Genomic DNA, 121896 nt, shown 5'->3' with positions numbered 1-121896 from the left:
TGAGCAGCGTGCTGTGAGAAAAAAGGAAGGGGAAAATCAGTGCAATCATTGTCATGGTAGTCATGGCGAAAAAAAGGTATTCCCCTCTTACACTTTTTCCACCGTTACATCCCTAGTACACTCTGACTCTTCCTTTCTATTCAGTTCATCTGTTGACTTGTTGTACTGCCGTGGTTGGATTTGATCCGCAGTACATCAAGTCAGAACAGCTCAATTAAACTTGTAAACCATTGAAGGCTTCGAAATTTAGGTCGTTTAAAAGGCACTAGTAGACGCATCGAACCTTGAAGCAGAAATAGATCCACGCACAAGTGAAAATACTGACAATGATATCGTGTTGCCTTTGATGATTGCATGGTGTTCAAGAAACAACAAGGAATGATGAAGAGCAAACGATGGAGAGTGCAAGTAATGAATTTTGTTTTCGTGAATTGTGGAAACTAAATTTGATTCTTTTTTAATGGTAGCTGCTGATTTAGGATCCAGGCTAGACAAAGAAAAAGGATTTGAAGAAAATTTGTGAAAACAGAATGTATAAATCCTCCAAGTACAAATAATGACTGGAGCAATTCCAATGTGACTAGCAGTGGAAAAGGAGTGTACGCTCTCTAAGCAGGGATGAATTTGCAAATGACGCAGGATGTAAGAACACTGCAAAACAGCACATGTTATGTACATGTGGCCAGCCGGCTCTGTCAATCAATTTACACTACAAACCATTAAAAGCACGTGATTTTATTCAGCTTTTTTAGGGTTCTTTGCCACGTGTAATTTTCAAGCTTATAAGGCAGGCTTTTAGGCTTTAGGCCTTTCTGTGATTCATAGGAATATTTTAGAATTGTGCATGCAGGTCAAAACTACAAAATACATCACGAATCAATACAATTATATTATTTTTAAAGTAATTGATTAGATGTGTATTTCCTTCAGTTTTAATGTGTGTTTAGTTGTTTAAGCGTCGAACATCTGGGTCGGCCAGGGGCCCCAAAATGGCACCTACCATCCGCTTACAAGCATAATTGCTACTCAATCCTTCTCTGGTTAGGATATTTGATACAATCCCCTGCTAGACGCTTCAACCAAGCCTCTACTTTTACCGCCATTGCTAACAATCATGGCAATCCAAAACATGGCCTTTCATGAAATATTGGATGGTATTGCGGCCCAGCCGCACTCGTTTCCTTTGCCATTATTTTCGCTTTTTGTAGACCATTATTTTCCGTTTTAAATTCGACTCGATGCGTATTCTATTTAAGTATTTTCAATCCATGTATTCCTCTTGATTTTCAACGTTAATGGCTATCGCACAACTGGGTATCTTCTTCATCGTTAAACGCTGCTTCATGTTTTGTTGATGCCTGTGACGGAGAAAGAATCATCCTCTGCAATTTAAAAACGTTTTCTAACATGGACAACAGCACTCTGTTGGGTGTTTTACACTTACCTAGAGGCTGTAAATCAACTATTAGTAAGGTAAAATGTTCATCATCTTCCCATGTTTGCCCTCACGTTTTCTTCAAAGCATCGTGTGTCCGGTACAATATTTCACTATATTTTAACTGATTTGGGATATTTGATATGCTCTTTCAACAAAAGAATCGAGAAATGTAGCCCGCGGTCAATTATTGCACGTTTTACAAATGTAAACAATTCGTAGATGATCCAATGTTCTCAAACCACAACACAATGGCGGCTCGATGTGGGGAAGAAATTTTTACTCACTCCAAAATCCGACCTCATCATGATTTCATCATGTGAGCGGCTGTTGCCCGATCATCTCATTAGAGCAATCATCGGCGATAGATCTGCTCACCATACAAACAAAATCATCTCGCCTCAGCGAGAGGAAAAAACAAGCTTGCTCAGTATGCAGGAGGAAACGATGATAGCCTCTCAGTATGGGTTGAAGCAGCTGTCATTGGGTCTACAAAAAGCGAAAATAATGGCAAAGGAAACGAGTGCGGCTGGGCCGCAATACCATCCAATATTTCATGAAAGGCCATGTTTTGGATTGCCATGATTGTTAGCAATGGCGGTAAAAGTAGAGGCTTGGTTGAAGCGTCTAGCAGGGGATTGTATCAAATATCCTAACCAAAGAAGGATTGAGTAGCAATTATGCTTGTAAGCGGATGGTAGGTGCCATTTTTGGGGCTCCTGGCCGACCCAGATGTTCGACGCTTAAACAACTAAACACACATTAAAACTGAAGGAAATACACATCTAATCAATTACTTTAAAAAATAATATAATTGTATTGATTCGTGATGTATTTTGTAGTTTTGACCTGCATGCACAATTCTAAAATATTCCTATGAATCACAGAAAGGCCTAAAGCCTAAAAGCCTGCCTTATAAGCTTGAAAATTACACGTGGCAAAGAACCCTAAAAAAGCTGAATAAAATCACGTGCTTTTAATGGTTTGTAGTGTAAATTGATTGACAGAGCCGGCTGGCCACATGTACATAACATGTGCTGTTTTGCAGTGTTCTTACATCCTGCGTCATTTGCAAATTCATCCCTGCTTAGAGAGCGTACACTCCTTTTCCACTGCTAGTCACATTGGAATTGCTCCAGTCATTATTTGTACTTGGAGGATTTATACATTCTGTTTTCACAAATTTTCTTCAAATCCTTTTTCTTTGTCTAGCCTGGATCCTAAATCAGCAGCTACCATTAAAAAAGAATCAAATTTAGTTTCCACAATTCACGAAAACAAAATTCATTACTTGCACTCTCCATCGTTTGCTCTTCATCATTCCTTGTTGTTTCTTGAACACCATGCAATCATCAAAGGCAACACGATATCATTGTCAGTATTTTCACTTGTGCGTGGATCTATTTCTGCTTCAAGGTTCGATGCGTCTACTAGTGCCTTTTAAACGACCTAAATTTCGAAGCCTTCAATGGTTTACAAGTTTAATTGAGCTGTTCTGACTTGATGTACTGCGGATCAAATCCAACCACGGCAGTACAACAAGTCAACAGATGAACTGAATAGAAAGGAAGAGTCAGAGTGTACTAGGGATGTAACGGTGGAAAAAGTGTAAGAGGGGAATACCTTTTTTTCGCCATGACTACCATGACGATGATTGCACTGATTTTCCCCTTCCTTTTTTCTCACAGCACGCTGCTCATAGTGAGATCGCTTTCGTCTGAAAAGCGGAACGGAAAGCGACTTGCATCAAATGTCAACCCGATTTTCCGTGCTGAAATTGTCATCCGGGACGGTTAAGCCGCCTGCCGGTTAATACGCCCCCGGATAATCGACGTTCTACTGTAATTCACTTCGAATCAATCGGTTAATCGTTAGTACAATATTATTTGAATCAATAAGTATAGGTTTAACAACTCTTCATGAACAAAAATGAATAAAGAAAATACCGCTAGACACTAAAGAGCTGCAAAAAAAACAGATTGCCCTCCTGACTATCGCTACAACTGTTTAGCATACCTTTGATCAGCTGTCACATTTATGCGCACGGTTAAGCCGCCCGCCGGTTAATCCGCCCCCGGATAATCGACGTTCTACTGTATGAACTACCTTAGAATCCTACCCGAACTCATAAACGCAACAACTCATAAATAGAGCAACAGTCAGAAAAAACAACACAAGGTTCACAAAAGGAACACAGAGACAAAAATAACGAAGCGATAGAACAAATCAAACGACAAAAAGGTAAAAAGAAAAGAAGGACATATAGCCTCAGTAGCTGGTCCTAAACTAAAGAGGTTCGCAGTAAAACGCAACCACGGACTAGTAGCGGAGGGCCCAGGAAGCTGGACTCCGTATACCGAACCGGGTGCAGCGACCTTGGTCGCTACGATTCGCGTAACGTGTAAATGCGATAAAAAAAAAATGCGGGTGCTGATAATGAAGTGAGAGCGATCGGCACAGATCGATTAGAGAGAGAGATCGTGAACGGCGAAGAGAGATCGGAGAATGGAGACAGAAGCGATGGCGGAGAGAAGCGGGTCTTCGGTGACGGCTTGCGTGTAGTTCGGGTGTGTTTAGAGTGGCGGTTAAATTAATGTAGCGGGAAATAAAAGTTAATAAATAAAGTTAGTTATAATCTCTAAAATATTAATCTTTAGTTGTTTCACGGGGTATAACCTCAAAAAGAGAAGAAGAAGAAGAAGAAGAATCGGAAACAGATGTAATTACATTATGCAATATATTTTATTCATCTATGTTATTTTGTACAAATTCCTACTTTATAGCAAAGCCTAGCTTAGTTGCGTTCTTTTCACGTGACACGTGGCCTTGCGAATTCCTTGCAAGTTTAGCCGCTGTTTGGATTGCTTCAGCTTTTTAATGAAAAAGTCTTCCACGTCGGACCGCGAAACGCTGGCCCGGCGCGTGCTTCCTATAACTTTAAACAGATGCAGCAAGTTTCGGCGACATCTTAGCGGCACCTTTCTGCTGTTACCCTTACCCCTACCGGTCCAGCTGCACTTGTTCACAAACACCTTGTCGAATAGTAGATCGAGCGCTACCAGCATACGGTTGGCGCAGTTCGTTTCTGTGATGAGTGAATTAAGCCAGTTGTACGTTTCCTTAAAATATTCGGCGTCAGCGAGGCGTCTGTCGAATTCGTTCAACTCCTCTGCCTTCTCCATCCGCGTGAAGCTGAATAACTGCACCTCTTCCGAATTGATGTGGGCCGTTCCGTTTTGTTGCGCAGCTGCGTAGTTAGGTTCGCTGGCTTCATCGATCGTGTTTGGCAGATTGAACGGGATAGGTGAATGTGCCGAATCGTCGTCCGAATGCTCGATAAAGCTGGGCTCGCCACCGCCGGTCGGTTGAGATTCCAGCGTGCTCTCAATACTGTGTAGCTTGTTCATTATGTGCCGCTGCAGATTCAAAATTTCACTTACTATCCTTTGCTGCTTCGTCAGGAATGTGTCCATTTTTTTGGTCATGCTCTTTGACAAACTTTTCGAAACACGGACAATGTGTACATTCTTCTTTGGAGTGAGGTGATGGGGAGGAATTTTGCTGTGTATCTTTCTGCACACTTGGCATAGCTGTTTGGGCAGTGGGTTGCATGGTAGCGAAATTTTTTACACGTATTCTGGGATTCAACACATTGCCCGGTTGCGGTGGTGCCGCCACTCGTTTCAGCGCTCGTATCTGCTCGATTGGGACACGTTGCAGCTTTTGTACCTGGTCGGCAGATACAACCACCGGCTTGGACGGTGGTTTCGTTGGATCGTCGTTTAGCATTCGGATGATGTACGTACATTTTGATGGCTCCGTACTTTGGACTCGTGTTGTAGATGGCTTAACCGTTTTTTGTGTATGCTGCCTTAACAATGGCGAAGAAACACGGATAGCAGGTGCAAGCTTATTAAGTAGAATGTTGTCGGATGAAGACTGAAATGATAAATAAAAGCAGATTTTAATTACCTAGTTTCAGTAGTTTCCTGTAATAGACCAATGAGATTTTTATTTATTTATTATTTTTTTATTTAATGTCGGAACCTATGTGGAATTCATGTGATCTTCCTAGTTTTTGTTGGCGCGACAAAAGACTTTGACAAAGCGAGTTGAACAAGACTATAGAAAATAATGATCGTGTCCAGAAATCCAAGTTCGTAGCCACATTCCCTTGAGTGGCACCTGTCATATACGTTGAAGATGTACACTAAATATATAACAGAGTCTGAGATTTTTAAATTGAAAATTGGAATTTAAATAGAAATTTAAAACGGAAATAGGAAACCGCAAACGAAGGCAAGGCGACATCCATTGAAAAGAATTGTAGATCTAGTAATCGTAGAGTTGACAAAATGCAAAAGGCAGATCGCAGTAGTCTGTAATAGCATGAACTAATAATTAGTTGTAATAAAACCACCAGCTAGAACGGACGTCTTTAGGTTATGGGTCCAGACAAGCAGAAAGAAGTGACGGTTGACGGAATCTCGCAATTTTCCCGAACACGACACCTGGAAGTGTTGTGATCTCTGAGTGTATTTGAAAGCCTCGAAGGTATGGGCCGCAGCCGTAAAGGATGTTCCAGCAAAGGCTTAGTGAAGTGGCCAAGTTCAAGGAAATGCACGCCAAGGCCAAATCGTCGCTGGTGAGTTTCATCTCGGATCCTACATCTTGGGAAGTATACAAGAGAAGACCACGGTGAAGGAAATGTGGAACGTTCTCAAAAATACATTGGCCAAGAAGACCACGGGAAGACATATAGTTATACGAACTCAGATCGCTCGTCTTAAGTTGAAGGAAGGGACATCGTTGCGCGCCCATCTTCATCAATTTGAGGATCTGGTTCGGTAGCTTCGAGCAGCTGGATCAAAGCTAGAAGAAAGTGATTTCTGTTCTGTCTGAAGCTTAACACTTATGGAATCCTACGAACCGCTGATGACTGCATTGAAAAAACTTCCCGAATCTCAATTAACTTATGAGCAGTGTTGTTAATTGTCGACATTTTTTTATGATATTCGCAGTAAGCGGGTGTCAAAATCATTTTTTGATCATGATATTCATGGTTACCATGACACGACTTTCCAAAAGCGACAATCATTTGTGCATTAACAATCAATGCTTTTGCGATGACATGATTGCAATAAATGTAGAATGAATGTCATTTGACATTTTTCAGTGAGAATCCAGAACTGATTAATCGTGCGTTTACCGATACTAAGCCATTAGACCACTTGATATTTTCACTCAGTGAACCAGGAAAATGGTGTTCTCTTACAGGAGTAAAGAAATTCACGCGAAAACACGAAAAAAGGACCCATTTTCGATGAAGATCTAGTTCACTTGTTGTACGGCAAAATCAAAAAGTCAAATGATTGTAGCAGAAAAAATATCATCGTGTCAAATGATATTTTTTTCCGTGATTGTCGAATGTATGCGTGGATCTAGAATGCGATGCTTCAAAAAGTATCATTTTGTAAAATTTTATGTCGACGACTATCACCGTTCGCAACACTGCTTATGAGTTAATAAAGACCCGGTTGCTAGATGACGATTGTAAGCGCCTGGAATAAATGGAAAATTTTGAAGATAAGCCTACGGCATTCGTGGGAGACAGTCGAAAAAGAAATGGAAGCCAACAGCGGAAGTGAAGCGTACTGACCAGCATCGCCATCTTGGTCACTTCAATGAAGGAGGTATGATCAGCAATCAGGTACGTGAAAACGTTGACATCGGGGTGCGCATGAAACCGACGAAAAATATCGTGTCTGCTCGTGATATAGAGAAACTGATCGAACCGTTGATATACGACCAAGAGGAGGAAGAAGATATCGATGACGACAGGAAGGAGTACCTGTTGAACAACACGTCAGAGAGAACTTCTCGACTGAATCGATAGGCTGTCGTGGCTGATCAAGACGCAGACAGACGTGGTATTGAAGGAAACGCATCAGCTGAAGCGTCACGAAGCACCACGTTGTAGGCGAACACTGAAAAGTTCAACATGACCGTGTATATGGTCGATCAGATGACGAAAAAGAGAGTCATTTTTTGATTATCAAGAAGCAGTTAGTGTAGGCGATTGATAATCATCAACTTGATTTTGTTCCGCAGAAGTCAAAATTGAATCCGCAGAGGTCAAATTTGATGTTTTTAGCTAAACTACATTTAATTACTGAGTTTTTTTAATCAAATTTGGTACTTTTAAACATTTTATCACTTAATCATTGATACGATTAGCGCAGAATATCCTGGAATAGATTGTTTATCAAAAAAAAAGCAATTTATACTTCATTGGACAATTCTTTAAGCAAATTCTACTGATTTGACATTTGTTCTGTTAAATTTAGAAAACTGCGTATCTCCGAATCCGCGTAAGTCGAAAACAGACTGTATATCCCTCAAACGTACTCCAACTGCCATAGCTGTGTACATAATCCCTGACATTGAGTAAGTATTCGAGCTGTTTACATCTCTGACATTGCGTACGACCCGAAGCCTGAAACACATGATTGTGCAGGTTCCCGAGATCGGAAACAGCAAACCCTGCTCTTTCAAGCCAAGCAGCGCCGTTTGGAAGAATCAGATGAACAGCTGTTGGAGCAGTTTTCCCAGTCGGAGGACACCCGCTTATTCTACAGGAGATTGAAGAAGGCACGGAGCGGGTTTGCTCCTAAAACCGTAATGTGCTGGGAAGGAATTCTTCTGACAGGTGAGCAGGAGGTGATCGATAGATGGAAGTGCTACTTCGAAGGACACCAGAATGAAGCAGAGGCAGGAGAGGCTGGCGCAAGTGGCAGAACAAGGCAACCAACACAGCAACAGCACAGCAGTAACAACAGCGACAGCATTGGTACAGACGACAAGTTGTCCCCGCCATCTTTGGATGAAATTGCCAGCGCCATCAAGCAGCTTAAGAGCAATAAGTCTTCTGACAGAGATGGGTTGACGGCTGAACTCTACACGAAGAGGCTTACCGTTGAAATGCATTAGCTGATCGTGCGAATCTGGGAGCAGGAGGAACTACCGGAGGAGTGGAAACTGAGTGTTATTAACCTTAACTACAAAAAGGGCGACAGTCTAGATTGCTCGTACATTCAAGCCATCACAGTCCTGAATGCCGCCTACAAGATCCTGTCCCCGATCCTGTTCTGCAGACTTGCGCCCCTTGCTATAATTTTTTTGGCAGCTACCAAGCTGGGTTTGTTGGAGGTAAATCCACTACCGACTAAATTTTCACTCGACAGATTTTGACAGATCATCCAGAAGTGCCGAGATCGCCGGATCCCTACGCACCACCTGTTGGAACATCATGCAGCGGTACCACTTCTCTGGGAAGTTGAGCCGACTGTTAGAGGCCTCAATGAATGAGGCTTAGTGCAAAGTAAGAGTATCGAACTTGACATTCAAATCTCACAAGAATCTGATGCAAGATGACGGACTCTTCTGTCTGCTCTTTAACATCATCCTGGAAGGTTTCATTCGAAGCGCGAGGCTAGACAATGACATATGTGGCACCGGTACATCGACATCATTGGCAGGATAACAGCGAAGGTCTTTCTCCCTCTCTGTCTTTTTGGCCTACTCAGAAAAGAGCATGTCGTCGACACGTGGCCTAGTCAACATTGCTTCTACAGGATGCGCGGTCCCTGGTTGTAGCCTCCCATCCATGTAGACATTCGATCTTCGACAAACCTTTACCTGGTTCAGCCAAAGAGCTGGCTGTGCTCCCCTGCGCCTCATGCAGAACTAACTAAGGGTCGCTGTGGACCACCTTCTTTATGGGTCATGAGTCTGGCAACCTCATAACATGCCCCAGCCATCGTATCCTGCCAACCTTCGCCACCATCAGAATGGTCCTATCACCGTACAGCTCAGCAAGCACCGTGGTTCTTCCTTCTCCTCCAAACTCGATACTCGAACACACCGCCAAAGATAGTCCCGAGGATGTGTCGTTCAAACACGCATAGAGTGTTTGTATCCTCCGCTCAGGACCACTAAGGTGAATCAATGTGCAATATACCTCACATATCAACAATGTTGATGTCGTTGTCCGAAGTAACGATCGTCCCAAGATAGCAGAACTCTTCTACCACTTCTAGATTGTAGCCGTCAGTTCAATATACAGATTGTGTTACTGTTAGATATCTGAACTGGGAGGATAAGTACTATTTCAGCATGTCATTTAACATGTCACATATACATAGAAGATGCTTATACTTCGAATGTAGATGACCAAGGAAAGCATGTAATTTATATGTGTTTATTACTTTATTTTAAAAGTGCATTATATTTTGTTCCTTATCCTACACAACTACTATACATAACCATAGCATGTTTCACTCTTTCATTTGTACAGTGTAAAAGTTTGTCTCGTTCGACACTTTGATCGCACCAGCCCTTTCGCTTTCAACCGTTCTTTGGCATGTTTCAGCTTGTTCATGAAAAACGACTGTACCATATCCTTGGTTACCTTGTCCTCATGGGTACTACCAACTGATTGGAAAACTTTCAAGACATTTTGATAAGAAACCATTGCTATTTTTCTGCTTTTTTTAGATATGCCCGTCCATGAGCATGTCGTTAAGAATGTCTTGTCGAATATGGCATCGAGCACAGTCAACATTCTATTGTTAGGATCCTCGTCAACAATTTGTATCAGCAGTTCATTCGTCAAGTTTCGAAAGTAGCCTTCATCCTCCAAATCTTTATCCAACTTTTCGAGCCCTTCAAGGCTGGCAACGAGTGGCTGATCGAAAGAGGGAATGGATTCGTTAGCGTTTTTATTCGCCTCGTCAGCGTTTTCATCGTTGAGTAATGTTTTAATTCGTAACTCCATAGCGGCCATACGATTCATAAGAATTTTTTGATTTTTCAACATTTCATTTGTGGTACGTTTTTGCTGCGATCGAATATTGATTAGCAACTTTGTCTGTGCTTTCAGCATCGCTGTCATTGTTTTGCAATTTGAGCAGCGTGCTTTGCGGATCATTTTCGATTCTGATATGCCGATATTGCTCGCTGCTACTCTTGACACAGGGGTTGTTGTTTGTTTGGATGTAGGATCTTCAATGTCACTATTATCATCCTGTAATGTATGTACGATCATTGAATTATTCACAGAAAAATCAGACAACGATTCGTCCGACATAGTAATTAATGAGTCCGCATCTTCAGAAGTTATCCTTTGGTGTTCCTGCTTCGACCGTTCTACTTCCTGGTAGATACTGTGCTTGTGGATTTGTGTTTGCTCGTTAGCTTCTGTGCAGTTTAATCGGATTTTTAGTGGATTGCTGGGTACGCTAACCCTGTGATCAGGAACAACGCTAAGCTTTACATGCCCTTTGGCATCGCGTGTTTGTACTATTTTGCAACGTATTATTGATGAGTTCTGTAATAAGATGAAATCGCCGTTAGCGTCTTACGGATTTTCTTTTATTTTGCACGACTAGTTGTCTAAATTAAATTACATTTGAAATCAAGTATTTGCTACTCATATTGTTATAGACGTTGAAATGAGCGACCAACTCCAATTCGTTTGATTCAGCTATACCTCAACAAAACAAGATTATGACATGCTACCAATTGGAATTAGGCAGGCCAAGACCTACAAAGAGGTCGATGGAAAAGGATAAGCAAAATGAAAAGATTTCCCTTAGCATGGAGTTGGAACCGCCGCCAATAGCTGGAACGGTTATACGGCCGCTGTTTCGATCAAGACCATAATATCACCATGGAGAGACCATCAATCACACCAAGACCAGAGAGTGCTATCACGACTTCAGATGTGACACACCCGGCTCACCCACATCTTTTTATTGCAAAAATCCACAGTTTTTGTGGCGTTGATATCGCAGTCCGCCACAGCTTAACCGAATGTTATGGATATACTACGGAACGCATCGCCTGCAAATTGGACCATTGAGGAGCATCGACACTATACTGTCACCAGACAACGATTGCCAGCGAAAGCTTTTAAATTTTTAAATTATTACTAACTTTTATAAAGAACTGCAACCAAAACCATATGTAAATAAGACATATTAATTTAACAAAATCAACGGATAGCTTTAAGTAAATCGAGCCGAAATAAGATAATTGCTTACTACTAGATAATTGGTTTGCAATACAGAATGTTAGATTTTAAGACTAGAATTATTGTATTTATTTAACAAGGTGAACGAGGCCAATCGACTGAAAGTCTCTATAAAAAAGCAATAAAAACAGGAACTTTACGGATGTTTGCGATTTTATCAAAACTCTACATTGTGCATCTAACGCAGGAGTTAGTTTCAGTTATCATCATAATTATTTTATACTTAGCAATAAGTACATTTCAAATTCTTACGTCAAATTCAAATCTTAAATAATAACATAGACTATTCATAAGTCTTCCAACTTTGCGTTGTCATAGTTTTGCTGAATGAACAAAAACTCGTGCACATTTTTGACGCCCAATTTGCAGCGTTTTTCTCTGTACAATCGGCCTGCTTTGGTATACATTCGATCGCAGGGTACTGCTGTCGCTGCAATGCAGAATCGCTTCTGCACGAGATCGTACAACTTGGGGTAGTTATTTTTTTCCTTGTGCCACCACATCAATGGATCCTGATCCAACGCTAGTATATCTGCTTTAAGATATCGATCTAGTTCTGCTTTGGCAGCTGCTTTCGGACTGTTCAATGCTTCAGCTTGCGGTAAGCTACTTACAAAGCTGAAGAAGATTGAATTTGTTGGCACTGAGCTCTGTTGCTGAACCTTTGGCGAGGGAAGCTCATAGTACATGTACATGGGCGAAATGGCTTTGATGATCGCTTCGGAAGCTGACTGAAAGTTTTCCTTTTCCCTATCCAGACCCTGTTGCTTTATTCTTGGATCTAAAATCATGGCCTGCAACACATGCTGGTCATTTTTCAACGGCTCTAATCCAGCGGCAATTCCGCTGATCAATCGCGAAACCATATCCTGCATATCTGGCTTTAAACTTTTCGTATCTCTTTGAAACTCGATCACTTTTTGCTGCAGTAACCGTACAATCAGTCCCATTTTGGAAAGCGTAACTAAGCTATCGGACGATACATGTTTGACGGCTTCATCAAAATAGCCTAGAACCTGTACAGAATGTTCAACGGTACTCCAGTCGTTAGGCTGCATGTTGGTAGTTACAACCTGCAACGAGTTCATGCATACAAGGACAGGAATTTTGTTTTGCCAAAATCGATATAACATATCATATGTTGAATTCCAATCGTTCGCATTGTAGCACTTCAGTTTCGTATCCTTCAGATTCAAACTATCTTGCATTTCTAGCAGAGTTTTTGTTGCAACGTCACTTTGTCTGATATCTAGAATGATTTGTTTTACTTTCTCGTACGTCTGCATTATGCTGTCGGTAATGGCGTTTTGCACTACTGTATCGAGACCGTGTGCGAAACAGTAATAATGCTGCAGACCTAGCTTCAAGCATGCAGATTTCATGTCGCTAACATGGTTACTTGTCAGACTGACGACTTTGCCTCTCAGGGCGAATTTATTGATTACTTTTTTAATCCATTCTACTATATCCTCATCAGCAGTAGACTCCTTAAACGCTAAGCATTCTAAGAGATGTGACGTCGGCTTACATCCTTCTTGTAAAAAGTGCGCAGTTATAGCCTTCAAATTCGTATTGTTTGAGTTTGTCCATCCTTCTATCGTTAGCGAGATTGTTTCCGCCTTGTTTAATTTGAATAGAACGCTTTCAACAGTTTCGTTGTAAACCCGGGGAAGCAACTCATTGGTAAGATATTTCGTTGACGGCATTTTGTACTGCTGGTTTAGCTTACTAACGAAAACCCGGAAGTAATTTCCTTCGATCATGGTAAAAGGGTTGCAGTCTTTAATTAACGCAAGCATCAACAGCCGGTCCAAGTTGTTTGAGTTAAACGTGGATAGCGGTCCAGCAAAATCAGCATGTGACGTTTGACCATTCTGGTCCGAAGTGACAACAGATACATTCGTAGGTGTTGGTGATCTTGGTGATGTTGCATCCTCGCCGGTTGCAATGGGGAATTTAATTCCTGCATGAAACGATCTCATATGGCGCGCTAGGTTCCACGTTGAGCCGCGATTCATTTTTATCATCTTTCCACAGTACCGACAAATTCCTCCTCCGGCAGTTTGTTCAAAATGCATCCATGTTACTTGTTTCAAGTACTGCTTTCTATGTGTCTAAATTGTAATTAAATTGAAAGCAAAAATCCTCAACAATTAGAGTATGCACAGAATCGTCAAGAAAAAGGAAGAATAGTTTGTATGATGCTCATTTGAGAGATGTAACTCACTTTTGCAATGTTTAAATCATTAAGAAAGTTATGCAGAATTTCTTCTATCTGTTCAATGGGAAACTTGGACTCAGATGAATCGTCTCAACGCATACATGTAAGAATGGTGACAGGATAGTATTGCCCGATGCAAGCAAGTGAACTATTATAAAGGGGAGAACTTGAATTGATCGTCAGTCGTTGATCAGATCGTAATAAAGGAACCTCGTTTTGGGGCAAAATAATTCTGGTGTCAACGATCGCTCGCCCCTTCACTTTTACATACATGTTCGTGTGTTGGAATATTAGGTCTGCTTTAACCACTAAGTGTTTTTACTATCAGTGACTTCATTATTGTGTCTGTATCAGCCTGCGTATGGAACGTTCGGTCCATACGGGGGCATGAACGTACGACTAGTTGACTGTAGTAAAAGACAGGCCCGCAATCTATTGGTAGTGACAAAAGATTTAACTATGGTGGCATGCTAACCTCTCACGCATAAATGAAATTTCACATGTCCTTGCAAGCCTATTGCTTTAAATCATTTGAGAATCTTACAAAAATAGATGCGTTATTGATTGGAAATCACGCAGTCTGTGATTGGCCTTTTGTGCAAAGACCATTATTGACCGCTCAATAACACCAGTACATAGACGCAGAATACAGATCCTGATTATATAAATGCATGTATAAAAAAGTAGTCAGCAATAAGTTTGGCTTAAAGAGATTTGAAGTCTCGCCATTACATTCATCTCTTCAAATGTAATCATACTTATAATAAATAATCAGTTTCCAAACGTATGCATAAATACAATAAAGGTATATAATTCACGTAGAGGCTCTTTGATAACAAAAAAAGGCTTAGGATAATCAACAAAACCTTAAAATTTGACCTCGTAAATTAAATGATAAGTTTTTTAATCATTTTTTAAATATGACTGTTAATAATGTTTGTGGCTGTGAATCGTGGCTGCTAGAACTCTGCAGTAACTCAAGAGGAAAGAAATTTCGTATACAGTAGATCTCTCTTCATGACGATATCACGATATATCAAACGAGCAAAATTTCGCATATAATGTTAATTGCGTTCTTCATCATGAACGGTAATGTTGGACAGAGAAGCTTAATATGAGTCTTCATCTTCTTCTTTTTGGCGTAAAGTCCTACGCGGACATGCTGGCCTACACAGGCTCAAGAGACTTTTTTTGTACCACCACCACCAGAGGATAGTCTAGTCCTTTCTTCGGGGGGACGATTCATATGAGCCTTGAACCTATGACGGGCATATTATTGAGTCGTACGAGTTGATGACTGCTCCACAGAACCGCCCCTTGGAATCAGTACTATCAGTCAAAAGGATCATTTTTATGTTTGGATCTCGTACAAAAAGGTAAAATAATTGATATTTGAATTCGAATTTTGGCATAGTCGTATTCATAGCTTCAAGATAATCTAGCATGGTGTTTGCCCGTTAAAGGACTTTCCATACAATTTTTTATCGAAAATACTTTTCCGCATAACGGTTTTCGTATAACGAGTGAGTCACTGGAAAGAATTGAACTCGTTATGCGAGAGTCCACAGTATGTGTAAATATAGTTAACTTTAAGATAGGCTGGAAATCCAGCAATTATGTACCATTCTTCACGAATTGTTCCCATAATGTATACATCTAAATGCTCTACAAATACCCCTTATAACGCAAAATTTCGCACAACGAACACCGATCAACCGATGCGATGATTTGGATTACTCGTAAAAGATTTAGGATCCATTCACATTGTAATTGAATGTAATGGAAATGTAGCTCTAAGCGTAATGGTATGTAAATTGAAACGTAAACATTTCCATGCTCAAACCCTAGACAAAAAGATTGGAATCGACCAAAATGGTTTAAAGACAGATAAATGAAAAACGCATTTTGTGCCAAGAAATACTACGACATATTTGCAGAAATTACCTCTACTAATTGAAGATACGAAATAATGAAAGATTTTAGTTTAACAACTTACAGAATTTGGCAGCCTTTTCGTTGCACTGCTTGAGTCCTCTTCTGATTCTTCGTCGTCACAGTTTTTTCTCTTTGCAGTACCTGGAAGTCGAGGAAATTTGTAGGGATATTACGGTTTTCCTAATCGTATATTAAAACGTAAACTGCACAAAGAGCTAATTGTAACTCACTCGAACCAGCAGCTTCAACGGCTTCAGCATTTAAATCACTCTCCTCTGCAGTTGGTTGTTCAGTCTTGACGTCTTGCCCAAACGCATCGAGAAAGGCATTCGGAAACGTAATGCTGGTCTCGCCGATTTCCATTTCATCCAAAAATGGATCTCTAGCACCACTGCTTAGGAAACCCTCCTGATGTGTGGTTTCTGTTGCAGCCTGTCTTGTGTGATCGAGGGAAATGTCGTCATCGATAGGTTCTTCTTTGAGTTCTGGCATCTCGGCGGAAACCTGTTAGAAAAGTAAAAAAAATAGAAAAAAATATTATTTTTATGTTTTTAATATAAAATTAAATGGAATAATTCCTGAGGAAAACACATTGGAGGTAGTGTAGTTACACTTCCACGGTGTTTCCTATCTTTCTACTAGCGCCACTCAAATAATAAACTTCTTCGTTCGACTGCACCGAAATGGCAGCTGAAAAATCATATTCATGACTAAACAAATTACAACAGAGAGAGCTCTGTTTTCCTCTAAATACAATTTCCATCAACGAGTTTGAGCTGGCTAAAGAATGGTTATTCGAATCTTTGGTTACCGCAGGAGGTGCCGCCGATCTGGTGCTACGCTTGGTTTGTGAATTTTCCATGATTGTAGGTACGGAATCGAGATGCCAATCTGCAACACAGCGTCGACGAACTGGCACCACGGAATTTGGATCTGATTTGCTGAACAATGGATTGTTCTGTTACAAATGTAACCATCCAATTCCACGGCGGATCAATTCGCTTACGAATCAATCGTAATTCGCGTTAGTTTGGTACAATTTACCCGAGTGCCCAATAGCTTTACACACGCTGAAACACGGATAGTTTGCAGATTGACAGTTGAACCTTGATTGTTGATGTCGTTCTTGCTGAAGCCGTGATTACACGGAACCAAAAGGCCTTTAGCTGCACCAGCAATGCTGTCAAATTGAAAAGTAGGTTTTAAAATCGGGTACAGTCTGTTCCCGAGTTACACGGTTCTCGACTTACGCGGATTCGGAGACACGCGGTTTTCTAAATTTGACAGATTAATAGTCAAATTAGTACATTTTGCTTCAAGTTCGGTATAAATTGCATTTTTCCTAACAATTTGAAACCGCTTAAAAGCCAGAAATATTAGAATTTTCTGCCCGAATCATATCAAATAAATGATAAAGTGTATAAAAGTACTAAATCAAATCAAAAACTCCGAGTAATCAATAGTATTTTAGTAAAAAACGTGAAATTCGACTTACGCGGATATTCGAGTTACGAGGATTCGTCGGGAACGCAGAAACCGCGTAACTCGGGAACAGATTGTACAGCAAAGATCTACAGGTGCCGCTACAGCTCATGTGTATTGCGATCATTCTATCTCTTTTGCTCTTTGGGGGTAGTAGAAAAAGCAATAATAAGACGACATCAGAATAATAAGACAAGCATAAACATTGGTAGCGTCTCGTCCCGGTGAACGGGAAACGGTTTGATTGAATTACCGATTTTCGGTGGCGAAAAGCAACGCAATCGCGTCAAAACATGAGTGACATGCATCGTAAGCTTGACGCGTTGAGCGGTAAAAATCGAGCACTTCAGAGAGTCCGCAAATCCGGTATCCTTTATCGGGTTGCGGCGCGTTTGCTGTTGGCAGACAGGATGCCACAAGAAACTGTAAATGTGGTGCCTGCATCGGAGCTGCAAGGTATGTATACGAAAATATTTCATCGCGCTGTTGGAGTATAGCTGTTTACAAAACGTGCATTATGTTACAGTATCGTCTTCCTCGCCGCAGTCTTCCAATGCAGTCCAAAATCAAAACGAAAGTCCTTCTTCGTCAGATCTGGATATTCTGTTCCAGGATACACAGGATTACGAAATGGATTTAGGAGACTCCGATAATTCTGCGCTTCTAGATGAGAGCGACGAAGAGATGTCTTCCGATACCGACGAAGACGACGAACCCGATTTCGCTCGGATGTCGAACGAGGATTGTGTGCGTTATTGGGCGCTGGCGGGCAATGAATCGAACGCTTCAATTAAGATGATTCTGCGAATTTTGCGCGCCAAAACAAATTTTAATTTACCTACAGAACCAAGAAAGATCCTACGCACTCAACGACACCCGATGAGGATCCACCAGCTCGGGAATGGAAAACTTTGGTACCACGGAATACGTCGCTGCTTGACGGTTGAGTTGCGGTAAGTCTCGTTTTAAATCCAAGTACCGAGAATATGAATCATTTGAAATCACAGGTAATTTTTTGTTTTTTTTTTTTTCAGAAAACATAAAACGTGTCCACAGCCTCTTCTGTTCGATTTAAGCATTAATCGTCTTCCTCTGCGCAATCAGTCAAAAAGGCAGTTTTGGTCTATTTTACTAAAGATCGTAGATCAACCGAACTGGCCGGCGATGGTTGTTGCCATCTATTCGGGCACAGCAACGCCTGTCAGTAGTGAAGCTTTCTTTCGGCCGATGGTCGATGAAATAAAAGAACTATACGTGGCAAAGCTAGTTATAGACAGAACAAGATTTGTAGTGAGCTTACGAGCCATTATTGCGGACATGCCTGCACGAGCGTTTATAGAAGGTAGTATTTAGATAAACCTTTCAAAACGCAAATTTTAACCTCTTTTTATTTGCAGCTGTAGACAGCCAAGCCGGAACAAGCCCCCTCATCGACATACCAAACTTTGACTTGTACAAGGACGTCATAACGGTAGATGGTCTTTATCAGGTCGATACTGGTGTAACTATAGAATTGTTCGACATTTGGTTCAGGGATGTAGTTGGTAAAGAGGAAGCGTGGATTTTACCTGCAGAAATCCTAAACAGACTTGAACAGCAAAAGTTTCCAGTTGAAACCAAACATAAGCTACGATCTTTCGAGGATTTATCATTGTGGAAGAGCACTGATTGGCAGACCTTTCTTCTTTACGCATCTCCCGTAGTATTGAAAGGATTGCTGACGGAGGAGAAATACAAACATTTTATGCTGTATTTCTGCGCCATTACAATACTCTCATCCAAACAGCATAAACATCTGTGGGAAAAGGCGAACCAAAAGCTTAGACAGTTTGTAGGTACCTTTGCCAAAATCTACGGAACAAATGCAGTAACATCCAATGTGCACAGCCTCACAAATCTATACAAACAAGCTGTACGTTTTGGCTGCATAGGCGATTACTCTTCGTACTCTTTTGTGAAGAAATTAGACTTTTTGAACAATTATGTACAATCGGCAAACTATCGGGGTTTGGAGCAAGCAGGGCGTAGAATACAAGAATTTGAAAGCTTGAATGTCAACTATAAATGCCAACCTTTCTCCGAGCCAGTCTGTAAAGGGAAAGGCCAAACGGTTACCTTGCATGTGCGGCAAGGATTAATGCTGCGTAACGATAACGTTAATGATTGGTTAATCACCCAAGAAAATGAGGTGTTTAAATTTGTATCCGCCAGAAACTGTAATGGACAAGTGAAGATAAGAGGCAAATTGTTTTCACATATTTACGAGGTGTTTGATTCATCTAGTGAAATTTTGATTTTTTCTGCTAAAATGAGCGAACTTTCCAGCGAAGAATATGAACTAAAATGTTCGGATGTAAAGTGTAAGCTAGTGAAAGTAATTGATGATACTGAAGAGCAAAACTTTGTTTTTTTCCCGTTACTTAGTACTTTATTATAAACACTTTTGCATTATGTTTCTGTTCTGAAATCGACGTGTTGAAATAAATTTACTGCAACTAAATGCCAATGCTTTTCTTTCCTTTCAAATAGTTCGGACAAGTCGCATGAATTTAGAAAATTGCAATTATGCTCTTGATTTTCGACTGATATTGTTTGGCGACTTAGTTGGTGGGTTTACGTACTGAACTAATTATTTAGTATGATAAAAAATATTATTACTTCATCAAGAACCGGATGAGGAACATAGGATGTGTTGGTGACGCATGTTTATTAATACTTAGGCTTTTTTTTTGGTTTGCAGATGACTTATTATTTTTTAATTCGTTCATTAGAAATCAATCCTTTTAAGTTTGTTTATTAAAAACTGCTGTGCCTGCTGCATTTTCAGTTCATCAAAACTGGGTCAATGTGTGAAAATGGGCTTCACTGTGCTATTATTGCCAACAGCTGGACCATACACTGCATTACCGTCCACTATAGCTTCTCTAGCTCTATGAAACCCGTCAGAAGGGATAGGTTCAAACCTTTTTCCACAATCAACGTTGGTGCAAGTGCTGCTAAACGAAGTATTTTTATATTCCGTTTAGGTTGAGAGCTTGAGCCGTTTAGAACCCGTTTAGTGGTCGTTTAGTAGTTCTAGTTTTGCATTTAAATGGTTGTTTCTGTTATTTTTTTTTCAAAATTATATTGAATGCATGTTCTCTCTTTTTTGCGATGTATCAAAAGTACCATAGAGTTCTATTTTTGTGAACCGGTTCATTCATTTTTTTCATGCGAATAGAATGAGCTGTACGGTTCTGGTTTATTTGGTACACCTCATCCCAGCGTATCTCCATTATCTGGAGTCGAATTTCCCGTTTTTCAGTCTAAATAAGTTTTATAAATGGGTGATTTAATTGAAGTTATATTGGGTAATTTTAACTCTTAACACAGAATCATTACAGATTGAGCTAAACCAACTGAGAAAAAAAATGCTTGCATTGTGTTTCGAGAACCTGTGTTTCGCGCGCGGAATGCATAGTAGTGTGTAGCAAAACTCTCGTCGACACTCGGTAGGATTAACGCGTTGGTCATCGTTAAAAAAGTTTCGTAAAGTTAGCATTTATTGTTTGTATTGTGTTACATAAGTGTAATGAAATAAATTAAAAGTAAACACACATACATCCTATATAATTTATTATTATTCCCCTTGCTTAGTTTTAAGCGAACCTTCTATGCATTCGAGTTTGGTGACTAAAGCTTGTTGTGCCTCCCGCATTTCATTGATGATTTTTTGTTGGCTGGCGACAAATTGTTCCAACATTTTCTTCTGCTCGCTCACCAGTTTATCGAAGCAAGGACAATGTATGCAAATGTTTTTTTGTTGCAGTACAGTTGCCAACCGCTGGAACATCCACTGAATTGCCGTCTACGACAACAGCTTTAATACCGTTAATGTTAAACCTTGCAACGGAATTGCTTGCCACTGGTTTCCTGTTGTTCACAGTATGCGCATTGGTTCCTACACTACGCGAGTCGTCTGCTTGGATCTGTTTTTTCCTGGTTGTGGATGGAAAGGTGTGGAGGGGGCTGCTTCCAAGCGGATCCTGAAACGAAAACGAATTCAATAATGGACGCTTGCTATGTAGTTGAAACGATTGAAGCTCGATGGTGGGGAAAAGATACAAATAATTGTGGGTATGCAAATTGTTTCCTGATTATTATTCACTTGTTGCTGTACCTCTGTGTATTCGCCCTCATATTCTGCATAATCTTGTGTTGCTCCATTTGTAACTGCAATGAAAGAAAAAACCAACGTAAGAAACTACTCGTATCTTGAATCTAATTGTCATTTAACGAGATGCCCAATTCAACACTTGCCAGAATGGTGTGTTCCTGATTCCGTCCCATGTGGACGTCTAATACCGGTATGAGCGCTGTTAGAAGGTTCAAATTTTTCTTTGAAATCACCACTGCCGTAAGTTAGCTGTGTTTCGCCAATGTCAATGTGATCTGTTAACTGTGCATCATCGTCACTGCTGTTGCCGTATTCCTGCTTGATAAATACTGTGCTTTCGTTCGCTACAAGACAGTCTTTTATGGCAAGGGAATCTTTTCTTGTCGCATTACAATTAGAATCATTCTTGTGCTGAATGGTACTGTTCGGTTTGGAAACGGGCTGCATGCTTTTATATAACTTCTTCTGCAAGTCTTTCAACTCACGTTGAACGGCGCATGGACTCACACGTATATGGTACTGTTCCAACACCTTCTGGGTCAGTTGCTTCGGCCTCAGTGTGCTGTCCTCTTCAAACCACTGGCGAATACTTTGCGCAACGTCGTCTGATAACGCTTTAGCATTGTGTCCTCCACGTTCTGCGGAAAACACTTGGCCAGTTCTTCTGTACTGCTTCAGGATGTAGTACACGGTGTAGATATTAATGTTAAGCATGTTGCTGATCATTTTTGCACCGAATCCTTTCAAATATGCATTAACGATTCGTTCTCTATCCTTATCGCTTGTTTGCTTTTTTCGTGGTTCCAGTCTTTTGCCTCTCGAACTGCGGCTAGCAGAACCGGCGGCGGTCGCTGGTTGTTTTTTGCACGATTCCATACTTCTGAAAAAGATGCGAACAGCATATAATTTAATTTGTTGTGGATGTAGCGCGATAACTATTTTGCAGTGAACTATTAGCCAAAAGCCATAGCTCATTTTTTTAAGGGCAAAAACACGAGAAAAAAACATCAAGTTGTTGTGATCGGAGACTTTGCTGAACTACTTCTTCCGGTAAATTCAAAACTGTACCTAGTTATTGGACGATTTTTTGATCATTGATTAGTAAGAATACAATTTTTTCACGCACGCAAATAACATCCGACTGATCACATTAGATTGTTCATGTTTAACATACGTATTTATTAATTTATTCCGCTGTTTCAAATCGGGATTGTTTATATCGTAGTAAACAAAGCCATCGACAGCTGTTCTGTGATTAGGGCCTTATTACACTATAGCAAAAGGACTTTTCACACAGCACAATACTGAAGCAGCGTTGACACGAATCATAATAATTTGCTTCAGTTAAAAAAATGAGAAACCTTAATTTGGATACATATTTCTAGTTTGGTTTTATTGTTTTAATAGACGTCGTAGTATGAGATTCTCGAAAGCCAGCATAGAAAAAGAAGAAGATATTAAAATATGAAACATTTACGTTGAATTTATTAGAGCAATTTTACAGCACATAAATTGCGTCAAAATGTACAAGCGGTTTAAATCAAATCGGAATAATTCGGCGATGAAATACAAAAATAAAATCCATAAAATAAGCTTACAAAACTAACTGCTTTTGAATATAGCGCACATCTTGTTATGTTTTGCATATTTTTCGCTCGGGATATTTGTTTGCCATTTCGGCATTTGCAGCCGCGATGAGGTCCATGATGCCTTTAACGGTTTTTCTTCGTATCGCTTCGTCGTATTCCTTCAGATGCTGATTCACATAGCGTCCATAGTCAACGGGCATACCAACGTTGGCCATTTTGTCTAACACTTTTGACATGGAGCGCACAATTCGCAAGATTTCTGCACTATTCGAATCGTCAGAACAAGTACTGTCCACCGCGTCTTCCTTCATCGGCGTTCTTTTCTTCGGAGAACGGGTCTCATTCTGCAATAAGTATTCTTCTTCTTCCATGTGTTCACTTTCGTAATGTTCCTCGGAAGCCCGAGGGTCGTCAATGTACTCAGCGACAGAGGTGTCCTACAATTAAATTTTACTTTGTTAATTAGTTTAAGCAATGCTACAGCAAGAACAGAAATTAATTCATATACATTGTCACAACTTATACAGCAGTGAATCCCATTCTTTGGAATTTTAAATAATCATTAAATAAAATATAATTGATGTATATTACAAAAAATAAAACAAAATATAGATGAATAAATAAAAAAGTGTTTACCTCGATGGCATCCGGTTGATATCCGTTATCTGTTGAGTTGAGCATAAAACTCAATGCATCATAGGCGAACCAATTTGGTCTATGGCCTAAAAGAAATAACAATAACCTCATAGATATTATTAATCGAAACGCTAACAGGCTTGAAGAAATGCTTAAGGATATAACTGATCCGGGTACCTCGATCTTTTAGGTGCAGTGCTTTGTAATGTCGAAACGATCCTAGAACGGATGACCATTTGGCTTTAACAATTTCTAATGGGATTCCTGTTTTTCCAACCACACGACTCCAGGCTTTATCTTTGTTCGCTTTGCTTCTGTAACCCTCATGTTTTTTTGTCCCATATAGACGGTTCTTTTTCGATTCTTCTGATCAAATCGATTGTCTTCATTTCACTCATCGGAATCATCTGGAAATGAGATGTATTGTTACAATTAGGTTTTGGAATCGATTCCTCTTCTTTCAACACTCAATTCTATCGATGGTTGACTTACATTTTTCTTGAATTTTTTTTTCTTCCATGTTTGTTTGGTGAGCTTCAATTATCATTTTCTTCCTTCTTACTTCATCTGAAATGTGAAATTAAACCATTGAATCGTCTGATTTGATAGCCGTGTTAGCTAGATGGACGTACCGTCGTGTTTACCTGTCAAATGTTTGACCATTTTACGGTTCTCGTAGTTTTGTGCCACTAACTTCGTCGGTGTGGCGTCGTGGTTCCTTGCCATCTGTTTTATGTGTGGATTCCGGTTTTCTGTAGGAATTTTTCGGATTCCGGTTTTCTGTAGCACCGGCATCGCCGCCATACCAACATGCCTCTTTGCAATATGTTTAGGGTGAACAACTTTTCGGTTGTCGGTTTGATAACACATTATTTTCCGAATCTTCTTGGGACGTGATAACAAATTGGGATCTTCGATTTCCGTATCGTCGACGAATTGATTGTCAGAATCATCATTTCCCTCCACTTTCACAAACTCTATTAGTGGATCATCCAAATATTCTTCCATATTTCAAAAAGGGTTGTTTTGATGATATTCAAATATATGTTATATGGTCTGAAAACCACAAGCGATACAAGTCCATGAATAGATAAGATGCGGCAGAATGAAAAATGCTTTCACTACTTACAGCAAAAGCCTATTCCCCTACCTTAACCAATTTTAGCGCGAAAAAAATGATTCATGAGTAGAATGAATCTAGGTTCAACAGTAATGCCACGAAAGGACCACAGTCATGTAATAGATAAGTACTAATCCTTAAAATGCTATTTAAAACAGTTAAAAAACTATCGCGAGTTGAGAATTTCTGCAGAACAAACGTAAACAGCTTTTTGTTTTGATTCCTCAATCGATGCTCAGTGCGCAGGTGACAATCAGAGCTACATATTCATCGGCACAGGTAGGCTCATAGATGCTGCCTTGCAAAGCGCCGAAGCATATATGACAGTAGGGAGCAACAAAGCCGCAGGCCGCTGCCACCCAAGTGACATTTGCTCGAAATTGTTTTCCAATATCTGCTCGATAAGTACTCGATACGCCTGAAACTGTGGATTTGTTTGTGATCAAGTGTGTTGAAACTGCTGAGATATAGTGAGTTCGTAAATTAGACTTTCTTCTATCGATTGACGATGCCATCGAGCTCATTTCACATTCGTAGCTTTGATTTTTTATGAAAAACAAAAGCTAATTTTGTGTGACGTTGTTTTATTTTAAAAAAAACGATATTATTTAAGTATAAGATCCCAAGTGCCACAAATCCACTAAACGACCACTAAACGGCTTCTAAACGACTCAAGTTCTCTACCTAAACGGAATATAAAAGACTTCGTTTAGCAGACGGCAAACGACTCATGCATTCTAAAAATAGCAAAAAAGCTGGTGGCGCTATCTGTTGGTGGGATACCCCAACCAGTTGAGCTTTATCGCTTGGAGGAGAGCTTTCTCATTTCCTCTGTACTGTTGTATGGTTCCGCATTGAAGTTATTCATCGCTAGAACTAGAACGGCGATACGCTTGTTTAAATACTAAACTCCAACGGAAACCAACAGCACTGCAGCAAGTGAGATTTGAGTAATGGTCGTTGGTGTTGATACCCACGTATCTGACCACACGACCATTCATATAGATTTTTGCTCAGAAAGATAGAAGGCTATATTGGTCATGCTAAGATGAAACTTGTCGAAACACATTGCAAGAAAAGGATAGCAATATAATGATGAGTTGTAATACGCCATCTATTGATCAAACCGATGAAGCTGTGGAGCTTTAATTTTTTTTTCTATGGATATTCAAATTTTCCAGTCGTTTAAGCTTAACTCTGTCACTGGAAACCAAAAAAACATCATATTCCAGGCAACCGAGCTACACGGGTAGCCAGCGACTTTGGAGGCGTATAACTTTTGAATGCGTTATCCAATATTTATGCAATATTCTGATGAAATTTAAAAAAAAACTAATGCAGTTTCTAAAACTGCGCATAGATCGGTTCAACTCGCTACCGTTTTTTTATTTAAAGCTCTTCAAAATTGACAGGGTTCTTTGTAAAATAATTACAAAATGTAAAAAACATTTTTTTCAGTACTTTACAAAATTTTCACAGCAAAATTGCTCCAAAAGCTTTGAGAACTGAATGTTACACGTCTTTTATAAATTTTTCATTATTTTTCTATGAGCCATAAAGAAGATAAAGGAGTTTTGATTTGAATAAAAACCGTTACATTATGATCGTTGCTGATAGAAAGACACCAACATCAAATAAATTTCACACGCAATGTTTTAATTCAGTCTCTTCACAATGTATAATCAACATAATTTACCAATAGAGCCCATTTTATGAAGTTTTGCATTTATCGCAGATGTGCATTTTATAAAATTGTAATTGTAACTGGTATGTTGTAACGGTTTTTATTCAAATCAAAACTCCTTTATCTTTTTTATGGCTCATATAAAAATTCTAAAAAATTTATAATAGACGTGTAACATACAGTTCTTAAAGCTTTTGGAGCCATTTTGCTGTGAAAATTTTGTAAAGTACAAAAAAAATATTTTTTACATTTTGTAATTATTTTCAAAAGAATCCTGTCAACTTTGAAAAGCTATAACTAAAAAACGGTAGCAAGTTGAACCAACTTATACACAGTTTTAGAAACTGCATTAGTTTATTAAATTTTCATCAGAATATTGCATAAATATTGAATAACGCATTCAAAAGTTATAAGCCTCCAAAGTCGCTGGCTACACGGGTAGCCCGGTTGCCTGGAATAGGGGTATTGGAAAATTTAAAGGCCAGGCTACATTGATCGTACTCGCAAGTGTAATTTTGATTTTCACTAGCGCATCTGGCGGCGGCTGACAGAAGCATTTTGCCAAACAATTTGGAGCCGCTCCAGAAAATACGTTAATTTCCCATGTTTTTTACTTAAATCGGAGGAGAAAAGTTTTGTAAAACGTAGATACACATGTTTTGCACGCATTGCATCTATTTTTGCAATGAAAAACGATGAAAAAACTACTTAATTTTGAGATCCGGCACGACCATTCCCTCGATGACCAAAAAAAGCTTCCACCAGCCGCCGCCAGGTGCGCTAGTGAAAATCAAAATTACGCCAGAGAGTACGATCAATGTAGCCCGGCCTTAATTCTTAAAAACAGTTTAATTATACTCCAAAAAATCTACGAAAAATTCCAGACAAAGATGGCTATAGATCACACAAATATACAAAATTTCAAGCCAATCTGATTCCTACAATCAGAAAAGTGAGCAATCAAAATCAACCGGGTAGCCGGATGCCTGGAATAGGGTTAATCTGTGGCGCTTGGGTAATCGGTTGTGTACGTAAGGTCGTGGGTATCAACGATAATATTATTGGGAAGATCATAATAATAATAATCACTGTAATAATAATAATAATAATAATAATAATAATAATAATAATAATAATAATAATAATAATAATAATAATAATAACAATAATAATAATAATAATAATAATAATAATAATAATAATAATAATAATAATAATAATAATAATAATAATAATAATAATAATAATAATAATAATAATAATAATAATAATAATAATAATAATAATAATAATAATAATAATAATAATAATTACAATTATAATAATAATAATAATAATAATAATAATAATAATAACAATAATAATTAAAATAATAATAATAATAATAATAATAATAATAATAATAATAATAATAATAATACTAATAATAATAATAATAATAATAATAATAACAACAATAATAATTTTAATGCAACCTAAAGTGATCGCTATAAAGTTAATAAACAGGGGGAAATACCTTGAGAAAGATATAAATCGTTAGCACAAGAAGTGTTATAACAATACACTTTGTCTATTTGATCTAATTGATGTAAAAATACTAAAATACAACGGTGTTTAGGAATATGTTTTAAATACCAATTTCTTTTAGTCTCGGGTCTATAAACACCTTGCGGCAACATTTTTGATCAATGGCAACAATTTCTGATTTTTCTTTTTATTTTAAAATTATGCATATGAACCATTACGTTAACCTTAAACATAAACCAATATTAAAAATATTCTCTTTAATTTCTCGTCCTCAATTTTCAACGTTCAATTTTTCATAGCTAAACAAGGACAGAAAATTAATATTTTACAGAATTTAAATTATATAACATACATAAAATAAATAATATAATACATTACTTTGATAATGTTACAACAAGCATATGCTATTGTTAAGAGGGTGCTACACAGCATTACCAAATATTCATAACACTTAGAAAGTGCTAGATATCGCTGAAAAATATAACTTCCTTTGCTTACGGATAGCGTTTGTGAAGGTCAAGAGAAGTCCCGCACAATTGGCAAATGCTCTCGAAAAGCGGACTAAACTTGGCGTAATGAGCGTTCACAAAAAAGGCGTACGCCTGCTGAATATTCATCAGTAAACATTCAAATTTGTCTGCGATCGATACTGTGGACGGTGTTTGCCATGCACGAAGAATATACACTGGTTCACAGATTGTGAAACGGCCCAGCAGTTGTACATATTTGTGATGAGTAAGTATCGTAAAATAAATGCAATAATCAATCAAAATCCTCGCTCAACATTGAACTTCCGTTTGAGTGTGTCGTATTTAAAGTATGGCCGTTTTTTTATCGATCAGTGCTACGATCGCCAATGAACGGTATGTCCTGTGACCTAAGCTTTCTTTCTTCCGTTATGATGATTGGACTTGTCACAAAGCAAAGGTGGTTTACCTCCCAGCATCAATAAGTTCTGTTATCCTTGAACCGGTAGCACGGTAGTATCGGCCGCATCGGAAGCATGATGACATTGGCCGTGCACAGTCTGTCCGCAAAGCCGATGGTTTTTGTTTTTGCTGTTTTTTCTTCTTCTCATTGCACACGCACGTGCCTTTTGCGGAGTGATTTACGGATGCGTATAGTGGTCGCGTCGATCGTCATCTCTCCATCGCCAGCGGCCATCGCAAAACTGCATGGCGTCAACAAGCCGCACGCTCCAGCATCAGAATGAATCAACATGCGCAACCGGCCCCATCTCAGGTGTGGTGAAGGTGTGCGGGAGGCAGCCAGCGAATAGGGGGAGGGGGGGGGTAGAGTATAGCCCACCAGCCACACTACACACTGCATTACGCGGATATAAAATTATAATTTTTCTCAGATCACAGATTAGTTCGATTTGTTTCGTCGAGTGAAGCTGATCTCTGAAAGCGTAAAGCGTAAAGTGTCTGTCTGTTACAGTTACTGTGTGTGTGCTGGCTGGTGGAAAACGTGGTAGGAATACTAAGCTGCGCATAATGTTTTAGAGCAGATGATGGTAGTAGAAAGGATTAATGTGGCAAAATGGTGAAGTGTACACGATTGGCTGTGTGGAGAGACAACGGTTGGATCTGGTGCATACGCAGTAGAAAGATTGATATAGAAGCTTCAATTTCTATGGCATATTTTTGAACATAAAGGAGCTTTTTTAATATTTTTTTAGTTGATACGAATGTACCGGTAACATTCTTACTTTCACAGGAGTTGGTAGCTGTTTAATGAATTACCATTTAATTGCTTTATATTGATGACGCTCATAGGTCATGAATTTTTCATCTACTGTCATTAATATGTATATTGTCTTGTATAAAATTAGTGTCCATTGTGACAGCTTTATGCTTGCATCAAGATCACGATCTGCTAATAGTCGATCATAAAAATGCAATTTTAATTGTATTATCGCTATACATACGATGCAATCTTGACAACAATGTTTTGATGGAAGACGTTTGAATACGGAAATCGATAATGAAATAATCGACGTTTAAGGTCCTAAAAGTTTAATGTACTTTTTATCAACGGAAGGATTATCGTTAAAAATGATTTTTTATCAGAGATCTTTACCATGAATAATAGCGTCTTAGCTAATTTTCTATAACGACTTCACTTTTGCAGAAGGATTCTCGCAAAGCTTGGTTTCACTGTCTATCACACACCAAGAGTATAATTTGTATTAGTAATAGTAAAAAATAATAGTTAACTATAAATCCACAGAAGATTTATCAGATCATTTTTAACTGTAGCAGCTGTATCGCAAATGATTGAATAGCCTGCAGTGATAATTTAAAATAATTGATCTTAATCAATAGTCATTTCCACTAGCGTCATCCGTTCTAATGGTTAAACGGAAAAGGATTATTATTCAATTATTCAAATGTTGATCTTTCAAGTACTGTAAAGCATTTTATTTAAACGCATTAAATGCGTCTTTTCTCTCATATCCACTTCCTGGTTCTCGTTCTAATGATTTGTGAGTTCTTTTTTATGTTTGCATCATGTAGCGTAACGGTACATGCGTTGTTGTAAATTCCCATGTTAGTCATAGGCATCAAAACAAACCGAGGGAAAGTGGAAACAATGCATCAAACAACACTAATTTCCCTTACTCTCTTGCTCCTATTGCGGTTTGTGTTTTTTTTCTCAACTATTCTATGCTATGCAATTCCCACGCCCGTTTGTTATCTGCGACCTGCAACCCGTAGCAAGATGGGCAAGCGGATGATCGTGTCGATCGTACTGATCGGATGCTTTTGCGCTCTGGAAGTGCACCCCTTTGACTTCGGTGGATTGGTGAAAAAGACGGGAGACGTCGCAAAGGTGGCAGCCAAAACGGCGAAGGGTATTGCTGAGAGTATACCGCAGATATTCTCTCCGGAGCAGCTGCTGGAATTTAGTAAGCAATCGATCATTGGCCTACCGGCGGAAGCGATCGCTGCAACGATCAATCAAATATGTAAGTACACCCCCGAGGAGGATGGTAGCATTGATTTTTGCACTACGCTACTATGGAGTTTCCATTACATCATTCCTGCTAAGGTTCGGTGGCATACTCCCAATGCAACTGCGTCCGAGAATGAAGTCAACATAACGGACATGAACTACATACTGATGACGGAAGACAACAACGTTACCATACCGTTGCTGGAATCGGACGATCTGTGGAAGAACGAACTGTTCAACAAATCATACGATACGGTCATTTTGGTGACCGGATGGACGTCGAACGTGAACGAGCCGAATCGGGCAATCGATACGATCTACAACGCGTATAAGGCACGTGGCGGGTACAACTTTGTCGTTATCGATACGGCCGAGTATGTGGACACACTGTACACTTGGTCCGCATTCAATACGAACGATCTTGGCGAAGGTTTGGCGGATGGGCTGAAGGGACTGATCAAGTACGTGCCACTGGAGAAGATTCACCTGATTGGTAGGTAGCTGGGCAGTGCTAGTGCTTTCAGTACGCGTGCGTCGCTATAACTTCATTCCGAACTTGCTAGGCCACAGCTTGGGCGCACACATCGTTGGAGGCGCTGGGCGATACTTTCAGTATAAAACGAACAAATCGATACCACGTATCACCGGTCTTGATCCGGCCAATCCATGCTTCAATGAGGGTGAATCGCTGAGTGGCATACAGCGGGGTGATGCCGATTTCGTGGACATTATTCATACCAATGCGAAGGTGCTGGGCAAGCGTGATCCAATCGGAGATGCAGATTTTTATCCCAACGGGTAAGATTTCATCATTGAATCGTTGCAATCGTGGGCTATATCTTGTATTTCATCTTCTTTAGCGTCGTTTCCGTCCAACCGGGATGTCTAGATCCGGCATGTACGTATACAGATATCTTCCCTAAAGCTGTATGCGAGACGATAAATCGGTGAAGTGCAACTCCCTTCTCTCGCTAAACACTGGCGGGTGCGTCAGCAATCCAATTCCACTTACGGTCCTAAAGACGAACGATAAATCACCATTCGCAATGGCATCGTAGTGCCAACTAACGGTCGATATGAGCTTAGTTGGTAAAAGGCGTTATGTTGTTTGTTTTGAGGCTGTCTAGGAAGTTGTGGAATGTAATTTGTTGATTGTTGAAGAGTTGAACAGAAATGTAAAATGTGTTTGATTAGCGTGAATGTAAGCATAAGGTAATTGAAATAAATTGAGTTTGAAAAGAAGCATGATGAATTGTGTCCATTGTGTTATACAGAAGGATGAAACTTTTTTGAACTGACTCATTTATTTTTTTGGCTTTTACTGATTGACTGTTTTGTTTGTGAAGTGAACACAGCTAATTTGTTTGTGCTACATAGGAGAAGATGTAAAAAGATAAAAAATAAATAAATAAATCAATAAATAAAGTGTATAAACATACTTCAAAGATTTTGGTTTTATTAAACATCCACTCCCTTCGTCATTAATATCCACTGAAGGTGTGTTTTTTTTAAATTTCTTAGTTTATTTATCAGCTAGTTCAGCCCATTTTTAACAGTGTTTAGGTTTATTTTATTATTAATATTTCTGTTTGCTGATTTGTGCTGTGTCCATCGTCCTATCCAATATAGACCAGAAAAATGTGATAACATCAGCATACAGATAAAACTAATTCTAAATAATTTACGAGATCTTTTTTATGCCGTAAACTCATACACTCATCTATTATGTTTTGAAACTATTCCAAACCCGTTGCTATTACAAATTGAAATTATTTTAGGTTTTTTAGTTTATTTAATATTTTTGGGTAATCAAATGCGGCACTCGCACAAGGTACTACACACTACTAGTGATGGGTACAGTTGGCATAAATCAATCAGTGTCGGAATCAGACTAACAATAGCCGGAGTGAGATCGGAGTCGTGGGTGCGCTCCAAAGAGCACATCACTACACACTAGCGATGGGCTGGTCGCCCCGAACCTACCGGGTCGGAGCCATCCGTTTGGGTCGACCCGAGATGTATAAGTAGGTTCAGCAGGTGCAACGATTCCGGTAGGAGCAAGCAAGCATCAGCGACTACGATCTGTTGGTGTAGCGAGTTCGGGTCGTGTCAAAGTAGGATTAATATTCGACCCGAACAGGCTGCACTCACGGGGCGGAATCGCTTATGCTTTCTCGCACCTACAGAACAAAGGTCGTGTCGACCAAAACTTGTTGCACCCGCGGGTTCCTTTTGATTCCGACACCGATATAGAGTACCCGCTGCACCCACGGGTCGAAATCGATTTCGACTGGCTCGGACCCGACTCCGGGTCGTGTCCCACCACTACTACACACACCAATTCAATAGACCATATCCACACACGGTCCGTTGAAATTTAATAAATAACAAAATAATGTCCATTAGTAACTTTTATAAAGTAGGACAATTATCGCTGGTTGTAGAGATATTCAATGTGTGTTTTAGCTGTCCTTCTTTGCACGCTCGTTCAATGGTGGAATTCAAAATTGAAAGCTTTCAAATGATGCATGAAATGTACAGTCGCTGACGAAAAACCGTCGCCAGCGTCTCCAAATCGGTGCGAATTTCCCTCGCTGGCGACATTTTTTTCAGTACTTGTAACGGTTTTTTATGTTTCGAGCGAGGGCCCAAGGTGTGTTTATTTAGATTTTGCTCTAAAGCAATTCACCTCCGAACATCCATACACCTTGGGATGGCCGTCAAAAACCGCTCGCCTGGCCCCGAGTTTGACGTTTTTTTGTTTTCGACCCACCGGCAAAAGTAAATAATTTTTGTGTGTGGACTGGATTGGTGCAGAAATTGGGCTTTTGCTAGCATTTTCTGATGCTAATTCTCGCTTATTTAGCAACTATCGGCAAATCTCGACTTTTCTGAAGTGGGGCATCTACCAAGAATATTACGCCGAGTAAGTTGTTTCAGCGCAAATTTTCAAAGGGAATCTTTTACATCACCATCTATGTACTTCTAGATTTGCGGAAATAGAAATTCTAGAGAGCGGCTAACAAATAAAAAGTAAAGTAATTGTCTGCTACCATGGAAGTCGCTCCGCCGAACAACGATCATTTGAGCAAACGCTGGAACCATTTGCGGAAAATCCTCGAAAGGTCCGGCCCGTTTTGTCACCCAAACTTTGCCGCCTCATCCGAAACGCTCGAGTTTTTGCTCAACACTTGCAAAATTCTCGTCATTGGTAAGTGCATGCCCGCGAAGGTGGCTCGTGTTTTTCGAACATTTTACTCAAGCTAAATTGTACGATTGAAGGTGCTGGAGGTCTGGGATGCGAACTGTTGAAGGATCTGGCTCTGATGGGTGTCCGTGATATTCACGTAATCGATATGGATACGATAGAGCTTTCCAATCTGAACCGGCAGTTTCTGTTTCGAAGGACGGACATCGGCAAATCGAAGGCACAATGTGCGGCCGCATTCATCAGTGCACGGGTGCCGGGGTGCGTTGTGACGCCTCACTTTTGCAAAATTCAGGACTTTGATTCTGCGTTCTATCGGCAGTTTCACATAATTGTTTGCGGGCTGGATTCGATCGTAGCTCGCCGGTGGATCAACGGGATGTTGATATCGATGCTGGAGTACGAAGAAGACGGCTCGGTCGATGAAACATCCATCATTCCCCCTGATCGATGGGGGGAACCGAAGGATTTAAGGGAAACGCGCGTGTGATCCTACCCGGAATGACGGCGTGCATCGACTGCACCCTGGATCTGTTCCCACCGCAAGTGAATTATCCACTTTGCACCATCGCAAACACACCCCGGCTGCCGGAACACTGCATCGAGTACGTGAAGATTATCCAGTGGCCGAAGGAAACTCCCTTCGGGGTAGATGTTGCCCTCGATGGTGACGATCCGCAGCACGTCTCCTGGGTGTACGAGAAAGCGCAGGAACGAGCCAACAGTTTCAACATCACCGGATTATCATATCGACTTGTGCAGGGAGTGTTGAAAAATATTATCCCGGCCGTGGCCAGCACCAATGCGGTAATTGCGGCCGCCTGTGCCACGGAGGTGTTCAAGATTGCTTCCAGCTGCTGTGAACCGCTGAACAATTACATGGTGTTCAATGACGTGGATGGCATCTACACCTATACGTACGAAGCGGAAAAGCGGTCCGATTGCTTGGCATGTAGCCAGGTACCGAGACCGGTGGACATCAAGGATCCTAATGGAATGACGCTGCAGGATCTGATTCAGCTGTTGTGCGAAAACCCTGAGTTTCAAATGAAAAGTCCAGGACTGACCGCCGTGCTGGAAGGGAAAAACAAAACCCTGTACATGGGTACAGTCAAGAGCATTGAGGAGGCAACGAAGGGAAATCTAACGTTGTCACTCAGCGAGCTCGGACTGAAGGATGGTCAAGAGATAATGGTAGCCGATATCACCACACCGAATACGATCCTTATTAAGCTTAAATTTCAACCCAACGAGGTAGAAATGTCATAAATAGTGCAGGGAAGCTCTTTGTAAAGGTCAATTTGCAAATGAAGCGATACATTTGATTTTGGAATAAAAATAATTTGGTACACGATTTAATTGCAGGTCATACTCGTATATTGATTCAAATCATGAATGCATCTTGCTCATGACATGACATGACAAAATAAAAATAAAAAAAAAAATCAGTGTCCTATGAGGAATCAAAACTCCGCTACCGTTCTAGATGTAAACTGCAAATGTACTGGCTATCAAAACTTAACATGTGATTCCATATTCAAGGCCATTTTCAGGGTACAATCGTTAGACCAATGATTCAGTGCATTGCATTGTGCAAGTATTTTTCTTCTTCTTCCTTGGCTCAACAACCGTTGTCGGTCAAGATCTGCCTATAAAATTATACGAAATTTCTAGTCATGTGAACGATCGAGCATTTTCGTTGTTTTTTCCACCGTTTCCACCCTGTCGATACCCAATTCTAGACAATGCTGCTTTACCATTAAAAATAGTCATACATATTTATTCATCAGGTAGAAAATACTAGCCGGTCTCGTGATACAATCGTCAAATCGTACGACTTAACAACATGCCCGTCATGGGTTCAAGCCCCAAATGAACCGTTCCACCATACGTTTATGACTGACTATCCTACTATGGGGGGTAATCCATAAGACACTGAAAGCCAACCCCACAAGTGGTACAGGCCGGTCTTCCGAATCCATCAAGACCATCAACACCACCATGGAGAACCATCAAGACCACAACACCACCATGGAGAGACCATCCATCACATACTGAGTGCTATCACGACTTCTGTTTGGAGATCGCTTCAGATCGGCTCAGTCTCAATAAAAATATAAAAAATCCCCTGCACGCGTTACGTCTTTTATGGATGGCTTCTATGCAAGTCGGAGATTTAATTTTTTTTCAAGCGCATGCTGCTCGTGATGTGTATACCATGTGAGATTGTTGGTTGTAGCAACGGAGCGGTTTCCATGGCAACGCAAACAAAAACAAATGTGTTTATTGTACAAATAATACAAAATCGACAGTTCTGTGGAAGGATTCAAGGTTGACGGCTGTGTTATAAGCACATTTTCCTCCAAAATGGATTGGAAGCACCTTTTGTCACTATCTCCTCATAATTTAGATGACGTACGAAAGGATGGAGCAGCGCTGGAGATCGCTAATTTATCAACAGACGTTAAGCTGGATAGCAAAAGCAGTAAAAAGTTGTTCCGTTTGGCTCAGGTTGCACTACGGTTTCGCAATGAGCAGGTAAGTTTGGGGCTCTTGGGAAAAGCTTTTCCACCGCCCATAATTAACAAAACCGCAATTTTCTGGACGTTCAAGGTGAGACAGCTAAAGCAGACTTTAGTCGAGGGAAAAGATGATTTCGGAAGCCAGGAGCGAATGAAAGAATGGAAAAGAACGATCGAAAAGCTCGAGCTGGAACGCCACACCCTTCGGACAAAGCTCAAAGACGTCACGGAAGAGAATGCCAAGCTGCAGGCCAAGCTCGCCGAAGGACTGCATGGCGGCAGTGAGGGTGAAGATTCGCCCGATGCTTTGTCGGAAATTGAAAGACAGCAGGAGCTGTACAATAACATCAGCATGAAGAATAAGCATATTAAACGCCTTTTGCGCGATATTGACGATTTGGAAAAGCGAAATAGCTTTCAGGTCGACACGATTAATGGGCTGCAAGTGAGCTTAAACGATGCAACGCTAAATATTACGGCGCTAACGCATCAGTACGAAGAGCTGCAGGCTCGCTGGAGCGAGCAGCAAGAGCTGAACAGCAAACTGAACGAAAAGCTGCAACAAATGGAAGCTGAACTGATGGGCGTGTGTGACGAGAAGGAACATTTGCAGGAGCAGCTTAACACAACCAGAACGGAGCACACGAACCAGGTCGCCGAATGGGAGGACCAGATTGATCAACGGGAAAAGGAGTTGAACGAGCTGAAGGATCGTTACGATGATCTGTTGAGTCAATTCCCTGGTATCGATATTGAGGCAGAACGGAGGGAGTACAAGCTGATGGCGGAACGTCTCGAGCAGAAGGATGACATAATTGTCGATTTGGAGCAAAAGATATTAACGCTTTCTAAAGAAATTCATCGCTCGACGGAGGTTATGAACCGCATCAGCGAGGAGAAGGCGCGTGCGAGTCAGGAAAAGCGTCAGGAAAGCCACTGCTGCCAGGAGTACCGGATGCAGCTGGAAAAGGCTAACGAAAGGTGTCGCGAGATGCAGGAAATATTGGCCGATGTTGAGGATGATAATCGGATGAAATCAAAACAAGCCGTAGAAGCAATTGAGGCACTGAGACGCTATGAAAATGGCGAAGAGGGTTTGGCCAGTGCACTCAAGAAGGTACACCGGTTGCAGGAAAAGGTGAACTCGCGCGACAAACAAATTCGTCAGCTAATATCCGAGATCAATCTAGCGAACGAGATAGCGATAGAAAATGGTGTTTTACGGTATGGACAAGGAGGGCGAGCTTTTTTTAAAAGTATTTCATATTTTTTTTACTTTTCGTTTCAGGAAACGGTTGGGCATAGAAGACGATGAGGTAGTCGCTACAAGTTCCATATTGGCCAAACAGAAGAAAATTGCCAAAGTGAATGAGCGTTTGGCTCTTAAGTTGCGCGCTTCCGAAGAGATGAGATTGCAGCTAAAGTTGGAGAAAAACGATTTGAAGTAATTTGGTTTCGTAACATTTTACTGGTTCACTCTTGTTACACAACATTTGTTTGTTTTGTTTGATTTCAGGCGACAATTGGCTGCTCTGGCGCAGAATTTAAAGAGACAAACTAATAATTCAGACGTGCCAGACCCCGATACGGGCAAAACGCTGCCTCAATCTCCTGGCAAGGGAAGTGTGGCGAATGTAGACGATCTGGTTGCTTCTATCGACGACGTGCAAACAATAAAGTTCTGTGAAAAGTGCATGAAGCAGTACAACGTGTACGACAGTATGAAACATTGCAAGGCGTGCATTTTTCGGCATAGTTTCAGTTACTGCGACAAGTGTGTCGGGCAGCTACAGATGAACTTTGACGAGGATCGTCCGAAGGGGACATCGCGCTCCGCGGAAACGGACGCTAACCACCATCGTATCCGGGAGCTAGAGCAACAATACATCACCGTAATAGAGGAAAATGAAAATCTACGCGAAGGAATGCATGAGATTTTGGAAAAGCTCCGCGAGTACGATGCCATGTCGGACCGGCTGACGATCGACAGAGATACGTTGGAAAAGCTGCTGGCCGTACTGAGCGTACGGCCGATGTCGGTGGGTTGGCACAGCGGTATGCGGCTGCCGAACGATCTACTAGCTGCTGCTCGGGAACGTGAGCTGCTGTTGAAGGAACGGTTAGCCATAGTGGTGGATGCAGATGCAAACGGAAGGATAAGTAAAAGCATTCAATCGACCGAGAGCGTTAACGACTCGGGCAATGTCTGCAACGAGGATGATAATTCGGAATCGATCGAACGGCTGGAACCGGAGCAGATTGATTTCAGTGAGCAGGTGTTGCTGAAAGCGGTAGAAATTGACCGTTTGATGGAGAAGAATGAACAGCTGCGGGTGGAAAATGAGCGACTTTTGACGGCGCAGGATGAGCTACAGGTTACGCAAAAGCTGTACACCGAAATGCTGCACATTACCAATGCATCGGAGAACGAGAAAGACCGACTGTTGGTGCAGACGGTCGATCGGTTGCGGGACATCGAATCGGGAGTCTGTACGCTCCAAAGGAAAGTTGACTTCCTTAAAGCGGAGAATGATAATCTGCACAACTCATTGCGTCAGATCAAGAGCGAGCACCTTAATCTTCTGCATGAACTACGCCTGCAGCTGGCAACGAGGAGTAGCGAGTTAAAGCAACCCGAAGCGATTGATGGAGCCAAAGGCGGTTCGTTTGATTCGCTTGACAGTGATCAGATTGAAAAATTGGAAAGCGAGCTCATGCGCATGAAATCTGAGGCGACAAATATTTATAACATATTCTTGAAGAATATCCGGGAGGTAGATAAGGATCATTTGCTGGAGGTCGATTACAGCAAATTAAATCAACTATCCATAGTGGATAACAGTTTGGCAGTAGAGTTCGTTACCAAGGACGAGTACAAGCGAATGAAGGACCGTTTAGATGGGTTGGAGCGTGAGTTACAACGTGAACTAGTTAAAAGTGGCCATTTAGAGGAGTTGCTGAAGGTATCGAACGAACAGATTAGATCGCAGCAATCTCTCATCTCAAAGTATTCCGAGGAAGAAGTGAGCCTCCGCCATCTCGTAGTGGATCTGCAAAGCGCATCGAATGAAAAGTATTTACTCGCTCGTGCAAACAAGGAGTTGGAGTTGGGTAAGGGACGTTCAGTTGTGTAATTAAGCACTATTAAATAAGGGATTTTTGTTTTGCAGTGCGCGAGCAAGAGGAAAATTTGAAACTAGAGAACAGCAAAATGAAACTAACGCTTCTTCAGAAACTGGAAGAACTGGACAACCTGAAACTGCGACATGACCAACAGAGACAAGAATTTAGTGCCGAGCAAAGAGATAACAAACTGAAAATAAGGTAAACGACGTGATGGTGTATGCCACGTAAAGAGAACGTTGAAACATTTATTTACCAACGTTTTTATGACTGGCGAATTACAGATTTTTGAAGAAAAGCTTGCAGCTCTTAACGATAGGCCATCACTCATACCTACCGACCTCTGCCATTCCGGAATTTGTAAAAATGTATGCAAAGGCGCTAGAATTGCGCGAGAGTCTAACGGAGGAGCAGAGGAAATATCAGCATCAAATGCGGGACGAAGAGTACGAACGAATATTTGCAAAATTGAAGGAGAATCTTGAGGGAAATCACATACAGGACAAAATAAATGTAAGTAGCTTTTTCAACGACTGCAATGCAACATATTCACTGTCACTAATAATCAAAACTTTTCAGTTAATTAAATACGAAAGTCAAAGTGAGTACTTAACAAGGCAGCTGATACTGTGTCAGGAGCAGGTTGATCAGCTGCAGAGGGAAAATAAGCAGCTAAAAATGAAGGAAATCGATTACACCAGACATTGGGATACGCTGGAGTTACTGTTTGGCGAGGAAGCCCAACGATCGCGCCAAGATCGTGACAAGTATTTCGATAAAGCTGTGCAGGTTACAGTTGGTGAGTAGTATACACAAGCACAGGTGTAGGCCACAGTGCGTTTGCTGTTTTAACGAATTTGAAATCATTTCAGAAACATCATCCAAATGTATCAACACGATTCCAATCATTGAGGATACGCTGGGTGAGGGACCAAGAAGATGCTCATCTGGTGATACGATAAGTGATTTCGATGGTAGAAGCGAACATAGCCAGACGGGTGCGCACGTTAATGAGCAGATCGCTGTGACTGTTCACACGGTAGCCCAGAGATCGCTGGAATCGCAACTGAAACAGGCAATGATGTTAGCTTCTACGAGAAGTGCGCTTCTACTAGAAGCCGAAAGTCGACTGTCTGAATGTCAGGGAAGAATTAAGTTGCTCGAAAAATCCTTGGAGGAGAAAGAATCATTGCTAAAGGAACAAGCGCAGTCTCCGAGCGTTGCGAAGCACGATCGCATTGAGGATAGCATTCTTAGTGTACGTTTAGTAGAGTGAATTCAAGTGAACTTACCGGAAGAGGTGTAGATCGCGCTTAATCAATATTTCCATGCCTTTTCTTTTTTAGACCACCATTGGTTCGCTGCAGAATTTGTTGCTAGAAAAGGACACGACATTGTCCAGATATCAGGAGCTGTTGAAATCAGAAAGAAGTGAGCACTCACAAGTGTATGATGAAAATATGGCTCAAATAAGAAATCTGAAGAAAACGATCGATGATCTAGAGCAGAAGCTGTACGAGAAGCAGAAGGAATGCGACAACATCGCCACCCAGCTCAACGATATGAATCGCCTAAAAGCGCTGCAGGAAAGTGTACCGGAGAAGCCAAGATCTGTCGAGGACGAGGCGGCCACCGGGTCGTCAGACGCCGGGGCAATCGTCTATACGGACAAAATCATTGAGAACATCTATGAAATTGACGAGAAAAAGGAGCGTGAAATTCAGGACCTGAATGTGCAGGTGAAGATGCTTGAGCGCAACGTACAGGAGCTGGAGAACGAGCAGAAGCGCCTGCAGCTGCAACTTCGCGAGGCAAATGCGCGCGAAAAAAAGAGCGAAAAGTTGCTGCGGGAAAAGGAAATGGAGCTTGTAGCGCTGAACGATCGGCTGACGAAGGAAACGCACGATCTGCGCGAGTTTACCGAAACAATCGCTAGCGCCCAGGAAATCGAGCAGCTGAAGGAGATGCTTGAAGAGAAGGACCGCCACATACAGGACCTCACGGAAACGTTATCGCAGTTTCACGAGGACCAGCGGAGCTTCATGAACGATACGTCGCTACATTCGGCTGAGCAGGTGTCGCAGCTGAGTGCGGACCTGAACCGCAGCGAGGCCAGCAATCGCGTACTGAAAACGCAAATCGAAGCGCTCAAGCGCCAGATCGTGAGCATACAGCAGCGCGAGAAGCAGTCGCGCGATCTGGTCAAGACGCTCAAGAACCAACTGATCAAGCGGCCCGTCATTGCGATGAAAGCGGACCGTATGTCCACGCCCCGGGAGGATCAGCTTGCGCGTCGCGTTCAGCAGCTCGAAACGGAGCTGCTCGACACGAAGGACGAGCTGCGCAAACAGACGGCGATAAATGAAAATCGGCGCGCAAAAACGGCGGCCGAGTTGGATCTGTGGAACAAGCAGAAGCGCTGGCAGCAGATGGCAGAGCGTTTAAAGGTACAGCTGAAGGAGCAGGAAGTGGAGTTGGAAAAGCTGAAAGTTCACTTCAACACCGCCAAAACGACGATCGCTCGGCTGGAGCGTGATCGGACACGGTTGAATAGTGCGGGCACAGGTTCGGGTGCTCCTGCGTCCCTGCTGGACAACAAGTACCAACCGTCGGGCTCGCCGGACCAGTACTGCAGCACGGACAGTACGGAATCCGAGGATACCAGCACGATCACGACGCAAATGTTCACGCAAAACAGTAAGGAAATCATTGAGGCGCTCAAGAGCCGCATCGAATCTCAGCAGCGAAGAATTATTGCGATGGAACTTGATAGAAAGGTAAGGGGGCACGATCGAAGGATCACATATCTAAGATTTATCTATAAATCACTCGGATTTTTTTTCACGCAGGGTTCCAATACGGTGGCACATGAGCTGGAAAAGATGCAGGAGAAGCTTTGCAACATGGAGGCGCAGAATGTACGGCTGGAAGCGAAAACGTTGCAGCTGCAGCTCGACAACGACATGCTGCGGCAGAGTGACGAATCCGAGAGATTGAAGCGGCAAATCAAGCATCTCGAAGAGTGAGTTTATTGGTTATTTAACGATAGTTTAGAATATTGCATTCGAATGTTTGCCGTGTGTGTAATGAATCATCATTACATTCTTGCAAACGTCCCATCTTGCTATCATCATCGGAACCGCCTTGGGCGGTGGAATGATGGTAATTAAATTAAACGCTTGATACGAGACGAGTTTACTGGGGATTTCCCAGAGCGTTAGGAAAATACGTACGTTATGTATGTACTTGATTGTCGTGCTGTTGATAACTACTAGTGGTTAATGGTTCTGTATTTTCGTTTGTTTTTTCCCCTTGTCGTGTTTCTACAAGGTATGTGATCGCTTTGAAGGAAGAAATCGCCAAAGCAACGGCCGGATGTCCAGAGTCTATCAATTTCGAGAATCTCTGCGTGCGTTGCAGCCGGCGAAGCGGCACGAACGACCTAGCGGAGCGGAATGCTAATCTCGAGCAAACCGTACTCACCCTGAAGCGCATGATCGAGAAGCTTCGGGCGGAGAACAAGCATCTGAAAGAGCATCGCAATCGCGAACGGGCGGCCAGTGCGGAATCGTTTGCCAACCCGCCGAATGAAACGATCGCCAAGGAGCTGTACGATCGGCTGAAGAAGGAGCACGAAAAGTTACAGCAAAATCTCACCGAGGCGCTCAACAAAGTGTCCGTGCAGCAGGTGGAAATAGAGCTGCTGTCGAGCGTCACGTGCACCCGGTGCAAGGTGAGTGCGGGCGCAACGGGGTCCGGCGGACCGAACCGCGCTGATCCGACGACCGGAGCAGACGAAGAGTTGAGGGACAAGCTGGAGAAGAAAAGTCAGCTGCTGGAGAAGGCTAAAATTTTGCTGCAGCGTGCCGCGGCAAAGGAGCGATATCTGAAGGAGCAAATCGATCTGCTGCGCCGCAAATGCTCCGATCTGCAGAATGTGCCGGTAATAGACGAAATTAGCGAGTAGAGGGGAAGGTGACTGTTTGTTTCGGATTTTTTTGTACGTCTATTTAGTGCTGCTCATAAGAAAGTATAGAAATTAAGTTAACAGAACAATTTTAAATCATTCGATAAAATATAATATGGTAAAGAAAATACGGTTCACTTACAAAACAGTGGTGCTTTCTCGTATGCCGTGGGCTGATTACGGGTGCTGTATTTAAACATAAGTTAAAGGCAAACGCCATGCAGATGATGCCGAATACACGAGGGAGTGTTTAATTGAAGAAGGCCACTCAAATAGTTGAATCATCGCACAGGCAGGATGCTGCGCCAAAGCCGCTTAGGTCGTTTTGACGGAGGCAGGAATCTTTGGCAGGCCGAACTCGTCCACCAGTATACCGTCCTTATTGGTGACGCTATCCGCACCCGGTTCCTTGTCCGGTGCTTCCGGCGCTTTCACCACATCGTCCAGGTAGCTGGCATCGTCGTCGAGGGCAATCTCGTCACCGAGCGCATCCAGCTCGGCCTGCAGCTCATCATCGTCCAGCTCGGGCATGCCGTACGTTCGGCCCATCGCTTCCTGCACTTCGTCCGCCTGCTCCAGCATGTCCGCCATGTCGTCCTGTATGTCCTCGATCTCCTCGATGTTGATCTTTTTGAACTCTTTCTTCATCGACTTCATGCCGTCCTTCATGGCGCTCACCGTTGCCTGCGTGTCCTTCAGCGTCTGGTGCGCAAAGTTGGCCTGCTCCATGTTGAACGACTGGTTCCGCAGGTTCTCTACCTGGCTTTCGTACTGTTTGCGCTGCTTCAGCACCCGCATCGCCTTCTGCTTGACGGCGTTCTTGGCCGGCCCCTCGCGCATCTTGGCCATCTGGTCCTTGTATTTGCGCAGCTCATTGTCCAACGTTTTGATCTTTCCCTCGATTGCTTCCGCCCGTGCATCGACCTGGATGGGTAATAGAGGGGATGATAGGGAATGCCCGAGCGGTGAGTCATCGGTCGGGACTGTCTGCTGCTAATCTGATTCTTACCCCGCTGATACAATCACTGATGCTTGGGCCCGGTTCTTTGGGTTTCGATTTACCGAACAAACGGTTCATCTTTACACTATGTACGTAGAGCGAATTAATCAAGAAAGGATTAGTTTTTCACCGTGATTTGTTGCTCGTCTTTGCGTGTAGCAAGGTTGTTTGTTTGTATTTCTGCGATTTTTGAAGAAACGCCAGGTTGGATCATAGATATTCTTTTTCGAGGCAATGAATTGACATGCTCGTTTGACAGTTTGGTGCGTAGTTGTTTTGTTCTTTTCTGGGAGGGAATATTGTGGTGTACAAGAGAGTGTACACGTGTGTGAAAGTTTTATATAAATTTGGCAAAACAAATCATGCCCACAGGCACATCAATTTGTTCTTGTTATCTGAATATATCATGTAAACAGGAGGCCTCTTCTCTTCTTCTTCGTTGCATTGAGCCAAATTTGAAAGAAAGCTGATTTCTCAAACGTCAAACAGTTGTCATACTGCTTCCCGGTGAAAATGCTGTACCAATCAATTGCTATGAATCATTTGAATCGACACATGGTTGGACGGTTACTGGCGTTTGGTTGTTTTTTCAATTTTGGAATAGTGCGATAATGTGCAACATAAGGGAGATTTCAATATTGGCTTATTGAATTATCCAATTGCGCGTAACTCTAAACAAACTAGTAATAGCTTCAGTATTTGGTCACAATGTACAAAATAACGTTTATATTGAGTCATTCTTTCTTTAGTTTCCACTTAGCCGTTCAGTAACATATTGGCTATAAGAACCTTCTCATGGAGTCATGGTGACATACGGCTAAATTTTCGCTTTTCGGAACTTACTGTTAGCTCTGGAGCCACTCTTTTTATTTTTTTTTATTTAAGAGGAACGGTCCGTAGCTACTTCCCAATTCAACTCTTTAAATTGGTCTGCCCCGTCTAATACATTCCAGCAAAATCAAGTAATACGTGAATCATATTATCGTAGCACTTTTGGTCAGTCGAATCCGATAAACGTGACGAGTGTCGCCTTCAGTCAAAGTTTATAGTGTGTATGAGTTTAGTATGCCTCAGCTCGCATTCCGTGAGCGTTTACGTGTGCGAAAATCAAATTTATCGTAATGTCACGTTAGCTTGTAAGCACTTAGTTCACTAAGACCATTTCTATGTCCGATGAAAAAACTCAATAAATATACAAATAAACAAATTTTCTAATATAATACAGGCGGTTCCCGAGATACACGGTAAATGGGGACCGAAAACGTCCGCAAAATACCGCGTATCTCGAATTTCCGCGTAAGTCGAATCTCATGATTTCCAGCTAAAATAACACTAATTTTCGTGTAATTTGCCAAGTAGGGGACGGTTTTAGTCACTTTATGAATTATTTGATATGATTCTGACTGAATATAACAGTTTTACACCCTTTGAAATGCTTTTAACATTCAACCGAAAAGGAAATTTTTTGGCATTTTACAGTTGATGTCAGATCAGTACAATTTGCTTAAAGAATTATCAAATTTAGAAAACCGCGTATCTCCGAATCCGCGTATAAGAGGTACCGTGTATCTCGGGGACCGCCTGTATAAGCTATTCGATTTTGATCGCACCATATTTTATCGATCTATCCCAGGGGTCGGCTTACTTTTGGACCAAAAGAGCCAAATTCTACAAAAATGTTCGTAGAGTTCTTCGTCATAAGCCAAACAGATAAATCAATAGTAATTTTTTTAAAAGTTCTATGAGCTCTACGAACGGCAAAGAGCCGCCATCTAGACAGCAAAGAGCCGCAGTTTGCCGATCGCTGATCTATCCTATCGTTAGCACTGACGTTAGGTCTCCAGCACACTTTCAGCATTAGTCATGGCATTGCTTCACGATGAATCGCAAAAGTGTCCCACGGTCTCGTAAATTAACTTACCATGTGCATAATTAACATTATTTTCATATTTAAAAACGCTTGCCATTAGATTGAATCAAATGAATGTTTCTTTTTATTCGATATCAATACTATAGTTACTTTTACTAACATACATATTTTCTGACCCTTTTGGCATCGATCTTGCGGCTGCTGTTGCTGATACTTCTGCTGCTGCTACTATTGTTAATGCTGTTGTTGTTGATGAACGTACAATTAATCAGTAATCTGAACTGTAACACAGATTCCTTGCTGTCGTTACGAATGCCCGAATGCTAATGATGAATTTACGCAAACATAATTTCGAAGGAAGATAGAGCATATACACAGTGTTGTAGATAATGTTCTAGCTGAACTACAGATTTCTAGCTGAACTACAACAAAGTACAATACATTATACACATTACCTTAGGTAGAAATGTGCTTCCGTAATGCGGTTTGTAGCGCCTTCCAGCACATGGAATGGTTTGTGCTGCCGATGCAATTCGCAAAACGCAATAATCGATTAAATAACCATAACGAAGTAGCGATTATTTACAATAAGCTGTGTTACATTTCAGATTCGTTGCATACGGGTCTTCCTATGTTGGTTTGCGCACTAGAATGGTTTGTTTTAAGCAATATGTGGATGTGTGACTATTTTTATTTCCCTTCTAGCATATCTCAGCGCAGCAGATCGTCGCGATCGAGGCATTCGTTTTCCGTTCCGATTAAGTGTATGTGTGTGTGTTTGTGTATGTATATAGAGGGTTTTATATATATAGATTTTTCATAATATAATTTCTCTGCACTTTGCATGCATTTCTACCCTTACGCAATGTTTCTTATAATCGTATATCGTGTAATCGTATACTTGTTTTCAAGTCTCTTGAAATGTTGGAAATTTGTTTCCATTTTCCATGTGTTCCACAGCACTCTCTATCCGTGGTTTCGTAGTTCCTGTTTTTTTTTTTAATTATGTTCCTTTTTTCCAACACGCTTCTTAATGCTTTTAGTATGCAGAGTTTTCGTATACATTGGTTTACAGTTGTTGATGTTGTTTCTTGTTTTTCTTTCTTTAGGCTCGATAGTTTTCTTGATCACTAGGGAGGTGTGTATGTGTGTGCATTAATGCAATAGTGGGTCTGTCTAATAAGGGGTCACTTCCACTGCTGGCCTTCTTTGCTTTAGTATGTAAATAAGATACATTTTCATTGTAATTTGAATTGTGTGTTGTTTCTCTCTGTTGTTGGGCGAATATCGATCAGCTAAGTATGCAATCTCTCACACACACACAGATTGATACTCCCGTAAGAATCGATAAGACTATTTTTCCTGCGTTCGTCTATCCTATAAGATTCTTCAAATAATTGCCTGATCATTTCTCGCTACTCGGTGCTATGATACTAAAATTTACATTAAATTTGATTTACAAGTACAACGGATTTCCATCCTGCTACCGGGAATCCCTTGACGGTAGAAAATAAACAGTGGGATCAACTATCTTAGAGACAAACGTAACAGACTATTACAACAGAAGGAATGGAATTAAAAAAAAAACAAAAATAAAGAAATAAAAGTAAACGTTGACACACTGACGATCTTGCATCTCTGCTTCACACGGAGATTCGGCCGGGATCCCTACTCTGGGTCCGTAATACTGCTCCGGCATTCGATGCGTGTCCGTTGCTACGTTGCACCATTTTTGCTAGTTGCCCGTACTGCTACTGGTTGCTGCTTTCACCTTAAAAGCTGCACAATTGGCGAGCTCACTTAAATAGCTGCAGTCAATACACCGAGTTGTGGTGATCATAATTGTGCGCATGCAAGTAGGAGGGCATGGTTTGATTCAATTCGGACGCCCTGCGTCGGAGGGCTGCTATGCTGTGACCTCGCCAAACGTCCTCATCTCCGTCAGGGGTACCGGCCGACAAGCTCTGACAGTTGCCGATACCGTGCTGATTGGGGCCAGACTGCAAAGTATGGGTTTGAGATAAAAAGAGTATTAATCCTTTGCTGTCTAGTATGTAGATGTGTTTGCAATGGTTTATTAGTTAAAATGGAGTACATGATTAAAGTTCAATTTAAAAAAAATATTCAAGAAAAATCTCTAAAAAGTGCTGTTGTTTTCATGGGTAAAAGTGGCTTTTTAATTAACACTTTTAACATTTTTGAATCAATATATTTTTTTTTCAATTTAAAATACACAAAATTGATGTAAATTGTATGTACTTGCCAATATTAATTATGAATGTGTTTGATTTCTCTTTAATATTTTTGTTAATTTTTAAAAACTCCTCTAAAATCTATGTTCATGTGTTCGATCAAAATTATGTGCAATACATACGAAAATATAAACATAAAAACAATAAAAAATAAAAAGAATTTAAAAATAAAGGTAAAGCAATAGCTAGCATTAAAGCATACTAACAAATTTTTAATTTAATTTGATTTGTTTAAAGAAGAAATGTTTTATTGCTTTTTTAGTGCAATAATATTTTTTGTTTAAACATTTTCTAGCCAATGTTGTGAACTATTTAGTTTTTCACTGTTTTTTAGTTTAGTGCCCCGGATTTTATATGAAAAGTCATACGATGCGTTTATTTGTTCTGCGGTTTTCAATTAAAAGAAAAGTCTGAACCAGGACATAATTCATTCTGCTAGATAGTGTGATTAAAAAAACACACACACTCATAAAACATTATGCGTCCACGTACCATTTCACCATTGGCCGACGCATCGTTCTGACTGGCACCTTGCTGTTGCTGTTGCTGCTGCTGCTGCTGTTGCTGCTGTTGCTGATGCGGTTGCTGCTGCTGAGGCTGATTCGGCTGCTGGCCACTATTCGTTAGCGGTGGTGTGGATGGTGAGCAAGCGTTTATGTTGGGCGGGGTGGACGTGGGTGAGCCTCCCGTGCAGCCTACACCGCCAACCGAATGTTGGTACATCATCGTATCACCTGCATGGGAAAGGCAAAAAAGAGAACCAAATTTCCATGTTTAACAAAGCTAGAACTGTGCACTGGCTACTCCTCACACCTTCCTGGGCCACCGATTTCGGCCGACCAGGCTGCCGGACGGCTCAGGAACCAAGCAAGAAAAACAACACTCAGACGTGGACGTTCCTTTTTTTCGCTTGAATAAACAACCTCAGCCGGAAAAAAAAACATTCCATTTCATGCCCCGGGTCCCTCGGCCCAATCCTCGATTCCCTGGCCTCCTTGCCCAAAAACATCACGATCGAAATCGTGCGATGGTAAAAACAACCCTGAGTCGTCCTCGTGTGGTACAGCGGCACACAATGGCGGAACCCCGCCGTCCGGCGGCCATCGAGCTGTCGGTTGCCCTGTGAGCATGAATAATTTCGTGTCGATACCGTTTTTTACCTTTTCTCGCTCGGTTCGCTTTTTATCCTAACCTCCGCGAGGTGTTAATGGGTTTCGCATACCGGATGGGCTCGTGCGTGCAACAGTAAGTCGTGACGACCGCTGCCAAAGCGCACTGTTCAAGGCGTAATGGTTGGGTCTGATCAACCGGTCTGCTGATGGTGAGGTTCTATTTGACCATTAAGGACAGGTTTTAGCTAGGATGCGATACAACCTGATGTTTTATTTTCATATATGCGACCTTGCAGACGGACAATTTGGGGACGGGAATTAGGCATTACAGCTGCATATGCGAGTCACCTGCTCATGTTAAAGTATTTGGAAAAGTGAGGATCGTGGATGAGAGTTTTACACGATTATTCTGAAATCGTAAATAAATACTCTAAAATCGATAAAATAGACGCACGGAAGTTATTGTTCAAAAAATTGCTTTTGATTTTTTGTTAAAACCCGACATGGCATTGGCATCCTTTGTAATAATGGATGCTAATGGATGCTCAATAAAATTAGGTAAAATTTGATTCCGGGTAATATTATTTTTGATTCCTGTTTTCGACAGCGTTACACATTTTTTTCCACTAATTCATTATATTTTTTTCTAATTCTGTTTTTTTGTAATTAGACTACTATGCAACTAAATTTAATGCTCAGCATTTTATGAGGAACGTGTATCTCGATGAAAATTAAAGGTGACTAAGAAAACAACATAGGATAAGATGTGCTAGTTGAGTTTAATGGTTTAGAGACAAATATTGCATTTGATTTAATATGCAATCTTTACTTGTTTCACAAACATTTTATGAACATAATTTTCACTGGTTTCATAAAATGTAAAAGGATAATTTGACTTGCTTCAAAATACGCGTTTAAAATGATAAAAACAAGTTTCACTGTGTAAGTAAAGATATCAAAGAATTTCGAAAGGACTTCGTTTGTGCTTAGCAAATTATTTTCATCAATGGCATGGCAATTGAACCTATGGATCGATTATTTAGACCAGGGGTCTCAAAACTACGGCCCGCGAGCCGCATGCGGCCCTCGGGGGCCTATTATGCGGCCCTTTGCGGCTTTGTTAAGGTTAAAATAAATAGTTAATTATTGTGAATATTTTTAAAGAAAATGTAATTGTTGCTATTCAGAGATGTAGACCAAGCTTAAATATTAGAAAGCTATAGAAGTTTTGTATATCGTGTTAGTATTTTGCTATAAAGACGAAATTTTAACGTTCGCATTAGTTACAGGCAACGGAAAGATGGCCCTCAACACCATTTTATGTGAAGCAATGCGGCCCGCGAACTGAAAAGTTTGGAGATCCCTGATTTAGACTATCACCACTAAACGGATGGATTTAATCTTAACTTACTTTTGCTGTTCAAGTTTGTGTGATTCTACTTGAAACCTTAGTTCGATTTCATGGCGATTAGTAAGATCTTGGTTTAGGTATTTAATGGCTAAATTACCTATTAAGTTGTGCACAGTCTTGTAGAGGTTAATTGTTGTAAAAATAATATTGAAAACATTATCCCATAAGATAATATATAATTCCATACCGAATATATAATTCCTCTTTTGTATGTAAGGCGAATAAATGAAGGTAAATGGTATATGTTTGGCTTACAGAATCATAATAAAGGGAAAAAATACGCTCAGTCGTTTGCTTGATAAATATTTTTACTTAACTGAGCTGTATGATTTTAAATGAAAATTGGCAAAATATGCGAGCAATTTTGTTTTTATTTACTGAAAAACAAATCCATAAAAGTCACCCTGTTTCCGGGCAGCGTGTTGAATTTGGTAATATAACCAAGAATTACTTACAATCAATCAAACTAGTTCATCAGTAAAAACTTTCGTGCAAAACAACCCTGAATGATGATTGAAAGATGTTGACAAAATGTAAATACCAATAAAATTCTTGGAATAAACAAAAGTGTGTTTGCAGTAATGCAACATGATTGGGATATTGAAGTGCTTGTCATTTGTAATTTAATGAAGCTTATTCTTTTATAGTCGAAAAATGGCGACTGCCCATCGTAATTACCTAACGCATTCAGTCCATAGTTATGATACCCGCCGGCCCCCATAGCCGAGGATATGTTGATGCCCGAGTTAAGCCCCGTGTTGAGCGTGGAGGATAGCGAGGACGATTGGTTCAGCTGACCGAATCCTGTGCCAGCCCCACGGATGTTGGTTAGTAGTTGGTGGCAGTGTGTTGTTGGTGGTTAGTGGTGTTGTTAGTAGCCGCCGCAAACAAGCGCACAAAAGAAAAATGAAGGATTAGTTTCAGTGAAGGATGTGACAAACGCAGCTATTCATATAAAAGGCGTTAGTTGACGATTGGAATAGTTTTTCACGGATAACATGTACCTACCGGCGGTCATCGGATTGACACCAACGCCCCATCGATCGCCCCCGAACATTGACGTGCCGCATAAGCTTTCGCTCATGGCTATGTTGGTTATGTTGGCCCCGAACGGGGGTAATCCGTGCGAAGGTAATAGTGCGCCTACAGGAGGTGAGTGGAGAAAACAAGAAGAGAGTCTAGTGTAAGAGCAATGACTAATTTCCCACCCCATCGTGCCTATCTGTGGCCATTGTCACGCTGCTTACCCGGTGTGCGGAAAACGTTGGTGGTCTTCTTTCGCTTTTTCCACTTGGCACGCCTGTTCTGGAACCAAACCTATGGAGAAAAAAGAAAGAACGGGAATAGGAAATTTAGTACAAAGACATCCATTAAAAAAAAGTATCTCAAATCGGGGACAAAAAAGAATGTGAATTTAATAAATTTTAACTACCGCTTTACAAATCAAAAGTTCATTAACAGTAAAAATAATTTGAAGCAACCATAAAAAGCCGACCGACCCCGAGTGCGGACGATGCGTATAAGCGGGAAAACAAAGTGGACAGGCAATAGTTTTCCCTCTTTTCACGCGTAAAAACCCGGATTTTTTACGCAACGGAACCAAAACAAAACAACCCGAATTAACCGAATTGTTTGTTGATGATGATGGTGGTAGTAGTGGTGGTGGTGGGTTTGACGAAATTGAGCATCGTTCTCGGGGTACGGGGACGTTGAGGACGTTAGATTTTTTAGGTTTTGTTTTAAGCCTCTTGAAGTTGCTGGTGTGTGTGTGTGGACTGTTCCCTTTTCCGATTTGCCTGCCGCCTCAAAAGTCGGGCCGCGCATCATCGGTGGTAATCACGTGCTATTTATTATTCACTGTTGTTTATCATTACGATTATGGTTATTATGTATGAAATTGCAGAAAATGGTACCGCGTGGTTGGCAGCTAGGCGAGGTCCCGCACAGATTACCGCCATGGTTTGAAAAACTAAGGGAAGCCGGCAGCCGTGGTAAAGGAGGGGAAATACAAAAAAAGTCGCGCAAGAACGGGAAAATATTGTGTCAATGTATGTTATTCGCGAAGGGTGGTGGTGTCATTGTGCCAAATGGCATCTCGAGTGCTGGTTCGGGAAGCGGTGCACCACAGGGATGGGCACGCAATGCAACGTGCCACAGTATGCGGACGCACAGGCAACACAAATTTAGCGATAAAAATAAAGAAAAAGCGCCCAGCCCAGACGGTGGAAAAGCGGCACGAGTTGTTTTTTCTGGGGCGAGTATGTTTTTCTTCCTTTGAGCTGTTCTTAGTTACATCATTTTCACGGAGGTTCCACTTTAGGTTAAGGTTGCGCGGTCGAGAAGTGCAGTCGGTAAACAATGATCTATGATAATGACATTCGTTTATGAGTTTGGCAGAACTGTCAGAAACCGCTGAGACTGTAGGCGGAGGCGGTAAGAATAACATCAGCCACATCAGATTACGAAGATTCCACGGGTGGAGTCGGGTGTGTTTTGATTGTACCATTACGCCACACAAGTAAGAGCGTTCGAATGTTGTTTCTGCAGCAGTAGGTTAGATATTGGCCAAGGTTTTTGGTCCTTGGAAAGTGTTCCAAATGCTCCCTGGTCTGCTACGACGTTCCGGAGTTAGAACATGCACAAAGAGCACCGGTTTTCGGTAAACTAATTCAACTTTTTAATCAAATGCAGGGGGAAAACTGCATATTATAAATTCATGATTCAGAGGCATTTGCCGGCATACGCACGCATGGTATCGCTTTGGCAGCGGACACGAGGTGTTCTCTAATGGAGGGATCGTTTTCGACCGGCAGGATCATACGGTTTTAGCTAGTCATTGGGCGTTGTACTCAACTTTTTGATTGCAGGAAAGGGAGTTATTGTTGGGAAAAAGTTGGGTTTACCTTGGATAATTCAATGACAATGATTACATGCAATTATTAATTTTTAATGTCAAGTGAAAACATTTATGATAAAATGAATTTTAGTGGATGTTCTCACACTTTTATGAAGCAAATGCAAAAACTGTTTTTGTGTGCTAATTCTAACGATGATATTGATTGAAAGTAAACAAATGAAAATTTAATTTTTAGTGCCAGTGTGTATTTGTAGTGTTAATTTCGAAACACTAACAGAAAGCAAGTAGTATTAGTTCTCGTTAAGATTTGACCACCCAAAAACGGGTTGCCAATTAGGATTAAATAATCAGAATATTGAACATAATTTTGGAAAATTCCGAGAGATGGATGTTTCCAAAAACAAATTTTGTATTTATTTTATTTATAATTTTATAAATCTTATAAAGAATGATGGGAAACATCTAATTTGAGTTGCATATTTTTCAAACCCCACCAGCCTTTCATTGAATTCCCTCGCGTGAGTTATGCGCCAGAGTGCTAAAGCGAGCCTAGGGTGAAGCTGTCAAAAACAAGTAAAGGGAACAACTGCTTGATTTCAATTCTAGCATATGCGCCTACAAAAACAGAGGAGCGCCAGAAGAGCTGATACATGGCATTATCCCAAACCACCAGTAAAAGACACCCAAGACTGTATTGTATTGCGGTGCATTGTATAGAAGAAGAAAAAAAAAACTAACACTACACATTTGAAAACCACCGTATCATCGTTTGATTGTACCTGATGAAGCATATTTTACCCTCGTTACGCTCCGAGACATGGAAATGAGCAGGAACTAATAAGAGCGTGGAAAAACGGGCGCACATCCTAGGCGTGAAAAGTCATCCGTGTTAGGGTATGAATGATTTGGCCGCGTATAAGGCAAAGGGGAAGCGTGAAGCTCTGGAGGGAACAAAGCTGGTGAGACGAGGGCAAGAACGAACGGCAAACGATGCTTTTAATGGACTTTAATGGTGATGGTGGTTGGGTGACTTTTTTTTTATTGATGTTTGCTCACTGTCTTGACGTAGCCATCAAACCAAGAAAGACCAAGAGCAGAGGGCATAACACACTAGCTAATGCATCCACATCCAATGCTTTTGATATTGCACTGGTTAATGTTTCATTAGTGCATCCTTATCAAGTAATGTTTTCGAAGCACTGTTGTGTGCATTATTTGTTTCAATATTTAGTTGTATCTTTACTTATTTATCTTGCAAGTGTTTAATTTATATCTTAACCCGAGTCACTTTCCAAGCACATCTTCCTGCTATCTCTGTCGAAGCCATCCTTTAGCTATTTAGTGAGAGTTAGATAAGATGCTTGGAAGAATATTTGGTGTGCTGTGCAACCCTCTCCCGAGTTTTATGTAATTACTCTTTCATTTTTAAGGAATGAATCATTGATTTAAAAATAAAGTAAATGCCTCAGAACAATTGCTGATGTGTCATTGATTTGACCAAATTGACCAAATAACCACATAACAAGAAAATTTAGATCATTGGGCTATTTGTACTGTTTTTGATAATACAATTTCATATATTATACTAATATTGTATCAAGTTGTTCAATACGATGACTGAATGGGGACACGGTCCATTCGGGGCTTGAATCCATGGCGGGTATGTTGTTAAGTCGTACGAGTTGACGACTGTACCACGAGCCAGCTCAAATTGTTGTATATTTATGTACAAATAATAAAAAATATTATTTGCACAATTTTATGGACGGCTTTGATATTCATCCAGACATATGCAATTGCTTATCTTATTTTTGAGTCTAATATAACACCATAATTTCATGAAATCTATAAACATGTGTACACAATCTGGTCCAAAAGCTAGAAGTTTTCCATTATTTTGTATAGCTCTACCCAGTTATCTGTGAGGATTTTGTTTCTCATGACTTGATATGTTCATGTTAAACCACAAAATTAGATCCAACTTAGATATTTTGTTGGACGCTTTGTTACACATGCTATTGAAGTCAAGTAATCTTTAAATTTGCGATCCTTAATAAATCCTAAATACAATGTAAAATTTTCCATATTTAGTTCCGTAAATGTATGCAATGTTGCACACATCCCGTATAATCTTGCACACATATTGATTTTTACACTGTTATTTCCTCGTTGTTGATTTCTCCCACCGGTACATGTGTGTTGGTGGTGCTTTATCGTCGTTCGAATCGATTTTACGGTGATAGTATAACAAAAAATATATATACACACACTCCATCACCTACGTTTCCCCTTCGAAAGGTAATTTATGTCTCACTCAGCACGCCAAATGCGATAATAATGTTGTCAAACGGAAAATCATTTCTCACCCAGAGTCCCAGAGTTTCGGACCAAATATCATCCGAAATGATCGTACACGGTCGCCAGTGGCGTTGTTTGGGTGTGAGTGTGCCTTTCAGCATCCGCTCGGAGCCATGCCAGCAGACAGACAGCATTGGGAGAGCATGGTCCCATTTCGGCCATCAACCGTGTAGGGGAATCCTTTCCTCCATTTATCTCTGACGCTTCTCGACGGTCGAGTCCGAATGATTAATTGCCCGTCTCATTACTCCCAGTTTTGATACCATTATGGTCTCCGGGGTGGAGATTCAGACGGCTCAGACAGTGGTACGCATTGGCGGATGATGTGAGGATGGCTTCCGAAGGGTATGAATTGTGCGTGCTAGTGTGTGTTGGGCTCAACTAGTTTGCTAATATCTACCATTTGTTCTCTATTTGAGGCAGAGAAGGTTTTTTTTCAAGTCCCGTTATTTACGTATTGTCAAAAGTGAGATTATGACAATGTTGTTGTTGTGCAGTTGATATCCTTACTACAGACTACTACTAACGCGCACTTTAAACTTTTTCAATTCAAAGTAAAATGAAATTGAAAAGGATATGTATAATGTTATTATTGCATGAGTGCAGCACAATAGTTCCTTGGGCAAACATTTAAGAGCATAATAAACAGATCAACAAAAGCTCAACACTGATGCAATTGGCTCGTTTATTTGTGGTTGGCTTTCGGTCGTTGTTACACCCACTCTGAACTCCATACCACAGTTTGGGCAGGATGTTGGGTAGACTGGTGCTATTTGCCACAACGCCACCTTACATTTTCCAACACCAACAAACCATTACTGGCTGGCAAAGTGGCGAAGTGATAAAATATTGGTCCTCCATTTCTAGGAGCCTTGTCTACGTCGTTGACTTTACGCTCTGTCCGCCGTTTGCTATTTACGTGCCGTTTCTTTTTGGTCGAGGGTCCGGGAATTTGATGGCGCTCCGGCCAGCAGTAGCACAGACCAATTCCCAACGGGCGGTTCCCGGTGTGGTTACACGTAAAACTACTTTGGCACCGACTGAAATATAAATGATGGAAATAAAAATCTATCTTTTCGACCAAAAAAAAACCCCTTAAAACAACCGTCACTTAAACCAGTGCGGTGTTCATTCGTTCGGTTCGGTTTCCCTTTTCGGCAGTTCGAACGGTTAAGCCGTGTTGCGGCGAGGCAAAGTGAAACATCCTAGCAAAGTGTAGATAATCCTTGTGTGATTGTGTGAAGTGTCGCATTCCGCACTTGCCATTCTGTTCCGCGCTCCTTGGAACCGAAACAGCATCGCCTAGCGAGGAGGAACTTTCGGTTTTATCTAAAAAAACCCAACTGTTAGACTCGGCTTGCGCGATGCAAACAGCTACATGCTGCAGCAAACTCCAACGGCCATCCATCTGAACGCTGACGGATGAATGGCGGAAAATAGTGATGGAATAGGGTTTAAAAATGTATGTTTTAGAAAGCAGTTCGCAATCGGTAGGACAATGACTATTTTTCGCCGTAGACAATGACACCGTTGCGGTTCCCGAGCAAAGACACAGCGGCCGAGGAACAATTCCCCGAGGACAAAGAGTCACGGAGGGTTGCATGACAACAACATTCTTTGTGCATTATGAGTTTGTCGCGCTGCCTTCTGGACACCTGTTTGTCCAAGTTTTGCAGTATTTTTGTGAATTTCTTAACATTTGTTTTGTATTATATAAAGCTGAGCATTGTAGAATTATGATTTAATGTGTTGAAATGAGAGGCATCAACGTTGAAATGAAAGATTCCGAATAAGACAAATAAATACGGCAAGGAATCAATCTACCGCAAAACCACATTTTCTTGTGCATTGTGTTAATTTATATCTTTGAAAAACGTCAAAACTAAAAACAAAAACCCTTTCTTCCGTTTCTATTTGCTTATCATTTTGCCGACGGCATTTGGTCCGGGTCCTGAAAAATGAAATGATCAGACACACCGACTGGACCTGTTTTGAACCGGTCTAGGTGAGGGTCAGAAAAACCGATCCAAATGCCCGCGCACACAAGCGGAACGTGGAATATGGTTGAGTAAATAAAGCTGAAACTAATAAATATTTTGGCAGGTTGGTGTGAAATTGTGTACTAATGACGCTACCAGCACCATATCGTGATGCTGCCGTTGTTGTTTTTGCTGCTGCTGCTGCTGCTGATGATGACCTGCTTTGTTTGATGCTCGGGGGTTTCTTCTGTTCGGGATTATGTATGTTTTTTTGTCTCTCTCTCTGCGGACGATGCTGTTTTGCGGCCTTTTCGGTAAAGTTTTTTTAGTGCACTACATCCTAAACCAGCATGTTCTAAAGGTAAGGATTTGACACTTCGTATAACTGGCTTTTATAAAGAACTTTAACCAAAACGAAATTTAAAACAGGCAAACATTCTAAATAAAATGAACGGCTGGCAAAGATTTATTTTTTTCTAAATAAAATAAATCTAAAGCTTCAAATGGCTGGCAAAGAAGAATGCTAGATTTTAGAGTCCAATCGGCTCAAAATCTCTATAAAAAAAGGATTTGAAACATTTGACAATGCTTCACTGTGCAATAAGTACTGTGGTGCAGTGATAAATGAAGATATTGCTTGAACAATACAACGCATTGAAATAATTATTTAAAAAAATGAACAAATGTTTGGCCTAATACCACAAAACAATTTATTTGTTCTTAAATTGAGCCGAGGATGAAACAAAAGATTTTTACTCCATAAAATCCCAAGTTTTATTGCAATGCATCAAAAAAACTTCTTTATTTATCTTTTGCATGGTTCGTAAAAATGGTTTGCTGTTTTTTAAATGTAATCTCACTGAACTTTCCCAAGTAATTAAAAAATATCGGTATTTGCTCCATTAGAAGATACATACTAGTTTTTACGTAAGGCCAGTGGTTGGAATGATTTTTCAATTAAAGCGTCAAATTGAAGAAATTAAAGAGAGTCATAGACCAGATTTCAAAATCTTGTTTTTATTTTTTGGTATATTACGTAGAGATGGTAAAATCAATATACAAATCAGAGAAATTTGTAAAACTACTCGCTTTAGGTGATGAAAAAGTTCAACAAAACAGCAAATATTTAAGCATATTTTCACTTTATTCGCTTTATTGATCAATGTATCTTTGTGGAGCTATTTAGGACTTAACTTTCTTTTTTTTAACTTTTAACTCGCGGGTCAGATGAGCTCAGCTCGTAGGTCGCATTTGGTCAAACTTGGCTGATTATTGTATTACTTAAACATGTTTTTAGAAGTAACAAATTTTATCAAATACTGTAAATAACTGACCATAAACAATTTGGTACATCTTATCACAAATAAAGCAACAAACAAAAAAAATCCTTCGCAACTGTTGTTGAAGGATTTGTTCTTTATCAGAATCTCCAACGTTAATTGTAAGCATGAAGTGAATAAAAAAGTTGTATGTATACGTACATCATGATAATAAACATTTGGTCTTGTCAGTGATGTAAAGTATTGATTTGGTCTAAAACACATCTCAGTTCAATAAGAATCCTTTTTAATTGAACATTAACAAAGTTTTCGCAGCATCGGGAAAGACCGTCGATGCAGCGTTACGCAAGGCTGCAATAAAATTGGCATTTTGTATCTTTCCATCCAGCCAAAACGACAGCACGCCAAAGCCAGATGAGCCGAAAAACTTTGTTCTTCCTCCAAAAGCTGACTGTCTTTTCCTAAGGCAACAAAATATTCACACAAAAAAACAATAAAAAAGTAGACGGAAACTTTTCTGCAAGAAATCTTTTATCCTTCAGCTCAAAATGGTTGCGTTCCAGCTGGATGGAATGGCCTCGAGCAGAACGGAAAGCTGGGAAGACACAACAAATCGGCAAGTGGCATGCCCCGCGCATGCTTCTGAAAAATTCATCGTTCATCCCCCTCTGAGCTCCCCTTTTTCCGTTCCATGCCTATCGTTGGCAAGTCGTACAAACGAGAACATCACCACTCGATACAGAGCATTCTTGGGATGTGGAATGTCCAAAATGGCGAAAGCAGAGAAACTCCCGCACCTTCATTTTAGGAGCATTTCCACGCGCTCTCTTTCTAGCTTATCCCATGCCCCAACGAAGAGCTGCTTGGGAAAAGGAGAAAATCATCTCACGAACGGCTTGGGGTGTGTGTTGGTAACGGCACTCCGGCCTACTAACACTACTGCACACAACTACAGCCTCCCGTTGGTTGGATATCCGTTTTTCCAGCAATCGCTCAATGGAAAGCTGATGATGCTGGAAGCGTTACCATGGCGATGGTGTGAAGTGCTTGGACCAGCGACGGGAACGGATAACTGAACCGTTTGTTTGAAATCGTTCAGGCGACTGTGAAGCTGCCACGAACCAATTTTGACGGAATCCTTCCAAAGTACACTTGAAATGGTTTTCGTGGAGCGAAATATGCGATCTATTTTGCCAAACATCCCTCCAAACGTTACGGGCAAAGAGTTGCAGAGTGTTGGATTTGTAGATGTTATATGGTAAATGTTATAAGGTGTAAAGTGTAGTGCTGGATATGTTTGCTCAATTTGTTGTACAGTACATTTATATATCTGATGTTTGTAGTTCTTTTAAATAACACTTGCATGTACATATAAAGTATATAGATATAGTAATGTATAAAGTAATAGATAGAAAATTCATCACGTGAGTTTTAAAATCAGGTAATACTTCTAACTTCTAAATGGCCAATCTCGTGATACAGTCGTCAACTCGTACGACTTAACAACATGCCCGGTATGGGTTCAAGCCTCGAATGGAACATGCCGCCATACGTAGGACTGACTATCCTGCTATGGAGCGAAATCACTAAGTCACTGAAAGCTCAAGCCCACAAATAGTGGTACAGGCAGGCCTTGAGCGACAACGGCTGTTGAGCCAAAGAAAAAAAGACTTATAACAAAATGATACGTTCTAACACACTGCAGATTCCGGAGGTATGATGCGTAATTTGAATCACAAAATAAATAAAAGCAACAAAACAGAACAGACCGGGACGGTGTTTTTGACTGAAATTTGCACAGCGTTTGAAGGTTTCGGGTGTTAACAATCGTGTTGAACGTGCTATACCTCGTGTTGTTTAGATTTCGATCCCAAACATGACTGGTTCGGTAAAGATCAAACGCATTTTTTTCCAGTGTGTACGTTTATAGCGTCGTTAAAATATGTTTTCACTTGATACTTTTGTTGGCAACGCAAAAAATACACTTTTTTGAAGAAATGAACAAATGAAGAATCACGGCCGTTCTTCCGTAAATAGAAACTAGAAAAAAGATGTTTCCCAATCTTAACTGTTATTCGTTAAACATGAGAAATATAACATTATTTTGATTATGTTTAAAACACATGTTACTTATTCAATTATAATTATATTAAAAAATAAATAAATAATTAATAATAAATTATAAATCGAACACTATCAATGGAGCAACATGTAAAAACATTGAATAGTGTATAATTTTAAAAAAGTTTGTGAACAATGTTGTGTTTCAAAATAATAAAAAAAGAAAAAAATATTGTAATTTGATGTGCTGCAAATAACCCGAATCCACGATTCCGAAAGTTTATTTGCATAAAATCATAAAACGCTCTCTCGTGGGACACAGCATTTTAATGGATTTTAAATTCAGTCTAATACTCCAGTGCAATATATGTACACGCAATGCGGCATCGATTGAAAAACCAAAATCTGCTCGTATGCTTTTAGTGAGAAGAATCTAGCTAAGAAAAGGACGCACTTCAGGTTTTTGATGGAGGCGCTCGGTAATTGACGATAATTGATTGATTGGTTTCGATTGATTGCTAAAGTTTTGAAAATGGTTGACGCAGACGGCACCGTCTTACGGTGAAGTGGATGTCATCACGAGCGCGAGGTTTTTATGATGCTTGTGACGGGGTTTGTAATGCTCCTGAGCGGTAGTCGTAAAGCATTTTCTGTAGAATTTGATCACTTGACAATTCATTCATTCGTACGAAACAATCCCAGCCTGAAAGCCTTTCACTGTTCCTAACTCGTGGAAACAGAGCAGCGTCCGTATGATCACGGTACGAGTTCAAAATGTGCGCACACCTCGTTGATAGTTGATGGAAGTATCGTTTTATCAACGTTCGTGCAAACCTTTTATTTTCCATGTATAGCTTTCCATGGATGCTTGATAAACGCACCTCAGTCGCTAAGGAATCCTACAACTCATTAGCTAAGAAACAAAGCACCAGAGCTGAACAATCATTCTGAGACCAACGAGGGAGAAACTCTGGCAAGAAAACTTCCACGTTCGCTTTGCATCTTGTGGCACGCATCCTTTAGTACTTGCGCTTGCACTAACGGGCAATGGAGGCTTTGCACAGCAAGTCGACACCTTGCCATAATGGATGGTAGAGATAGCAGTTGGCTTAACAGCACACCGGTACGAAAATGAACCGCACGATACGAGCACAAACGTCTTCTTACCATTTCAAGGGACCATAAGACATCGGTCGTCTTAGATTGTTTGATGGTGTCTTGCGGAAATCCCCGTGCGTCAAAAAAGGTGCGCTCGACGGAGCGCCAAGCATGCAGCAGTGTGCTGTGAATGTATTTATTATCAATTTTCCTGAAAGTTTCATGCCACTAATCCTCGCATGAATTAAATCAGATTAAAAGCTTGCCTGTTTGCCTGCTGCGTGTCAGGTGTATTGTCGTACCAGCAGATGCTTTACGATGAATGTGTCCGTGGCTGGTTGCGAATGCGCACGGTGCTGAGGCTGCTGGCGGTTTCTTCTAAGCACCTTTCGGCTGAAAGATGGCGAACAGGCGTTTGTGCAAGTGAAACTTCTTGACGATTGTCTTCGGCGTGCGTAATGTACCGCAGGCAGGGCTGGGGAAAATTAGAATACCGTACAGCCGGAGTCTTTCTTGCTCTTTGGGGAAAAGAAGTGGCGGCTCGTGGGAAGGTAGATTGAAAACAATTGACTGGTTGTTTTAATTTGCGTGAGCTGTTTGCATAAAGACGGAGACTGTTGCTACGAACGATATGCAAGATGGAAATGTTTGGGTGGAGGGTTTTGCCACGACACGTTTAGTATGACTGCATTATAATTAAGTGCATTCAGTTTGTTAATGGTTGATGGGATTATTTACAGCATGCAATGTTAATGCTCTTTTTAGAAGAAATTGAAAAATATAATGTCTGTATGCGAAAGGCAAACGGAACAATGAAAACTCTATGTACATCAATGAGTTGAACATTGAGTAAACATTTCAAGATGAGTAACATTAGCTCGAAAAAATAGTGTAGTTTGTTCACAAATGGCTCAGTATTTGTTTTTTTTTTCATGTATACATAGCATACTTTATTTTATCATTAGCACCAGCAAATAAAACATTTGCGTGGTACATTATTTCATATACGCTGACTATTTTTATTCTGGTGAGTTTAGTACTGATAGTTTTATCGGGAAAAATAGAGGAAAGGTGTTCATAGAAATGGAGGACATCGATTGAAGGAACTTGAGACTCTTTGACGGGCAATCAAGACTAAGATATGTTTTGTTTTACCTTATTGTGAATGTACATCATATAAGCTATAGAGTAAAAAATCATATTATTTACATTATCAATTTACTAATATTAACATGCTTGATTCCTAGTTCAATTATAGGGTTGATTAAACCACAATCCAAAGAACGATTTAGAATAAAAGATATAGATATAGAATAAAATATTATCAAAATTTACTATGTTTTTTCTATTTGTTACTCTTCTTTCTAGAAGAAAAATACTATTCAATTTCATAGGGTTATCCAACAAAATTTGGGAATATTTTTTTTATATTTAGGAGAGACTTTTCAAAACGACCGATCTGCTTAAGAATGAGGTTTAATATTACAATTTCTGGCGCTACAATCTATATTGGCTGGAAGACATTTCTTTCCCTGAGTCATGAAAGAGCACATTATCCCGGCCTCGAACGTTTTGGTTCTATCAAGTCCAGTCCTTGATTTTGTGTTCTTATAAGCGAGGCGAAGGTCTAATTCACACATTAAAGTTATACTTTCTTCAATCTTGGAAACTGCAGCCAAAGTCTGAAATTTTTAAAACTTCCACAAAACACTCTTCTATGGAGTTCTCCATATTTTTAATATAAACTATTGTCAGAACCATTCATCTTGTGCTCTGAGCTGTGTAACTATTTGGTATGCTCGAACTAATTGTTATAAAGATGCCTAAACAATGAACCGCTTGCATCTTTGTTGGTGGTGAAGTCAGTAGAAGAGCAAAACAAATATTACCACATTGATATATTCAATACTTTTCAGGTGTTTTTAAAGATAGTTGTAAACTAAAGTTCCATTTATTTCATTTAAAAAAATCAATATAACAGATAATATTGGTTGTTGAATAGATTAACTCACGGTTTTAATTATTGTAAACTATTGTAACTCACCGTTGTTTCCTTATCATTAAACTAACATCTTATAACAATTGATAGCAATATTACACGAGTAGCAAATTTCATTATTTGAAACGAAAAAATGTCAATAACGATATCAGGTAACCATCGGTATGCAGCGAAATCGATTACCAGTCAACACATTCTTTTGCAGCGATTCGGTTCGTTATCGATAAACCCGCCCGAATGTTTTCAATTTGCATGTTATTAATAAATAAACAATAAATCGTACGCCTCAATAATACTTTTATTACACTTTCATTACCTCGCACTTTTGGGCAGGATTTGTCGGTACACCATCACAACCACCAACACCACCGTTTCCCTCCGCATTTGGGACACGGTCTGCATTAGGGAATCTGTCGATCCCTACACAACCTTCATCAACACCCGTTTCCACACCCCAGTGTTGGCACAGCGGTCGACCATCGCACCATCACTGGCTGTGTTTTCGCTCAGCGGGGGAAACGTTCAACGCACTGTCACTACCGGCAGCAGACACATTAGACGGGCCTAAAAAGGGCCAGAACTGAAATCGTGTACAACTATACGCGGGAGAAGTAATGGGAAGGGAGAGAAGTTGAAGGAAGGTTTGGTAGGGGATTTTCGGAAGGAATTTGTAGCCTGTTTATTTTTAGGCTCGTACAAATATCCTGACTAGTAAATAATGAACTAGTCACAGTTTCCCGTTGATTCACAGTGGTGAAAATAATATTTTGGCCATTTGTTTTATTTCAACCGTTTAAATAGAATGTGAATATTACTAAATTGTTTGTAAAAGTAATTTGGAGTCTTTTGAATATTAAACATGTTTACACATATTTGCCTCATATATTTTTTGTGTTTTTGTGTTTTACAATGAAACTTAAGGTTATATTTCGAATTGAGACTAGCGCATGCTAACAGAAATAATTATAAGGTAAAGATTCGAAATTAAAAATATATAAACGATACATTTTTTAGAAAGTGCAGTAAAAATAGGATCTGCGCTATTAATGAGCGTACTACATTCTCTGCCCGCTTGAATCTTTTCACCCATTGTTCTAATTTTGCCAAAGAACCAACACCTACCGGGGCACAATGACTTGCGCGACAGACAGACAACGGTAAAACCACCCTTCTTCCCGGGGCCACAACAACGGGGCTCCCATAAGGTTGGTAATGCGTGCTGGCAGCAAAAGGGTCGTAGTACGCACGGAATAAATCTTTTCCCGTGCTAAATCTATTCGGGATTAATAGCACATTACTAGCCGCACTATTTATCATGTTGGGAAAATCTTTACCACTTGCCGCTCTCTGCTTACAATCCCACGCAATATTGGCTGGCTGGCGGGCCGGGCCAACATCAGATGCGCCGTGTCCTTTGGGAAGAAAGTCGTTTCCCTGTGTGTATCCTTTTTTGTCCTTCTCGTTGTTCGATTCGATTTTCCTCTGCCGTGAGCTCGGCATAAGGAACCAAAACACATAAAGTGAGACCGACCAAAAGGGGAGGAAAGAGCAGCGGGCAAAGTGAAAGTAAGACAGTGGCGGTGTAAATGGGATGACTTTTTGATTCGATTTCTAGCGCCTCAGCTCGGCGCCCTGCCTTATACCGAGTCCCTTTTTCGAATCGTCACCCTCTCCCATTTGACCTGTTTGCTCGTCATCAGTTGCACGGCTAATTTCCGCCCGTTCGTCCGTATCTGCTGGGGCTGGGAATGGGAGTGCGAAAATTGTGTGTGTGTGTGTACGATATGTACCCCATTCGAGCGGCAATCTGGGTCGTGTACGGTACGGTTCGAGGTTTAGAGTCGTTTTCCTTGTACACTGCCGCAGTCGTTGTCAGTCGGTGCGGGTTGCCTATTATTTATTAAAATCGTTACAGCATTTCTGAATTTGCTGTAACCTGTAACACCACATGCTCATTGCTGGAGGAGGGGACAGAAGGGAAGGAGAGGCTTTGTGAAATCAGGACGGGCCAGATTGAGTCAAGAAAAAGGACTAAGATGTCGTTAGCTGACATACCTGAATGGAAAGTGTGTTTAAATGTTATTGTAATCGGCTGTAGTGCATGGGGCAGGTAAACCCACAAAAAAGCGCTGCGGTTCTGCACAGTGGCTGTGTGTAAATTTACAACAATTTGTTGTTCCACCCGGAGCGGGGCAAAGCACAGCGTGAACCCTTTCAAGGATGAGCAGAAAATGAAGACAAAAAAAAACACGCACGCACACACAGAACAAGAATTCATCCCCTACACAGCATGCACAAAATAACAGGTGGACAAGTTGTCAATTGCAGCCACATGCCCGAGTAGGGAATAAAAAACTAAATCAATTTCTGTTTATTTGCCGTTTATATTAAATTTCGCCACGTGTTCTGCATTACAGAGGTGGGTTCGCACGACAGCATCTCACGCGTTCGGGTTGATGTAGATGTAAAAATGCGTGGCCGTGTGTTTTATGGCGCGTGCAACAAGCGACATGACATAAGGGGAATGAAATAAGTCCCGAGGCAGAACAAGTTTCAAAGATTTTTTTCCCAAATTGCTTAAGCTGCAGGTGAATCTACCTGTTTGTAATTTGGAGATTATTAAAAAATAGATACAATTGCAACAAGATAACAAGACTTGGCACGGTAAGAGTATCATGCGCCTGGAATTAGAGATGGCAGGCGACTGAGCAAAGTCGCTTTTTATTACAGCAGCTTCAATCACGTGTCATTACGGCGTGGATGAACCATGAGAGAAATTATATTAATTTGATAAAACAGTTCTTCATGCAGTAGTCTTTTTAACATACTACTAAACTAAAGGACCTAGGAATAAACCGTCTGGAAATGACATAAAATGGGAGAACTGCTACTCTATGAGCAATGATTAGAGCAATGCTATGTTATGCATGTTTCCGTAAGTTCAATGTCCACATCTCTTTCTCCCAGTTCACTTTCCGCATTCAAAATATACGTGAAATAAATCGCAAAATTCTAGCTCCTTTCCCGCATTCCTCTCATTGTTTTCCCTCATCTCAGATTACATTAAGTTCTACAGTTAGTAGTATGTAAGTTAAATTGCGTAACCTTTGGGAAAGTTTCTCAAAATATATCATAATCAATCATCAAGATGATACTCAATTACAACTCATGTAGTGAAACATATTTGTATAATGAATGTTAATAATACTGATCGTTCGATTAGATCGTGAAAAGTGACTATCAGTGATATTTAGCAGACGGCGCTGCATATATGGTATATTATGGTAAACGGCCACGATAGCTCAAAAAGTAAGACAACCTGAAATACGGGGTTCTCCATTAATGAAAGAAATAAGATGTTGCCTTGTTACAATGATGCATTTTCCGTTAAAAATTAGCGCTCATTCAAGTCATATTGAGTAAAATTTTAAGTAAGTTGAGTAAATTTGTAATCAAACATAATAAAAGAAATAACTTATTTTGGCTAATTTAATACTAATGGCTACAAACCACCTCCGAATTAGCACTGCAATACGGTTTATGCTTTGCTTTGGAAATGCCTCGACAATCCTACAGGGTGGCATCAACCTGATATTTGCGTGAAACCAGCAACAAACCAAAAACACGCGGGGCGAGAACCCAACGACACTTTCGAACCAGACGCACGCTGACCACCACACGGTTAAACCACACGCGCCCCAAACCGGTCAATGCTGTATCGACCTCAAACTGGAAATTCGTCCACCACTGTCCGATTGTCTGACCTCTCTTTCCCGAACCCCCTCTTTCAGCATCATCATCACCTTCAAAGGGAACGGTGTGCTTCGCCCTTCGAGGATTGCACAGATCGAATGTCATACAGACCACAGTGGAATCGGTGGCGAACGATCCAATTACAGACCGGCATGAGCAGTCTCCGCCAGATGGATTCCTTCACTCACAACTTAAGGTTGGGTTAAGGAATTGTCCCTTTGTTGATGTTGGTGGGTTCCTTTTCATGCCATTGTCATGCCGTTACTGTGCGCCCGTGTTGCGTTGTTTGAATTCAGACGAGTTTGAGGCGATGGCATGACAGCCGTGTGGTTTGATTTTTGGGATCAGTTGATTAACCACCGTGCAGTGACCTCGCAATGGGACGGAGGCGTATGAAACGTGTTTTACTCCCGAAAGCATCTCCCGATAGCACGGTGACTTTTCTCACGCGTCATAATTGCGTTTGGCGATGTGTGATGAAAATAATGTAAGTTTTACATGACGCTACTTATGACTTTATGCTGTAAACTAAGGCAATTCCAAGCCTCTTTAATATGTACTTTGCTATCACGGTACAGTTTCGCTTGAATGGTTTGGGCGCTAGGAGGAATTTATTTATGCACAGGGATTTCGGATGCCTGCCCAGCTCACGGGGTTGGCAGCTCGAGGATTAAGAGCAGGAATTATTTCCGCATATAAATTGACATTGTGGGGATTTGGGGAACAACAACTAATGCCACACATACATTCTCGCCCGTGTGGCACACCACCACTAGCGGGTTTACGCTCGGCCTGGCAACAAAAAGTGGCCTCCACACTGGACGGTTTGAATGATAAGAACCAAGGATTGGCAGAAGCTTCACCAGGCCCATGCTACCATACACGCTGGTACTACTCTACTCTACTGAGTGCCCCGTGCCCTGACCGTGTAGACGAGCAGAACGTAAAGTAAAGAGAAACAAAACCAAAAAAAAAAAAGTCGTCGAGGGTACTGCTCCGTGGTAAGTAAGGAGTTTACTATCATTTCTCACGATTTACCCGGTCGGCTTGTGCATGTTGACCCCCTAGGAGATCAACGTCGGTTCTTTTATTTGCATGCGGCAGCATGGGCTTGGCTGCTTTTCACCCGGGGGGTTTTCGGTTGGCCATAAATCGCTCCCAAGATCCCTGCTGTTTGCGTATTTTTCGTCAGTTTGTGGACGTTGTTGTTTGAGTTTTGGCGTAAAGGTTTAACGTAAAGGAATAAGCAAAACAGAAAGCTGTTGAATACTAGCTAAAGTAAATTTGAGTAGTTTTGTTGTTAAATTCTGTCAACTCATCCGGTTAACAATGTTTGGTATTTTGAGTTTTTTTTCTTTTTTTAATACAAAACTATGTACGTTGGCACGAAATATGACATATTAACATAATCAATTATCACAAATACAGTACTTGTATTCTTTAAACACTTCAGCACTAAGAAAAGTTAGCAAAAGTTTGTGAGAAAATTTATTGATCATTACCGCACAGTTTGATCGCACGCAATAACACTACAATGTAATGGGTAAAATGTGTAAGATCAAACGTTCATTCTCCCCAGTGACCGGTCATTCTCATTGCGAATGGGAAACGCAAATCCTTTAATTGGTTTGGTCACAATTGAAAAATGTGAAAGTAATCCCATCTTCCACCCTTCGTGTGCTTTTCCGAATGGTGTCTGTAGCTTTGCTGACTGTGCGCATATCTCCAGTAGGGCAGATGAAGGCGAGGGAAATTGGTTCGAATTAATTCCATTCTACGATTGACTTTCGCGCAGGGGAAAAAGAAGAAATTACAAAGACGGCAAAAAATAGCATTCTGATAGCTCTATCGTTGTGATGCTGCTTACCGCTGTGAACCGTCTGGCACATTTGGTGCACAATCAACACATCAAACAAACTACCCCTATCGAGCAGGAGGGAGAGGTTCGTCGAAAGTGAATGGGCGGCTTTCCTTCGGACGATCGTGGTGGTCACATTCGAGCACAACGAACCCCATTGGAGTTAGGCGCAATGCTATAAAAGCAAACCAATAAACTCATAATGATATCATAAAAAACGAATAAAATTCTCTCCCCTTATTCGTGCCTGATTGCGACGGAATTAGGAATCCTTACGGAAAAGGAGAAAGAACGGTTTGAGGCCAGTTTGTAGCATCGTTTGGTAACATTGGATGATTATTTCATACCTATATTTCCTACTCCGTCTGAAGACGATGAAAATGATCGTTTGGGTAAAAGCAAATCGAAGCTTCTTCTACGCATTCATGTCGGAAAGTTGTTCTCAGCCACACGGTGATAATGCTGCGGTTTTTAGGGACATGGTATTTCATCGACCCCAAATGTAGGAATGGATCAGTTTTGCTTCAAGCAAAAGTTTTACCATCAAAAGAAACCAAAAGTGGTTCGACTGTGTGGGCAACCAGTGTATGCGGCTTAATACTGTCGCAAGAGTCCGAACGTTTTAATGGAAAAACAATGCTAGTAGTGTTGCCTTTCTTAGGTATACACCATACGGACCATCGTGCACTGTGTATTGTAGCTCTCTACCCACAAAACAAGTTCATTAGCCAAGGGGGAGGCGTAAAGTTGGGGAATTTATGTTCCATGTGCGGTTTCAGTGCGGTTTTCGTACGTAACAGCCCCTTTCGACAGGGCCATCTCGGAGGGGATTGGTGGCACTGAAAGGATACTTTATTATTGGTGTGATTAGTGAAAACTTCTGCCCACACCTTGTGTGATGCCACTGTGGAACTGTGTTCGATTTGTTGAATCACCTGCTCCTATCGAGCGGCAATCATATCGATAGCATCGTGTATGGGATGCGAGTGAAGTGAATATAAAATCTTCTTTTATGGCACACGTTTATTGACGTACACAGGCGTACGTTCGGTGTGGCGAGGCGAGTCCACAATCTGCATGATCCCCAGCTAAGCCGCTGCAATAACCTTGAAAACACTTTATTCGACTGCCGGCAATCGGCTACGGAAGCAGAGAGCCTTTTGCAAAAGTGATGTTTGGTGTTGGGGATCTATTTTTTCCGGTAGGATTTCCCATGCAAAGAGAGACAGGATCAAAAAGTTGGTGCGCTTGATTTTGGAAGCGATTTGGAGGAGCTTTGTCGCTGCGTTCGTCTTTAGGAAAATTGGTCGGCTATCCTTTGCATCTAGCACACAGTGAGGTGTATATTTGATCCGGCACAGAGTGTACGAACGCACTCACATACACACATGTTTGCTAGGGGTCGCCGAGAACGTGATCAGATTGTTTAAAGTTTGTTTCATGAAGTTGAAGCTCCTTGATTGATTTATGGGATGATAAGGGGATCGAAAGGTTTGTTGCATGTTTTAGTATTGCAAAAATAATCTGTCGAGAATATGGGAAGAATGTGGATCTGGGGAGAAAATCTAGCAATTTTATACATTTCATAGAATTTAGCTAACCAGAAGAACGTAAAACCACCAATTTGTTCTAAATAATGAAATGGCATATGTGTTCTTAAATTTGGTGTTGAATTTAAGTTAGACAGCTTATTGAATATCTGCTTAACATGAACAATTGCATAAATTAAATTTTGAATTAAACAATATTCTACGTGTCTAGCAAAAATGAAACTATATGCACTAATCAAGAATGATGCTTCTTTTGGTGTGGAATTAGGCTGTTGAAGCTAAAAGTGACCTTGCTGTTCATACTCAATGTACTTATATCTATGTGTAGAACTGAGAACGTATTGAAAGTTAGACCAGGTCTTGCTAACCATAATGCAGAAGAAAAACCGACCGAAGTGTAGATAGTAGAAACGTACGCTAAGAGGTGGCACTTGAAAGCTGAAAGGTAAGAATGGTAAGAAAAACATGACCGGATTCGTTACGTTTCTCATGGCTCTAATCGATGGAATGGTTTGGGGCTCGAGTAACAGTAGGGTTAAACAAGTTTAGAATCTTCTGCCCGACACGTTCGTTAACACGTGTCAGATATCACTGTTACGGATAGACATGCTGACGACAATCAGCATTGTCGTCTGTCCGACCCGGGACACATTTCCTCAGACAATCATTAGGCGGCTCGAAGTGCGGTAGCTTAATCGAACGTGTAGGAACGGGAAGAACAGGTATCATGAATCATGTTTATGTAAATGGAAACTGGGCTAAATAATTATGCTCCCCTCGTCGCCGTCCCATTCTGTTGTGGTCAGAGCCACAGCAAAACACCTATGTAGTACACTAATCTCGGATGTCTGAGGTGTTTGGTCCGAGGAGATTTGCTTGCTGGGAAAACGGATTAGCTAAGTGATTCATTTGGTCGATTTAATTGTTAATTAGTGATGCTAAGGCTGGACATTCCGGTGCGCTTTGCTGGTGCGGATGGATGGAGATGTTGATGTCGTTGTTACATGTGTAAAACATCCATCGGGTGTAGCTATTTCTTGCCACACAGGGAACAAAATTTCTAGAAATATATCACATTTGTAAGGGTTTATCAAAGCGCATAGCCGCAGAATTAGGCGCGAAATTGACGAATTAGATGTAATTTCTGGAAAATCAACCGCAGGCATTGGTAGCTGTTTGCAATGTCCACGGTGATGCCGGATGTGTTACATTAAATTTAATACTTCGAATAGAGCAAGAACGCAAATACCTCCTGGTTCAGTTATGAACCCAAAAGACTCTATCCAATATTTCACACATGAACGAGTACAATATTGGTCGTGTAAAAAGATTAGCTACGCCATCTGTAAACAAACCCCAAAGCAATTCTTGAGCAACCGCACCAAAGGGGAAAAAGGATGCGGAAATTGTCAAAATGTTCTGGTTGCTTGCATGTTATCCAAACTTTTTATCTTGACTGCTTTCGTTCTTGCGAGCTGTCGCCCAGCCTTTTTCTCTCCAAACATTCCGCGTACGAGAAAAGTGATTTATGTAAATAACCTTAGACGGTAAATAGGGTGTGAGAAAACGCCCCTGGTTCGCTGCCAACACTGTACGATTGTGTACGAAACACCAACCCTGCATGACGGTGCATGGTTTTGCGGCACTCCATTAGGCAGGCACGTCCCGGGACAATCTCGTGAACCCTGAGGGAAGCGTGTGCCAGGGTGTGGCCAGCCAGTTACTGTGAGCTATCTTCACATGGAGGGAAAGCAAGCAAGGTTTGGCCCCAGCCCAGCGTACTCACCTGCACTCGCGACTCGGTGAGACCGATCCGCATGGCGATCTCCTCACGCATGAAGATGTCCGGATAGTGCGTCTTGGAGAAGCAGCGCTCCAGCTCGTTCAGCTGCGCCGGTGTGAAGCGTGTTCGGTGCCGTTTCTGTTTTGCGCCATGTTTGTCAGCATTCTGGTGGAGAGTAAGCAAAGTCGTTCACCTTTCGGGCAATAGCAGTCGGGACTTGGGCGGCCCGACCGGGAAATGGGTTGAATGGTTGGGAGGTACACCCCCCCGTATAGCTACATTTACCTGATCCTGGTGTATGTTGTGCGGCTCACACAGCGAGCCAGCACCGTTGCCACCACCTGTACCGCCCGTGCCGCCCCCAGTGCCAGTGTTGCCACCGGCGCCACTGTTAACGTGCAACCGGTTGCCGTTGCTGTCAGCGGTGCCGGAATTGGGCACCTGGCCGAATCCGGTCGCACCGTGCAGGGATGTTAGGCCCGATTTCGGCAGATCACATTCCTTCGGACCTGCGGGTGGGTAGAAATGGTAAACTGTTAAGCATTACTCGATTGCACTAATTGTTTCGTTAAATAGTGTTGTACAAAACATGTGATTTTGAAAGTACAAAGCATGTGAGTAGAAAATGCCAATATGGAGTTGAGAATTGCTTTACGTTTGTGAAACAGTTCATTTGATTTTTTTTCAATTTAATTTACAATAAAAACGGTGAAAGTTGGAAAATGGACAGATGTAAATGAATAATAAATAAATAAAAAATATGTAATAGTCAATGTTATTACTTGTTATTGTAATGATATTATTAAATTTTATAATAAAATAATAATATATAAATAATAAACAATATAAACCCTGTATAAAATAAATAAATCTCGCAATACAGTTGCCAAGTCGTGTGACCTAACATCGTACGATTACTATAACAATGCGAAAAACAGACCTTGGCCGACTTCGATTTCGGGCATAACCAATAGTTTCGCTCAAACTTTTTCTTCCTGGTAATCAAAACCGTCGTTAGATTTCGCTTGATATAGATAGCTAATCCGTAATTTGCTAAAAATAGGAGAGTAAATTCTGCGTGTAGAAGACTCAAACTTCCGAATTTCCACAGAACTGACGTACTTCCTAACGTTATTGTCTTGTTGGATGCGTTTTATTGTATTGGTGGTATCATTATATCTTATAATTATAGGTTTTTTTTTTTGCAATGTTTATGCTTCTTTTGTCAATATGAGGATTAGTATATGAATAAAATTATTCTTTGCTTTAGAATGGAAATAAGATAAAGTTATGATAAATTGTTCACTTGTTTACGTTACATGTAAATCAGTTTTAAGCTAATTCCCTTTTCGAGGCACTGAGACGTACTATAAATTTTGTAAGTGATATTCCTCCAGGTTCAACTCCTTTTTTTGTGTTCTACCTGCCTTTTGTCCCAATAATGTTCGTTGTTTGCTTTATCGAAAATTCACGCTTAATAACCGCCAAAGTCTACGTATGGCTCCAGAACAACATGAGCTCACTGAAATCTGGCCAACCAGTGCTGATGATCCCATTCGACAGCATCACCGATCCCTGGGCAACAGTCAAGCAAATGCCAACTGTCATCAACTTTACACCGTTTACGTCAGACCGGATCGATGACGAAGTTGCCGTAGCGGCAATTTTACCCGGTAGCCCGAACGTGGTGAAACAGTCTTTTAAACGGACTCATGTCACATCCCATCACACCGCGACAGCCAAACAGTCGCTGGACCGTACGTGGTGGTGGTAGTTGAGGTGATCCCTTAGCGATTCGATATCCGTTCTGACAGTCGTGTGAGATAGTGTGCTCGATTTTTTACTTCTCTCTGCTAGTTTGTCCTTGCCTCTTCGTATACCCGACCGCCCTCCCCCCTTCTCCGTCCTTCCACCATGACAGGAGACCCAGGAAAGCTGCCGTGGATCTCCATCCAGCAGGCTCGTGAAGTTTATTCGTGGAAGACACGTATCAGAAACACTTTTATGCTACTCTTCATATGCAGGTGTTAATTTTAACACATCTATACGATTTTGGCTACCGTTTTGTGGTGCAGTTTGTCAGCGTTTGTGAGCGCCCTCCCCACCGTATCTCCCTTTCCTATTGTGGAGCCCATATGAAAGTTTAACCAAGAAAGCTTGAGGACTGTCAAATACCAGGGAGAACAGGCCAGGGAACGGAGCACTGCATGTATTGCATTCTCAAGACAAACTAGCTTACGCTATTGGAAACTTGAGAAATAAATACAACAACCAAAGTGGCTCCTGGGCATCTGCGCACCACTCTTCGCGGTGCCAGCATCGCCCTCAAGCTGTGGCTGTGGTGCTCTGTGCTGTAAGACTCCCCCCTCTTCTACCTATATTGAAAACGTGTAAAAAAGGCAGTGCATGGATGAAGCATCGACTTCTGGGCTGTAGGGATTTCTGAAGTGATGATGTTTTCACTGCATCACCATGGGGCTGATATTTTTAACGAGAAGCACACAAAGCGATCGCTTCTGTTTCTACTGTTTTCTTTTATGCGGTTGATTGGCTATTGGTACGGTACGTTGTTGTTTTTTCTTGTCTTTGTAGTACATCCACACCAATGTTACTGGAGCTCGGTCCGGTCTGGCTGGTAGCGTGTTTATTTCACCGTCAAGTTTTGCTCTGCTGTTGAACTGAACCATGGTATGGAATGTGTCAATATGGATCGTTCCAACATTCCACCACACCGGAGACAGAGCACAGAGTTGTGGAAGCGGAAAGATGGGAATAAAAAATCCAATAAATTCATTCATGCGTACAAGCCACACGCAGCGTAATGAGTTATTAGGCTTTGATTGGTCCCCTTTTATGATGATGTTATGCTTGGTGCGTTTGTGAATGTGTGCCTGTGCCGGCCCTCGTGTTTAGCGTCCGCCATTCGAAGAATCATTGTATCGATTGATGAATTAGATTTTGAATGGAAAGCGGTATGGTTCGAATTAGCGTGTTTGGGGGGCTGGTGTGAAAAATTAGATTGACTTTTTATTGCACCACTGTGGGTTCAACAATTTGTAGAGTTATTCTGGGACGGAAGGTGTACAGGTGCATGCTAATTTAGTTTACACTTTTACTCTCTGCCTGTACAATAATAGAATAGAGTTTAATTAGGGCGTCTTTCTCACGGTATGGAGCTTAGAAATGAAATAGAAATTTAAATCATTTCAGTGGAGCTGGTTTTCAGTGTAAATGAGTTGAACATGGGTAGATATGGTATATTTTTATTTCGTTTTATCGTTTTTCGGTTGTGTTGTCTAATATATTTGAGCTACATACATTAATTCGACATACATAATATACTACATTAAGTATAGCAATTATTAAAATAAACATAATCTAGATATTTAAGACTGAACATTTTGGTCTTGATGCATATTTAGCGTTTCTAGCTGCAAATCATTAATAAAACAGGGGAAATGGATAAAAGCAGGTAATGAAAACAACAAAGAGCTAAATGCAATTAGCTTTCACCATTCTTAATAGTGAAAAATGATTGCAAATAGTTGTTGCAATAGTTCTCTTTGACAATAGAGCAATACAATGATTGCAATAGTTCTCTTTGACTAGTTTTAGAAGACGTAAACAATAAATTTGGATTTCTGCACAACCGAAAACAGTTACAACTAGTGTTACTCAGTCGCTAATCTATTCTCAAACTCGCAAACCTCAAACCTCAATGTCTGAGTGCGTGTAAAAATCTTTCCACTACCATTATCCTCTATCGTGACCTTCCGTTCGCAACTTCCATCAGGAACGACCCACTACTGACGGCTCCCCAGGGTCTATTTCATTTTGAATTATGAAAGCGTTCGCTTATGCGTCTGGTTTCTGTTTTGGTTGCGTGAAAACGCGGTCCTGTCCATGCAGCAACCGTCTAGCGCACGTAATGCGTAAGGTATGACAACAAACATCAGCTACCAGGACGTACAGAATCAGTGCGTTTGTCTGTGTGTGTGTATATGCTGGAAGACGGCGAAAAGCTGAACCAATGTTCCATTTGTCAACCCCTCCAGACGGCCAAAGGAGAGGGACGTAAAGGCGTAAAACCGCCACCTTTCATCAGCATCACCATCCTGGTCGATCGATATAATTAATGTTTAAAAAATATGAATTCTCTCCACGTCGGCAAAGGGTGTCCATCCACGTAAACCAGTTCTTTCTTTTGTGGCCTTTTTTCCTTTGTTCCCTTGTTTTGACACGTTGAAACAGGCCGAGCGGGGCATGAAGGGTGGGTAATAAATATTTAAAGGTCGACCGTCCCATCTGTGGTCGGTAAAAAAAGGAGTACAAAAAAAACGTCGAAAATAACTTCTCAATGCTTCAACAAGAGCAGGATCTCGTTTATGTGTAAAGATATTTGTAAAAGCTCTTTAACTGAGACAAAAAGGCGCTGGTGTACGCAAATTTAAGGTGCATCTGTTCGCATCCGTGCTTAAAGCACAACCTTACCATTCGTTTGTATTTCATCTGTACGAACCAATTACACGTGTACTAATGAATTGGAAAGTGGCACTAATGAGTGTAAGCTTCCACATATTTGTACGTATCTAATGCACTTTTCAGATATCCATTCCGCGAGAGTGCAAACGTACGCGAATTGACTGTACCGAGTCATATGGACACCGGTTTTCTGAAAATATGTCCGCCCATTTTCCTCACAGCATTGTCACATCTTTACCATCGCTTCACCGACAGGGTCGGAGTGGCAAGCTGTTCATTTGACTACGAACACTCACGTTTTACGCCTGCAATGAAGTGCAATTTGCCACAATTCATCGAAAAATCGATTCGAGGTCCTTCAGTTTCGCTCAACTGGCGTTTGTACTGCAGCATTCAACGAGTCTGTGTGCGAGTGAGGGAGAGAGAAAGAGAGAGAGCAAGCGGAATCAGTATCCTGAAAACATGGAACAAAATGGAACCGAGTTTTCCACAAGCTTCCACAGCTTCTTGCCTATTCAGCGCTCACTTGCTTCCGTTGGTTTGGCACAGGGACAGGGAAGGAGTCACCTGCAATCCATTTCGATCGATAGTAGCCCACGACACAGGTTTGAGATTCGCGACAACGACACGTACCACCCCAGCGTATCCGTTCCATCCTGCAACCGAAACGGTGTACGGTGCCGACACGACGACCAGTGCCACCGATCGTAAAACGTGGTTTGGCACACGGGTAGTCTGCTCGACTCCACGGGCGCTCGATGGCGTGAAAAAGGTTTTAATAAAATTAAATTAAACATTATCACCATTTCATTCTCGGCTCCATCGTCACCGTCTTTTAGTGGTACCGTTTGGGTTGGTTGGCAATGGTTGGCACGCTGGTTGAGTAGAAAAAGGCCCATCTCTGTGCGGTGTGGCAGGATGGTAGGAATTGGTGTTTTTTTTATGCAAAGCTATGCATAGAAAGCCATGTTGTACATGCATGAAAGACCTTTTACAGTGAATGCTTATTTGCTGGTAGCAATTTTTGTATCTCGTCGTAGGGCATTTGGAGCTTTGAAAGTGGTTTTGAATTCCAACCATTGGATTGCAAAGTGTTATAGTTTCAACTGTAAAATGAATGAATAAAATCCCATTTTATTGTCTTCTGAAACATTTACCTAATGCTAGAAAGCTACTGTGGGAATATTGTTTAGCAAGGAAGTGTGCGTACCTGCGATCATCAGTGCTTCATAGAATCGATTCCACAGCTTCATGCGTTGATTTTGCATTCGATTCGCTATTTTTAGTTGCATAGGTTTTTCAAGTTTTCAAAGGCTGTTTTCAAGTATGTGTTTAGTAAGTCTCAGCAGTGATGACAGGCATTATCGGCATGAAGACACTGTGTCTTAAATCACATATTATAATAAAAATAAGTTTATTTTGGCCGAAAAGAGTACCCTGAAACTCATAAAAAATAAAAATAAAGAATTCAAACAAAAACTCTCTAAATTCGTACACTCTAACTATATTTCAATGCGCGATCATTTAGAGGACAAGACCAACTTGTGAACAAAATTTAGGATGTTATTTTTACTTAATTCTTGCTAAACTTTTTAAACATTTGATCTTACAGTATCTCTGTTTATTGTAAAACTTTGAACATACAAATGGGGTCGTGTCCAAACATCACTAACTTATTCTGAAATCAATTAACAAATATTAGCATTATTTTTCTTGAAAAAAAAAACGCTAACAATGTTAGAATAGATAAAGTTTTACGATGTGTACAAGTTATCTCAAAGCACAACTTCAATTAAACTGAATTCTCATAAAAATTTAGCGATTTTCATGCATGATCAATAATAAAGCGAAATTAATAAAAAAATGGTTCAATGCAGACCCATTGAGGGATTAATTACTCATTACTTTAAACATTACGAGGTGAGCGAAACTATTGGTTCATTGTGCTTTCAGCGCTATTGGTAATAAAAGCGCTGAAAATCATAAACTGCAATGCAGGTGCAATGACCAAATGCAAAACATTTTAAAACCCCATCATGCGACATGGGCTTTTCAATTATGATGTTTCAATTAAACGATCATAATTTCAATTGTTTACCGTTTAATTACGATGGTACCATTCATTATCATTTTATGAGCACAAATTTACACAACACTGGTGTAACCAGTGATGGTCGCTTAAGCGTTACACTTTTAGTAGTACCCTCTACCCGATAAAGGTGCCAACAGAGAAGCTATAAAGCGGCTCCAGTGGGCTCTACTCACGTGCGAATGTAATGTGGTTTGAAATTCGATTGGACCACACCAGAGAGACCCTCGGGCGGTGGGCCTAATGATTTCGATTAAGTTTTTTCCCTCTCGCTTTACGCTTTACGATTTATCTCCCCTTTCTCCCATCGCTGTGGGGTGCATTATGCATGGCCGCTAATGTGTCGTAAATTGTGTATGTGTTGGGTGCTTTATGTGTGTCGTAATGAAACTAGCGTATTGCTACAGTGCATTGGCTCTGTTTCGATTCGTTTCGCGGTCGTATGCAAATTTTGATAGTGTCGCGGTTTAACGCTTTTGTTAGGCGTGCGCGTAAGCTCGGCGAGATGGGATGTTGCGGTTTATATGCGCACTCTATGAAGCTGTGAACTTAATTTATAATACGATTTACTGTTGCGAATAGTGGTACGATGGTAGAGCGTATGCAATTAGTGGTAAGATGGGCATGGGAGTATACAAATGGAACGGTTGGAACAATTACTATTGACTAAACCATTGGTACGCGGGATATGGGTGCAGAGGTTTTAATGGCAGCGTTTGATTTAAGTGATCCAATAAATTGGAGTTAAAACAATATTTTCCCAGAGTGAGATCATACAATAGGCTTGTTTTTTTTTTTTTAATTTTAAATAGTTACTTTAAACTGCGTTCTCCAAACTATGATATGACTAATTACACAAAAAAAAACTGTTTCAAATTGAAGCTGAAACTTCACTACTAAAAAGTTATTAATATTGGTAATTGCATTATACGGTTTCTTATCAAGTCTCAGATTGGAAATAAGCTTATTAGTTAAAGATTACGCTCAAATAATACAAAATAATATTTTGAATCAAAGCTTAGAGGGTCAAGAGGTGATGTGAATGTGATAAGTGTTGAGAAAAAATCGTAGTTTCAATCAACATTTAAATAGCTACAACATTGGGTTAACAATGTTTTGAGTTTGATGAAATATGTTATAAAAAATATTTAAGAACACACAGTGTAAATTTATTTTTCGTATTAATAATATTGGCCAGCAACAAATTATTAAATGTGCAGATAAGTCATATCCTTGAAACAAAGTATCAATAAGTTACTTAAAATGATTTGTATCTTGACATAGCAAATAAAGTTTTTTTTTTTTTTTAAATTGAGTCAGTGGCGATTTTAACGGTAAGCAAAGTAAGTAATAGCGGGGGGCCCGTCAATGAGGGGCCCGGAATCTTTAGTCCATTATCTATAACAGTTGATAGAATTTGGCACTGTATTAGCAAGGGGGGCTCCGTGAGTTATGGACGTTAAGGCCCCGCGCTAGACGAACACTGTTGAACAAAACTTATGTTGAAATGTTACATAATCAAAGACGGATGCCAAGTATGCCCTGGAAATCATGTACGGAGGGACTCAACAATTCTTACTGCTTAGGGCCCTCGACACTATAACCCCGCTACTGAATTGAGTTCCAACTAATGTTTAATTTATTATCCTTTCTTAGTGACGGATTTTAAGACATGTGATTTTTACAAAGAAAACAATTGTTGTATGCTAGACGTTGTGGATCTATTATGTTGCAGACTTTGTAGTAATATTATTATTAACAAATTTAGTTTTCAAACAATTCTAATGGAATATCTCATAGTGCACGTTGTGGCATTTGCTGTATAAGTAATTGAATCAGAATGATATGTGTAAAGATATGTGTTCTATTTTTTTCCTTTTTTAACACTTTCTTGGCATATACACAAGACAAAAGGTGATTCAAACACTCAACACGTAATAATAGACTCTTAACGCGGAATTGAAAAAATAAGCTGATTTGTGATACGACTAAGTACAAACAAGGATCACATATAAAAGACAGAACATCTATTTTTGGCAAACTCACCACCCAATCCGGCTGCGTTGAGATTGTTCAGCATATTTGCTGAGAAGTTGCGAATCGATAGCGCCGACAGTTTGACCGATTGTGTTCTTGCGAAGCGGAAGTGTTGTCTAGCATACGAAAGAACAATGGTCACCGACTGTTGCACACATCCTGTGCACCACACAGAAGCTGTATTGGGAGCTGTTTTTGTGTTCTTTAAGATAAAAGCACCACTGCTATCCTTGTCCGTTTTTATCCACTATGAGTAAGGGCTTGGTTTTGTCGTATCGTATACTTGGGTTGCACATTAAGCTCAGCCATTGGGTTGTCACATTCTATTCACAGCAAAAATCTGCTATTAATACTTTGTTTTTGTTGTTGACGAACATTCGTTTAAAATTACTCTGAAGGGATGAAACGAATTGATAAAAAAACTGCTAAAAGTCCTGGTAAACAAAGTCGTTTGGATTACATCACTATCCCACCAGAGCATCTGTATCACAGTGTCGATATGCTGCATAAAACCACACGCACATAACTTTGAAAGTAACACCTGTGAAGCCTCTTTTCTCCTGCGAGTTGCACAATAACGTAAACAACAAGGAACTAATCGAGAAAGTTGAAAACAAAATCACTTCAGGGTGGTTAATTCGTAGCAAAAGCTCGACACACTGCAGATGCATAAACATAGACACATGCACAAACACACACATAAACACACACACTCACAAAAATCACACGCACGTACGGCACTGGAATGTGGGCTTCGATCACAAACAGTTACTCCTCCCCACCCTGTACACACCCTTAGACGCGTCGCGTCGGGCCGAGCAGCACACTTCTCACGCTTATTAATTAGGCTTTATTAATTAAATAAGTAAGTAACAAATTAAATTCATTACGATGGACTGGAGGAGCAAATTATTTATCAAAACTCGCCCACCCTGGGCCTGGGCCGCGACGGTGGCCAGCGGATGGAGGCGTGCAATGGGGCCAAGTTGTGTGCGCCACAGCACGGCGAGCCAAAGTGTGCTGACGGTTGCGATCGGCAGTGCTGCAGTGAGTGGCGTTTAAGCTGGCAGCTTGGCAGCGAGACGGTCCTGCTAAGACGGTGCCTCACACTCGCACGAGAGACACGGCGGCCGAAAAGACGAGCTGGTCGGGCGTCGTCCGGATAGAGTCTGACGCGGGATATCAGTCTGCGGCACAATCTCGGACACCGCGAGTAACCGCCTTACGATCCGCGCACGATTGTAACGGGCAGGGCACAGGCGCGACTGCACGAGAGCAACAGAGATAACCGTTGTGGCACACTCTCGCAATGGTAAGCGTGAGTTAGAGTGTTTGCTACCGGGACGTTTGGCGCGCGGAGTGGAGGAAGCTCGACAAAGCTCGACAAAAAAATGGATTACACTAAAACACCAACAGCAGAAGCGCGCGATTTATTTGGTCAAACTTCCGTACAAAAACACCGCACCGAGCGGCAAGTGTGTAGCTGTAAGCACGGTGCCTGTCAACAAAGGATTGAGTTGCAGCATCAATCTCGCGTGTCCATTGTTTCGCAAAAGGGTGTGCTTTGCTGCGGGGGCGAACGAAAGCAAACAGAGCGGTTCGCGTGCTCTCTTTCTCTCTCGCTTTCGCTCGATGCAGAATGGTTGTAGAAATAAATTAATAGGCGTAGCTACAAACGGTTAGCCGAAAGAAACCGCAAGATGGCCACGTTAGTAGGTCTTGTATGTGCGCGTAACCGGGACAGCTACATTCTCGCCGTTCGCAGCATCCTTTGACGCGTGCGACTGCGCAACAGCTCGGGAGAGCTACCTTTTCCCGCAAATGCACTGCCTCTCTTAGCTCCAAAAGTGCATACTATTTTCCTCCCGTGACTCTTGCTACTTCGTCTGTGTGGGGGAAATGTAGAGCTTTTTCACACTGTCATTTAGACACGGTGTTCGTTTTGTAGAGCGCAGGAAAAATGAGCTCATCGTATGTTTTAGCTTTACGTTTGCTTTTCCGGTGTTTTCTTTTTTTTTCGCTACCACGCATTTATGCAGCACCAGCACTATCATCAACATCATCATCATCATCTCGTGATGCTCTTTGGTTGTTCGTGTTTTTTGCTTTTAACGGTGTTATTTCCTTTCGCAATCGTTGCGCTATTTCATTCGAAACAAAAAGCTCGTTTCCTTCAGTATAGTTTTATTTTATTGCATTTGGTGGTCCGGTCTGCTTCTTGTTGCTTTCATTGCATCCATTCATGCAGCGGAGAGGACTGATGGGTTGCACCGTCGAACGTAACATTCCCGAACGGTGGCTCGTGTGTGCGCCACTTGCGCCACTGCCGCCTGTGTCTCGGTCGGTGTAGCAGACCTGTGCTAGCCAAACGCGCCCCGAACCCATGGTCCATTTCGGCGCTCCACGGTGCTGCACGGTTTGACGTGAGTGATGATGCAAATATCTTTCATTTCTTGTGTCGGGGCAAACCCTCCACGCTCGGGTAGGCAACCGTTTTTCGTCTTCCGGGGGCCATTTTTCACCAGCTTCACATAGCTGCCGTGCTGCCACGGTTCGGGAGATTGAGAGACGGCGATTACGGAGAGAAGGATATTTCCTCATTCAGTGGCGCCACTGCCACTAGCAAGGATCAACAGATTTCCGGTGCGGCCTGAGGGTGGCCATCCCAAAGGGGCCAACGGCATCTTTCCATGGTGGCTCGTGTAGGGAAAACGGGTTTGCGGCGCGCAAGATCCGGGTAGCGCAAAGCAAAGCCACACGCATTTGTGAAAGCTCTTACAATTTTAATGCCACGTGGCGATGGGAGAATGTTTTGTCAAATAGTTTTATGTTCGATTTTAATGTTACTATAAAGTGAATGAATTTTAGAGCGCTTTGAGTTGAAACGTTACTTTACCATTGCTGAAAATGATTTATGATGCTATGTGCTATTTAGAGAAAATTTTCGATACATTTGAAATACGCAACTACTTTTGAATAATTGCGACAGAGAAGGAGATTATATGGTTTGATTGTTAGTCATATAATCAAGCAGACAAATTATATTGAAATTGTTCCACCATACAAAACTACCTCCGCTGTAGAATAACATTTACTCTTGATTTTAAACAATAAACATTCTATAAGAGACACAAAGCTGTTCCGCTATACGTATAAGTCGCGTGCCTGAGCAACTTCGAGCGAATAAATTTAATCTCGCACGAATGACAAACTGACTCACTGACGTTTATGATTGTATGGTTTTTTATGTAGAGGCTTTGTTTTTCCGTGGAGACTCATACTTTTGTTATTCGCGATTATTGGCGAGAATTAAATTGAACCACATTCATTGCGTAATCTTGCCTACCGTCCTTTTGTTAACAAGTAAAACATTAAGTAAGCTTTAAAATAGATCATAAAAATGAATATTTCCTTTGAAGTTTCATAAGAAAGAGTTTCATTTCAAGTTGAATTAATAATTTCAATATCATTCAACTGCCTTAAAACTACTTGAAGTTATGAGCAGAATAATTCGATTTGTAAATGTTACGTCTTTTCAAAACCAGGAAGTAATTTTAATACCAGTAAAACACATTTAAAATTAAAAAGGCTCAATACTGAAGGTCAATATCACACATCAGTTAAAGTAGCGTGAGCAGAAAGCTATAAGAAAATACAATATGAACGTTTCATTTTTGTCTGCATTACTTATTCAAATTTCCTTCCGCTCGTAAATCACGGCAAAGTCTTTGCGAACGACCATCCGAAAGCTTCTATTACCAACCGATGCACACAACAGCATTTCCACAGACACGCACACACACACACACCGTATGCATCTTTTGGGCTCCGTCCAACATAAAATACACCAATACAATACATCTACATCCTACCCTTGTGTATTTATTGGCAGACTTGCCAAAAAAAAAAAAAGTTCAAGTATGCAGTTGAAGTCGAGTCCTGTGTCGGATTTTGAAACACATTACGAGAGCAATCCACAATCCGCCACGTATTTAGTTTCGATGGCCATTCGGCGATCAGCGGTGATTTATGTTTTTTATCATTCGGCTTACCCAGTTCTATGCTGGCTTCCGGACAGCGACCGAGCGCACGTCTCTGGAATTGGAAGAGGGAAAGAATACAGAAACAACGAAAGCAGACGGTAGCAACAATAACGGAAAATGGAATCATCGCCCATACTCGTTTGCTTGCGGATGGAAAACCGTGAACCAAAACGTGTGCAAACAGTCGACCAAATAAATGCTTTAGGTTTTGTCCCGAAACTGAGCGGGTTTTCCATTTGCACCGGTTTGGTTTTTTGAAAGCTTGCGAGTGGAGTTAAAATGCAAAACACCATAAATTGAAGTGAAATAACAAAAAAAAAACACATACACACACACAAACTGTTTGTTTTCGTGCATTCTCCATGCATTGACGCTCGCCTGTCGGGCGTGGTGAATCGAAAGCCAAATAAAATGTACAAAAAGAAAGCAAACCGTCGATGGAAAATTGCACCCCACATCAGCGGTCGAGCGTGGCGCAGCATGAAACAACCGTGGGGAGGGAGGATGGAAAGCACTAAAGTGCAGTTAGCGCAGTTCCGTTTGGCAAGGATTTTCGCAGGGATTTAGCGCGTTCGGAAAAATTGTCGTTTTGAATGTATATTACCGCATTAATGCTTAGGTTGTATGGGAACGTGGATTTTGCTGTAGAGTTTTTCCCGCAACCGGGTGTGCGATACAGCAGGCGATCCACGTCGTCCACGGTGCCGATGGGTGTTTGGGGCTCCACTCATCGAGGTGGCAATTGACGGCTAAGGCTAAGTGACAAAATCCCGCTGCAGTGAGAATGACGCATCTATTCGGCAGGGTTGGCTTTCGGCTGGATGCGCTATCTGCGATGCACTCAAATCCTTTCATCCAGCCAGCCGGGCAGGCGAAAAGCTCCACGTTTTCACCTTTTCCGCAACCCCGAATAACACGCTATTGGTACGCGGGACAAACACCTACATGTGACTGAAGTTCAAACAATACGTGTATCTAAATTGCGGTGGTTTTTTTATGCGAAACTCTAAAACAAATGTTTACCATTTATGCTATGTTTTTCATAATTTCATATTTATATTTATTGCTCTTACTATATCACACAAACAATTGTATATATGTTAGAGGGGAAGAAAATGACCAAGTGTTTTTGTTTTGTTTAGATGAGAGAAAAATTAAGAAGTAATATTAAATTAGACGAACAAGAGTTTGAATTGAATGTTTTGCACATATTCTAGTTTACATTTTACAAATTGTGTAAATTGTAATTATAATTGTTGTTATTGTTTATTTCTCTATAACAATGATCTCTGTGAAAGTTCTAAAGTCAAGTCTAAGTATAAATCAAAAAGATTGATCCATTTAATAACTCATTTCGAAGACTTATATTAAAAACATAATGAATTAAGAATGTTAAAGAGCAAACCCCTATTTGAATCTTGAAATCATCATTTCTACTTACATCAATATTATTAACTACTACAAATGTATTAATATCACTTAAGACATGGTGCAAAACTAAATATTCCAAGTTATTATATCCTGATTATTATACACTTAAGTTTTTCATTAGATGTGATGGCTTAATAAGTAGAAAAGAAACATCAGCCAATTGAAATGCTCAACGTGATTGTATAAATGAATGTGTAAACTGTATGAAGAATAAAGGCATACAACGCACGAAAAACAAAGTGAAATTGGTACCATTAGTCGTTTTTTATACAAAATAAATGTTATTATACAAAATTTGCCCAAAAAAGTATTGTTTGTATTTCAGTTAATTGTGGAAAGATTCTATCCTATGTTTAAGCAAACTCGGGAAATGGGTTATACACAATATTTAACTAATACGACTGCAACTTGTTTCATGTACAATTATCTACGCTTTAACAGAAACTTAAACATCAACATTTTAAAAGTAGAAATAGTTTTCGATGCTATCATGGAACAAAATAAAAAACATCTTTCGCTTACATAATATGTTACTATAATTTATTGAAAATTCGTCTTAAAGTAGAGCTGTACACATCTTTGTATGTGTCGGAAAAATACGATGTGGACAAATTTTTTCAACATGTTTTTTTACAAGATGAAGGTTCATATTCAGAAAGTAGAAAAGCAGCGCATTGATTTGCACACATTCAAGGAAGAAAAAAAATGAACCGATTGTGTATTTACGCGTTACTGACGTTTTATAACCGACATGTGTTGTAATTATTGCATTTAATTCATCTTGCTAGATGTTGATTTTGAAGAACTATACATATTATAATCTAAAAATAAATATGTCCATTATGTAAACTAAAATTAAAAAAAAAAATGTCCACCTGATCTCTATCCCTCTCTCTCTTATTGGCCTGTTCACGATAGAGCACGTCGATGTGACATGGCCCGGTCAACAATTATTCTCCAGGATGCTCGGTCCCTGCCGGAGCCTCCCATCCATGTAAACTCCCAATCTCCGTCAAGTCTCGCTTCACCTGGTCCAGCCATCGAGTTCGCTGTGCTCCCCTTCGCCTTATGTCCACCTGATAATGTTCGTTAATCACAACAATCACAACAATCACATTTATTACGTAGATGATTTGTACATATCATGTAATATAAAATGGGTGGTACCTAGAGTTGGAGTGTTTATGAAAACATAGTATTAACTTTTTATAAGTCATCACATTAAGGGAAAGGGTCCACAAGAGTAAATCACAGATCATCTTAAATAAAATATCAACTCTCAATCAAAGTCAAATCAAATTTCAATGTAAATACACCACTGAAGACACCAAAAGACATTAGAGGCTTCAGTTCAGCACTTCAGGGAGGATAAATCTTCAAAAGTAATATATGTGAACTGTATATGTTCAGGGAAATGTAACTATAAGAAGAAAATGTTAGGTCAGTAAGATGTTATTGCATGTTAATGCTAAGATTAAAAAAAATTGAAATAAGAATGAAAAATTTTTTCACAAAAATCAATTACGAACAATAATACATTGTTGACGATCGTCGATAAGTGGCAGCCCTATCAACAAGTCCTGCCTTCGAGACGGCGAAAGGAAGGATCGTAACGCGTAGATCTTTGACAAGTATGTTCTTTGGAGGATGTGTCCGTTTAGTCTATCGTCAAAGAGGATTGGAGCTCGTGATCGGCTGTAAGTGGTAGAGACACATTTATCGATAATAAATCATTCCACTTGTACTAGGAGTCTAAATGTTAGCATTGTTTGCGTACAGGATGTAAATATCAAGCTTTAAAGACAAACCGTCAATATAGAGTATAAGTAGTGGTGGTCGTAAGTTGCTTACATGAACCCCGAATAATGAACGAATAGAAGATCATGACAATCGATCAGATAAAATTTTAGCCATGAAAGATCTTGCTACTCCCAGCTAGCCATGTTTGGCGGTATAATGGTAGAAAAAAAACTTTCGAAGGTCAATTGCTTGCAAATGCTCACATATTGCACTTGATTGGTCGTTGTTGGTCTCCTGTTTTATCCTGATGTAGTAACAAACTCATTGTCACAGTTTGGCTAATCGATGGGTTACTAACCAATATACTTCCCAGCACGCTGGGCTACTCTTGCTGATATTTCTTCACTCTTAAAATTTGCTGCCGAATCTCAGTTGAAAATAACTGAGACTCGTACAACTAAAATCTCGGTTATGATCTCGGTTAAACTTATTTAACCGAAATTTCGGCTAAAAATAACAAATGACTTATTTAACCGAGATTTCGGTTTGGGAAAGCTACGATATCAGTAAACTGGAAGATTGTCGGAAATCGCTAATTATTGATTTTTGGTATAGCCTAAAACAGTTGCATCGTTTTGATGGCATGCAAAAACATCGTCCAGTAACAAACATTTATTCTGGATAGAAACATTTATTTGTAACAACAGCACATAAAGCCTGCACCGCTGCATCTCTTTGCTCAAGTTGTTTTCGCAAATATCACAAATTCATCACAAGCTGTAATGGAAAATATGAACAAATAAGAAAATATTACGTAAAAATCGTAGTATCTTACATTATCTTGTTCCTGAATGTGGAATATTTGCTACATTAATAACACATAGTTCGACCAAACTGTGTTTCACTCAGCTAGGCTATCCTTAAAACACGCAGGGAACAGGTACGTATCTGGTAGGTTGCAAGCAGATACATAGGTGGATCATGTACCAGTAAGCCCGAGAGACAAAGTTTCATCTTCTAGTTTTTAGTAACTACCGTTGACGGTGTGGGGATCAAGATCACTAATGAGCTGTTATTTCATAATTTTTCCCATAGCCAGTCCGGTGTCCGCCAACACGGGGCTTGAACACATGACTAGTGTGTTGTTTGATCGTAAGCGTTGACGTCTTAACACAACCATTCCATATGAAGTAAATGTCTATTTTGAGAAAATCGGTACCTTTTATATTTCTGTCTGAAATTAAAATATTTACATAACATGAAAATATTATTTCAATTTAAAAAATAATCCCACGTAATTTTGAAATAGATCACATGATCGGACTGGTGCTAGAAATCACACACTGAACTGCATGGTAGCAAAATGCTAAGGCAACAAAGACTTAATTTACTATTTACCAAGCAAGCCGCTGTACTACTGCAACGATCCGATAAAGTTTACTCATCATATTAGAATTAGAAACAAACTCGACCAGTTCTAGCCTCCGGATGCGGTTTTTGGTGCGATTTAATTTAGCTGCTAATCCAACCGTATCGTTCATATTAACAGCATCATCCATCGGATCGAATCATGAATGTTCCCCCGGGTGCGAGGGAGCGTAGTACCTTCACGCCTCTGTGCGCCGTTCCCGTTGCGGCCGTGCAGGCTTTGTTTGGATACAGAGCCGCCACCGGTACTGACAATATTTGGTCAAAGATAACCCTCTCATCCCTGTGGCTTTACGGACCATGCCATGGTTGGATGATCGACTCACGAGATCGTGTCCGGCGTTTGCTCGAAGTATGCGAGACTGTGCCGGTGAGTGGGAGAGAGTATCTTTGGTAAACATGGGGTAACCATTCGTAGTGGACTGCTGGTGTTGTTCGGTGGGATACTCAAGATGGAAGCTACGGCCACAAGCGCCATGTTTAGTTGAATCGCGCAAAAATACAATTATCGTTTATTAGCACCTGACGCCGGTGGTGTGGGACTTTTTTTTCGGGTAAAAAACATCAACCGTCGTTCTGGTCGCTCCTTTCATACCTTTCTTGCTGGAAAGTTTCATATCGAGCGTGTGTCGAGATGGGTTTTGAATATAGTTGGTGGTGTTGTATTTTCTCGTTCATCTTTGACGTACTTTTTTCCATCAACACTCAAAAATACCGCGGCCATAGATCTCCTCCCAAAAATAGCTAAAGCTTCACCGTTCAGTAATAGTTGAAATTGTCACTCCACTGGAACGAACAACTCGTTTTTGGAGAAGCACTACTGGATGCTAAGAAAAGGAATAAAACCTCGCAATATAAAAGAAGTGTCAATATTCGGGGGCCGTGCCGGTGAGTCTTGCTTCGTGCCGGTTGCATGCAGTCAAGCGAAGCTGCGAAAAATCGAATGGATTTTTCCACTCGAGAAGCGTTTGACCTTTGGTGTTTGTATGGTTTTTTTGTCATGCCACGGTTGGTCATTGCGACGCAAAAGATTTGTGTATCTGGGAACGGCTCCAGATCATTGCCCACAAGGAACGGAAACAATACGCTGAATGCCAGCTTTGACACATTCCGTGCAGATACAGTCGAAATTGTAGAATTGAACGCTTTATAGTTGACAAGCGTTTTACTTTGATGTGCAAAACATGGAAGACACTTTCTTAAACCAAAAAAATACATGCATGAAACCCCGATTTTTTAAACCCTTCAATATCTAACTTGGTTTGTGTAACATACAACAAATTTCGACAGCTTAGTCGACTATTAACTTTTTTATTGTTAGGATGAACATTACGATAATTAGCGGTATAGTTTAGATAATGTTATAAGTTATTAGTTTTATTTAATACAACAGAGCGCATGATAACATTATCAAGACGATTTTTGTTTTATGCCCTGATGAATGAAGATATGAGACACGTATTTCAACATTATTAATGGTTAAAGGATTTTAAGGGTGCAAATGTGATCGTCTTTATAGGTTAACATTAAGGAATTGAGCAAGCAAGTCAACTTGCTACAAAGGGATAGTTCGCATAGTAATTGAAACTCGTATGACTTTGTACTAGTGTCGCCGTAGCTATGCAATATTTTCTTCGTCTTCTTCTTCTTTGGCACAACAACCATTGACGGCCAAGGCTTGCCTGTACTTGGCTTGGCTTTCAGTGACTTGGATTGGATTCGACTTGGCTTTGTTACCAAGTGACTTATTGTTACCATAGCATCCTGCTACCATAGTCAGTCCTGCTTATGAAGACACGGTCCATTCGGGACTTGAACCCATGACGGGCAAGTTGTTGAGTGTTACGAGTTGACGTCTGTACCAATAGACGGCCCGAACTATGAAAAATGCAATGATTTGTTTGTAGACTGTCTGATTATTTAACAAAATTTGTCAAGTTTTAATATTAAAATAAAAGTGAAGCACTGTTTCCTATTATGCCGCGTAAGAGCATTCGAACCGTTCGTAGTATGGACTGAAAGTCTAAGATAATTTTTGTTTGAGGTTAAAATAGTCAAATTTGGTTAAAATATTCGACGTAATTTATGCCGTTTTCATTTTCATAAATATCAGATCAAATTGTGTCATGCTTTATATTTAAACGTGATTTTTATTATACTAATTATTCTCTTGAGTTTATAATTTATAATCATATTGTTAAGATAGCTTTCATATGTGGAAGATAAATAGATAGGATAGGATAAATAAATAGATACGTTCAGTGCGTATTTTATCTCCTTTTATTTTCATTTCAATTTTTAGAAGCATTCAACTCAATCATAAACAATGCATATCCACAAAGAAAACAATTTTCGTGTAAATTTTTATAATAACATATTTAAAAGACCTAAGCCGTGTTCTATTTCAATCAACATGTCAAAAAAGAGAAGAAATACAATATTGATTAAAACATTAAATGCTTTTTTAAAACTTGTATACCATATCTGTCATCATAGATATAATTCAATAATCAATAATGTAATTAACAAAACAAGAGTTTAATAAACAAACAAATAAATAAATAATGTAGGTTAATTGGTTCATTTTAAGCAGCACGTTAGATCTTATCATACTACAAAGAGCTGCGATTGTTCTGTACCTTGTCGTCTAATAATGTGTCACGCAAGATCTGATGATTAGCATCACCGATCGATTTACTTGTATGCCAGGAAACCGGAACGACCGTAAGGTGCCGATCATTCCAAGTGCATCGGGAAGCGTAAAGGCACATCGTCAAAGGGCCCGCTAGCATAAAGCTTACACGCAATGTACGGTCACTTGCGGTACCAGTGGATTTGTGTCTCTGCCCTGTGTCGCACAGTTTCCCATTGCCGGGGCCATTGGGTTGCTCAAATGAATGATTAGAATTTAATTAACAAAAGCCCTCTCCATGACGCTGCCTCCCATTGTGGTCCGTCCCGTTCGATCATCCCCGGTTTCGATTGATCACCGTTTTTGGCTTCCATTTCAATGTAAGTCTTTGGTCCGTTTGGCAGCGGGAATGAAATGATGAATGGTTTTGTAATAAATGTCACACAACGCGACGACAAGCGCCGGTTGCCCTCAGACCGTCCGAGCGCAAAACGGGCGCAGCGGTGAAAGTCATCAGCAGCAGAAGATGAAGGCTCATCCGTCATTTTTCGACTGAGAAAGTAGCACGGACCAAGTCGATGCCGGTGTTTCGGCAGAGAATCACACGTCCAAGACGAGTAAAAGGATTCTGTTCTGGCACAACGAATGATTTGCATAACAATAGGACTTGCCGGCTTGTTGCGCAGAGCAGTACATTAACGCAAATGGTTTTGTTTTGTAAGAAACCTGTCACCAAATGTCACCAATTTGAACTGAGGTAATGCGTTCATTAAATATGGGAAAGATCATGTATATTATTACACTTTAACCAGTATTCATCTATTTGTGTTGGTGTTGCTAAATAAATTACTGTATAAAGCAACTCAACAATGTTGCATACAGAACCGCAACAGTGAACATTAGTGTTCCCAAATTGCAAATATCGCTTATCGAACATTTGAATAATTTCCACTGAAGTGAGATATTTGCTCAGGGAATGCGTTTGATGTGAAGCAATAATAAGGGGTACCAGGCTTTTCTGGCCTGTTTGATCCTACATTTAGTAGGAGCTGTGTGCAATATGGCATCGCATATTGGATTCGGCGTACGCCCAGAGCATTGTAGAGGATGGTTTATTCCGAAATCTACAATTAATTTGCAGCGAGCTCATATTTATATGACCCGGGCCCGGGAATGTGTGTTTCAGGACGGCTGGAGCGATACAGCTTGTGTGTGCTGTTTGCCGATCGGTATTAGGATTCCTGTTTTTTTTTGCCCCTTTCGATCGCTATGAAGTACTTGGCTCAGTTCAGCAACAACGAACGTTCGTTGATTGAATGCATATCGTAGTTATGAATATTTCTAAAATGCTTTGTTCGAATATGAAATAGCACGAAATGCACTTCGTTATCGGCGCACACTGCACACCGCCACACATACACCGCTGATAAGCGGAATATCAGAATTCAATCAAACATTCCCCAGCGGAAAGGGCTCATTGAAGGAAAAATCTGCATAGCTCTCGATGGCTTTCCATCTATCGAGCTGGCTAGAATTGAAGGGAGCCGTTCCGTGGATCCGTTTGCTATTCTGTGGAGCTGTACCGACGCACATCAAGACAACGGTGCGTCCAGGAACATAGACGAACATAGAAAACCTCCCCCCAGAGTGTAGTGTTAGTAGCCAGCAGTAGTAGCAGTAGAAAGCCAATAACATTTCAATCAGTCGCTGTTGTTGAAATTCAAAAACAAGCTTTCCCATTCCCATTCAGAGGAGCTAGTGGTCCGTGCCATCGTCGAAGCGGACGCCCCACATCGTTCCCCGCTCCACCCGATGGGGATGAAAATGGTGAATTCGAAACATTTTTAATATCCAACGTTTCCATCCTCGAAAACCCTCTTCAAAACTCCCACTTCAGCGTACCGCTGTCCCCCCCTCCCCCCTCCATACTCATCCCCTTCTCTCCACAGCTCAACAACCTCATCATCCCGATCCCTTCGCCGGTGCCACGTGGAGCGAGCGCCCCCACATTGGCGGGAGGAAGGAATTTAGCTTCATCATTTCGAGCGCTGTGCGTGTTTCGAGCGGCCTCGGCACTGGTTTCCAAGTTCCCAGGATACCGAACTTCAGAGAAGCCGAATGAAACCGGAACGCCTCACCATAGAAACCACATTCCTGTTCGGTTCTGTTTTGCTCGCAAACTATCCGCAAAATTCCCGGGAACGTACGCCCTTTTCGTCGGTGTTTGTCATGGTTCGGTCCATTGCTGGTTTCGGTTCCGCCCTGCTAGGCTGTAGCCCACCCAAAGGACATCCCAGCCCGGGGGGCGGTGGTAGAGCAGGAAAGAAAGAGGCAGAAAAAGAGAGGGGTTAAGGGGGGAAGGAAGGGATGGCATTGTGAGAGGTGGGAGGGAAATGTTACCACCTGAGCACCCGTCGAAGGTACGCCATCGGAGCCCTTTACCTGCACCACTTCACGCCACGTGCCACATCTTGGTGGCGCGGACGGAGCGACACGCGGACGAACGAGGGGTAAAATATTAATAAAACACACTATTTAGATAAAACATTCGAATACAAATTCACCACCTAATTAAATGCACGTGCCCGGAAAAGGGGGAAAGGTTTCAATCGATGGCCCGAGTGTTTCAATCAAGGTTCACGGCTTTAAACAGGCTAGCCGTTTGATGAGCTAGGACGTGTACGCGTACCCAGCAGAGAAGAGCTGCGGGGAAAATGAATAATTTCTTGATTGTTTTTTGACAATAAGAAATCGACAAAAAGAAGAGGATAAAAATAACGCTTTCCCGGCTGAAGTAGTCTTATGATTCCGCGCTACGACCAATACCCTTTTGGGTTTGTTTGGGAAAGATAGGAAAAGGTGGCACTTTTCACTTAGGCTACCTTGCCGTACGGTGAGCTTCTGGTACGGATTTCTGACAATAAAACAAGGCAATAATGTTTGTTCCTTTACCTAAGGACGTGAGGACGAACCGGGATAGGAATCCTTTAGATCAAAGCCGGCAGCAACGGGCCCAGGACCCAATCGAAAGTCTTCCGAAAGCGGCATTCATAAAAGCGGTGCTGTGCTTTCTGCGTAATGTAGGCATGGGTGGTATGCGTTGGGCTGTTCGGAAGCCTTTACGCAATGGCCGAGTGTGAGTAGCGAGCGTTTTCTTCACCTTTGTTCACCTTTCAGCGCCAACTATGGTAGGCGGTGGCGAGATGGCGGCATCGCTTTATGAGGTGAACAAGAATGAACCACAGGCTTCGTGAGCCTAGCCATCGGCAGGCCCACCCAGCAGTTGTTGAGATGGGCTATGGTTTGTTTTATTGTTTTGATGCATTCAGAATTGTACAGGAAGTGGAAATGAAACTGAAAGAGTTGAGCGAGACAAGCTCCCGCGGGAAAAGTGAAACGTGACGTAAGGTGTGTAGTAGTTTTGGGAGGAAAGTTATTGGGCGTATTTACAGCCTGTAATGAATTGAAGGTTAACTGGATGTGTGCCGACAAACATGATAGGATGTGGATACGAAAAATGGGTTGTCTGTGAGTTGAGTAGCTTCGTTTCGACGTCTATGGAGGCTAATTTGTGGTTTTATTATCACCATTAGGAAGTGTCCACCTGGAGGACAACGGACAATTCCTGTTATGAAAATCGACTAGATACAAACGGGAATGAAATAAACAATTGAAAAAATAAAAACATGTTTTTATTTAAATTTATTTTAGATTGCATTATGTTAAAACGTGTTATGATTTTTATTTCGTTGGATATTTCGTTAATCAGCTTCATCCTACTAGGGGAAAGTAAGTAAAAACGGACACTGCGGGTAAGTTGGAAACTTCCCTTAAATAAATGATAAAAGTAATTATCGAATAGTTTTATAATGCAGTATCCAAACTGAAAGTAAAACAACACTTTTCAGAACATTTTCCGCAAAACAGATTTTCAATCGTGCAGTCCCTTGTGGATCTAATTTAGCTAATGCAGATCTTAAGCGGAATATCTTACTACGACTTGGGCAACTTAGGGCAAACAAAAAGAAGAGACATAGATATGATATAGTAAAGAAATATATGTGAGATTATATGGGATTACAAAGTTCGAAAAGTTGAATTTTGACATGGTGGAAAAAATGCCTTTAACAAGTCCCTCAAACATGTTGGAGTCGCCACGTAGTAATTTCCTAAAGGGAAGTTTAAAACTGATTTTATGTAAAGCTGGAGCAACGTTAGCTGTTAGTGTCCGATATTAAAAAAAAATGCATTTGATTTTTCATTCTGCAAGGTGTTAGAAGTGGTCTTACCCTTCATCTCTTTCTCTCTTGTTGGCCTGCTCACGATAGAGCGCGTCGCCCGGTCGTGACATGGCCCGGTCAACAATCATTTTCCAGGATGTTCGATCCCTGGTTGCAGCCTGCCATCCATGCAGACACCTGATCTCCGTCAGGTCTCGCTTCGCCTGGTCCAGCTGAGCGTTACCCTTCATAGTGTCTATATTTCCCATATAAGCTGTCTGTATTATCCTAACATTTCAAAACTGCACCAAAAAATACTATGTTTTTTTTTTTATGAACAAACATAAAAATCTATGAAAGATAATGTGTCAATGTGTGATAAAAATAATGTGTCAAATGCAATACAAAAGAGAGACATATTTCATGCATTCTCGTTATCGTGTGAGCGTAACTTAAAACTATTTTACTTTCGGTCGTATGTAAACAATATTACACTGGTTTTGTTGCTCGTTTTGTTGCCATTTTTGAATATCTTTTGATTGCGGTTTGTGCCTAATAATTTGATCAGCTTAGAAGATCGTTTTACAATTTAAAACATCTTCTACATGCTTCACTAAGCTGCGCTAACAATTAAAACAAAATCGACAATGTGACAAAAATTGACAAAATAAAATATCAAAAGTAACGGTCGAATTTTGAATTTTGAATCTATACTTGTGCTATAAACCGGCAAAAGTTCCGCATGAAAAAAGCTTCTTTGTAAGCTTACATCCTGAGAGCTTTCATAAGTGCTTTTGAACGAAGAAAATCGCAATTCTTAATTATAGCTTGCTTTTATAGCATAAATATAGCAAAATAGTACGTATATCTTCCGTGAGAGTCGCTAGTGTAAACAAAAGAGGTAAGAAGAATTTATCTTTATTCTGATTGCTTTTTTTTGTAATATCTTCATTCAGCCTAATTTGTCCAAGATTAAACATTTAGCGGATTTAAAAAAAGTTAACAAAAGTAATTACTCTCATTTTGTATTTTATTTATGTAACTGTACTTTCCTATTTTCCTATGGTCTAATCCTAGGGTCGGTTCCGTGGTACACAACTTAACTACACTACACTATGTTATTCGGACTCTTTGGGCTGACTATCCTGTTAGGGGTAATCAATAAATCATAGCCGAATAATGATAAAGACAGGCCTTGACCGGCAACTGTTGTTGCGCCAAAAGCAGAAGAATTCTACTTCATTTTAATTGTTTAATTGTCTATGGATTAGGGATAATATTTTTATTTATTCAATCTATTACCTATGGATGAAACGTTTCCTAATTAAGATTTAGATTCTTTGATTCCATATCTATAGTGATTTATATTGCAAAACACTTATAAAAGAATGTGCATAGTTAGTTGATAATTTGTAAAAACTTCCACGGGCACATATCACAAAAAATATACGAATGTTTATCGATGCTCAATGTTTGGGTTTGTTTGCGCCACAAACAGTAGCTTTCAGAGCTACTTAGCTCAGCTAAGACGGTCGACCCTCTCCACGTGAAGTACGGCACTATTCATAGCGCATTAAGACACTTCCTATCGCACAAGCCTGCGGTATCCTGTGTCGGCTCAGCAGCCACAAACAATGTGGCGTCATTTCACACCTCTTCAGCATTTCCTGTTCAGTTTCATGTGTTCTGCAAGATCGGTCAGGAGTTCATGTGATCTGCAAGGAGTATGTGGAATATGCTTCCACACACAGCATAAGCATTGTACCGTGACATCCTTTTCGCCACCGCAGCACAATATATCTTAGAATGGTGTAGACGAAGAATAGCGTTTGATTTGAGTCCTGGCTTTACTTTAGGTTTAGGTCCCCAAAAGCTGCGTATGATCCTTGTGTGTCGTTTTACGAACAGTTATTAGTAGTTATTTGAATTGAAGGCAGTCAATTGAAAAGACGACCTACATTAGCAGTTCTCATCAGCAGGAGTGACTTCCGTTTTGATCAGCAGCTATATCAAGCAATCTTTGCGAATAAAGATTAGCTAGTTTCAGTTCTGGCGCTTATTAAAACTGCGATGTAGTGTTTTAGAGCCCCAAGGTACAATTGAGCACAACTTCCTTGCGAGCCGTAGATTCCCAAAGGATCAGTGACATAATAGTAATGTAGCCTATACAGGATTTGGAGACTTATCGGAGAAGTACTACACAGCTGAACAGTCGGAGTTTTTGCTACAGGGTCCGGTACATTTGAGGCTTGAACCCATGACAGGCATGTTATCAAGTTGTGCCCGTTGACAATTGTACCACAGGACTGCAAGAACACTGAACATCGTTTTAATCAATTTTCGTATCCTTCACAAGGACATTTTTGGAATCTTCTGGAACACATAACCAATATAAATTCAAAAGTCCTATTTTTCAAAATCATCTGGCGCGTGCCAATGATCATTGCCACACATTCTAGCAGATGATCATACCGTTTGATGGGATAAGACAGATATGCTATTTGTCTTCCTCGAACCAGATAAATCAAAAAGGATGTGTTGTCGTTCCATCAGCTAAGTATGATCCTGTTGCGATATGGATTCATTTCCAATCCTTGACAGCAAGATGGCTGACAGCAGATAGCTGGATTAGCTGTAGCAGAAGATCAGGCTGACAAATGTGCAACCACATTAGCACTGCTTCAAGACACAAACGCTACGAGCAGTGTATCGGTAAGAAGATAGATTAAGCTCACTGTCGCATTGTTTGCTTTAGCCGCGTAAGAAAATCCGACCAGGAGGAAGCCACTGCTTACGGAAAATGTAACAAAAATATCATTTCGGTTTCGGATATCCCAGATATCCCTTTCAAGTCTTTCCCTCCCAAACAACTCGATGGCTTTGTGTCTCTGGCGTATGTGCGGTTACGGTGCCCATTGTAGTGCTGGTTGTTGGCATTATCCACGGTGTCAAAATTAGAACCCCCGATCGAGCAGCATTATGTGACAAAAAGGAAAAAAACACACACACGGCCAGCCACTCCAGTCAAGGTGCGCAAGTAAGTAGTTTGGTTTCATCGCGCAGCTATTATTTGTTCGCCGCAACACATAAGCCGGCCCTGTTAAGCGAGACATAAACAAACGATGCCAAACACCAAATAGGCCCAACCGGAAGGGCTGTTGTTTGGCACAGTCTTCGGGGTGAGAAATCTGCTCATTCAAGCGATGCGCCCGCTCCGTCTGTCCCGAAGCGAGGCACACTCGGTGTGAAAATGTGCACAGAAAAAGATGTGTGAAAACGGATCATTAGCGCAGCAGGCGGTGAAATAAATGCGGTAGGCACGGTTTTCGCAAACCGCCCGACAGCCGACAGGAAAAAAGGTGTTGTTATTCTGGCACGGTACAGCTTGTTCAGTTCGGTTGAGTGTGTTAAGTGTTTGATAATTCGAGGTGTATGTTATAAATTACGCCAGGAAATCGGTTGAAGTGATTGATTCTACATATCGATTGCTGCCAGTCGGAGAGAAACCCGGGGAAAACGGTGGTTGCCAAGCTACCAAACACCAGACGGATAGTCCCGCTCTTGGAGGCTTTTTCTCGAAATCTGTGCAACAACATGGCCGCTTGGAGAGCTGCTGGATTGAATTACATCAACTTCTCCAACATTGCCGCCCGAATGGTGCGAAAAGCGTTGAAGCCAGCATTCCGGGCAGATGCCGCTCGACGGGAGGAATCGCACATCAAAATGACCAAGTGGAAGGATGGAAAGTCGGAGAAGTCGGCTACGGAGGCGTAGGGAGGAGCCATCGTGGGGATAGATAAACATGCTTGTTAAATAAATTTGAGAAAATATTTGAGTTATTTGGCTGTATTCGGGAGCTTGTGTTTTATCGTGCCCTTAAAATAGGTTTTTAAATTTTCGGGGCTTTTATAAAAGAGTACATTGAACCTCAGATCGTTGGATTAAAAGTCCAACGCTCTACAGACTGAGCTACCCGGGCTCTTATCTCCAGTAGAAATATTACATTTCCGGGCCACGCACAGTGGTTTGCTTCAGAGCAATCGGCGGACATTGCTATTTACTGTCAGTGTTTGGCCTATTTCAGTATCGATTGACTTTAGTTTCACATCTAATACAATTACAAAGAATTTTGAATTATATTGGACATCCAGATGGCCACTAGTCAATCTTTTTTAAGCTTCAGTATAACCCTAGTAAAAAAATAAACTTAAATAGTAATCTTGATCATGTAGTTTTAATTTGAGTACAGGTAAACATTTTTAATTATTATTATTTTAATGTTTCCTGTTGCCCGTGCCTACAACTATTTATTAGCAATGACATAAATTTCAAATTAAAAAATATTTATAAAATAAGTAATTAATTCATTCTTTATATTCAATCGTCGATTTTCAAATGAAATCAATTGATTAAAAAATATTGAACATACTATTTTGATATGAAACATATTGAAACACTTGATTTAAATTTAAAAATTGTAGATAAAATATAACAAGGGTAGTCAATTTCATCGTATACTTCATATAAAATTACATTTTATTATGTAGTTTATAATTACATTTATTATCAATTACAAGACATTACTTTAATATTAAATTATTAAAAGTGTAATTTATTTTATATACCTTGTTCTAAATTAAAACAAAGTCGATTCCTAATAAGATTTATTGTCCACCAACTTATAACATATAACTTTTAACTCATATCCTGTATGAGTGGCTCATTCAACTTGTCTGAAGTGTCCATAATATTCTCAAAGGACTCCTCAAGAGGAGGTACATTTTCATTTGAATTTAATTGCTCAAACTAAAAGAAAAGTTTGACTTCCTCTGGATAGTTGTCGCTCATTTTTCTTTGCACACGATTCTGCAAAGAAAGTGAACTAATATAACTAATATAATATAATAATAATATATCCTGGTGCTGAGTTGTTTATTTGAGGAAAATATTGTAATAAACATAGAGACAGTTATTGTTCGGACTAGTAAACCCAGGATAGATTTAGAGATTAACAAACCCTTCGTATGATTATTTGCAATACAATACTTATAGTAAGCAACAGATAGTGTTTGCTGTTGCTCAAACAGGAGAAAAAATATATAAATGTTATCACTTTTATTTTAGTTTGTTGGTTATTTAAAAACAGTAAGAAAAAGGGAGGCCGGTCTCGTAGTACAGTCGTCAACTCGTACGACTTAACAACATGCCCATCATGGGTTCAAGCCCCAAATAGACCGTGCCGCCATACGTAGGATTGACTATCCTGCTATGGGGGGAAATCAAATAGTCACTGAAAGCCAAACCCACAAGAGGTAAAGGCAGGCCTTGACCGACAACGGTTGTTGAGCCAAAGAAGAAGAAGAAGAAAAAAGGGAAAAAAGGGATATTTGGCCGGTCTTGTAGTACAGTCGTCAACTCGTACGACTTAACAACATAACATGCCCGTTATGGGTTCAATCCCCAAATAGACCGTGCCGCCATACGTAGGACTGACTATCCTGCTATGGGGGGAATCAATTAGTCACTGAAAGCCAAGCCCACAAGTGGGTACAGGCAGGCCTTGGCCGACATCGGTTGTTGAGCCAAAGAAGAAGAAGAAGAAGAAAAAAGGGAAACTAAATTTATAAATACAAGCTCAAAAATATTCAATTGTAGGTGGTTGAAAATAATAAGAAACTTCTTCTTCTTCTTATTTGATGTAGTAAGTCTATACCTGTGTAAGCAACGTTACGGCTAAAATGTCTTTGACTGATTTGTGAGCCCATAACAAATTGACCAGGTTTGCATGTAGTGAAGCAGGATGAAGGGAGCTCGAACTGTACGGGGTTTGAACCCATGCAGGGTATGTTGTTAGGTTGTGAAAATTGACCACTGTACCTCAAGAATAACCACAGTGTAGTTAATCGGAAAAATGTCGTATCTTTAGCTCTGTTTGTTGCATTTATTATTTCAATCAATCAACTTTTAATTTGTTGCAGTGCTTAGAGGGGACAAAACGGGACCGAAAGTTTTTCACTGAAGTTGTATAAACTGTTAAACTTTAATTCAATGTGGGTAGCAACAACAGGAAGTTACAGGAAAAAAAATGGCGCTCTATAATATTGACTTATTTGTATATTTTTCATCTTTTTTATATAAAGTTTGTAGTAACTTTTTTATTCGTCACAGTAGCTTAAGCCTATTAACATATTCTTAAAGACGAAGAAAATACCTTTCCAACGATGTATTATTTAAATTTCTAGGTAGAACACAAACGAAATTTTAAGCAAATACATTATGTCCGTGGATGCGGCTTAAAAACGGCCAATTAGCCAAGACTTTCGGATTCAAAGCGTCATAACTTTTGAACAAATCAATGAAATTCTTTGAAATTTCAATTTTATACTAAACAACTATCCTAATTTAAGTTAAAAATAAAAGGGATAGAAATAAACAGAAAAATATTTTTCCCTAAAGTCCGCCTTTAGACCACTGTGCCACGTGGGCAAGTTCCATTGAAAAATTGATATCATCTTGAGAGTTTATTAAGCCGTGTTCACCAGTTGGTTTTCGGCTGGTTTGATATTTTGTGCGGATGACAATGCTATGTATATTCTGCGGCTCGAAAGGCCTTGAAAGATTTGGATTTTTAAGTATTTTTACCGCCCCATACCTATTGCGACCATAATTCACACTTTTATGTACAACATTCAGCTAGACGAATGCTTTTTGAACCTACTGTTTCTTTCAAATAAGTCCCCTCACCTTGATTTTCACCCCGACTACTAAGGATCTTCAAAGTTGTGTTTGATGTTTGCATTGGATCTTAAACAATAAATTCGACACAAACTATTGGAATGATATATTGGTTGTTAAGATACGTATTACATAGTCACATAGTTTGCTTCAATTTACTGTCTAGATGCTAGAAAAGTACTATATAAATCTTTAAATTAAGAGATTCACTTAAAATATTTATCTGTATTTTAAATAATTTTTTACGTAAAAATTAACGTTACATGAAATAATATAATAATTAACATATCCATTTGTTTGTTACTGTACTACTACTAAGGAACTTTAAAATCACATAAAGCTTAAACTTATGTACAGAAATGCATTGGTTTTTGTAGAACTGTTGGGCAACAATAAGCCTCATCAGTAAAAACATTCCCACCGAAACAACAACAAAAATTAAAAAAAACTTCAAGTTTAGAAAATAACAGGCAATAAAATGATTTAAGATACTTGAAATTTAAACCAGGGATTGCTGTTTTGGAAGTGTGGTTGGATAAAAATTAGGTTTTGAAAATGATGTCTTTGATTTGAACAAACTTTAAAAATGGATCCGTATGATGTAGTCTTGCCAAACGATAACAACATGATGTGCTTTTACTGATTTAACCTTTATTCCACCTTTAGTAGCACGGTATCCAGCATGTTGAAAGCAACTGATGTAACATATTCGTTTGAGTTACAGTTTACCAAACCACCGTGCACCGTTTGTCATTCTTCAGTTGATTTAACGATCAACTAACGCTCAAATCACCCGTTAAATTGAACGTGCGATGCCAAAAGCGCAAACACCTAAGTGGCTGAAAGTGTTCCGCCATCTTGGCGGAGTATGATCGAAGCTAATCGAGACTGATTGCACCTTCTAACCTCTAACACACTGTTCAGGCGTATCCGCCTGAAGCGAAAAGGAGCAATGAAATATTGTGGTAAGGTTCAATGCAACCAGCGATTGGATGAACGCAGCACATCGATTGGTAATCGAACCGAAACTCATCTTGGAAGTTTAAATTGACGTACCGATCGATTTGAAGCGGGATGGGATACTTTAAATTGGGAAGATGGTAAAAAACCGAACCTTCAACCGAAGGTGAGTCGACAGAAATTATGCGTTTTTTTGCGCTTTGGTTTAAAGTTTGATTTAAGGGTCAAAACTGAACAGTATCGATAGGTTAGTGATTGACGTTAAAAAGAGTATTTTTATAATGTGAAAATTCCATTCATGTATAAAATGCTTCGTTTTGTGAATGTATTTTTGAATAACAATAAAATCAACTTAATGTAACATGAAAAAACAATTTAAGCGTGGAAAGCAAACTGTGGCTAAATAAATCTATAATACGGAACATGAGCATTAGCGTTCAAGCTTCCTCCTTTTAAATTACCTTGAATTGAAGAACGATGCTGATATACTATATTCAGACTTCAACCTAGGTCAGCTCGTGCAAAGCCAGGCTGAGGCTACGGGCAGTCTAGTGCTTCCACTTTACCACCGTAGCTCGATCCGTAGGATCTTGCCGGCCCTAACTATTGCAACGATCTTGCCTTCATCTCGACTCCGATCGACGAACGCACGCTCTGCTCCGCCCATAATGAATGTGTCCGGTCATTAATTTAATTTGACGATGGAAAATCAGCAGCCTACGCGCGTAATTTGTCTAATGAAGATTGAAAGTCCGCGTGCGCCCCGGTTTCGAATGATGGACGCCATTCAAGCTGGTGGTGCGTTTGGGCGTTATGAAACACGGGCCAGAAGACATCTCCGGTTCCGACGGAAAAAAGCTCCCGTAGACTCTCTCCTCTCCTTCAGCAAATGCCCTCGGCGGAGATAGTGACCATAAACAATTACTCTAATTGATCCGCTCCGGCTTTCGACTGGCTGCTGGAAGCTCCTACACCCAGTGCTTCAAATGTTGTTTTTTTTGTGTAAGCACGCAAGCACTCCAAACGCAGGAAGACGGAATAGAAAGCAAAGAAGACGCAAGCCAATGAAGATGCTTGTACAACTGAATTTCATTGGATTAGCTGTCCCGAGCACATTGCCAGGGTGTGTTGGGAATAACGATTAGAAGTGGCCTGCCGATTGCAGGACATGCTAAAGCCAGTTACAGTACGTAAAAGATATTATATTTAGCAATGAACCAGGACAATGGTTCACGTGCTGTAGGAAAAGGTGACCGTGTAAGTTAGTTTTTGGTTTTATTGTTGATTAAAAATGTTATGAATTGTTTGTTTTTGTTAATTTTGTTATTTAATAAGCTGGTCCCACGAAGAGCTTTACGACACTTTTTCTTGAATTATAAGTAATATTTAAAATTTAAGTTTATTAATGGCTTCACCAACAAAAGTTAGTAAATGTTAGAGCTTTGAAATCACTGTTTAATATTTAGCCCATTGCAAGCTTGGTTGGTCCGATGTCTAACTTCACATACACTAAAGCATTCGTTATGCATCAAGAACCTTATATGCTTATATGTTTACATATAAACTAACACTATTGTTATGAACAGAGTTGAGCGGCACTGACAGTATAGGATAGTTAGAGTGATACGATAGGTTACACGGCTTACAAAATATTCGAACAACATTCCAAAACGATTATTACTACTATATAAAAAATCAGTTTGAAAAAAAAATCTTACTATATACATCACAACCTAGTAACAATAGACTTTGGATGGAAAAAAACATAGAGCACCTAACCTTATAAGTTTTTAATAAATGTTAAGAATCGTTAAGAAATATGTAATGATTACCCTAGGAAATAACGGACAATCTAAAATAAAAAATAAAAACCTTCGAAATCAAATAAAAACGGAGCATATTTCTACGCGGTTTTCCAAGAAGATTGACTATTCCGTTTAGCCTGGTAAGGTCAAGCACTATACAAAGCTTACGTGACTTATTTGACTATACAACCGATTGGTTAGAATTTGTCAATGAAAAGATGGTTCGAACGGGCATGGAGTCTGGTACAGGCCACATTTCTGTGTGTTTGGCTACAAGAGCATCATATAGTCCACATACAAGCCGTCATTATATTTATCCAAAACCTAAACACACAAGTCTTCTATGAGATAATTAATGTAAATTGACAAAATTAATGAAAAATATGGGAATTGAATTGCTATGTTTAGTAGGCTTAAGAGACAGCGTAATCAAGGGTTAGAAGCTATCAATTTCTGTTTCAATAGAAAATACATCACAATCGGATGGATGCATTATTTTTGATGACAAAATCTTTTATATCTACGACCAAGAATCATCACTTAATTAAATATAAACAATGGTACATTAGTGATATCATAGAGTCAACAGGATATGGATATTGTCCGATTTTAATCTTGTCACAGTAATTTGTTACTTATGATGGCATCGAACAGTTTTTTTCGATCAACTTTTCAGTCCACCGACAGATGGTAGGGATACGATAAACATCTTTCGTGAACCCAGTTTCCGGGTTGAGCCGTCTGCGAGCTATAACAGGACCACCAACCAAATCATCATCGACTGGAACGTAACATCGCGAATGGCCAAATTTGTCAATAGTTAATGAAACTGTTAGCACTGTCGCTCCCCGCTAAGAAAACGAAATAATTTGATCAAAATCTCTTCAACAATTGCCCCGAGCAAACGAGCAGCGGGTGAGGTGGCGCAGCTTGGAAGGTCCCGAAAGATGCAAAAAAACATGTACCAGTTGTACCGCGACCCTCGCGTTTTGACCCACCGTAGGACGTAATTTTCCCGTGCCCTCCGTTTGATGGACCTTCGATCAAATGCTAACCCGTAATTATTAATTTTGCGACAATGTATTTTTCGACGCTCTCGACGCCACCGTGTGCGCAGCGCCGTTGCTCCGCAAGGCACGAGCCGTGGTGATCCAAATGGTGCTCGCTCGTTGCGAAGATTGCATCTACGATAAGCGTGCTGCAAAACGGAGGTCCGTGGGGTGCACTTTTCATGAAATTAGACAGATGCTGGAGGTCCTGCTGTGGTTGGGACAGCGTGAAAATTATGCGTATAATCGAACAGCGCCACGTGGGGGCTTTACCACGCGTCCGTTCCGTTTAGTCTGGTGAAACATAGTTACTGATTCAATTTTGACTTTGCTATTTTAATATGGAAACTAACTTTATTGGAGTATTTGAATGAATTGAGATAATTTATAAAGAGAAAATGTTAAAAAGTACGTTTTGTAATACTTAAATTGTGATTCATAAATTTTAGTATTAACTTTCATAAGTACTTTTTAAAGTAAATATTCCTCATGGAATCAGATCATCTTAGTATTATATAGGTCCATTACTTGTGCACAATTACATCATAACACACTTAAAAAAAGGTTTTTTATTAAATTATTTTTAACTGAACTAACCAATGCATTTTAAGAAAATGTTCTACTGCACAAGCGACACACGCCCCAATGCGCTAGTGCGCAGCGATTGAATGAAGCTCGTTACTATGTTTCATAACCAAAAAAACACACCCCAAACTACATCGTGTAAATACTCGAAAAGGGCGTAGAAATATGTTGCGCTATTTGTAAACTGCACTGCAAATTACAAGTTTTTGCACCAGTTACCAGTGTACCGAGGCTATGTTCGGAGCAAAGATATCTCTCTTGAGCTTTGAATCAAGTTGCACCCACAAAAAAGTAAACAACACGGATAGGAATACTAGAGGTAAAATGGTAACGAGGGGCAAAATGGTATCTTTAAGTATGAAAATAAAAAAATGAAATAATAAAGCATATTTTTAATGATGACAAATACAGGTACCAGGGTTTTTTGTCAATTTTTCCCAAAGGTTGGATCATCCTCCATAATCATCCCATAATAATTAATTTCAAAATGGCATAGCACAAGAAAGGAAATAGCTAGTATTGAGTTAAGGTGCGAATAATGGAATTAAGCGACCAGAACCAATGTAATGAATTGTGAAGAAAATTAAGTTTATGTATAAATAAATACTACTACTACTAATGATGACAAATGTCATTCAATAGGTCACCTGTAGTCGTGTTAGGTCGCAAATATACGACGCGAGGATTCCTCGTTACCGCGGTCAAACTCGCATAACTCGGCATAGTATAGCAATGAAATGTCATTCGATCTCACTACCGAGGAAACTCAGAAATGCTCGTGGTGGGTATCTCTGCGGAAATGCGAGCGAGATCGCAGGCGAGGCAGATATGACAGCTGAACTGTTCTACTGTTGTACGAGGTTACTGCGGCCGACGAAACCTCGTGTCGTGTATTTTTGGCCTTAGAAATTACCAAAGTTTACAACGTGAAAGTTATTTTTTTAGATGAAGTTTCGATAGCAATATTCGCAAAAGCCGTCGTACGGAAACAGTGCAAAGTAGTTTACCCTGAGACCAGAATCTTCTCAATGATGCTATGTCGCATTTTCCTCCTTTGTTTTGTTGTTTTGTGTTTTATTCTTAGATTTAGTTTTATTATTTTGTTACTATGTTGCTGTTATTCTTTTGTCACAATTTAGCCTAAATATTGTTTGCCTGTTTTCATTTTTGTTGTTGTTGAAAGGTGTGCGATTATTTTAAATTTATAAAAATAATGTAGAACCCTGAAACAAAATTAGTCAGCCATAAACCATTCTGTTGTGAAGTGTTTTTTATCAATGAGATTACACAAAATAACCCCTAACATGCCCAATTCGCCCCCCTTTTCCCATGCGCCAACTTACACACACACATTGGTTCACTATTCGCCCATCGGCGCAGGGTCCTGCCTGTCGTGTATCGGTTGGGTTGTTAAGAGCCAATCGCTAAAGAATAGCACTTCATCAAAAATTGCATACAAATTGATGGATGGTAAATAAAATATAAACTAAATCAGAGCTGATTGTGCTGCTTTCTCCTGCATTGGAGGGTTGTTCTCTTTCCGGTTGATGTAGTCGTAGTCATCATCGACAAAAGTGCATCAATTGCTTTGATTTGATGCGCACTATAGGTTCCCAAAGGAGCAGAAAATCTGAGTGCAGTATTTGTCCAAAAAATGTATTTGGTGCTATGGTGCCCTTTTTCCCCGCTGGTTGCATAAAAAAAAGCATATAACGCATTCAGTAATCCTGGGAAGGAGAAAGGGACATCACGATACTCAAGCATTAACAGCATTGCAGAAAACTTGTTTCACCTTCTACCGCTTGATGGGGGTTTGACCTCGCGGCACAAAGCAAGCATCAACATTCCCACTAAAATTGAATCAACAAAATCGATTGATCGACAACAGCACAGAAAAGCGAAGACACCGCACCCGCATGGCTGGCTCTAACATGAAGAATTATTTTTCTTAGGTGACATTCTCTAGCGCCCACGGTTGCTTGCCATGACCTGACGGGCGTGTATTTTTTACCCAAGTTTCGTGACCCATCAAAGAACCCGCACCAGCAAAAGGGGAATTCAATTTCATGGGGGGAGCCATTCAAGACGGCCGGATGGCCCTAGAAACTACACCGGAAAATCCGTCACCGGAAAAATTCGGGATGAGATTTATTTTATAAATTCAATTTACATTCTGATGCTTCGAGCTGGCCCGATTGGTCGAGACACAGGGTAAATGTTTGATGTGATTTAGGGTCCTTTAGCCGGCGCGTTACGTTTGGCTGGTGCTGGAGTTTAGTCCTGCTTTTTTGCTGCCTTCCATTGTCTCAAATTGGATATTTTCAATTTTGATTGTATCAATCATTGATGGTTTATTGGGTTCGATTCGTTCCGTAGTTGATTTGGTTTAGGGGTTTTGTGTTATGTTTGTTGAGTGAAGGAAACGATGTGAGTGAAGAGCAATGTTTTCTGAGGAACAATGTGACGCATGCTGTGAAAGTTGAATTAGCATGATATTTACAGTTAAATTATAGTTAGTTGGCACCGTTTGATTGCCGTTTAAGACCTAACATAGCATAAGACTCATAAGAACAAAATGTAACAATTTAATGTTTTTTTCTGGCATCAATTGTTAGTTCTCTGTATACAAGTAGATTAGACATACATGAAATTGGTCACCCAATCAGTTTTGACATTTGCATTATAATATATTTTCAATCCAATTCTCTTTCCATGTAGCACAACTTAACCCCTGGCAGCAAATCCCTCCATTCTCTCCATTCGTACGAAAACGGTTCACTTTGGTGGCTCTGATCAAAACTTATCCACTTTACCATCACTCTAATTCAATCGATCGATACATTATCGCTTCCGGTTACCCAACGATTGGAAGGCCTCACAGGAGCATACCGGAGGCCAATTGGAGCGAGACCTGTGTTTAGTAAAGTGGTAGGGCCGGAATAGGAAAGAAAAAAGATGAAGGTTCCATTGCCGCACCAAGGGTGCAGAGATCGAGGAAGTCCATCCGTCGATTCATCGATCCATCTATTCAACGGTTCGTTCCATCAGCGTTAGGACCGAATGAGAACATCGAGCAAAAATGAGAGGAAGAGTGAGGGAGAGAGAGAGAGAACGGCCGGCACACAAAAAAAAAATTACTGAAGCAGTTCTGAAATTGAATGTTGTTTCTCCCTCGAGATGGATTAGATGAAGTGTATAATTTTGGGCAAATTGTGATTGATTTGATTTGTGCTCCGAGGCCCCCATCAGCTTGGGCAGACGACCAAGCACCGAGTCGGGCCATCGAAATCGGTTCCAACCATGCCACTAACCACAAACAGGTCCTGGAGGAAGGTAAGCGGTTGGCTCTACGCAAACTGCGGTGTACCATCGTTTTAGGGAAATCAATTTCCCTCGTTTTGGTGGAAGCGGCGTTTTTTTTTCCTGTTCGCTCGGTGCACCAGACGAGATGCATCGAACGGGGACACAACCCAGCCGCATCTATCCGGGAGATGCAGCTCGAAATGCGTAATTTGAATATTTTCTTAATTGCTTTACAATTCAATTAGAACACCCTCGTCGCTTGGGTACGGTACGGTTCGATTTGCATTACGTGAGGGACACACTTTTCTGAGGGAGCTTACGGGCGTGCAGAGGATGATTCGTATCGAGCGTCATTTTCTCTACTGCACCAGCAGAGAACACAGTTGGAGCACGGGAAGTAATGGACAAGCGGAAAGGACCGGACTGGTTTATTTGGGAGGGTCATTTTACACTTTTCCTCCTTTTTCGTCTCACAAACCACAAAGCGGGAATGTTCCTTCGCATGCGCCAGGATGCAGCAGATTAAAGGAAAGCAAAAGTAATTAAAGCAGGTTAAACGGCCAAAAGGGAATAATGTGCACAAAAGCGTAATGAACAAAATCACTGCCGAACGGGTACGTTTCCCGTTTCGAGTGAGATGAAAGCCCCAGAAATGCAAGCTCACTTTCGAAAGCATATTCATGTATTTGCAAAAAAAAGCACTCACCAGTAGGACAATTACGAAGCAATGGTAACAATTAAGTGACCGATCTGGCGTGCAATATTGCGATCGTTACGCCTAATTTTCTTATACCAGATCCACAAGGATACGTACGGCAAGTAATGAGGCACAAAAAGTACACAATTGCAAATAATTTGAGCGTGATGTACCGGACAATTGATGGATGGTGGTGCGTTCGTGCAAAATGGGTAAATTATTGCCCTAATGAAACACTTATCATTGGGTGATGATTGCTTGGTAGATGCACAACATTGATCGTTGCAAATTATTGCACTTTTTTTAATTGACATAAACAAAGAGAGCAACGAGATCAATTAAATGTCATTATGACACGTATTGCTTTCGATATTTATGCCAAACTATACAACCATGTGTTGGATGATAGAAACTGTTGAACGAAGCGCACAAATAACGTGGGAAAAATTTGTACAGAATAATAACAAAGTACTTGCAAAATTAAAACTACCGATCGTACCTTTTATCGCTTTGTAAATGATCTTGGAAACTACGAGTTGAAATTTACATCGTAAAGGATTGCCAAACTTATTTTACCACGCAAAGCATTGACTTTCTGTAATTTTGGTTTTGGGGCCTGGAAAAAATGCTCATCCTGGAACCTGGAACATAGGCTGACAGAATATTCTACCCTAGTCATCTTCTACAAAAGTAGCTTTGAACATTTATATGGTGACTGGATGTAAAATTCTAAATCTGAAATACAATCAATCACACGATCAACACTTTTGGACATAATCCTAAACCTAATGAGATTTAATGCAATAGAATACCAGTAAAGGGAACAAAAAGTGGCATATAATATCCTCGTTAAAGTATAGAATATTTTAAGTATAGAAACAGTCAACATAATTTATATGCTTGAGGCTGATTAATCTCCCATTTTCATACTATTTTTGTCGAGTACACATCATTCCATTTAGCTATGTGTGTTTTGGCCTGACTTTTCATCATACTAGAAATCGCGTATGCTTTCTTGCTTCTACTCTTCATTCGCGTCGATTCAAACTCATTGCACCCACGAGTCTGATTTTTTCCGTTACATCCATTGTACTTACGGGTTTGAATATATTCTGATAAACTCTGCGAGATTCCGGATCAAGTCCTGAAATTAATCGTGTAGCTCGTAGTATTGGGCAACATAAGAATTCGCCTACAATACATTAACTACTTATTAACAGCTGGCGTTAAAACGATAGAAAAGAATGAAGATGTGATTTACAATCGAGTTAGTGGCTCCATTAAAAGACAAATACGCATAGGACCAGTTAAAATTACGAGACATGAACAATCACGAATAATTAGAGCTAACTAACGCCTTGTAAAGATAACTCTTAAGAGTTCCTGCTATTTGATTGATCTAGTTGTGATATTAATTAATTAAAGTAATGATGTTAAACACTATTTTTGCCACAAAAACACTTAAAGCAACCCTGCGAGGTCATATTAAGAATGGAATTACTAACAAGAAGCATCTTGAGTAAAAAGTATATTTTCTATGAATTGACCCAAAGTTAACACAGATAGCGGAAAAGGGACATTGAAATAAACGAAAAAAGAGGTGCTTGAGACAATGAGGGTTAATTATAGTATCTGAGTGACGTGTGAGTATGCTGTAGGCTTTGCTGAACCTTATTGTTTAGTCATACTGTTCCCCATACCTAGTTTGAATAATAACAAAATCATTTATACAGATATTATGTTCTTCTCACTTTAATATTATTATCACCTTTCATATGGAGAGGGATATTGGCTTTAATCATAAATATTATCCAAATTTGTGCCGGTGTTAGGCTATTATCCCCAAAGATTTTGTAGTGAAAAAGGCTTACCGTATTGTGTTTGCGTACGTAATGTGCCAACAAATATCCACAAGAATGATATTCGAAGATGTTGTAATTTTAATTAAGCTACTACATTATATATTATAAGGATGTTAGCATTTTTCGCGATAATATTGCCACATGCACACCCAACACATGCAACATAATATCAACCAAATCGTGTAAAAAAGTAATGAAAGATCCCCTGGCTCCGGCATCACACACCAAACACAATGTAATCAAAGTGCTTTTCAATCAAGCAAGATAAAAATTAATTGCTCATGGGATTCGAAAAAAAACAACCGAATTTTGAACAGTTTGCATAAGCTGTGTACCATTTTTTCTTCTCAAATTCAAACACTTTAGCCAACGGCCCAGTACAAACGCAGCATTTTCTTGTTTTTTATAGCCTCATCCAAACGATATCACTCATGGCGGCTCACCTGCTTTCCATACAGCTGCAGTAACAGCGGTACCAAAGGCTAATTTCCCAATTTCCCAATCGTTGGTGACAAGCACGCTGCCGGTGAATGCTGCTGATGAGGCTGATGAGGTGATTCGATTGTTGAAGAACAGGGCGGCCAGGGAAGGCGAAGGCGATCCGGGAAAAAGGGATGCACGACACAGCAGAACAAATATTGTTTGAACCAACAATTATCGACTGCGCTCGCACACAGGAGAGATCAATGGGGTCGAGCTTTGCTGGTTTTGCGAGGTTAAAAAGAACCCTTCAAATCGGGGACGCCCGGGAGTGTTTGTGTCGGGTGAGGGGACGCGCTACACGATGGACACCCGTCCGTGCCGAGGAAGGGGACGTCATGCGGTGAAAATCATAGACCAAACATGTTTTGAGTTTTGTAACGAAGTTGTCACAAAGCGCGACCATGCAAACCCACTTCCTGCGTTCGAGCGTGGATGAAGCTGCTTGGACGGGAGGGAATGGCCCGCCGCCGAGTTCTTCATCCCAGAGGGTGTTTGTGACAGGCGGGGCGTGTGAGTATGTATCCGAGCGGGTTCATATAATCGGCAAAGATATTTCGTCCGCCTGCAAAACCGGTAGAAATTGAATTTTTCAGCTCTTTGATTTGAATACCCAATGTTTGGTTGGGCGGGGATGTATCGAGAAAGGCAAAAGCAATACCCATCGTTGAACCGCAGGCCGTTACAAAATGTAATTATACGTTTAAAAACCTGTGAAAAGGTTTTTCTTCGCAAGCGGATCCTAATAAAGAAGGAGAAGAAAAAAAAGGATTAAATCACAAGACTCGTCCAGAGCCCAATTCCTACCCAATTGCTGGAAATGGATACGCTTGTAATGGATGGAATGATGAAAGATACACAACAACTCATACCTTTTGTATGCTCGTGTCGTGTGTGGCTTCCAAAAAAGAGTATATGTAGAATGCTTCCCCTGCACCACTGTAGGGGTTACCGTGCTTAGCGACAGCCCCTGCAAACTGTGAAACGAGTGCTTTCAACGGTTTTTAAATTAGCAAAGCACACCGAGACCGAACATTGAGTCGGAAACCGAATGAATTGTCAAATCGCACCACAGGGTGCCGGCTCTAATTGGTCGAATTATGATCTCATCACGGCTAAACGGGACTGTCCGCAATATTTGACAGTGGTATTAGGCATTCGTATCGTATGGGAATTGTTTAGCTTCGGTCTTGGAGTGTGTTGCGGCGAAGAGATTGGATTTGGAATAGGTACTCTAAAATGTTTGCTACAGGAACTGATGACATTAAACAGTCTTGGTTAATTGGAGAAATATACAGTTGTAATGTAAGATCATTTATTTTGCTCCTGTGCTACTTCTCATAGTTATAAATCGAAATGTTTATATATGTAGAACTACTGTTGTTGTATATCTGTAATACGGTTTGTAATAACTTCAATGTCTTTCACGGTCACAAACTGTGATATATTTAACAATTTAAATTCTACGACAAGGTAGTGAATCATTTGTGTAATTAAATATGTTTACATACAACGGTAAATCACGTATTGTATACAGTGGAACGTCCTTTATCCAGGCTCATCAGGACTCAACCTCGTCCGGATACTCGAATAACATGGCTAATGGGTCAAATTTTATTTTTATCACAAATCATTTTTTTTATTTGCAAATTGATCAAAAACTGCAAATGATTAAGAACTCAAATTAAATTTTAACTTTGAATTTGAATTAAATTAAAATTAAATGACCTTAAGCCTAAAATGATTGATTAGTATCGCCATTATTATAATCTTTTATATGTAAAGATCTGTATATAGTATTTTGAAAGATCTGTATTTAGTTTTAAAATCAGTGACATTAATTTAAGTCTTGCATTCATCCAAGGGGTTTGAATACAAAAAGTAATTTTTCTTCTTAATCAAATAGCTCCTTAATTTTGCACTTCTTAGACATCTATTTGCCAAAAAGCCAAAATTGCCATTAAGTATAGAATTAAATGAGGATAGAGCATAGTGTCGTGCCCGCTAACGTGTAAGACTTCAAACTATTGTATATCAAAATGGAATTTAAATATGGAAATAAAATAATTAACTAATGAACTTCATCTTTGTTCAATGAAAACATTCGAAATTTTCCATGAGCTTTAGTGTTTTTGTGGTGCGCGTTTCACTCCTGATCACTGTTGTTTTCCTCAACTATCCTCTTTAGAATGCAATGTCTCTTTTGCATTGAACTGTCTTTTCTCAACAGCATGGTTATTCGGACAGCTGGATAAAAAGGCTTTATAGTTCTGTTAAAAATAAAATAATTGTTACCACTACTTTGTTATGATTGTTTCATATGAAGCTATATTTTTTTACGATTGTAAAATCAACAACGGAATAACAAATCTATGGTATTTGTACACAAACATTTTGTAGGCATTTGATTTGATTTTCGATGAGAAATTTCTTCAAAATTATGTTTCCTAACATGAATAGTCACGTCATGCTTTGAGAAACTTTACTTCAGGCTTTAGGCTGCATATTATTTAAAAAGTTACTTATGTTATTTTTTTTGTTTAACTTATTCAATTCTCTGTCGCTGTCTATGTTCTAAGCAACAATTATTACAACGTCTGCGTAAGTAACCGCCTCATGTTCGTAAGAAAGCACGTCTAATATTCTTGGTAGCCTCGTATGCCGTTGCTCGAAATGTCTGCGCCAGAGTACAGTTTCGAAATAAATTGATGATCATCTTCGATGCCGTCCTCACTAGCCAAACAAAGGCCAGCACGACACGAAGCGTCTAAACCACCGTAGTTGCGAGATATCAAACTAATTTCGAATCAATTTAACCGTTGCATGTTTCCCTGACGTCCCCCGTACACCCTCCAACACACCGATGATTGAACGATTTTAGCATAGAAGAGCCCTTCCAAAGACAACCGAGCCGCACACGTATGGAGCGTGCTGGCGCAGAGCTGCATGTGATTTTAATAAAACTAAACCAACAGAATCCACAGCGCTCCACAGCGCTGGGGCACCATGCGACAGGGTTCCACTGGTTGGATGTTTACTGTCATGTTCTGGTTGGCTGCATGTGTGTGTGTGTGTGTATGTGTTCACCAACCTTTCGATGCTTCATCAGGACCAACCGCATCATCAATGTCACCGTTTAGCGGAGGAAACCCCGGCCCGGACAAGCGTGACGTGTGTCATAACGCTGAGGGACTGCGCGCTGAACTTCACTTGATCGTGAACATACTCCTGGAACCTTACCTGCGGTCGTTCTTCGGACGGTGATTGCGACCGAAGTTTGGTCAAGCATCGACTACCTCACGGGGCTCACATGGGCGCACCCGGTACTAAACAAGGACTCCCCACGTGTGAGATAAAATAATTAAATATATTTTCATTACAATAATGAGTTTGTTTGTAATTAATCTCAGGTACTGCTGGTGCTTCGTACGAAACGAGCCGCGCTTCGAGAGCACAAATCCTATGCTTCGAAATTGACATTAGGGCACGTTTAGGCGTCGCCCATCCACAAAGGGCCAGGGCACCAGCAGGGCAGTCGCTTTTGGGCTGACCTGGTCGAACTGGTTCTCGCTGGGGGTTTCCGTTGGGTGAAAGTTTGCTTTTCATTTCCCGACATTTATTTATGCGAGCTAGAAATGAGATGATAATAGCATGGCGCATGATGGCGCCGAAATGCCATCATGCAAGCTAGAGCATCACGATCGATATTTTCATTTAAGAAAGTATTTTCATAAATCACATTTTAGATTGCGACGGAAGCAGAAATCGAATGTCTTTACAGTCAATTAATAAATAATTGTATAAAATCGAAAAGAAAAAAGAAACGCTCTAGGAACGGACATACATAAATGCTGCTTAACTATTGTAGTTAAAGCGAGCCGCAATAGTTGTATCTATTGGCAATTACACAAAACGCGTCATTATGCACCATATTGTATTTATTTAGTCAATTTTTTGTTGTCAATTTAATTTTTACGTTTTCAAGGTTATACAAATGCAAAAATTAATCCGATTACTACTTACGTTTACTGCAACTCAAACCAACTAGCTCTAACTAGTCTAGTATTTTGTATAAAATAAATGGTGCAAACTGGAAAGTGGTTAGGAAGGAGAAGAGGAACTTTAGAGGCGGGAACGGAAGGAGAACAGAGAGCATGTACAGTCGAAATGGCCAGAATTGCCATTGAACTGCTCAGACAGACATTGGAGCAAGGGATCATTACAGCAGTATAAACTTGGACGAGTAGGGGAGTGCAGGTTTGTCAAAGCAGTATCATATGACGTGGTCTCCTAAATTGACAGTTTTTGGAGTATGTGGTAATAATTTTACATGTTAAATGTTTGCTTTATTGCTTGAATTATAAAATCACTGGAAAAGGGAAAAATTTGCATATATTCGGCACGAATCGTATTAGATCAATAATGTTGTGGTTAAAACTACAATATTAAATCAAATGACTTGACGATTTTCAATGCTAATTCTTCATTATTATGTAATTCAGATTTTTCAGATAAATACAAAAATTATTTCGCATGTAAAGTCTTCAATAAAAAAATAGCACAAACATAGAAAACCATTAATAATACTGCAACGTGAATGTAGTTGGCTGCATAAGCATATTTGCTTAGATAATCAGATGAAAAATGCCAATTATTTTATTAAATTTGCGCTTCATTTCAATGTGTGAATGATTCCGTCTTTTCTGACTTAAATAACGATGTAAGCGGTTGGAAATTATTCACCACCTGTTTAACAAAATACATAATGCCTTTAATATCCTTCCCTGCTAGCATGTCGATGCATTCAAAGTACGCTTAATTCGTTCAAGAATAGATAATAATCACCCTCCATCGTCAGACGTAGCATAAGACAGTGATGCAAAATGCTAACAAGGCTCTTCATAAATCACCAGGTCACCCGCTGCACCTCCGTGCTTTCTAATCCTTCGCACGGTGCGAAGCTTTCATCAGAACGCTCAACGTGCCACCTTCCAGTCATCTTCACAAACCGGGGTGGTCGATCCAACCAGTGGGATGCACCTTCACCTCGGGGTAAACAATGGTGTAAATAGGGCGAACGAGCGCGCGCTCGCTCGCGCACAATCACGTAACGAAATTAGAGAACATTTTGCAAAACAATTTCCCCGGGTAAATAAATTGAATTTAAAAGTCATTATTAGCATTGCAGAAAATAATAGAGCAACTTAATATCTTTTTCTGCTTCACCCCGTCCACTATACTCCGCTAGTGACGTCGCGATGCCGAAGCAGCTAGAGGTAAATTTTTTTCGTGTGTGGATCTGTGTGTGTGTGCTTTGCTATTTTTCACTTTAAATCCTTAGCTGCTTCTACTTTCCAGATGATGGTGGGACGATGCCGCCACTTGGCCGTATTATACACACTGAATTGCCATCGCTTCCCGAAAGCAAAGGAACAACGGACGCAAAAGAAGGAAATAGGCACCGAATCAAGAATTGAGCAGACTCCTTACGAGTGGAAACGGTTGAAAAATCCTTTGGGGAAATTTTTTCCCTGCCTGGAAGAAGACCGATGCAAGAAGATGTCGGGCTGGAAGATGGCAGATTTTCCTGTTAGCTTGTCTTAAGCGGCGGGCATCGTAGCAGGTTAGTTTTGCACTCCCGGGAACGACCCCGAAATGGTTGGCACGGTCGGTAAAGTGAAAATAACTTGATTTGCTTAACATTCTCACTCGATTACGGCGCAGGAAAAGAATGCTTTTGTGTTTTATTAGGGTTAAAATGTGATTTCATTACGTGTTGTGCTCTTTCATAAACAATACCATGTTGTTTGCTACATATTGCTAAAATAAGTGGATAGTTTTTGAATGACTGGCGAGCATTTTTAAAGCATTCGTTATAAAGTGTCCTATTTGAAAAGCCATTCTGCTGTAAGTTAAATGTAATCCATTTGAAGTCGATAACAGATTCTTACAGAATAATTAGCTGCCGTAATGAAACGACATCGAGCGCCCTGCACTAATTAAACTACTCATCTAGCCTAACAACATCCTAATTCCATTATGTGCAATGTCAGAAGGCTAATGCGTTGTAATGTACTGCAGTTGTGGTTAGGTTTCGCGTCATCGCACCGCTCCACCGCTCTAAATGCCTTTCTTGCGTATGCAAATAAGTTCTGACTTGAATTAATCACATGACTATGAGCTAACACCAATTATTACTAATCATCTCCCATTTTACGCGTTCGCTAGAATCAACATTAAGTCGATTGCTATCTCGGCACCGCTGCCGGCCGAGATACTGGCGGAATGCAGTTGTGTCGCCCTCTTTGACCAGTTCCTTCCTCCGGTGCCTAAACATCAGCCTTGCCGCAGCCTTGATTTAGCGCCTTTTGCGTCGCTTTGACGCGCTGGCGAGAGGGAGCGCATGAGATGATTGGTATTTTTGATTTCATTAAGATTGCC

General features: G+C 40.5%; 10 protein-coding genes and 1 pseudogene across 20 annotated transcripts; 5 read left to right on the top strand and 6 right to left on the bottom strand.

Moving 5' to 3' along the window:
- Positions 1 to 4158: 4158 nt before the first annotated feature.
- Positions 4159 to 4868, bottom strand: LOC120895212. Its single transcript, XM_040298351.1, has one exon. It carries the CDS (start codon positions 4840 to 4842, stop codon positions 4225 to 4227), a length of 618 nt encoding a protein of 205 aa, XP_040154285.1. The 5' UTR covers positions 4843 to 4868; the 3' UTR covers positions 4159 to 4224.
- Positions 4836 to 16785, bottom strand: LOC120895211 (E3 SUMO-protein ligase ZBED1-like). Of its 3 annotated transcripts, none has more exons than XM_040298350.1 (4): positions 16496 to 16785; positions 15915 to 16188; positions 15746 to 15825; positions 4836 to 5374 (listed from the first exon to the last, which is right to left on the bottom strand). In XM_040298350.1, exons 1-4 carry the CDS (start codon positions 16544 to 16546, stop codon positions 4868 to 4870), a joined length of 912 nt encoding a protein of 303 aa, XP_040154284.1. In that variant the 5' UTR covers positions 16547 to 16785; the 3' UTR covers positions 4836 to 4867. The 3 variants fall into 3 exon arrangements, with proteins under 3 accessions (XP_040154284.1, XP_040154283.1, XP_040154282.1); XM_040298349.1 differs by lacking the exon at positions 4836 to 5374 and adding an exon at positions 6956 to 10823; XM_040298348.1 differs by lacking the exon at positions 4836 to 5374 and adding an exon at positions 11558 to 13642.
- Positions 16786 to 17223: 438 nt separating this feature from the next.
- On the top strand, positions 17224 to 19662 carry LOC120896362. The gene is made up of 4 exons (XM_040300413.1): positions 17224 to 17622; positions 17693 to 18119; positions 18201 to 18508; positions 18564 to 19662. Exons 1-4 carry the CDS (start codon positions 17460 to 17462, stop codon positions 19601 to 19603), a joined length of 1938 nt encoding a protein of 645 aa, XP_040156347.1. The 5' UTR covers positions 17224 to 17459; the 3' UTR covers positions 19604 to 19662.
- Positions 19663 to 20678: 1016 nt separating this feature from the next.
- LOC120896363 lies at positions 20679 to 22550 on the bottom strand. The gene is made up of 4 exons (XM_040300415.1): positions 22391 to 22550; positions 21466 to 22202; positions 21326 to 21378; positions 20679 to 21191 (listed from the first exon to the last, which is right to left on the bottom strand). Exons 2-4 carry the CDS (start codon positions 22196 to 22198, stop codon positions 20931 to 20933), a joined length of 1047 nt encoding a protein of 348 aa, XP_040156349.1. The 5' UTR covers positions 22199 to 22202; positions 22391 to 22550; the 3' UTR covers positions 20679 to 20930.
- A 229-nt stretch (positions 22551 to 22779) lies between these two features.
- On the bottom strand, positions 22780 to 23917 carry LOC120897237. The gene is made up of 3 exons (XM_040301936.1): positions 23725 to 23917; positions 23548 to 23633; positions 22780 to 23348 (listed from the first exon to the last, which is right to left on the bottom strand). Exons 2-3 carry the CDS (start codon positions 23590 to 23592, stop codon positions 22956 to 22958), a joined length of 438 nt encoding a protein of 145 aa, XP_040157870.1. The 5' UTR covers positions 23593 to 23633; positions 23725 to 23917; the 3' UTR covers positions 22780 to 22955.
- Positions 23918 to 29242: 5325 nt separating this feature from the next.
- LOC120894031 lies at positions 29243 to 31894 on the top strand (annotated as a pseudogene).
- Positions 31895 to 33576: 1682 nt separating this feature from the next.
- LOC120896623 (nedd8-activating enzyme E1 catalytic subunit) lies at positions 33577 to 35403 on the top strand. The gene is given in 4 exon segments (XM_040300878.1): positions 33577 to 33762; positions 33826 to 34047; positions 34119 to 34489; positions 34492 to 35403. Coding segments are annotated over 3 exon segments (1350 nt in total). The 5' UTR covers positions 33577 to 33762; positions 33826 to 33890; the 3' UTR covers positions 35314 to 35403.
- A 967-nt stretch (positions 35404 to 36370) lies between these two features.
- Positions 36371 to 43682, top strand: LOC120896119 (centrosomal protein cep290). Its single transcript, XM_040299995.1, has 11 exons — positions 36371 to 36582; positions 36658 to 37790; positions 37855 to 38010; positions 38083 to 39677; positions 39737 to 39890; positions 39974 to 40202; positions 40269 to 40488; positions 40562 to 40947; positions 41036 to 42466; positions 42539 to 42711; positions 43020 to 43682. The coding sequence occupies exons 1-11, from the start codon at positions 36412 to 36414 to the stop codon at positions 43654 to 43656; spliced, it is 6285 nt and encodes a 2094-aa protein (XP_040155929.1). The 5' UTR covers positions 36371 to 36411; the 3' UTR covers positions 43657 to 43682.
- Positions 43683 to 43752: 70 nt separating this feature from the next.
- On the bottom strand, positions 43753 to 44876 carry LOC120896120 (charged multivesicular body protein 5). Its single transcript, XM_040299996.1, has 2 exons — positions 44666 to 44876; positions 43753 to 44580 (listed from the first exon to the last, which is right to left on the bottom strand). The coding sequence occupies exons 1-2, from the start codon at positions 44732 to 44734 to the stop codon at positions 43972 to 43974; spliced, it is 678 nt and encodes a 225-aa protein (XP_040155930.1). The 5' UTR covers positions 44735 to 44876; the 3' UTR covers positions 43753 to 43971.
- Positions 44877 to 46622: 1746 nt separating this feature from the next.
- LOC120895773 (homeobox protein orthopedia) lies at positions 46623 to 83980 on the bottom strand. 9 transcript variants are annotated; one of them, XM_040299378.1, is made up of 9 exons: positions 83279 to 83980; positions 82495 to 82877; positions 74163 to 74410; positions 73881 to 74042; positions 52549 to 52618; positions 52310 to 52444; positions 51980 to 52105; positions 49271 to 49512; positions 46623 to 48526 (listed from the first exon to the last, which is right to left on the bottom strand). In XM_040299378.1, exons 2-9 carry the CDS (start codon positions 82526 to 82528, stop codon positions 48341 to 48343), a joined length of 1203 nt encoding a protein of 400 aa, XP_040155312.1. In that variant the 5' UTR covers positions 82529 to 82877; positions 83279 to 83980; the 3' UTR covers positions 46623 to 48340. The 9 variants fall into 9 exon arrangements, with proteins under 9 accessions (XP_040155312.1, XP_040155314.1, XP_040155313.1 ...); XM_040299380.1 differs by having other exon boundaries at positions 82495 to 82808; XM_040299379.1 differs by having other exon boundaries at positions 83376 to 83980.
- A 17292-nt stretch (positions 83981 to 101272) lies between these two features.
- On the top strand, positions 101273 to 101818 carry LOC120894448 (protein stunted-like). Its single transcript, XM_040297042.1, has one exon. The coding sequence runs from the start codon at positions 101574 to 101576 to the stop codon at positions 101751 to 101753; it is 180 nt and encodes a 59-aa protein (XP_040152976.1). The 5' UTR covers positions 101273 to 101573; the 3' UTR covers positions 101754 to 101818.
- The last annotated feature ends 20078 nt before the right edge of the window (positions 101819 to 121896 follow it).

The sequence above is a fragment of the Anopheles arabiensis genome, chromosome 2, assembly GCF_016920715.1.
Source record: "Anopheles arabiensis isolate DONGOLA chromosome 2, AaraD3, whole genome shotgun sequence".
In the NCBI taxonomy this organism is placed as follows: domain Eukaryota; kingdom Metazoa; phylum Arthropoda; class Insecta; order Diptera; family Culicidae; genus Anopheles; species Anopheles arabiensis.
Note: the sequence above shows the minus strand (reverse complement) of the source record. Positions and strands in the feature narration are given on the sequence as shown.

Excerpts from the sequence above, each read along its gene's own strand:
- LOC120897237 (XM_040301936.1), bottom strand. The coding sequence starts at position 23,592 with ATGCTCAACTCAACAGATAACGGATATCAACCGGATGCCATCGAG. Across the intron at positions 23,349-23,547 it reads ATCAACCGGATGCCATCGAG|GACACCTCTGTCGCTGAGTA; the intron begins GTAAACACTTTT and ends ATTTAATTGTAG.
- LOC120896362 (XM_040300413.1), top strand. The coding sequence starts at position 17,460 with ATGAGTGACATGCATCGTAAGCTTGACGCGTTGAGCGGTAAAAATCGA. Across the intron at positions 18,120-18,200 it reads TGCTTGACGGTTGAGTTGCG|AAAACATAAAACGTGTCCAC; the intron begins GTAAGTCTCGTT and ends TTTTTTTTTCAG. Across the intron at positions 18,509-18,563 it reads TGCACGAGCGTTTATAGAAG|CTGTAGACAGCCAAGCCGGA; the intron begins GTAGTATTTAGA and ends TTTTATTTGCAG.
- LOC120895773 (XM_040299376.1), bottom strand. The coding sequence starts at position 82,528 with ATGCTGAACAATCTCAACGCAGCCGGATTGGGTG. Across the intron at positions 52,619-73,880 it reads TCACCGAGTCGCGAGTGCAG|GTTTGGTTCCAGAACAGGCG; the intron begins GTGAGTACGCTG and ends TTTTCTCCATAG. Across the intron at positions 49,513-51,979 it reads CTATGGACTGAATGCGTTAG|GTGATACGATGATGTACCAA; the intron begins GTAATTACGATG and ends TTTCCCATGCAG.
- LOC120896363 (XM_040300415.1), bottom strand. The coding sequence starts at position 22,198 with ATGGAATCGTGCAAAAAACAACCAGCGACCGCCGCCGGTTCTGCTAGC. Across the intron at positions 21,379-21,465 it reads ATCAGGAACACACCATTCTG|TTACAAATGGAGCAACACAA; the intron begins GCAAGTGTTGAA and ends CTTTCATTGCAG. Across the intron at positions 21,192-21,325 it reads ATGAGGGCGAATACACAGAG|GATCCGCTTGGAAGCAGCCC; the intron begins GTACAGCAACAA and ends TTTTCGTTTCAG.
- LOC120896119 (XM_040299995.1), top strand. The coding sequence starts at position 36,412 with ATGGATTGGAAGCACCTTTTGTCACTATCTCCTCATAATTTAGATGAC. Across the intron at positions 36,583-36,657 it reads TACGGTTTCGCAATGAGCAG|GTGAGACAGCTAAAGCAGAC; the intron begins GTAAGTTTGGGG and ends TGGACGTTCAAG. Across the intron at positions 37,791-37,854 it reads ATAGAAAATGGTGTTTTACG|GAAACGGTTGGGCATAGAAG; the intron begins GTATGGACAAGG and ends TTTTCGTTTCAG.
- LOC120895211 (XM_040298348.1), bottom strand. The coding sequence starts at position 16,546 with ATGGAAAATTCACAAACCAAGCGTAGCACCAGATCGGCGGCACCTCCT. Across the intron at positions 15,826-15,914 it reads CGTTGAAGCTGCTGGTTCGA|GTACTGCAAAGAGAAAAAAC; the intron begins GTGAGTTACAAT and ends CTCGACTTCCAG. Across the intron at positions 13,643-15,745 it reads CGAAAAGGCTGCCAAATTCT|ACACATAGAAAGCAGTACTT; the intron begins GTAAGTTGTTAA and ends ATTACAATTTAG.
- LOC120896120 (XM_040299996.1), bottom strand. The coding sequence starts at position 44,734 with ATGAACCGTTTGTTCGGTAAATCGAAACCCAAAGAACCGGGCCCAAGC. Across the intron at positions 44,581-44,665 it reads TCAGTGATTGTATCAGCGGG|GTCGATGCACGGGCGGAAGC; the intron begins GTAAGAATCAGA and ends TTACCCATCCAG.
- LOC120895212 (XM_040298351.1), bottom strand. The coding sequence starts at position 4,842 with ATGAACAAGCTACACAGTATTGAGAGCACGCTGGAATCTCAACCGACC.
- LOC120894448 (XM_040297042.1), top strand. The coding sequence starts at position 101,574 with ATGGCCGCTTGGAGAGCTGCTGGATTGAATTACATCAACTTCTCCAAC.